The sequence below is a fragment of the Mustela lutreola genome, chromosome 8 (assembly GCF_030435805.1).
Source record: "Mustela lutreola isolate mMusLut2 chromosome 8, mMusLut2.pri, whole genome shotgun sequence".
NCBI classification, from domain to species: Eukaryota; Metazoa; Chordata; class Mammalia; order Carnivora; family Mustelidae; genus Mustela; species Mustela lutreola.
In genome coordinates, this window is record NC_081297.1 from 97,511,857 (window position 1) to 97,637,864 (window position 126,008).

The window sequence follows — 126,008 nt, forward strand, 5'->3', positions numbered from 1 at the left end:
CCAGGGTCATGACCTGAGTGGAAGGCAGACACTTAATCCACTGCCAAACATGCACCTCCTTGATCATCCTTCCAAACCCCCCTCAGGTTATCAAGTCAGAGTACTCACAAGTGATTGTGCTCTGGAGAGTGCTGTCATGGTCGAAAGCTATAACTGTCACTTCATAGGGAGGCCGGCCCTCATCTTCCCCATTTTGCTGGTGGCTCAGACAGCAGCGGAAGCACGCGGAAGTCAGGCCGCACAGGAGAAGCAGTGCCCCAATGACCACCAGGAGCCTGCAGGAAGACCCCCCGACCTCCCCATGAAAGCTCGGTGATCTGGTGTGTTTCCCAGTCCTGGCCCTAACTGGTCTTCAGTGTCTACATTTTGACTTTGTTTGACCATTTTACACAGTAATCATAAGATTTTAATTCCAACACTTTCACTTCACAGGCATACTTATTTTGTCAGTAAGACTTAATCAGTTCATTAAAACAATAAGAGATCGAATATGGTTTGGAGGATCTGCTTTCTACTCTATATTCTCCTTTCTATAGACATTTCTAGAACTGAGAACATACATAATAACTTTTTGAGGTTGGCTGGGGAGATGGTATTGAAATAGGAAATCCTGGCATATTATCACACAGTTAAAAATGAGGTAAAGAAATTTGACTCCATGAGATGCTAGGTAAGAAGGCTGGCTTCTTACCAGCCTGATGTGTTTTTTTTTTTTTTTTTCTGATGTCAATATATTTAAAAGCTAAAAAAGTAAAAATGAATGCCCCTGAGAAAAATAAAGTTCCTTTGAAATGTCTTTCTGGGTATGAAAGCTGAAACTTACCATATATACCAGAGATGTACCCAATCTGTGGTCATGCAACTATGGAGAAAGAATAAAGTTTTTTTTTGCAATAAAAACATAGTCGGTGCCTATTGTAGTTCCATAATCTGGAATATGAGTTACAATATAGTATGCTACCTTGTTATAATAATAGCATTAAAACTTATATATATATTTTTAAGTTTGCATTTTAATTCCCATTAGTTAACATACAACAAGTTATACTAACTTCAATAGAACCAGCAGAATCTATTGCAAAATGGGATGCCTTAAGTGTTTAATACTATAGATGGCATTGTGTAAATATTTTGTAAATCATTTTAAGATAGACTAGTGATGATGAAAATGGTGCTAATAGAAAATATAACCATGACTACTATAAACAGTTATGATGACAATTACCAGGAAAGAATTTGGAATGTAAAATTACAAAGTTTGAAAATGGGTATGAAAGTTAAGGTTTGTTTTTATATTTGAGATCAATAAAATTTAAACATAAAGAAAATTTCAGTTATAAGCATGAAAGCAATACAATTAAGTTTATAATTTGTGTCTTGCAAATTGCTGCAAAAAGGGTCCCCAGTATACCATAAAAATTCTCACCATGAAAAAACCCCTAAACTTTCACTTCCATTATCAAAACTGATATGCACACCCACTTAAGCCAAATAGGAAGGAGGAAAAATGTAGAAACCAGTGTCACCATGTTAAAAGTCAACTAACTGAATTTTCTCTATAGAGACGACTCAATTTTATGGATTGCATGGAAGAAGGAGTATGGGCTAAGCTCAGGAGTGGGAAGGGGAGAGGAAGGAAATATTTATCTTTGAAGATGAACAAACTTAATACTAGTTTCTGATGTATTGAACTGTTGACATCTATTGAAATTCTCTTTTACATCCTCTCTTTGGTTGCACAGTTGTAGAACATACAGTTTGTTTTTCGATTAACAATGTCTCCTGTAGGCTTCTTGCATTCTCCATTTATTTAAAGCCTCTTCTAGTCCTAGAGTTATGATTCTGAGTCTGTTAAAAATGATTCTTCCCAAGTGGTAGGTGTCTAAAACCTCAGACGGTGTGATAAGCAACCCAGGTCACCACCATTTCCCCTGGGTTTAACAGTCTTGGCTGTTGAGAAACCCTTCCCATGGCTAAATATTTGTTTTCCTTCAGGCTGGGCAAGTGTTTTGTTCCAACTGCCCCTGCTTTCTTAATAATTTACCTCCAAGTGGAATGAATCTCTTCCCCTTTTATGTCCTCTGTATCTGTGTAAGACCTTATAGTGATAGGTTTAGATTAAGGGATTACAACCTCAACATGATAGCTGTATGAAGTCTGCAGGAAGTATTGACACACCCTAAAATACAGAAAATGCTCATCATAGTTCAGATGGTGAGGTTACTTTGGAATACCCCAACATATCTGCCGGGGATGAGATTTTAAATCCAGTGGGTCCTGATGAGTCACTGAGAAGCATGGGAAGGAAAGCCATTCGCAAATTTCTGTGGCTGTATGAATTGAGATTAATTCTGTTGTTTTAATGGGAAGATAGGCTTTGGAAAAAATGCTTTCAGTGATGTTATTTCAAGTACTTAGGATGACACAAGGGCATGTCTTTATTTTTGCATGATCCGTCTACCAGACTGGTGGGTTGATGTCCATTTAAGTAAAGATAAAGGGAAGGCAGAGATATTTAATGACCTCTTGACCTCCTGTTTTGGGTACTAATGTTTTTGTCTGTTTCTCCTTCTTCCCAGTTTGGTCTCAGATACTTACTGTTCAGGATTCACGCAGTTCTCCTCACATCTTGCCGGGGGAAGCTGCAGGAAGGGAAATAGTCTCAGACAGGGAAATGTCTCATCGGTTCGGCTCAGCAGCCTGCCATCGCTTCCCCATGACTCTGCTATGTTAGTTTACTTGGTGAGAGCCAGGAAAACATGAGGACAAGGTCATAGGGTCAGCCCTGTTTCTTTTCATAGCTCCCATGCCTGTGGATTATTATAACTGAAGTGGGAGAAACTAGAAGAGCAAATATTTAATCTGTTGGGGGTTTCCATTTGTTTGTTTGTTTCGGTGGGTAAGCATTACAACTTTTGTGAATGAGAGGCAGAGGCAACATTTAAATCAATTTGTCCTAAAAATGTCCTGATCTATCCCTCAGGATATTGTTATCACCTTCTTAATCTTTCCCAGTTACAAATTGAATTCTACCCCACTCCTCTTTTCTATTCCCTTAGTTCATCAATAACCCACCCCTGCCCCCCAATAAAGAAGGAGAAAAAGGAGGGGAACAATTTTATTTATTGAATTCCCACTTTATGCCAGTCAGGCTACTAAGAAGTTTCAGTATGTCATAACATTTCATCACAATAATCATGTAGGTGAGTATATTTAACCTTATTTTGAAAGATTACATGACAGAGGCAAAGGGGTTTAAGTTAACATGAGCAACCGCAAGCTCCTATTGATGTAGCCAGAATTCAAATCCAACTCTATCATATATGTGTGCTGAATGAGTTAGTACAACAAGGGCTAAATCTGCTCTGACAACACCTTGATATTGCTATCAAACCCCTCCTGCTACTGATGATGAAAGCTTCTTCTCCTTCTTTTACCTTGTATTTCGGTTGACTTTTTCCCTCACATAGAGGAACTTTTGTTTAGAAACTGCACCTCTCTTCCAGTAAATCGAATGACTTAGTATTCTCAGGAAATCAACAACAAGGGACAGATATTTGTACTTATTGAGGAAGAGGGGACATACAAACTCAAGACATACCAGGTGAAAAGGATTTGTAAAAGGACTTAAGAGCTGTTCTCTGCAGACAGCATTTGAGAAGCTCCTTTTTTTTTTTCTTTTAATTTAAAACGGTTGGCCACTAAGGATGACAAAGTGTGTGCTTCCTCTAACCCACCTCTGGTTTTTTGTTTCTCTTTACTGACTAAAGTTAAGAGAAGCTTAAAGTGCTAAACAGAGAAAATACTTCTTTTTGTGACTATTGCCAAAAAATTAAAAAAAGAAAATTAAAAAGAAAGTTCAGGGCAAGGAAAAGAAGAGGAAGCAAAAGGAAAATACAAGAAGAAATGGATTTACAGACAATAATTTAACTGGGATGTAGAAAGCAAAACAGTCGGTCCATTCTCCTCTAGGAGATGTACAGGAACTTGATACAAGCCAGTGCTTCATTTACTCTTCCTCTCTCTCTCTTTCTTTTAAAGTAGGCTCCACACTCAGCGTGGAGCTCAACACTCTGGGCTTGAACTCACAGCCCTGAGATCAAGACCTGAGCTGAGATCAAGAGTTAGATGCTTAACTGACTGAGCCTCCCAGGTGTCCCCACTTTTCCTATTTACTAGTGTTCATCACTGTATAAACTTTCCCTTGACAATTGTCCAGAATCCTCACCCTACTGACCTTTTTCATAAGTTACCTAGGGCCTTCTGATTTTTGGTGGGGAGAAATAAAAGGTCAGAAGTATTTTTTAAGAGTTACATGATCTGGAAGCATGTAAGTTTCTAGAATTGTATCAGGGCTGATGTGGAAACTCTGTTTAGGGGAATTATGTGTTCATTTTGATCATTTATTTGGGACCTTGAGGGATGAATGGTAAGATGCTAAAAGAGAGAAATGGGGGTGCCTGGGTGGCTCAGTGGGTTAGGCCTCTCTGCCTTTGCTCAGGTCATGATCCCAGGGTGCTGGGATCGAGCCCCGCATCAGGCTGTCTGCTCAGCAAGGGACCTGCTTCCCCCTCCGCCTCTGCCTGCCTCTCTGCCTACTTATGATCTCTCTCTCTCTCTTTCAAATAAATGAATAAAATCCCTATAAAAGAGAGAAATATAGATAGGTGGCACTTCTAAATTCCCATAGCTATCCTGCATGTATCAATGTTTACCCTAATTTCTGTTCCTCCATTTCACCGATGCCATCAGCCACACTGGGGCCATGAATCCTTATCACACTAAGGAAACATGCTAGTCATTCTTTTCCCCACTACCTCTTTGGTTCACTCTATGTCCTTCCCCCCACTCATTTCCCCCATGGTCCTTCTGAGAGCTGATTTGTCTGAGAAACAAACAAAAGTTTTATTTTTGCATTTTCTCAACTCACCTGGATGCAGTACACCAGGGCAGAGGCTATCACGGCCTGGGCTCGCACTCCCATGGGGCCGAACGTCTTCTCCAGGATCAGGTGCAGAGTGTCGACGTCTGTTGCCTCCTTGCCATGCTCTGTTGTCGGTCTGTCTTCTTGACCTGGAGGGCTTAAGCAGACAAACTTTTCTCAGCAATAAATCTTTTGCTCTCTCTTGCCTCTTACTCCTTTGGGCTTTTATTTTCTGTGGTCTTTCTCTCCCCTTTCATCCTGGCTTCTTTCTCTACGTCTATTCTGCTGTTACGGTCTCCACATTGACTTCTCTCTGCCTTCTACTAGTAATTCTTTCTATTTGTCTTTTACTTTCTCCCAACTGTCCCCAAAAGGAAAACATTCAGGGAGGACACATAAGTCCTCAGAATTAGGTATTTTTATAGGCAGTGGTGAGAAACTTGACTTGAGGAAGCTCAAAGGGAAATAGCTGGTGACGGAACAAGCTCTCTTGTCTCCATCAAAAAAAGGAGTAAAACTTTTGGTCCTTCGCTGCGGCAGTTCACGGGGGACCATTGAGTAACTGCCAATCTCCATTCCCTCCCCTCTCCATGTGATTAGCCCTCCTCTCTTGGTTGCCCTCCTCCTTTGAAATCCTCCCCTTCGCTATGTTGATAATCAACTCTCCTGGTTCTGGGTCATTTATTTTAACCATTGCAGTAGCCCTGAGGTTGACAAATGGACTGGAAAGCACTCCCATCTTTGAGGAAAGCAGGTCCCCTCTACCCTGACTTTAGTTTCCTTTGAAACACATTAGTCAGACAGACACACATATTTTTTTAAACTGGGTTCCAAAAAATAACGAATAAACTAGGTTCCAAGATCTATGGGTCTCTAGATTTCTCTCTCAAATAAAATCTAAGGTCAGAGTAAAAATAAGCACACATAGAAAGAGAATATTTGTAAAGACACATCCTACAGGAATGAGTGAATACTGTATAAATGATTTATACATAAGTCAGTAGGTTTCTGCTTAATGCAAAGTATTTAAAAAATATTTTTAAATCCAAAGTATTCCATAGGAATATTAGATATCAGTTTACAAAGATTGATCTATCTCAGAAGAACTGAATAAAACCATCTTTCAGATCATATATAATTCTGAAATTCTAATTTTACTGAGTTGTTGAAGACAACTGTTGTGTGTGACTGATTCAAAGAGTCCTCACACAGCATTAAAATATGATATCAGCATGGCAAATATAATGTTTTTTTCCTCTTAGCTAAGGGAGTCAAATAGTGACAGAAAAGCCCTCTATGATACTGATGATTGGACATCATTAAGTTCCAAAATTAAATGAGCACTACACTATTTTTCTTTTTAATGTAAATAAGACAGAGATAGGATGAAGAGTACTTTCCAAATTTCAGCAGAAAACTTGACAAGGTGGGAGGTATTTCTTAGGACAAGCAGGGCAGGAAAATCTTGGCCCTCCACTAAATTCTCTGTGGTTTCTCCAAGCCTTCATTGTCCCATTTATGAAACAGGAGGGGAATGCTCCCTTGACCTGCCCTAGGAGTTGTTTCAAAGAAAAAATACTATCAGAGATATGAAGTCATTTTGATTAGAATCTTTCTACTTAGATTGGCCTGTCCATGGTAGCATCACTAATCTCTCCCTGCTCTTTCTCTTCTCAGAGTGACAGGAAAGCATCGTAGCTAAGAATCCAGCTAGCTTATCTGGGATTAAATACTTGCTTTGTCACTTATTTTTATTTATTTATGTTTTTTTGCTCTGTCACTTATTCGCTGTGCAGTCTTGAGCAAGTTATCTTATCTCTGTTGGGTCAGTTTCATTCTTTCAAAATGGGGTAGTAATAATAATGTTACTTCATAGACTTATAGAGACTAAGTAAATTAATGTGTGTGAAATACGTACAATTGTCCTGATGCAACAAGTGTTTTTATAAGCGTTAGCCAGCATTATCTTGATTTCCATTCAGTTTTGCCAATGACCTTCACCTTCAATATGCTGAATAATTGAAGTGCTCTTAGTGTATTATAACCATGACCATGTTTTAACTTTCCTGGTATTCCAGTTCTTAAGTATTTCCCCTTGCTGTTCTGGTCATATCTTCTCCCAATCATATCAACCGAACCAGCATGAACAGGTTTGCCAATTAACATGATTTTTACCTGTTACACTTTCCGGCATGTGATTGCCATAATCGTTTTGCCCTCTAGCTTTCTAACAGGTTTGAACAAAATGGGATTCTGTTAATGACCTCCTTGTTACTTTTCTTTCTTAGAATTATTACTGCCATTTTGTTGTTGTTGTTCTCACTGAATTATTCCTTGAAGGAATAGAACTTCCTATTTATCCTAATGCAAGTGATCATGCCTTGTGTCAATTTTAATGCTGAGTTCAGTCCCTGCCAAAGCCTCCATGTCAGGAATGATGACAGAGGAAAGGTCCCTGTGGGAAGACTGAAGAGTGTAGGCACTGGAAGGGCAAGTAGCTGAGGGAGAGGGAAATGACCTCATTTCAATCCTACACAATCTTGTGTACTTCCATTAAGTTAGTGAATCATTACCTTATACCCAGGTTGTTAAGGACTTGGAGTGGAACCAATGGATGGTGCATGTACACAGACCTTTTCAACTATGTCTCAGGAAATTGTTAGACAAAAGTTCTAACAAGTAAAGCTAAAAAATTACTAATTTCTGGCCCCTTTGATTATTCTCCTTTTGACCTTGTCTATATCAGGTGACCAACTAAGAATTTCTTTTATTTCTGTGCCTCAGTGAAATAGAGGTCAGGACTACCCTCACTGTGAGTCATCAAGCATGAGTTTTGGAGTGTTGAGCAATAAGTTAGGCCATATCCATGGCTTCAAAAATAGATAATAAAGCAGAAGAGATCAGTTCCATCTTGCAACTTCTCCACTAGGAAGTCCCTCTAGCTTATGAATCAAAATTTCAGTGTAAGCACTTCAGAGGTGTTGACCATCAGGGGTAGATATGAAATTCAACAAAACAGAAGGTTTAAGTTTATCACAAAATTGTTAGTTTTATATGCCATCTAACACATTACCACAAATTATCTGAGTAATAATGTACAAAAACACACATTTTTGTTTATCTCACAGTGTCTGTGGATCAGAAATATAAAAACAGTTTAGTCGGGTCCTCTGTATAGGATCTCACAGGCTGCCATAAAGATGGCTATTGGGTTGTGTTCTCATCAGACAGCTCAACTGGGGAAGGATATACTTCCAAGCTATGTCAGGCAGGAATTCATTTCTTTATGGCTATTGATTTGTGTAAGTTTGTTTCTTTAAATTTGGCCAGAGAGGAAGAAAGGAGTGAGAGCACCTTTAGCAAGATAGGCACTATACCTTAGGTAATCAGATATACATGATCATATATGATCTATCACCTTTGCTACATTCCAAGCCACAGATACCACCCACACTCAAGAGGAGAAGATTACACAAGGGCATGGACATCATGAGGCAGGGATAATGAGAACCACTTAGTCTGTAAAACCTGTCCAACTTTCTTGCTACATCAGGATTATAGAAATTATCCCATGGATCTTTAAAAACAGAAGAAATACAAATGTCCCTCAATGGATGAATGGATAAACAAAATGTGGTATATACATACAATGGAATATTACTTAGCCTTAAAAATAAAGAGAATTCTGATACGTGCTACACCACAGATAAACCTTGAAGACACTATGCTAAGTGAAATAAGCCAGATGCAAAAGAACAAATACTGTATGTTTCCACTTATATGAGGTACTTAGTCAAATTCATAGACACAGAAAATAGAACGGTGGTTTCCAGGAACTAGGAGAAAGAAAGAATGGAGAGCTATATTAGTTAGGTCCTCCAGAAAAAAACAGAACCAAAAGGATGTGAATATTTATAGAGAAAGACCTATAAGGAACTGACTCATGCAATTATAGAGACTGGCAAATCCAAACCTGTTATGTGTATCAGCCAGCATGAGTCCCAAGAGAACCAATGATGAAGTGCCTCTAGCTTATGAATCAAGGCTGTCTGCTGGAGAATGTTTTCTTAATTGGAGGAAGATCAGTGTCTTTGTTCTATTCAGGTCTTCAACTGATTAAATAAGGCCCACTCTCATTATGGAGGGAAATCATTACCCTACTGATTAAAATGTTAATCTCACCCAAATACATTCTCAGAGAAACCCAGAAAAATATTTGACCAAATAACCGGGCACCCCATGACCCAGACAAGTTGACACATAAAACTAAACATCCAGGAATTATTATTTAATGAATACAGAGTTTTTAGTTGGAGAAGAAGAATAGTAAGCTGAGTTCTTAATTGGCATCAGATAAAAAAGAGATGTTCAGCAAATCATTTACATTTTTTTGGGCTTCATCTCCACCTTCTCAAAATAAGAACTGAGATATATTTTCCTTAAATTTCTTTGTATTTTTAAAACCCAGCTTACTTGGGTGATGTCTTAATCACTAAGAATCCAAGTGTTAACTATTTACTGCTTTCAGAATATTACAGAATATTACAATTTATATGGTATACCAAGGTGATAGGAAAGAATGAGTTTTTATTAATAGAAGGAGATCTATCTACTTCTAAAGAACTTGTAATTTGGTTTTAGAGAGGGAATAATTGTAATGGAATTGAAAATCAATAGAATGCACTATCAGAGTTTATAAAATGAGAGAGTAAAAAACGCTTGCAATCCTACCTCGAGATTTTGAATATAGAGGATTTTTTAAAGAAAAAAAAAATGAATTGTATTTGAAGGGAGTACAGGATTTGTAGACCTCATCACCAGGTCCTGGATCGCTTAGTGATGTTTTTATCAGTGTGGACCCAAAAACACAATGGATGATTATTCTCTCCTGGGTTTCATGGGTGGGGAATGAACATGAATAACTGAAGTCTGAGAGATCTAGCTCAATCTTAGACCTTCTCTAAAGAATGTAGTTATTTCTAGTGTTGTGTGTATCCTTGGATGTTTTAGGTATATAGTCATATATGTCCTTCCAAGACAGTTCTTCCTAGGACAATCCATAAAAGGTTACTAGGAAGTGACGGGCTCGTAAGGAAAAAATGTGTCAGATTAACAAGTGTGCTTCATATCACATCTTTTTTTTTTTTTTAAAGATTTTATTTATTTATTTGACAGAGAGAGATCACAGGTAGGCAGAGAGGCAGGCAGAGAGAGAGGAGGAAGCAGGCTCCCTGCTGAGCAGAGAGCCCGATGCGGGACTCGATCCCAGGACCCTGAGATCATGACCCGAGCCGAAGGCAGCGGCTTAACCCACTGAGCCACCCAGGCGCCCCCATATCACATCTTAATCCACTAGAATACTAATGGCATACAAAACAATTGTGTCACTGAGGAATCAAAAAGTGTTCTCTTCACTGTGACATGATTTCAGTATTAATTCATTATCAGAAACACTTTCCTGGAATTCCCTGGGTGGCTCAGTTGGTTAAGCATCTGCCTTCAGCTCAGGTCATGATCCCAGAGTCCTGGGATCAAGTCCTGCAGTGGGGTCCTCATATAGGACCTGTTTCTCCCTCTGCCGGTCGTGCCCCTTGCTTGTGCTCTCTCTCTCTTTTTATGACAAACAAATATATAAAATCTTTAAAAATAAATAAATAAAAAATAAAAAGACTTCCCTGAGATTCTACTTACGTGAAAGTCAGCATGGTGAATGCAGTTAGCAATCTTGATTCCTGGCACTCAAGATCAAGGGAGGTGTTGTGGGGCTTGAGTGATAAAGGTAAGTAGCACTTATCTCTTACAAGCTGGTTTGACTAGGATATACTTGCTATAGGCTGAGCTTTTTTTAGTGAACTGTATCATGGAGTAAAACTATTTAATTTTTAAAAATATTTATTTACTTATCTATCTATTTATTTATTTTTAAATAGAGAGAGCAAGCTAGCAGAGGGGCAGAGGGAGGAGGGAGAGAATATATATATATATATATATTTTTAAAGATTTATTTATTTATTTACTTGACAGACAGAGATTACAAGTAGGCAGAGAGGCAGGCAGAGAGAGAGAGGAGGAAGCAGGCTCCCCATTGAGCAGAGAGCCTGATACGGGGCTCAATCTCAGGACCTTGGGATCATGACCTGAGCTGAAGGCAGACGCTTTAACCCACTGAGCCACCCAGACATCCCAGGAGAGAGTGAATCTTTAAGCAGGTTCCACACTCAGTGCAAAGCCTGATATGGGGCTTGGTTTCACTACCCTGAGATTATGACCCTAAGATAATGACCTGAACTGAAATTAAGAATCTGACGCTTAACAGGTGGAAGCACCCAAACACCCCATAGAGTAAATCTTTAAATGACAGGTGACCTATTTTCCATTTGGTCTCAGATACTTGCACAGAAAAAGGTAATACAAGTAATCCAGGAAAGAGGAGGGAAATAGAATCTTAAGTAGGCTGTCAATATCAGTGATTTTTCTAGATAGTTTCCTAGATATTTTATTTGTATGTTTTTCTCCAATGTTCTTTTATGGATCTCCTCCTCTAATTTTTTTGTTATGTAGTTTATTTTATTTTATTCTTAAAAGATATTATTTATTTACTTATTTGTCACAGAGAGAGAGACAGCACATACCAGCTGGCAGAGTGGCAGGCAGGCAGAGGCAGAGAGAGAAGCAGACTCCCTGTGGAGCAAGGAGCCCGATGCAGGACTCTATCCCAGAACCCTGGGATTATGACCAAGCCGAAGGCAGCGGCTTAACCTACTGAGCCACCCAGGCGCCCCTCGTCATGTAGTTTAAAACAAATTCCAGATATCATATCATTTTGGCTGTAAATACTTCAGAAAATATCTTTAATACACAATTTTTTAAAAAGCATGTATAACTACAATAAGATGTTTCTTCTCTGGTTAGGAGGTTATGGAGGGAAAATAGGTGAGAATTCTATCAATGAATTCATATAGGCAGCCTTATGGGGAGCTTGCTGAAGAGTCTTTGAGACTCCGGTTATTTATGTGTAAAATGTATCCTTTGATGGGCAATTCAATTGTGCTGAGTATTACTACTACTAATATTAATAGCTATCATTTATTGAGTTCTTATGTTTGAAGTATAGTATTTAGCATTTTCATGCACTATTTCATATGAATCCTGATAGCAACATTATCAACATTATCCAGTGGAAATTCCAGTGTCCCAATTTATGGACAAAGACATAAGTTAAGAGTATTAAGTAATTCTCCAAGATTATAGACTAAGGTCCATCTGGCTTCAAATTTCTGCTGCTTTGTTATACTCCTGCTATCTTATACTGCTACTATATGAAACAGCACTCCTAATTAACTTCTAAAATTACCCACATCACCATGGCTGGAGATGATTCACATGTGATTAACTCCAAAATTTCTAATCTATTGATGATTTAAACAGTCAAAATTAAAAAGGAAAATGTGAGGCTCACAAAAGCCACAGTATAGAGGTCTGCTACAATGCAGTAAACAAATATGGACAATGGAATTAAGTAATCTGGTTTAAATGCATAGTCCTCCACAAATTTAATGTGACTTACTCTTTTGAGTTTCAGTTTCCCTATCTGAAGAGTGAATACAAATGCCTCTCCTCTAATGCTCACAGAAAATACAGTTTTCCCTTTCATAAATTACCTAAGGAAACATCCTGAAATACTAGCAGAATCACCACTTTCCCCACCTGCCTTAGGCATAACCCAAGAATTTGCGTCAGCCAATTTCCCAGTATGAAGCAAAAACCTCTCCTTCCTCCTACCCGTGATTGAGTCATTGTTCTATTAGATAGCAGTAGCTATTTAAACACTCCAGCAGGAGCTCACAAATTTTTACTTTGCAGAAGTCCTTGACTGCTTCACTCTCTCCTTCTTGGAATGAATTCAGAAATGACTTTTGATGACTTCAAGAACAAAACTATGGAGGATCAACCTGACCAGGAGCCAAATGGAAAGAAAGCTAAAGGTACTAGGGGTGGGTGAATGAGCACAGCAACAGAATTCTAAGATTAGCCCAAAAATGTAAATTAACTGAATATAGGATTAGAAAGTTGAAACGCCCAAGGATGGAAAAATATTGTAGAATTAATAACATTTACTTAAAAGAAAAACAATTCAGATATAATGATGATGATGATGACGACAATGATGATGACGATGATGATGATGACAACAATGATGATGATTCTGTGAATGAACTAACTTGGTATGAATGATGATGTATAGATTCAGATAGTTTTTATTAAACATTACCTTAGGTTCTATGCTATTCACTTTACGTGCATTATTTCTCTGAATCAGCATTTACAGCCAGACATCCAAGTTAACAGAAGTCATTTGTTCGTTCATTCATTCATTCTTCATTTTTTAAATATTGAGTGCCCGAATTTCACGACAATTATGAAGCTAAATCTCTCAGAACCTGATTAGATCAGTCACCTACTGAAAATAATCCAATTGCTTTCTGATCAGAAAATCACTAATGGGAACATGTTGGATTAATGGTCTCTACCTATGGAAGAAATGGGACAAAGGGTCTCCTTAGAAAATGGGGGTTGCACCTTTCCTGCACAGGTGTGGATGTTGTGATTTGCTTCTAAAAATTCAGGAGAGTTTCTTTACTCGGGAGTGGTAGGCATACACTTATAGTATAGAATGAATATTGACCAGAAGGAAATATTGGTTGACAGATTTACACAAATACCTACCCCCAAGCCAGAATTCTAAGCAAGAGACACAATTATCCTCTACTTTTCTGCCAGCTTGCTACATACACTCCAGAAGCTTAATGACTTTTAAATCAGTGAATGAACTGTGTTTCTTCCTGTTAAAATTTCTATTTTGTCTGTCTCCTTTCTAGAGTCTAACAGAAAGGCCTTTGACTCAGTGAATATATTTGACCATTGATTGATTAAGATCATTGATTAAGATCATTACACATTTGTGATTTGTGATTACACATCTGAAAGTTTGTGATGTAACATTCCAAGCTATGTAGTGATCAAAGTTGGATTAAATACCTGTGTTTGGATATTAACATCTGTGTCATCTTATACAATTCGCTGAGACTTTGGAGTTTCCTTATCTGCATTTAGAGGATAACACTACCAGTACTCTATTTGTGTATTGTACAGGATGAGGAGTTCACATAGATTATATGAAATTGTTGGGTTTGTTATCAAAGGAACGAGACTGAGACAAAGTTACGCAAAGCCTTATTCTATGCCAAGCGTTAGAAGTTAGACTGACCGACAGGGAAATGAGGCTGAGACAAAGTAAAAGTTATGTAAAGCTTTATTCTATGCCAAGCATTAGAAGTCAGACTGACCGGCCAGGGCCGCCTCCGAAGAGAGCGACGCCCCTTGGTCTTACAGACTAGTTTTTATAGGGCACAATCACAGACATCTACATATGTGGCTTTGGCTGATTGGATGTCTCCTACCTGTGTGTTTTAGTAACGGTTACCTGGAACTGATACTAGTAACCTTTGAGGCGTTTTTTAAACAATAAAATGGACTTGTTTTAGGTATGTGTTTTAGTAATAGTTACCTGGAACCAATATTAAAAAAATAGCCTTGTTTTAGGTGTGTGTTTTAGCAACAGTTACCTGGAACTGATATCAATAACTGTTGAGGCATTTATTAAACAACAAAATGTCTACCTAGACAACATGGAGTCACTATGGCTAAGTAGGCCCAGGCAGGCCCTAGGAGTTTAACATGTTTTAATGTGGAATTGAACCCAACAAAATATTTTCCTATTGAATCAAAATATCTGTGCTTTTGTAGTGGTGGAGCTGTGAGCTATAGGACTTATTGTTTCTATAATAATGGTGAATTTTTATAACAACAAGAGCCATAGCTGGTGTTAAGTATAGGACATGACATTAATATGAGTCAAATGAATATTGAAGTTTAATCCCTATTTTTCTTCAGTCAATAACCTCAATTCTAAGATGTAACTTTAGTGGAATAAAATCTGAAAGCACAAAATTAAATTATTTGATGTGATCTGTTGATTAGCTAACTAAAGCTTGTTTTCTTGGTGTCTGACATTCTTCTATGGCATACTGCTTATAAAATACACTGTGTATGAGGGACATGTGCATGTGTGTATGTGTGTGTGTGTGTGCATTGACATGGTCTATATTAAAAGCACCAGGCTGTCTGTTCTTTGGATGAAGTTGATCCAGCCAAGCCGGACTGAGAGTTTCTTAGAGAGTCATTATGGTGGAAATAGATAAAGTATAAGCTTGAGAATCAGATACTTAACATCATATATCTGGTACTGAATTCTGGTTCTTAAATTGTGTCAGTTGCATGACCAAGAGCAAATCACTTAAATTCTGTCTGTATTTTTCATCTGTAAATATGGACAATGAATTATATGCAGAGCCATTGGGAGGACTTCTAATGTAAGAAATGCAAAGTACAAGTTATAGTTTCCAAAGAATTGTTTGATGACTTGCTTCCATCTTTTATGTCTTTATAATTCTATCCTCTGTCACTCTAGGTCTTCATTTTCTTTCTTCTCAGTGGTGGTGCCCTACTGCTGTGACCCTGGGGATCCTTTGCTTGGGATTACTGGTAACCCTTATAATACTGACAATGCAATGTAAGTACTGGAGGTGGGGGGGAGTGAGAACTTACAAACATGGTTTATTAATTGGTTTCATAATAACTATAAACAAAATTGATTCAGTTACATTTTAGACAAACTTTTTAGAATGAGTGGGAACATGAATATGTACATTGTGCTTGTCCCTCAAATTGACTGGGACACAGACTTAAGATTATTAATGGTAGGTTTTGTTCTGTTTTGTTGTTATAACTTAATGGAAAAAGTCTGTTTAAATCCTAGAATGATGAAAAAGAAAATGATTTGAAACTCCTAAGCCACAAGATCCCCTGAGAGACCCAAAAGGAAAAGAAATGTTATATAATTCACATTGAAGTTGTTTTTGTTCTTGTTGTTGTTGTTAAGAGAGAGAGCACCCATGGGGGGAGGAGCAGAGGGCGAAGGAGAGGGAGGATCACAAGCCAACTCTGTGTTGAGCACAGAGCCTGACATTAGGCCTTGATCTGACCACCCTGAGATCAGGACTGAGCTGAAATCAAGAGTCAGTTACTTAACCTATTGAGCCACCCAGCGCCCCTACATTGAATTTTAATAGATATTATTAAATACCAATTTAAATTTAAGAATCAGAAATACCATATCAATAAATGAGACATTTAAGATAACTATAATTCAAATTTACAATATGGCTGCTTAGAAAAGAGGATGTTGAGAGGAAAAGAAGTGATAAGAAGAAGGAGAGTGGCCAAGAAGGAATGAAAATGATATTGATCATCCATATAATCTGCCTTTGTATTCAGGATGTAGATCTGAGTTCTTTTGTCCCTCTGGAATCTAGATGATTAAGGCCTTTGAAGTGCTATTTGATTCTCAGTTGTTGGCTAAAGTCACCAACCATTTTTTTCAATCTGGTAACACTTAGGGCCTTCCCTAACAACTAGGAGAAGTGCATTTGACTCAGTGGTGGTGACTGGACGAGTCTTCCCATGAGAAGAATCACTTTAAAACAGTCTCAGATCCAGCCTTCAAGCCAAGGGGTCTGTTTTGTACTCAACCATCAAACTTCTAGAACTGAGACATTTGACCCTTAATATTAGTTGCCTGCTGGGTTTCACAAACTTCATTTCATCCCCACTCTTCCTAAAATGTACTGTGGGAAAAAAAAAAAGAAACAAAAAATTATTGAAATTGTTATGACATAGCAACTTAAAATAATTCTGTGGGAGGGTGTCTCAAAAAAAGGGGTGTCACAGTTTTTAAATAAAATTAGGAAGTCTGGAGTTGTAGAGAGGTAGCAGAGGAATAAAGACACAAATAGAGTAAGTCATTGATGACAACTATTAATAATCACTGAATCTGTTGGCATCTATTTCAGATTGTCTGCATTTTATTTATGCCATTGATATACCTTTATTTTATGATTGCTTTTAAACTTGTCTGGAGCCATCAGTAACAAGTATTGTTATTGTTAACAAGTATTGTTAACAATATTGTTAACAAGTATTGTTATTGTTGTTGTTTTAATCAAATGTGTCTGTGACAGTTCCTGACATTAAAAAAATATATAGTACAGGAATATCAAATAACTTTTAAATCCATAATTTTTGAGTAATTTTCCAGCAGATTATCATTGTCAAAATGGATTATTTTATTTGATTCTTCGATTTCCTCAAAATCCAGTGGAGGGATTTTTATTCAGGATTGGCAATGGAGTTCTTATTTCAGTTGTGAATTAGTTTTACAGGTGTCTGATCTCCTAAAGCAACAGCAAGCAAACCTCACTAACCAGGAAATTATCCTGGAGGGACAGATTTTAGCACAGCGCCAGACAGAAAAAGCTTCCCAGGAGTCAGAGAGGGAACTCAAAAAAAAGATAGACACCCTTACCCAGAAGCTGGATGAAAATTCCAAAAAACAGATGGAACTTCATCAGCAGAACCTCAATCTCCGAGAGGCTCTAAGGAAAGCAGCAAACTTTTCAGGTACGGGGGTGAAGAGGTGAAAAGAAGTAGTGGAAACTGCTCTGTTTAACTTAACTGTGTTTTGAAAATGTCTCTAGGCACAAAACTGACATATCGACATATATTCATAATGTATGACACCAGAAGTTCTCTATTTTTATCATTCCCACCCTTCCCTCTGCTAAATTCTTGAGATACCTGATTTAATTAAGTGCAGTTTTTTGGCATATTTAAATTTTCTTTTCTCATAACCTCTTCTTTATTTTTAAAATCTAGATTTGAGATTTTTCTGGAAGAATTCTCCTGCCCTTACCCTTCGCCATCAGTTCTTATTTCTTTCTCTTCCAATATATCTTAATCATTGATTTCTTTCCCTATGGGGTCTCCTTTGTCTCTGGGAAGGTCTACATTAATTTTATTCTGTAGCCCTATTTCTTAAAGTATACAACAATCAACTTAAATAAAATGAATGGAGGTAGACTGACTTGGAAGTGTTGGGTAGATACTTTAGGTAAGAAAAAAATATAAAGAGCCCAGGAAGTCAGTTTATATAAGAATTAAGTTAATCTTGGAATCTAGAAGGCAGGTAGAAATACTAGCATCTATAAGAAGGGGATGATGATGTGAACTTTGATGTTATTACAGTGTTATCTGTGTCATTTAGTCTTGGACAACATGTAATTAAATCAGGTATATGTTTTTTCATCACAGGGAGATTTAAGGGATATGAGATGGAATTATTCTCAAAGATGCATTGTTTTCTTGGCAGTGTATTAATGAGTACCCTATTCTCAGTATTAGTAACTAATTGCCACTAATAAGCAGAGATTTTTCCAATTTCTTGCTTGCACATCTCACTTGATCTCAACTATGCAATTTCTTTGAAAACGGATTATATAGTAACAGTTCACAAATACCCCAGGTCTTTATTTTATAGAGGAAAAAAATTGATAGCCAGAGAAGTTAAGTGGTGATAATAATGATAAGTAGTTTTTCTTGTTTAAATAAAGTTTTGGAGTTAATAAATCCCTTCACTATTTATGGGGTTATTTCAATTTCCAAAATAAGCAGAGATTTTTAGACAAACTGATCTTTAGCAAGTATCAAACCTTTATTTAACATCTTTATTAAGGAGAGAGCTATTGAGGAAACCAAAGAATGTAGTGTCTCTAAGAAGGTATAAAGAAAGGAGATTAACCTAGCAAAAATAGGAATCTTTATATAAACAGACATAGCTACATACCAACCAATGATTTATTCCCTCGATGGGGCTGTTAGACAGGTTTTTTTTTAAATTATTTTTTTATCAATTTTATGAGATCACATCTACGTCAGGACCATCCAGAACCATCTCCCAGAGATTCCAGGCATTGGCAGCCAATCAAAAATATTAAGTAATATGTTTTTCACTGGTAGATGTCCCAGGTAACATGTTCCATTCCTTGACAGTGTCAGATAAAGGCCAATTAGTAGAGATAGCAGATAAAGTACTGCTTTTCATCAAGCAGCTTTGAGAAGTTTCTCAAAAATATTAATAACAAAATACCACATGGGAAAAAAAAAGACTGGTTGCCTTAAGTTTGAGACAAGTTTTATCTTTCTTACTAACAAGTCTGTGGTCCACAGTGTAGATATGAAGAGAGAGAGAGATTCTGAAAAGTTACCAAACAAGTGTTTTGCAGAAGGTTGTCTATCTAGAAAGGCGTAGAGTCTTCAGTTAGGGACTTTATGTTCAGGACGGAAATTAGTGGTGGTTGTCAGTCTTTGGTGGACAACATTATCACTATGGCAGCTTTTTAAAAATGGAGGTTTCCAGGTTTACCCCTAGATTCTGTATCAAAACATCTTGAAGGGCCCCAAAAGATATATCCTCAATTGATTCAAACTCAGAAGTTTGAGAGGCAGTGCCTGTCGTGATTAAACACGTGGAAAAGAGAGCAAGCCTGCCAAGGTTCATGGTCCCCTTTATCTGCCAAATCAAGAAAATTAATGGAGTTTATTTCATCCTGTTGTTATGAGGATTAAATGTGTTAATGTGTGAAAAGTACTGCCAACATAGTGATACTATGTTCCTTAAAAAAAAAAAAAAAAAATTGAAAAAGGACACCAGGCTGGTTCAGTCTATAAAGGATGCGATTCTTAATCTTGGGGACATGAGTTTGAGCCCCACCTTGGGGACTTGGGTGTAGAGTTTACTTAAAACAAGTTTTTTTTTTTTTTTTTTTTTTTTAAATTAAAAGAAACATAGGTAGTTTGAATACCACATATGCTATGTATTGGACAACACATGCCTAGGAACAGGAAACACAACATTGAAGCATAAATTCATTATTTGAAAACCTGAAGTATTAAAATGCATAAATGTATCTTTTTAAAAAGATTTTCTTTCTTTCTTTCTTTCTTTATTTCTTTGTGAGGGGGAGAAGGGAAGAGGGAAAGAGAATCCAGAAGCAGACTGTGTTGAGGACAGAGCCCAAGAGGCACTATCCCACCACCCTGAGATCATGACCTGAGCCAAAATCAAGAGTTGGTCACTTAACCTACTGAGCCATCCAGGCACCCTGGATTTTATTTCTAATTAACTTCTACACCCAGTATGCGCCTCCACACCAAGACTAAGAGTTGCATGCTTCACTGAGTGAGTCACCTCAGTACCCAGAGCATATCTTCTTTTTGTTTTTAATATTTTTATTTATTTATTTGACAGAGATCACAAGTAGGCAGAGAGGCAGGCAGAGAGAGAGCGAGGAAGCTGAGCAGAGAGCCAGATGTGGGGCTTGATCCCAGGACCCTGGGACCATGACCTGAGCCACCCAGGCGCCACATCTTCTTAATAGCAGTGTAACTATTAATGGATCCGTTTCCTGAGCTCTTACTTACATTCTTCCAAACATAATTATAAAAAATAGGTCACATTCTATAGTTACATCTCAGCTCAAATTTTGCTTTGGAATGGCCTTATTTTTCATTTAATTTACTTAAATCAGAATACTTTAAGAGAAAAAAAGACTATGGATCTACTGAGGGTCTTTGAAGACTGGACATAATTCTAATTTTTTTTAAAGATTTTATTAATTTATTTGACAGAGAGAGACATAGAGAGAAAAGGAGAACAAGCAGGGGTAGTGGAAGAGGGAGAAGCAGGCTTCCCGCGAAGCAGGAAGCCCAATGCTGGGCTCAATTCCAGGATCCTAGGATCATGACCTGAGCCAAAGGCAGATGCTTAAGGACTGAGCCACCCAGGCCCCCCCATAATTCTAATTAAGAAGAGATGATTTGCATGTGACAGTCCTGAGGGGAAAATTGATTTAAGAATTGTAGAAATATTTTTACTCAGACATCACTCACTGATCAGATATGCTACACTTCCTAGGTCCTTGTCCCCAAGACTGGCTCTGGCATGAAGAAAACTGTTACCGATTTTCCTCTGGCCCATTTAATTGGGAAAAAAGCCAGGAGAACTGCTTGTCTTTGGATGCCCAGATGCTGAAAATTAATAGCACAGATGATTTGGTGAGTTTTTATGGTGGTATGTTGGGCTGAAGTAGTGCATTATAGGGAAATAAATCGGGTTTACGCCCTTGGCAGAGGAGCACATGTTTGAGAATGAAATTACTTATTTTCTAGCCTCATCTGGTGAATGACTGCATGACCTCCGATAGAGAGGCTACATAGTATCTCTAGGCTTCAGTAAATAGTTCTATAAAACCATGGAAAGAATGTCGAAGATCTCTTTTGGTTCTTTGATTTTGTGAATCTAATCTAAAAAGACCACACTGACTTAATCATCACTTTAGATAAACATTCCTCCCCATCCTCCCCACAGGAATTCATCCGGCAAGCAAGTGCCCATTCCAATTTTCCGTTCTGGATGGGCTTGTCTCTGAGGAAACCCAGCAGCTCATGGCTCTGGGAGGACGGCTCTCCTTTGACGCCCCACTTGTAAGTTTCCTATTTTTTGCTGAACGTGTTAGTGACGCTGCTTCCACATTCCACATAATGTCCTCTTCTGGTCAGGGAGAAGCTTGGGGGAAATTCAGGAACATCTCTTTCTCCACCTCTGTCAGACAAGGACTTGCCCGTTTAGCCGTTCAGACCTTCTCTCCAGTTTATCTTCCCACATTCATTACTGATCTGAAGCTTTAAGATAAGGCTAAATTTCTGACAAAAGGCGGCAGTAAATCTACCTTTTCCCCCACCACCCCTTCTCCATCTGCAGGTTCAGACTCCAGGGTCCTGTTTCCCAGATCTATCCTGCAGGCAGTTGTGCCTATCTACAAAGAGGAGCTGTTTTTGCGGACAACTGCATTTTAACGGCATTCAGTATATGTCAGAAGAAGGCGAATCTATTGAGACCACAGTGAATTCAAAGACTCTGGAAGAAGAAGAGAAGACGAATTCTCTTCTGGAATTTAAGTTGTCCTTCATTAATGAGGTGCAAACTATGAGAGGCCCGAGAACTGCTTGTTATTAGCTGACGGCAGAACGCCCTAGCAGAGACTGGGCTTTTGGCTGCCTAGCACTTTGATATCAGAAATTTTAATTCCATCTTTCTCTCTTTCTGTGTTTTTCACCTAGCTTGTCCCAAGTCTCCCTGCCTTTCCTTTTTTTAATTTTAAAGTCTTACTCCTCTTCAATCCTCTACCTCAGTACCATCTTCCCCTCACCCTCTTGAACCACATAGAAGATGGAACACGGAGAACTTGCCCAACTGGTGGATGCATGGAAAAATGCATGCAAACACAGCCCAAGAAGAAACAGAAAAGGGGAAAAGGCCATGCTGGAATCCAGAAACTTGGGTTCTCAATGTTAAAATCTACCACTTGTTGGTCTTTTAAATTGTGATCTCTGGATTCCACTAAATACATACATGTGCACACAACACCCCCTCCCCCACATCATCACATTTTTGGGGGCATTTGTGATGTCCCAGGAGGTAATTACAAAGTGAATGATCTTTCCAGCGAATTAATCACAATTCATTGTTGGTTTCAAAATCTGTAACTATTTTTTCATCTTTTATCAAAGGACAGCTTAATCTCTTTAATCCTTCAGAACAGTTTTGTTAGAAACATGGGGCCTGAGGTAAAAATAATAGATTTATTTTTTTCCTTAACTACACACCATTTGTAAATGAGCTCTTCTCAACTCTGTTGTGTTACTGCAGAAACACACAGGACAAAAATAGGAAGATACTCAACTAAAAAACAAACTGAGCCAGGTATGAAAATATAGCTGAAGAGAAGCAGGTGGAATCAGAAGTATTCCTTCTATTTTCAGTGTTTTTATTGCCTTGCTACCTTCCTTCACAGGTTGTTTTACTTTTTAAAGGAAGCCTTTCCATTTTACTGTACATAATCCAGCACCAACTTTATAAAAAAAACCAAAAAGTTTTATCATTCCTAGAAAGACAAGAGATATTTTCTTTTCTCAGCACATTTATTGATGATTAATAGGCATATGACAAACTGAACATATTTGAATTACACAATAATCTTCGTATATATGAACATGTTCCCTTGAAATCATTGCCACAATTAAGATAGTGAATATTTCCCATCATCCCTCCTGCTTTTATCATCCCCTTCCCCAATGCCTTCTCCTCAGACAACCACCAGCTACCTTTCAGATTGTGTTTTGTAGCATTTTATATGAATGGAGTCAAACAGCATGCCTTTTTGTTTATTTTTGGTCTAGTTCCTTTCACTTAGCATAACCATTTTGGGATTCATTCCTCTTGTTGCTTGCATCAATTTTTCATTCTTTTTAAATGTTGAGTATTACTCCCTTGTATGATTATACCCCAATCTATTGATAAATGACCTGTTGATGTCCATTTGAGTTGTTTTCAGTATTTGTCTATTGCAAATAAAGGTGCCATAAACATTTTTGTACAAGTCTTCGTTTGTACATAGAATTTCTCTTCTCTTGGGTAAATGCTTAGGGGTTTAATGTCAGGATGACTCAGTAGGTGTATGTTCAGCTGTTTGAGACACTGCCAAGCTATTTACCAAAGTTGTACCATTTGGTATTCATACCAGCAATGTATGAATGTTCCAATTCCACCTACCCTTGCTAACACTTGGTATGGTCAGTCTTGTAATTGGTGCTATATTACTGTGGTTTAAATTGCATTTCTTAAATGAAAAATCATCTTGAGGTCTTTTTGTTTGCTTATATTGCTTATTTTTTATCTACATATTTTCTTTGATAATGTTAATATAAATCTTTAGAGAAGTTTTGAGGTCTTTTTTTTTTTTTATTGTTACATTTTGAGAACCCTTTGTATATGCTGGGTAAAGGTCCTAAATTTATCAGATTTCGTTTTGATCATTTTTGTTTGTTTTTCAGTTTAGGGCTTGACTTTAATTCTCTGGAAAGCAGTTTTAAATTTTGATGAAGTCCATCTTTGTGCTTTTACTGGTGTTTCTAAGAACTTGTTACCACACTCAAAGTGACAAAATTTTCTCCTGTGTTTCCTCCTAGACATTTTGTAGTTTCAGGTTTTACATGGAAATCTATAGCTTATTTTGGGTTAGTTTGTGAGTCACGTATTAAAGTGCTCTCTCTCTATTATTATTATTTGCATATAAATACTCAACTGATTTAGCAACATTTGTTAAAAAGACTACATTCACTACATTGCACTTTTGTCAACAATTAGTTACCCATATGTGGATGGGTCGACTTCTGTCTCTCTATTCTGTTCTGTTGACTTACTTAATATATTTTTACAACACCACCATGAATATCAGTTTCTCGAAATCATGTAACCCTTCATGGTAACCCTTCAATGTTGTTCTTTTTCAAAGCTGTTTCAATTAATCTACATCTTTGTATTTTTATGTTAACTTTTGAATTGGTTTAATTTCTTAAACTTAACAAACAAAGAAATGCTGTTGAAATTTTGAATGTGATTGCATTGAACCTATTACAAAAATGTGGGCAAAACCGAAATTTTAAAAATACTGATTTGTTCAACTCATAAACAAAGTATAGCTTTCCATTTACTTGCATTCTTCTAATTTCTTTAAGCAAGGTTTTGTAATTTTTTCTGTATAGATGTTTTACATATTTTCTTAGATTATTAGCATATATTTCATATTTTTGATGCTACTAGAGATGGCATTGTCATCATTTGTAATTTTAATCTCCAAATGTCTCTTGATAGTATATAGAATTACAATAAAATTTTTTATACCAACCGTAGATCTTGAAACACTTATTTTTTCTAATAATTTGTATGTAGTGTGCGTATATGTGTATTCCATTGGATTTTTACATAGATAATCATGTCATCTGCAAATAAAAGCATTTTTATTTCTTCCTTCCTGGATGATTTTTATTTCTTTTCCTTGCTAGAGGATCTACTAAATAGACCCTCTAGTAAGCATTGAAAGAATGTGGTGAGAGTGTCCGTCCTTATTTTGTTCTTGATCTTGGAAGAAATCCGTGTTAATACCATTAAGTATGCTGTTAACTGTATACTTTTCATAGATGCTCTTTATTCATTTGAAAAAGTTTCCTTTTATTCCGAGAATGCTGAGAGATTTTTATCAGGAATGGGTATTCATTTGTCTACATCTGCTTTTTCTACATCTATTGAGATGATCGATATTTTAGTTTTTTTCTTTTTAATTTTTTAACATGATGAATTACATTGAATAATTATAAAAGGTTAAACCAACCTTGGGTTCTTGGAATTTATTATCATTTTAATGTATTGGTGCATTAATTTTGTTAAACTTTGGTTTAGGACTTTTGCAAGTGTGTTAATGAAGGATATTGATTGTAATTTGCTTTTTGTGTAGTGGCTTTGTCTGGTTTATGTTTTAGAGCAGTACTCCTCAATGTCAATTTTCTGGAAGGTTTTTGTGGAACTGGTACTATTTGTTCTTTAAGTGTTTGATATAGTTTATCACTGAAGTCATCTGGACATAGGTTTTCTTTTTTTTATAAGATGTTTAACAATAGATTCAATTTCATGGATGTAATACCATTTAAATAATTCTTTCTTGAGTGTGGTTTGTTGGGCATTAGTGTCTTTCAAAGAATTCGTCCACTTTATTGAATATTTAATTTCTTAACCTTACCTTTTTCTTTGTATTTTCTTATTGTTATTTTAATATCTCTAGAATTTGTATTAATGCAACTTCTCTCATTCCTGACACCGTTCATTTTTGTCTTTTGTTTTTTAAATTAGTTTTGTTTAGAAGAAAAAGTTCATTTTTCTTCTTGATGAGACTCTTTTCTTCATTGAAATTACCTTTCTTGTAGAAAATAAAGTCTATTACTTTTGTTTTCTATTTTATTAACTTCAGCTCCAATGATTTTTTTCTTTCTTCTACTTAATTATGTTCTAGTTTGCTCTTCTAGTTCTAATTTCTTAAGATGAAAGCTCAGTTCATTGATTTCAGATTTTTTCTTTTTTTCTTTTTTTTAAATATATCTGTGCTGTGCTTTATGTTTCCCTTTAGCACTAACTGTAGTGGTATGCAACAAATTCTGGTTTATTTTTCATATTTATTCAGTTCAAAATACTTCCCAATTTCCCTTTAGTTTCTGTTGTCTCATAATGCCCTTGGGAGCTTCCTGTTTTTGGTTGAAATCTGAAACAGCCTCATCTCCCTTACTGAGAGGACAAGAGGAGACCAAAGACAGGCAGGCTACTAGGTGGAAGGTTTAATAAGCAAAGGGAACTTACATACAATACAAGGCCTGTCTCAGGCGGCAGCAAGACTAGTTAATCTCCTACCCACCCACCCTCCAAATATTAAAAATTTATACAGAAGCCTTAACTAGGCTCAACCATGCACACTAGGTAGGTGTTCTCATCATATCACTGTCTCAAGGCCATGTCCTTGGAGCAGCTCCTGGGAGCAGGAAAGGCAAACAGAACCCACATTTGATTTTTTTTTTTTTTTTTTTGGATAGCGATCACAAGTAGGCAGAGAGGCAGGCAGAAAGAGAGAGGGGGAAGCAGACTCTTTGCTGGACAGAGAGCCCAATGCGGGGCTCAATCCCAGGACCCTGAGATCATGACCTGAGCCAAAGGCAGCAGCTTAACCCACTGAGCCACCCAGGTGCCCCAGAACATACATTTGAAAGATAGGGAAGGGTATGAGGAACTATACATTGCTGGTACAGCTCACAGGTCAGTTGAAGGTCATGCCTTTTCCATGACCTTCCCCAAAACTCCACACTTTGTGACTGTCTCTTATCTTATAATCTCACGTACTTCCCTCTTCTACAGTGTGCCCTGAGCAGTCAGCAAGGGGTTTCACTAGCATGCAGGTGGCTCCTTTGGTGGCCCTCTGGCTGTCCTGGAGGCAGATGCCACAGCAATAACACAGGTACATGTAAGAGAAAGCAATGAGTCCAAAATCAGTGACACTTTTTTTTTTTTTTAATTTAAACCAAGAGACCAAGATCCCAACCACCAGTTTATTAAGTCCCCTGCACTGGGAGTTGGATCATTTAGGGCATTTACTTTATCATTCTGTGACTTAATAAAGATAATACATTAGCAGATGTATCAGGTATGAACACATAAGATTCTGTTTGGATAATGGCACGGGTGCCTCCTTGAGACATAGGGATAATGTCTAAGGCCATTCTATTTTTTCAAAGACTCTCATTAGAGTAATCTTGGCATTCAGTAAGAACAGGCTGTGTTGACTGTCATTTAAGGCTTGTTGGGTGAATTTAGTAAGGGCTTCTCTGTGTTCCTCTAAACCAATGGGGAACAAAGATAGCAGCCAAATAAGAAACCAGTAGAAAACAGAATGTGCCCACCTGGCTTGAGGAGAGGAAGGTTGGCAGTTTTAGGAACCTGACCTGGTTGTACATACCTCTGCAGGAGGCAGCACTGCCAGGCATGAGGAGATGGCCTGGGGACAGGATATGTCAGACCAGAACCCCTATCAGTGATGTGTGTTCTATTCCATGTATATATTTCAACAGGTCCATCTTGCATCAGGACAACAGAATTTCAGTGGAGATTGAATAATTTCCCCTCACCGAGAGAGTGCAAATAGCTCACTCATCTTGGGGGATGTATCATGGCAAATTCCAGAAGATAGTTTTTTTGTCCCCCAGTCATAACATGGCTTTGTGCTCTCAGCAGCATGGAACATTGATCCTCAGTGAGAAGCAGGTCAATGGCTGTTTCCCAGGACTTCCATACCTTTATGGTATTTGTGCCTCAGCCAAGGTCCCCAGTCTGGCATGTGGGGTGACAGGCCCTACTTGTTGATCATTCAGATTTATTAAAGCCTGGGATCGTACTTTAGTCCACTCAGTCGAGGTGGTTTTACCTGTTAATTTAATCTGATGTTTTAATATTTCATTTTTCCTTTCTACCAACCCTGCTGTTTGCCATTTATAGAGGACATGGAATAGCCAATGTCAATTCTTTTGCCCAGTCTTGTACATCATGACCTTTGAAATGTGACCCCTCACTACCATCTCTCCTAATACTCAGCTTCTCTCATCTCCTAATGGTAGTAGTCTGGTTTCCCAGTGACAGGGGAAATCTTGGATTAGGTCAGATTCAGTGTTCACACAAACTAAGGCATACTTAGAACTGTCACTCAGAGAAAGGTGGCTAATATAATCAGTTCGTCAGTCCCTTACAGCTTGGAAACTTCAGTGGACAGTCCCAGAATCTTTCGGCAGTTGTCCTGGGCATTGTTGAAGAATACACAGGAAATGCTGTTACTTCATTAACCACGTCACTGTATTTCAAGGGCAATCCAGCATCGTTGGCAATATGCCATCCCACCAGGCACTGTGGAGGTCCCTCTTTCATTTCATTTTATTTTATTTATTTATTTGACAGAGAGAGAAAGAGAGAAAGTACACAAGCATGGGAAATGGCAGGCAGAGGGAGAGGGAGAAGCAGACTTCCCACTGAGCAGGGAGTCTGAGGCAGGGCTTGATCCCAGGACGCTGGGATCACGACCTGAGCCGAAGGCTGACACTTAACTGACTGAGCCACCCAGGTGCCCCAATGGTCCCTCTTTCTATGAGCCCCATCTGCTGAATCTATTAAAGGGTCAATAGTTAGGGTTTGTAACTGAGGTAGAGTATCAGCTTTCTGATGGCGAGGGGGTGTCAGTTCCTTGTGAGCTGGGAAATGGAGGACAGCACAGAGTGCCACAGGCTCTTGCAGATGGACCCAAATATCTTTCCATATAACCAGCCCCCACAAGGGTTTATATATCATCATCCAGCCCTCGGCTTCCTATTGTCCAAGCCATGGGATTAGTCCCTCTGAAAACAGCCCCACTGTTAGTACAAAGGGTTAATGACCAGGATTCATGAGTAATCACCAGACAAACTGCTTTGAGCTTAGTGCACTGGCTGTGTGAGAGGCTCTCCCCAGAGAAACACAGGGAACACCTCTAGGAATTGTTGCTCTGTTGGGGTATAATGGGTTTCTGTCCCCTTACAGAACCAGGACCAATATCCTAGGGGCACTTCCTATTCTGTTACCTCTGCCACAGTGTTCAACTCATCCCTTCTGGAGTCATACGCACATGTAACTCAAATGGAAGCCCTGCTTGAGAGATGCCCAGAGATTTATTCTACTTAACTTGAACTTTTGCTTTTTCACTGCTGCTCTGATCTCCAGTCCCATAAGTACCCTTTTTTTACCAGGTTGTATAAGGAATGGAGGCGCTGGGCCAGGTGGAGAATAAAAATCTTCCAGAACCCCATCATCCCTACAAAGGCTTATATCTTATTAAGTACAGCTTTTGGGGCAACATGGGTTTTACCCCACCAGCAACATCCAAAATATTATAGCAGTGCCTGGACTTTGGATTTTCGGTAGGTCCATTACCCATCTCCTCCCTTACAGATGCTCTAGCAAAGGCTACGAGTGTCTGCAGCAGAAGCAAGTCTTCCCACGTTAATATTGTATCATCATTAAGGGGCCCATTTTATTGATGTGGGGAAGGACAACAGGGACAGGTCCCAGTTACCATCCCATATATGGTGGCACTGTGTAGGCAGACTTGAGGGAGCACTGAAAAGTTCATCATTGTCTCTCCCACATGAAGACAAATTGATCTTAGTTATCAGAACTATATGCTTATCCAAGTGTTTCCCATGAATCTCCTTGAAGGTGAAGCACTTTTATAAGACATTTTAAAATTTTATTTATTTATTTATTTATTTATTACTTATTTTTTAAATTTTTTTTATTTTTAATAAACATATATTGTATTTTTATCCCCAGGGGTACAGTACTGTGAATCGCCAGGTTCACACACTTCACAGCACTCACCATAGTTTATTTATTTATTTTTTTTAACCAAGCGTCAGAGTAAAACAATAACTGCAAATGACAAAAAACTTAAAAATGGCCATGTTTAAAGACTGGAGGAGAGGTTATTATGATGAAATTGACAAGAGAACTTGATTATTTCTATGACATACATTTTAAAATTGTGCTAGGTGAGCCCTTGGGTGGCTCAGCAGGTTAAGCATCTGCCTTTGGCTCAGGTCATGACTCAAGATCCTGGGACCCAGCCCCTTATAAGGCTTCTGCTCAGTGGGGAGCCTGCTTCTCCCTCTCACTCTCCCTCTGTGTTCTCCCTTTCATTCTCAAATAAATAAATAAAATCTTTAAATATTATGATTGGTAACATTAAACTAGGACATATCAGATATTAGTAATTGTATACAAATATATCCTAAAGAAAGTTTAGCACCACTTTTGAGTTGGCAATGCTTCTCATCAAGTTTAACATAGACAAAAAATTAAATAGTTGTTAAAAAAAAATCCTTAACTTTTTTTTAATAGAGAAGACTCAGTTTCTTAAGTAATAAAAAACCTGGTAAAGACAAAGCATACATCTTTATTTTCTAGGCAGATTACGAGTAAAGGAAAAATTTTTTTTTATAATTTCTTATTAAAAGCAGACCACTAGTGGCACTTGGGTGGCTCAGTGGGTTAAAGCCTCTTCCTTCAGCTCAGGTCATGATCTCAGGGTCCTGGGATCGAGCCCCGCATTGGGCTCTCTGCTCAGCAGGGAGCCTGCTTCCCCCTCTCTCTCTGCCTGCCGCTCTGCCTACTTGTGCTCTCTCTCTCTCTCTCTCTCTGTCAAATAAATAAATAAAATCTTTAAAAAAAAAATAAAAGCAGACCACTAATCTACAAAAACTTTTTCCTCCTAACAGAGAAAACCAAGCTTTAATTTTACTATGGTATATTTGTGAAATCAAAACTCTCTTCTAAAACAAACAAAAAACCTTCCAGAAATCAAATCTAATCTTAGCTTGACTACAGGTAAAATTCTTTTCTCAATATTCCTTTTCCGGAAACCTTCCACAACTTTCTATACCCATTCAGCTGTCATTCCAAAATTCCAACTGTGAATTGGGTACCCACTCCCATGGCTTAAGCTTTTCATGGATATTTGTGATCTTTTGGGGGTTAATTTTGGGGCAAGGGAACTTCTCCAGCACGGTATATTTTAAAAAAACCCTTCTCCCCCCTTTTCCTTCAGTCTCTGTGGGCAAAGGTTATCTACTGGTTGTTTACATTTCAAAAACATGATAAGGTTTACAACTCAAAAGGACACAGAAAGAATGTAAGTTTTCTCTTGGGGCTTTTGGGGTGCTTGCTATTTAAAATGTTCTTTGTATAAAGGATCCCAAGTCATGGGATATTTTGTCTGTTCCCTCATCAATCACCATAAAAGCTTCCTCTTCATTCTCATCTTTCCCAGAAATTCCACCTCTTAATCAGGCTGTGTCACCACTGCCTGGTTTTTTTTTTTTTTTTTAAGATTTTATTTATTTATTTGACAGACAGAGATCAGAAGTAGGCAGAGAGGCAGGCAGAGAGAGAGGGGGAAGCAAGCTTTCTGCCCAGCAAGAAGCCCGTGGGGGGCTGGATCAGTTATCTCTTCATTATGTTATTTCTGTAGTTGTTTAAGGTTTTATAATACCATCATGACTTATTGAAGTGATGTTGTGCAACTTCATGTATAGGAATAGAACCCGACAACAGGATACTTCTATTTCTCTTCTCCCAGCTGTCATGCTAATGGTACCATATATTTCATTTTCATATATAATATGACCACTAAAATACATAGTTACTATTTTTACTTAAAGAGTCATCTTTTTTTGAAAAAAAATTATTTATTTGTGAGAGAGAAAGAGAGCACATGCTCTGGGGAAAGAAGGGGAGGAGAGAGAATCCCCGGCAGACGCAAAGCTTGATCCCACAACTCTGGGATCATGACCTGAGCCAAAATCAAGAGTTGGCTGCTCAACTGACTCAGCCACCCAGGCACCCCAGGTGTAAATCATCTTTTAAAGACATATTTACCCATGTAGTGACTATTTCTGATTCTCTTCATTTCCCCCCTAGATCTACATTATCAGCATGTGACATTTTCATTTGTCTTGAAGGACTTCCTTTATCATATCCTGTTGAGAAGGTCTGTTTGTGAGGAATTTTTTCTGCTTTTTGAGCACATTTGACAAAATTGAAGCTATTATCTATTCAAATATGTATTTTGCTTCACCCTGAACCCCTCTTGCCTGCCACGGACTCCAACCACATGTATATTAGGTGGCCAGAAGATATCTCCCAGTACCCTAATGCTTCCTCTTTCCTTTCACTTTCCCTTCCTTCCCATGGCCTTCCTTCTTTCTCTCCTTCCTTCCTTTTCAAAGTTATTTCTCTCATGTTGCACCTTTGATAGTTTTTATTGTTATATCTTCAAATCCATTAATCTCTTCTGCTGAATGTGTCATTAATACCTTTCAGTGTGGTTTTCTTCTTACACTTCATAGTTTTCATTTCTAGATGTGTGCTTTGTTGTTGTTGTTTTTAAAGATTTTATTTTAAAGTAATCTCTACACCCATTGTGAGGCTCAAGCTTATAACCTAGAGATGAGGCGTTGTCATGTGCTCTATCGACCGAGCCAGTCAGGTGCCCCTATCATTTTAAAAAATATCTTCCATGTCATTATGCGCTTTTTAAATACACGATTAAGAACATAGAACTACTTTAATGTCTGGACCTTTTAATTCTAACCTCTGAGTTGGTCTTGATTATTTTTCTCCTTCTGACTTCATCTCCCATAAAGGTCATGTTTTTCTGACTCTTGGCATGACTTTTAATCTTCAATTGAAAGCCAGGCATCATTAATTTTACCTAGGTCAATGCTAGATATTTTTGTGTTCCTGTAAGCATTCCCAAATCTTATTGCAAGAGGCATTTGAGTTATATAGAAAGAGTACAATGTTCCTGGTTATTCTTTTTATGATTGTTGGGCAGCACCAAAGAAGTTCTCACCCTGAGGTTAACTATTCTCCATAACCAAGGGAAGATTTTCTGAGGATTCTTCTCAGTGGTTTATGAACTGTGCTCTTTTTCAGCCTTGCTATTGAGAAAGGGCATTATTGCCTGCCCTGACTGAACACTGTGTAGTATTCCCCCTCTTCTTCTTGGAGGGTTCTTTCTCCCAGTTACCTGGCAGTTCCCTCACAGGTATGCTCTGATCTGTCTCCTGCTGATTGCTCACAGGGGACCCTCTGCAAATGTCTTCTCTCTCTGGGCAGCTGTTTCTCTTGCACTCTTCTCCAAACTCCTGTCTTTCTCTTTCTCAATTCAGGTGTTTTCCAGTACCCTCCTCATTTCCCCTTCCCTGCGTGTGGCCTGCAAACTGTAAACATGACAGGCAACAGAGCTTACCTTGTTCGTTTTCCATCTGCCATGAATCACGGTCCCTTGTTGTCTCATAAGCAGTGTTTTGAGAACTGCTGCTTTATGGTTTGCCTGGTTTTGTTTGTGTTTCAAGTGAAAAGGTAAATCTTGTTAGCTTTAAGCAAAAGTCCAAGAGAAGGATTTCATAATTAATTACTTACATTTTTCTTTCTGTTGGAGCTACTGATATCTCTGAATGTACATAGTTTGAGCTGAAAGAATCCCTGGGGGGGAAAAAAAATTCTAGAACATGACTTTCTTGCCTCTGTGTCTAGTAGAGTTTCTATTTCCAAGTTGATGACAGAGCTGTCGTTGTCAGCCAAGCTGACAGTGTCTATGAGTCACCCGTCCAGTCACACTTGCTATTTCTGTCTCCAGTTCTTATAGACATTGGTGGCTTGTCTTCCTAAACCTTAGATTTAGAGGTAATTGACCTAATCTGGTCAATTTTGGGATCTCTCTCTCTTTCTTAGTTTAAATGATTGCTTCTTGCTTCCTTTGAACCACATTAATCAATAAAGTTATTACTAAACCACTACAACCTTTGGTCGGTAGCATATTTACATATACCCTGACAGCAAAGGCTGGTTTTTACATTTTAAAGTGTTATTAAAAAAAAAATACACAGCAAAGACTATAAGGGATCCGCAAAGTCTAAAATATTTACTCTCATTCTTTGCACAAAATAGTTTGCTGACTCCTGTTATAAACTTAATGTTTATGCCTTATTTCTCATTAAAGATGTGCACAAGGACCCTGAATTTGGACTACCTGAGTTCAAATCCTGATCTATTACCATCTCTGTAATGAAGGCAAGTTACTTGATATCTTAGTACCTTGATTTCCTTAATTGAAATCTTTAACTGATATCTTATTATCTTGATTTCCTTAATTGAAAGATATAAATATCATGCTAGTAACTCATAGATCTTCACATCACATCTAGTAGCTTATAGATAGAATTTAATGGGATAATGTTTACATAAAACTTCACGTCATGCCCAAGATTTGTCAATAGTTCAAGAAATGTTAGTTATTTATATTATTCATTTTCTTCCTGTCTTTATAAAGTGCTACAAGTGTTTCTAATAGTAGGTTCTCAACCTCTTACAATAAATTCTGGCCAAATAACTTAAAGACTTTCTTAACATAGGTTTAATTGTGTTTGTAAACATTGCTTAGAATTTGTTGTTGTTGTTGTTCTTGAAATAGTGTGCTGTAGAATGTACCCTGACTTGGCACTTGCTTCCTTAGCCATAAAAAAATAATAATAACTAATTAAATTTAAAAATTACTCTTCAACTTTTCTTTCTTTCTACTTTGTAGAGATTTCCTGAGCTCTGCAAGGCATTTGGGTCAGTATGAGAGTAGATGGTGTATATATAAGTGAATATTATTTCAGATATTGGATTACCTTAGAGTACTTCACAGAGTTAGGCTATCTATGCTGGTTTGGAGACATGAGAAGAATATGTATACTTTCCTGAATCTATCCCTCAAGTTTTTACATCTTAGTGAGTAAAATGAGCAAATTTTAAATATTCAATCTTCATAACTTAGTATCTCCAAATGTACCTTCTTTGCACCTACATTTATTTCCAACTTCAGCCCCACCATGATCATTTATCTTCATCCCCACAGTGTGCATGGTATTAATCTGCCAAGGATTCCATGGATTTGATGGACCATGTTTCCTGGGAGCAAATTTTAAACATGAGAGAAGTAAGTGGTTCCGAGCATTTGCATAGTTGGGAAATTCAGAATTGTAAGTAGGAGTATTAGCCATTTGGCTTATACCTGGACCATAAGAAAATCTAAGTGGCTTTGAACATTATTGAATTGGTTCTTAGTTGGGACACAATTAAACTTAATGGTCCATATCATACATCAGTGAACAGTTACATGGCTAAGCTCTTCCCTGGCTCTTTTACTCCATTAAGAGCACAGCTGACAGATCATTTATAATTCTACCATTAGAGAATAGACAATCCAGTAGTAGTATAAATTATTCAAGTTCAGTAAAGTAACCTATAAGACTGATGGCAGAAATCCACCTCAATACATTCATAAATGTCAAATGATCTGCCTTCACTAAGCTCTTTTCTGAGATATGCTTATATGGGACCAAGTCTTCTATTTGTTTGCAACAAATCTCAAACATTATGAAAAACATTTGAGTGAGCAATTTTTCCAAATATTATGACCATGATATTAAGCACATGTGTTACATTTTGGAAATAATGTAGGATACCTAATATTTAATTTTAAAATAGCTGATTATATATTTCAGTAACTTAAATACCAGAATAATAGTATCAGGATATTTTGTTTTCTCCAAGTTATTCTAATTTACTTTCACAGGGAGATGTGGATTAAATATTTTTCTCATTTACATTTTTTTTTGGTTATTCATTTATTTAACAGCTCTCTTGAGTGCCTTCTTTCTTTAATACTGACAGTGTAAACAGTAATGAATGTACATAGAGCCTATTCTCATGCTGCTTACTGTCTAGAGTGGCTAAAGAAAGATAACAAATTAAAAATAGTTACATGTATACAATTTTATTCTTGTATTTAACATGTGCAAGCACTATTTTGGATGTTGGGAATTATTAGTGAAAAAGACAAGGTCCCTGCCCTCTGGGAACTTATGATATAGTGGCAGAAGTTAAGAATTAAAAATTAGGGGCACCTGGGTAGCTCAGTCGGTTAAGCATCCCACTCTTGGTTTCAGCTCAGGTCATGAACTCATGGTTTGTGAGAGTTGGGCTTCTCGCTCAGCTGGGAGTTTGCTTGACTTCTCTACCTCTGCCCACCCCCCCCACCCTCCTGCAATGCTCTCATGTCCTCACGCTCTCTCTCTAAAAAAAAAAAAAAAAAAAAAAAAAAAAAAAAAAAAAAAAAAAAATCTTAAAAAAAATTAAATAAGCATACATGGCAATAATACAGATGCCTTTAAGCAGAGTGAAAGTCACATTTTTATCATGAATTGGGTCCAGCCTGCAGAGATTCTTCAGTTTCACTCACAAACAAGTGAATAAAACAGATTCACTTCCTCTAACTTGTCTTGAAATTCCTAATAAAAGCAGCAGATGGCACCATCACCACGTTAAGATCTGCCAAATTTTGCTAAATATTTTTGATTAGTATGTCCTGACTTCGCTCATATCACACACCCCATGGAATCTGTTTTCATTTTTTTAGTTATCCTGTACCATTCTGAGTCACCATCCAATGTTCCCAATAGAGCTCCCCTGCGCCGGCCCCCGGGTGGGCCGCGTCGTCTCGGCATTTTCCGGGTGGCCGCAACATTACCCCGAGCAAGAAAGGGCCCTCAGCCACACAGGACAGGGCGGTATGCAGGGCTGCCCAACGACAGCCAGTTCTCACGAGCGTTCTGTCCAAACCGATCCCAGTTTGGGCAAAACGCTCGTGAGAATTGGCCGTAAAACGCCTGGAGAATTTGATTCCGGCGCCACGCGTCTGCAGGGCCGCCCTCGGGCCTGTCCTGGGATCGCGAATGGTCCTGTCCTGGGATCGCGAATGGTCCTGTCCGAACCCCGCCAGAAAGCCCTCCGCGAGTCAGGTGCAGGTGAGGGAAATGACTCCCGCTCCTTAGCCTTCAGGGGTCCTCCTGATTCTTGCAGATGGGGCCAGGACAGCCCCGAGGCCTGGGCAGAAACTCTCGCCCCCTTACACGGCCTTCCGTTTTACAGGGCCCTGTCCCTTAGGACCTCCAACTGGGGAAACTTGAGACTCGCGCCTCGACACCCTCTACCAACCCATCGCAAACGGTGCCTTTCGGAGCTGTGGAGAAGCCTCTGAGCGAGAGAGACCTACGTGCCCACAATGAGGCCAGCCCGTCCTTGGGCGCCCCAGCCGCCCAAAAAGTCAGAAGCAGACGCCCAGGCACAACCCCTGCCTGGACTCTGCTCCTGCAAAGCTCCCCTGCCCCGGCCCCGGGTGGGCCGCGACGCCTCGGCGCCTTTTCTGCGTGGCCAAGACAGGCCCAGAGCGAGAAAGGGCCCCCGGCCACGGGGAACAGGGCGGTCCGCAGGGGCTGCCCAACGCCGGCGTTCTGCCCAAACCGATCCCAGTCTGGGCAGAACGCACGTGAGAATTGGCAGGAAAACGCCCAGCGAACCCGCCGCACGTCTGCCCGGACCCCCCTGGGCCTGACCCGGCATCGTGAGGGGTCGAGTCCGAACCCCGCCAGAAAGCCCTCCGGGAATCAGGCGCCGGCGAGGCCGATGCCTCCTGGTCCTCAGCCTCGGGCGGTCCCCTCCCTGCCGCTCTCCCATGGGCCCTGGCCTGCCCCGGGCCGGGCTCGAAGCCTCGCCTGCTTCCTCAGCTTTCCGTTTCCAGGGTCCTGTCCTTCAGGACCTCCAACTGGCGAACCCTGAGGCCTGCGCAACGACGCCCCCTGCCGCCCCGGCGCAAACGGTGCCTTTCGGCGCTTCAGACAAGCCTCAAAGCGCGAGAAACCTTCGTGCCCCAAATGACGTCAGCCCCATTGTGGGGCGCCCCAGCCCCGGAAAAGTCGGAGGCGGACACCGGGCCACAACCCCTGCCTCGACTCTGCTCCGGCAAAGCCCCCCTGCCCCGGGGCCCCCGGGTGGGCCGCGTCGCCTCGGCGCGTTTTCCGGGTGGCCGAGACAGGCCCGGAGCAAGAAAGGGCCCTCCGCCACGGGTAACAGGGCGGTCCCCATTGCCGGCCAGTTCTCAGGAGCGTTCCGCCAATAGCGATCCTGGTTTGAGCAGAACGCTTGTGAGAACTGGCCGGAAAACGCCCTGCGAGCTCTCTTCGGGCGCCGCAATTCTGCAGGCCCGCGCCTTGGGCCTGGCCTGTAATCTCGAGGCGCTGGGACGGAACACTGCCAGAAAGCCCTCCGGGAACCAGGCTCTGACGAGGCCGCTGCCTCCTGCTCCTCAGCCTTGGGCTGTCCCCTCCCTAGCGCTCTCTGATAGGCCCTGGCCTTCCCCAGGGCCCGGGCTCCAAACCTTGCCTGCTTCCTCAGCCTTCCGTTTCCAGGGTCCCGTCCCTCGGATCCTCCAAGTGGGGAACACTGAGCCCGTGGCCACAAATCCCCCTTCCTCCCGAGCGCAATCTGTGCCTTTCCGCGCTTCCGGCAAGTCTCGGAGGGAGAGAAACCTCTGTGCCCCCACTGAGCTCAGCCCCATCCTTGGGCGCCCCTGATGCCCGAAAAGTTGGAGGCGGACGCCGGGCCACAAGTCCTGTCTCAACTCTGCTCCGTAAAAGCTCCCCTGCCCCAGGGCGCCCCGGTGCTGCGCGTCGTCTGGGCTCGTTTTCCCGGTTGGTGAGACAGGCACCGAGCAAGAATGGGCCCTCGGCCACGGGGAACAGGGTGGTCCACAGGGCTGTCCAACTCAGCCAATTCTGACAAGCGTTCTGCCCAGACCAATCCCGGTTTGGGCATAAAGCTCATGAGAATTGGCCGGAAACGCCCGGCGAACTCGCTTCCGGCACCGCATGTCTGCAGTGATGCCCCCTGGGCCTGGCCTGGCACCGGGAGGGGTCGCGTTCTAACCCTGCTAGGAAACCAACCGGGTGTCAGGCGCCGGCGAGCCCGACGCCTCCTGGTCCTCATCCCCAGGCTGTCCCCTCCCTGGCGCTCTACGATGAGCCCTGGCCTGCCCCGAGGCCCTGGATCGATGCGTCACCTGCTTCCTTAGCCTTCCGTTGCCAGGGTCCTGTCCCTCAGGGCCTCCAACGGTGGTTCCCTGATTCCAGTGCTCGGCACACCCTACTGCCCTGGCGCAAACGGGCCATTCTGTGCTTCGGACAATCCTTGGAGAGCGAGAAACCTAGTGCCCCACTGAGTTAAGCCCCATCCTTGGGCGCCTTAGCCACCTGAAATGTCGGAGGCAGATGCCCGGCCGCAACCCCTCCCTCAAATCTGCTCCGGGAACGCTCCCCTGCCCCGGGGGCCACCGGGTAGGCAGCGTTGTCTTGGCATATTTTCAGGGTGGCCGCAATATGCCCCAGTGAGAAAAGGCCCTCTGCCCCCATATAACAGGGTGGTCCCCAGGGCTGCCCTACGCTGGCCAATTCTCAAGAGCGTTCTGCCCGAATCGATCCTTGTTTGGGCACAATGCTCGTGAGCATTGGCCGGAAAACGCCTGGTTAACTCGCTCTGGGCGCCGCTCGTCTGCAGGGCCGCCCCCTGGGCCTGGCCCGGCATCGCGAGGGGTCGCGTCCGAACCCAGCCAGAAAGCCCTCTGCGTGTCAGGCACAGGTTAGGCCAATGCCTCTTGCTCCTAGCCTCGGGGGTCCCTTCCCTGACGCTGGAAAATGGGGCCTGGGACAAACCCGAAGCCCGGGCACGAATCCTCGCCCACATACTCTGCATTCCGTTTCCAGGGTCTTGTTTCTTAGCGTCTCCAACTGGGGAACCCTGAGTCCCTCACCACGATGCCCCCTGCCACCCTGGGGCAAACGGTGCCTTTCAGAGCTTGGGCAAGCCTCTGAGCGAGAGGGACCTTCGTGTCCCCACTGAGGCCAGCCCCATCCTTGGGCGCCCCAGCCACCCGAAAAGTCGGAGGCGGATGCCAGGAAATAACCCGTCCTTCACCTCTACTCTGGGAATGCTCCCCTGCACTGGGTCCCCCAGCTGGAATGCGTCGCCTCAGCGCATTTTCCGGATGGCCAAGACATGGCTCGACAGAGAAAGGGCCCTTGGCCTCGGTGGACAGGGCAGTCCGCAGGGCCGCCCAACGCTGGCTAATTCTCACCAGCGTTCTTCCTAAACCGATCCCTGTTTGGGCAGAACGCTAGTGAGAATTGGCCGGAAAACGCCCAGCGAACTCGCTTGGGGGCAACGCATGTCTTTTGGGCCGCCCCTGGGCCTGGCCCGGGATCGCGAGTGGTCACGTGTGAACCCTGCCAGAAAGCTATCCGCAAGTCAGGCACAGGCGAGGCCGAGGCCTCTTGCTCCTCAACTTCCAAGGTTCCTCTCCCTGCCGCTAGCAGATGGGGCCAGGACAGCCCTGAGGCCGGGCACTAACCCTCGCCCGCTATCTCGGCCTTTCGTTTCCAGGGTCCTGTCCCTGGCGTCCTCCAACACGGGAACCCTGAGTCCCGCACCGCGACGCCCCCTACCACCCCTGTGCATATGGTGCCTTTTGTAGCTCCAGACATGCTTCCCAGCGAGAGAGACCTTCTTGCCCGCACTGAGGCCAGCCCCATCCTTGGGCGCCCTGGCCGCCTGAAAAGCCGGAAGCTGTCACCCAGCCACAACCCCTCCCTCAACTCTGCTCCAGAAAAGCAGGGGCTTTTCTGCGCTGGGGCCCCAGGCTGGGCTGTGTTGTCTCCGCTCGTTTTTTGGGCGGGGGCGACATGCCCCCAGCGAGAAAGGGCCCTCAATCACGTGGGTCAGGGCGGTCCACAGGACTGCCCAATGCCAGCTAATTCTCAGGAGAATTCTACCCAAAGGGATCCCGGTTTGGGACAGGAAGTAACCTGGCCTCCCTCATAAACCACCCCCACCAGCATTTGGCCCCCTGGCCAGAAAGCCAGATTCTGACACACTGCAGGATGCATTTCCTCAACTCAATTCCAGTGGGAGCCCGCCTTGGTGCTGGCAAATCGGAGCAGCTATTACCCAAGGCCATGACCCTAACCCTAATTTGCATTTCAGGCTTCCTTCTACAGGGGCCTTTCCTGCAAACTCTCTGGCTTGGGAACCCTGGAGTTACACCATAGGAATCCTCCTGCCACCCAGCAGGTAATCAGTCTGTTTGGAGCTGCACGGGGACATTCAGAACCGGTGAAAAATTGCGTGTCTCCATGAGTACTCCCCCACGTTCTGCAGTCCCATAAGCATCATGCACCATCACCTGTCCACCATCCTCAACTCGGGTTCTCGGGGAACCCACCTCCAGACCAGCAGTTCGGGCATGCCACACCTCTACCTCAGCTCTCCTCAGGGACCCCTGTCAGCTCTAGGCAGACCTGGAACTCCCCTGCCTCCCGCAAAGCTCTGGGATTCCCCTCGCCTTCTTCTTGATTGACACCACCCGTGGCTTTCTTGACAAAGGGGAAAGGCTACCTCCTGAGTGCTTAACACCTCCTTTCCTCTTCTGCCCTATTTCTCTCCACTTACCTTTGTACCTGGGCAAAGTGGAAGGAACATATCTATGGAACACGGACATGTTCTGACACCTGAATCTTCCTGGCAGCTTTCTGAGGGCTCCTTATGCAAACCGAATCTAGTGTATCCTACCACATTGTGTTTGCAAATGATCATCAAGAGAACAAGAGAGAGAAAGTCACTCCACTTTTATCTCACTCTTCATGAAGTAGACCATGGTCTTCTTCTTTTCTTCCTTGACTTCCATTCTAATTTGTTTCCATGCAGTGTTCATTCCTTTGCTTCAGGGGTAGGATTTCATGATTCCTCGCCTACACAGAACACCCAGAACTCATCACAATGAGTGCCCTTCCTAATAGCCGTCACCCATTGAACCCTTCCCTCCACACCCCTGCTCTCTAGCTGCCCTCGGTTGGTGCTCTAAGTTTGAGTTTCTTTTCTCATTGACCTATCTTTCTCCCCTCATTATGTTCATGTTTTCTTTCTGAAATTTCATAGAGGACAAATTATAGGCAATTGGTCATTTCTTACTGATTTTGCTCAGCTAAATCCACTAGATCCATCTACTTCCTTGCAAATTGTAAGGTTTCATTCTTTCTGAACCTGGCTCCTATTCCATTGAGAATACGTGGAATATTAGATATCTATGTTCATATATATACATATATATACATATATACACACATATCGCTCATCAGCGAATTGACATTGGGACTCCCTCCATCATTTCGCTATGGTTGATAATGCTGGTGTCCATATCATAGTGCTTGTATCCCACTGAATGTGCATTTTTGTGCCCTTGAGGGAAATACCTAGGAGGGCAACTGCTGGATCCTAGGGTTGTTCAGTTCTTAGCTTTCAGGGGAACCACCATCCTCTTTTCCAGAGTGGCTGCAACAACACGCATGCCCACCGACAGTGCAGGAGGATTCCACTGGAAGCAGAACATTCCCTGCCAGCAATTTCCTAAGGAGGAAACAGAAAACCTAGGGGATAACATGACTCAGATAGAGTCGGGCAAGCAGCCCCAGAAGTTCACCCCTTTCCCCCTTTCCTGACACCATGCCCTGGGAAGCCATCAGAATGCCTCTATCCAGTGGAATTCCCAAAGGCTCTCCTTCTGACTTCACCGCCCAAGAAACTGCAGAGAAAGGATGCCATGGCCAACTCTCTAGATGGTCCACCAAGTAAAACTAGAAAGTCAAGCTTCCCTTTTCAATCGCCCAAGGCTCCTTGGAATCCTTTTGAATGTTCCCTCTGCCCTCATTGGAACTCTTTGGATAAAAAAGACAAATCCATTAGGATCCATACCCTTGGACAAAGGAGAAGCCATCCTCCAAGCCTCTATGTGACCACAAACAGCCACCTCGCTCTAGATGCCGGTGATTCCACCACAGCCTAGGACCCATGAAATCAACACTGTTCCATGAAAGAAAGCATTCTAGGTCCCAAACACACACCGAGTTCATCTCATCTTCCTTTTCGAACCCAAGGGATTGCTTAGGAAAGAGATGTTCCAAATACCTCTGTGAGCCAGAAATAAGCAGAGAAAATGAAATGCCCTGCCAGGTGCTCCCTGCAAGGAAACTCAGGAACCCTAGCACCCATGCTCCATTGCTGACAGCTGCATTCATGTGACTTTTTGGCTCCACTGGAGATGAGAGAAAACCCAGGATGTTTGGGGTGGAAGAGAAGTTTTACCTCCCATGCTGGAGTGGATGTGCCACTGTGCCCCACGGGCCTGCTGTTTTCTCTGAATGTTGATGTCCTGGGACAAGCTGCATGAAGAATTCAGACGCTGATTTCCAAACTACAGGTCTCGTGGAGCCAGAGTGAAGAAGGGTTGTCAGGTGCAGATAAGCAGGCACCTCCCACCTAAAGCCTACACACTGCTCAGATTCCTGGGAGAAGGAGAGACACATGCTTGTTTCCTAAGTGGTCATTCACTTCCGTATCAAGCTGACCAATGCTCTTGTCCTTTTTGGAGAAGCAAATATACTCTTCCAAACAGACACCCAACTCTTCGGTTCCAAAGGCACCATGGGTTGAATTTGGTTTCCCTGGCTCCAGACCCCCACCGGGAGGACCCTCCTGAGCCATCATGACAGCACAGTCCCATCCAGCCTGGGGCAACGAGGCACAGTGCTGACTGAGTGGGGGCTTGGCTCCAGCAATTCTTACCACCACTCTTGAGCCTGGGGAGACAGAGTCTTCAGCTCAACACTCTGTCATGGAAGAACAAGCTGCAGTGCCTGTTTCCGAGTCTCTCACCCAGCACATCAAGACTGCTCTCAGAGCCAGCAGGCTCCTGATCTGGTGTATTTGCCACAGCAGCTCGCCGCTGCCCCAGTGGTAGCAAGCAGCATTGCACCCCACCATGCTCTCAGGCACCACAGCTCACCACGCCCTCCAGTGGCATGAATCTGCACTGCCGAGCCTTCCACAGACTACTAATGCATCTGGGAAAACCCTCCAAATGTCCAAAAGCCACACTGACATTGTCCTTCCAGATTGGGACTTCTAGGCCAACCCCACGAGACCATAGGCCACGCAAGCAGAAACGGTATCTTTCAGAGCTGAGAAAAAACCTCGGAATGAGAGAAGCCTTCATGACCCACTGAGGCAAGCCCCAACTATCCGTGCCCCAGCCACCCGAAAAGTCGGAGGCGGACGCCTGGCAGCTCCGGCAAAGCTCCACTGTGCCGGCCCCGGCTGGGCCGCGTCCTCTCGGCATGTTTTCTGTGAGAAAGGGTCCTCGGCCACTGGGCGGGGAGGGCAGGGTGGTCCGTAGAGCTGCCCAACTCCGGCCAATTCTCACGGACGTTCTGCCCTAACCAGTCCCGGTTTGGGCAGAACACTGGTGAGAATTGGCCCGAAAATGCTTCGGGTGCCCAGGTCTGCAGGGCCGCCCTGCAGACCCATCATACCCATTTTACTGGTGAAAAAAGCAGATTAAAAAAAAAAAAAAAGTTAAAATACTAAAGTCAATCAGTGACAGAATCAGGAGTGGCCAGGCCAATTAGAAGGTTCTGCCAATAGGAATTTCTGAGAGAGATTTTTTTTTCCTCCTATGCGATTCTAGTCCCCTACCTTGGGTTATTTCCTCTCTCCAGAATAAATAAATAAATAAATAAATACGATATACCAGGTGAAGAGCTTCTAAGTATTTTGTGGGCTCAATTGCTTTGCTTCTAAATGAAATTATGTATGAAATTCCTACATATAATACAATCAAAATCAAGGGCACCTGGCTGGCTCAGGCAGTAGAACATGTAACTCTTGATCTTAGGGTCCTGAGTTCAAGTCCCATTGCTGGTCATGAGACTTGAACTAGTTAATCAACAACCACAAGCAAAATCAGAGATACTCTGGTTGTATCAATACTGGGGTAGTCTAGAGATTTCCCCATGTGCCCTCTTCTGTATCACATTTTGCTGTATCTTTCTCCCTATTAAAGAAGATGAGTTCAAGGGTACAGGAGAAAGTGAAAAACAGTCAATGCAGACATGTTTGACTAAAGCATGAATGCCCAGTGTAGCAATGTAATTACATGTAGCAAATGTACATTACAATGTAGCAATGTAAAAGTAAACACAATGGAGAAAGAAGAGCCACCATGCTTGGAAGAGAGAGGGACAATGCCACAGTCATCACAAATGAATAAACACAGAAAAAAAACTTCCCACTTGAAAATGATATCCACTGCCCTTTGTTTTCCTCTGCTCTCCAAAGGAAATTTAAAGACAACTTGGCTGTGATTCGGAACTAGAAATTAGAATTGCCAGTAGTTTGGTTCTTATAATTGCTTGTTTTCTATCCCCAACCTCCAATTAGACACAACTCTGGAGCACTGTAGTAGACATTGGACCCAGAATACCCATAGAGACAGAATCCCTGTCTTTTTGGACTTTATAAACTGGATCAGACAATAGAATTGGATAGTTTTAGGCTACAATATATGAAGGGAAATGTATATATTTTGCACATATATTATTACTTTCAAAGGTTTTTAATTATTTATACATTGACCAATGAGTATTTAATGCTAATGCACCATGAATCAGAAGCTAGTGTAGGTTCTTGGGATAGTTCTGTGAACAAGACAAACAAAATTCTTTACTCATGGAGCTTACAGACCTATAAATAGGGGGAGAATAATTATAAACAGATGAATGATTTTCAAATAGCATGAAGTGCTTTGAAAAAAATAAAGTAAATAACAATTTGACTCAGATTGATGGGCGGGCTCCCTGGTTGTATTCTGCTTCAGACTGAGGAATCAGGGAAGGCTGCCCAGAGAAAATGATGTTTGAAATGAGAACTGATTGTGCAGAAGAATCCCACATGCAAAAGTTCTGAAGGCAAGGCACGTAGCCAAAGTGGAAGGGCCAAGTCTCTCAGACAGGAGCAAATTGGTGTATTTGTGTGATTAAAAAAAACAAAAACAAAAACAAAAACAAAAAAAAAAAACAGTAAGGCTGGAGAGGAGAAGTGAGTTGGGGGAGACAAACCATGAGAGACTGAGAGACTGTGAGCTCTGAGAAACAAACTGAGGGTTTTGGAGGGGAAGGAGTGGGAGATTGGGTAAGCCTGTTGGTGGGTATTAAGGAGAGCACATATTGCATGGAACACTGGGTGTCGTGCATAAACAATGAATTCTGGGACCCTGAAAAGAAAAAGAATAAATAAATAAAATTTTTTTTAAAAAAGTTATTTTTTTATCATCAGCATTATTTAACAATGCCAATGATCAAATATTCCTTGAAAATACCTTTTGCTGTCCTAGGTTTTGAATCATTTTTGTGATTATTGTTAAGTTTTACAACTCTGTTTATCTATTTATGTACACTGCCCATTCTTCTTATTGTAGGATTGTGATTAGAGGAAGAGATTCCTAGAAAATTAAAGTTATCATACAAAATTCACCCAATGGAGGGGCCTGGATTGATAGTAGAAAACCAGTTTCTTATTTTTGCCTGGAAGGTGTTTGCCTCATTTCTGTTCTGTTAGCAGGCTAGCCTTTTTTCCTTGAACCAGATAAGCAATCTGTGAAAAATCCCCTGTTTTGCAAAGACTGCGTTATAGAACAGGGAGGCTGATGGACGTTGAGATTAAGATCCACATGACTACTTTGCAAGGTATCTACAAAAAATTAGCAAAACTTTCATGGCAGGTTAAGTGAGGGGGAGAAACTCACTTATTTACTCTCCATTGAACTCTTCCATTTTGATATGTGTTAGTAAGAACCTCAGAGCTCTTGGCTGTATCTCCATCCAGACTTCTGCCCTAACAGACTTGACATCATCTGGCACCTTAATATCCCTAGGATAATATTGAAACCCCACCTCCCCCCACCCTAACCTCCATCCCCTGAAATGCTTGCCTGAGAAAGCTCAGTGCTTCCAGGAAAATTTACTGTTTGTTCCAGTCAAAACTTGGTGATGGACAGGCCTCTAATTCCCTCTTAGAGCAGTTACCTTAGAAATGTTGCAACATTAATTCCTTTCTCTGACCTTTGAAAAGTAATTGAAGCTATTTCTTCAAGGAGCTGAGAGCCATCTCTCTGAAATGCAAACATCCAGGGAGTTAAGAGAGAGGACTCTCACTCTCCCTGTCCCTGTGGGAGCATAAAGATCTAATTTCACCAGGGGCACCATCTTGCTTTGACATGTATGGCTGCCACCATCATAAAGACTGGAGAAGTTTATTTCTCTCCTAAATAGGCACCAACTAACAAATCTTCACATGAATTAAGACCCCTTAATACCACTCAGTGTCTCTCCTTTTGCATGCCTTTAAAAAGAAAGTCAATACTTTGTTTTGGAGAAGTTGAGTTCCTTCATGCTGGTCCCTCTTCTTCACTGTAATTGTATTACTGAATGAAATCTGTCCTCACTGCTTTAATGAGTGTCTGGGTTTGTTTCAGATGTCTCCTTCATTCTGCTTGCTTCATAGTCTTGTAAGTGGATTGAGTACCTTTCTGGTTTCCAGTCAAGATCAGTGTTTTCCATATGTCATTAATTTGGGTATTTTGTATAATATTTTAGTCCCAGAATTCTCCATAAGTTGTCACACTCATTTTTTCTTATCTCTAGGGGATTTGTTCCAAGATCCCCTGTGGAGGCCTGCCCTAAGGATAGTACTGAATCTTACATATACACTGTTTTTTTTCCTTCTTCTTGTACATAAGTACCTATGTGATAGGCCTTGTGAGGTAGGTTTAGGCTGCTACTGACTTTCTGATGATACATCAGGAGGATCATCTTCTTCGTGACCGCAGTTGCCTGGGGGTAACTGAAACCATGCAAAGCAAAAACCACAATTAAATGGGGGGACTATGTACTTATAAGTGTATGAAAAAATCATGCATTTTGCAACAAAAGTGCGCTTTGGTTTGATTTTTTGCTTCAATATTTTTATTAGCTTCTTAAAACTGGGTAAGGGACTAAAATTTCTATATCACATTGTCTTCATTTGAAAATTAAATAAACGGGCACCTGGGTGACTCAATGAGTTAAGCTTCTGCCTTTGGCTCAGGTCGTGACCTTGGGGTCCTGGCATCAGGCTCAGTGACAAATCTGCTTCTCCCTTTCTGTGATCTCTCTCTCTCTCTCTCTCTCAAACTATAAAAAAATAAACTCTTGAAAAAATAAGATAAATATATACCGTATGGACTTATTGGAAAATTGAGATTGAGTGAGAAAATATGAGCAATGGGTGTACCTAGCTCAGAGTAATTTTCAATAAATAATTACTACTTTGAATTATCAATCCCTGACAAATTCTAAAGAAATTTGTTTCTCCTCTCTGTTGTTACAATGCCTCCTTATGGCATCCTTTACATATTTGTCTGTAGGTTTTTTCTGTTACACAATGGGCTTCTTCACAGATATCTTTTATCCCTATATCCTTAGCTCCTCGGCTCTGCCATTTGAAAAGATGGGCATTTGATAAACGTTTACTGGATGAACAAGTACATGAGTGAATGAATGCATGTATGAATACACGTTTTATTTTTCTTATATTTGGTCTGAAACAAAGATTTGTCTATTGTGCTGCCTTATACTTTTCTTAAGACTCATCAGTCTTGGAAACAAGATCTAAAGTTACAAATGGGAACTTATCACAGCATAGTTTTCATTTCCTGCCTTTGGCTCTATCTGGTTGGACTACTTACTTGAGCTCAACTTGTTAAAACTCAGTAAATGCCTACCCCACATGATTTGACCCATACATCCTCTTTTGTCTTTAGAAAAGAAAAGGAGAACTCTCAAATGCTGTGTCAATTCAGGAACTCAGTAGAACAATGGGATCCCATGCTGAGGTAGAAAATTTGGATGAAGATGGTTATACTCAATTAGACTTCCACTATCAAGGCATCACTGGGAGACGTGTGGTGTTAGAGAAAGGTATCTTTTCTTTCTACCTTCCGTGTTCTTGTTCTCATCAACGAAAACACTTATGTGGAGAAAATTTGAGAGATTTATGATATGTAGCCTGAAAACCTTTGAAAAGATTTTCAGAACTCACTGAAGATTTTTGAAATATCTTTCCTCATTGCAAGCATTTGGTGACTATCAGTATTTAAATTAATTATTATCATAACAGAAAATACAATTTCTTGGGTGCCTGGGTGGCTCAGTCAGTTAAGTTTCTGCCTTTGGCTCAGGTCATGATCCCAGGGTCCTGAGATTGAGTTCCGCAGGGAGCCTGCTTCTCTCTCTGCTTCTCTCTCTCTCATGAATAAATAAAATCTAAGAAAAAAAAAGAAAATAAAATTTCTCTTTTCTGTAGAAATAGACCCTTCAGCAGTAAGGAACAGTAAATAAGTGTGATGAAATGCAAAGATGTAAGAATTTCAATAGGAGTGACTTGTTGCTTGTTTGGTAGCAAGGAATAACTCATAGAATGGAAGTCATGGAAACTTAAATAAATACATGTGAACAACACCAGGATATTGAAGATAAGAAAGAGAAGAATGAAAAGAGAGGAGATAGGTGAGGAAAGAAACAGATTTGTGATTTTGTGGTAAAAGGCCAAAGGGACTTTGGTCATAGGGTTTGGAATCACAAAATGTGTTTTTTGAGGTAAGACACTGATTCGGATGTTTTTCTTAATCAAATTGAAGTCTTTTGTACACTAGTGAAGGAAAATATATGTGCTGGATGAAACGATTCCATTTGCAGAACAGGAGTCTTAAACATAACAGAAAAGGAATAAAATATGGAGAAAGGCATTACAAGCTCTTTCCCTTAAGAGAATGAGTCATGTGGTTTCCTCTATGGCTCTCCTATTTGACAATTCTCTGAAATGCTTGTAATGCTTATTCTCAAAGGGAGAACTATATCCTTGGTGCAATGGTATTAACATAAAATGAGTTCCCTCTTATCAGGAGAAAGATTATTCCTAAGTCTTGACATGAGAATTTGCTCTCTTCTGCTTTGTGGTAACCCACATTGCACAATTATTTTCCCTTTACCACGTATGCAATTCTTTTCTTGCTCAACCAGTTGAGGAGTACTAGAAAAACTGGATGATGCAAGAGGTAGGGAGGCAGATTTATGTTTCTATGTATTTGTTGACTAACAGTGAGTTATATATAATGTGCTAGTAGCCTCTAGACTAGGTACTTTTATATGTTAGCTCATTTGGTTCCCACAATGAAACTCTGGAGTATTATTACCTCAGTTTTTCACAAAGAGAAATGAATAAACAGAGGGAATAATTTGCCCAAGGCTGTGCAAAAAATAAGTGAAAAGAAAAGGTTGTCCTCAGTAACCAGGGCTCTCTTCTATTTTTATAGAAGACCGTCAGCTGTCTGAGTGAGATGAGTGGGATTTCAGAAACTCTGGTAATGTCAGGACCATCAGTGTGAATCTGAAATTAGGAGTGTACAGATATCAGGGCACTGTGCTGAAACTGCAGTTCCAGAGCTTAAGGAGGTATGCCAAATGTGAGGGAAAATTCAGATAATCCTAGATGACTAGATTATCTGTATGTCAGTGATTAGTAATTCACTTTAGAATTTTCCAGATTTTGATGCACTGTAGAACTGAAGTTCTCTGTGATTTATCATATTTTTTTCATTTAATTTCTCTTCCCTCTCTCTTCTTAGTAACATGTGCTACATCTCCTCATTGGCGTTCCATTGCTCTGACTTTGGGAATCCTATGCTTGCTAAAACTGGTCATAGCTGTGATCCTGGGTACCATGGGTGAGTATTGGTGAGGGAGATCAACAACAACAACAACAACTATAACAGACATTCGATAAGCATTTATTATGTGCCAGGCACTCTTAAGAGCTTGGCATGTGGAATCTGTATATTACCCCAATTGAATCAGTGCTACACTTTCTCATTTTACTTATAAGAGAAGTGAGAGGTGGGGGGAGGTGCATTTTATTTTTTAGGGCCATAAACTAGTTAGTGGTAAGACCATGATTAGACTGAGAAAATGCATATTCTTTTTTCTTTCCCTCCATTCTCTTCCTCCCCCTCCTCCCCCTCCTCCTCCTCCTCCTCCCCCTCCTTCTCCTGTTAGAGGGATCCCAGTGTGAGTGGGGGAGGGAAGGAGGGAAAAAGATTCTGGAGCAGGCTCCATACTCATTACAGAGCCTGACGCAGGGTTCCATCTGATGACCCTGAGATCATGATCTGAGCTGAAATTAAGAGTCTGAGGCTTAACCAACTGAAGCACTCAGGCACCCCTAAAAAATGCATACTCTTAACTATATTGCTCTATTGTCTTTCTTGAATAGCTTGTTTTAAAGGTGTGAAATTCCCAAGATATGTTAATGGTACTAAACCAGGGGAAGTGAAGAAGGAAGTACAATAAGGTGCTTATCTTCTTAATGAAATAAATTCCCTAATAAGACTATAAACTATTTTTACAAACCTCATGATCTAAGGAAATTATTTTATACCTAATCTTTAATCTAAACTCTTCTGAATAATACCAGGGATTACCTGAGGAACTTACTAAATAGATATTTTGTGATGGGTGAATGAATTCCTTTAGATTTTGTATCTCACATGTTCTCTTATCAATAAGATATTATTGTGCCTTTGGAGTGTCCTCAAAGAGCTCTCATTTTTAAATAACAGAAGAAAGATAGAAGATTTATTACTGTTTCAAGTCTATCATGGGTCCAGTTGATGATATTTCATGTGCCTCTTGCTTTCTCTTTTATATTCTTTATCTGCTTTGTTTTTCTCCTAATTTTTACTACACCTTCATGGAAGTAATTTTTTTCCCCATCTATTTATCTATCATCTATTCTATCACCTATCTATCTCTCTATCTACCATCTATTTTTACCTCTCAATCAGCAATGTGTTATCTATTTATTGTTAATAAAAATATACCCCTTTGTATTCCAACAGAAATATGGATCTTGGAATTATCATTTCAAATATAGTAGAATGACTTTTTTTTTTTTTTCTGTCACTATAATTGTTGTTGGTATATGAAGCTATTTGGAAATCCAATTCAGGGAGCAACCCATTGAAGAACGATACCTTTCCATCAAGAAATAAAGAGAACCACAGTCTACCCACACAATCATCTTTAGAAGACCACGTGACTCCTACCAAGTCTCTCAGACCCACAGGCAAGGACAGGGTTAAAAGATGAATGGAATTCTTAATCCAGGAAGGTTAATAACTGGGGCTAAGACCTGGAGTAGGGTAGGTAAAGGCAATACTTTTATGGGCAAGGATTGCATATTCATGAAAGCACACATAAGTATTACCTCAGTATATAGTATGTCCCTGTCATATATGCAATAAAGTCATATAAATATCCCATGCATTTGGCCAATTGACATTTTAAAGTAACAGAGATAGAATAGGAAATTGGATGTCAGAAAGGAAGAAAGGGAGAGGAAAGGAAAGAAGGGAAAATGTGCCAAGAAATAAGAATTGTATGTGAATTAAACATACACAAAGACATAGACCTAATAGATATAGTCCTGAAAACTCTAGTTATATTTGTTTTTCTTTAATCATACAATTCCATTAATTTTATTGCAACTTCATATACATGACCCTTTTTTTCCTCATTGTATCAAAATTGAGTATGACAATATTTTGATTTCAATTTTCCATCTCTGGACCCATACTTTCTCACTATTTATATCAAATAGATAAAAATAGAAAGTAGGTATTCTCTATAATGTGAACAATTGCTCTTATATGTTTTTCATTTGGAAAACTGCATACTTAAATGGATCTCACAACTCTAAAATAAGTTAACATGAAGTGACTGTGTATCTTGATGATTGCTTTTGAATTGATTTACTTTAAAAATTATCATGAGGAAAGGGAGTTCTGGACTGAAGGTGAAAGAATGGAGGAGAGGCCAGGAAGGAAAGGAGGGTTGACTGTCTAAAACTGTTTATGGTTAATTCATTTTTAAATTTTAATTGAATGAGGGGATTTCAATGTGGTCTCTTCTATAAAAATCACATCCCTATTATTATGAATTGTTATGAACCTCATTGTATTTACATTTTATTTCCAGGAGATTTTTCCAGCTCTTGTCCTCCTAACTGGATCATACACAAGAACAACTGTTATCTATTTAGCACATCATTAACTTCCTGGAATAGAAGTAAAAGTCAGTGTTCTCAACTATACTCTAACCTCCTGAAGATAGACAGTGCAGAAGAACTGGTGAGTGTGGACTTCACTTATAATTATCTGTAGTCAATATTGAGCAGAAAAATACATAATTCCAGGTAAAGATAATTTTCCCTAAGAGAGGGCACCTGGGTGGCATAGTCACTTAAGTGTCTGCCTTCCGCTCAGGTCATGATCCCAAGGTCCTGGGATGGAGTCTCACATCTGGTTCCCTGCTCAGTGAGGAGTAATCCCCCCTCTTTGCCCCTCCCCCTGCTGATGCTCTCTATCTCTAGCACTCTCTCTCAAATAAATAAATAAAATATTTAAAAAATTTTACCTAAGAGAAAGTCACACTTAATATCCTCCATAATTAAAACAGCATGTATTAAATGGGTAAAATATATGTTTTTTTAATTAATTCAAAAAAATAAATACTTTTACTTTATTTTTTTAAAGGTTTTATTTGTTTTATTTTAGAGAGAGAGTGTGTGTGCATGAGGCAGAGAGTGGGGCAGAAGGAAAGAGAGTGTCTCAAGAAGATTCTGTACTGAGCATGGAGCCTGATGCAGGTCTTGATCTCATGACCCTGAGATATGGACCTGAGCCAAAACCAAGAGTCAGACGCTTAACCAACTGCACCACCCATGGGCCCCAATGTGTTTTACTTTAAAACAAATCTATCCAAACACACTACAAGTTGCATGACTATGACAATCAGGCCACTACTCATTTTTGTGGGTTTGGATTTCAATTCTTAAATTTGGTTGAGTAAAATAGAAAATTCTCCCCCTTGTCATCATTATTATCAAGGGAAAAAGCAGCAATAATAATATACATTTATAAATCATTTACTTCTTGCAAGATACTGGGAAAGGCAAAGAAGTTTAAAAAGTAACCTTGCTAATTCAATGCTTACGTAGTTTCTAAGAAGAAAGAAACAACAGTTGCTAAAAGTTAAATATCTGCTTTTGGCAATCAATGATAGAAATTCAGAGAGAGATGTCCAGATACATAAAGTTTTACAGAAAAAGTGAGAGTTATAATGCATCTTGAATGAAGGGTAGAATTCACTTGGGCTAGGAAAAGGCATTAATAGTCAGAAAACACTCTACACTATATAAATCTAAACACTCTGTAACTCCTACATTTACTTTCATTTCCTTTCAACTTCTGTGTTTCCATCCTGTGTTACCCAACAGTCGTAGTTCGCATGAAAATGAACGGAAGTAGAGCGTGACAAAGAAAAGGAATCATACTGGAAGTCTGTCTGGCTTTTCGATGTTCCCGTTGTTTGTCAAATGTCAGCATTAAACTTCAAATTACTTATTCATAGAACATGCAGTGGAACGGAGTTATTTTTATATTTTTATCTAACTCTGCAAAGCATTTCTTGACAAAAGTGTTACAAATTCATATATTCAATTGGAGAAGATAGTGGCCTGTTTTCCATGAAAATGGCCTCAGGGGTCTGTCATTCATAGGTCTTGTCAAGCAAGTTGCATGGAGGCATTATAATTTTGACATTATAGGTCTCTTTTTTTATTGGAAAACTAAACAATATTGACTTTGAAGAAACGAAATATACTTTTTGAGACACTCAAAGACAATCAATAATTGGTACTTCTCTCTCGGTTGATGCCAGTGTATGCCTGCGTTCTTCACCAAGGCAATTCAATCTGTGTTCTCTCTCAATGTCTGTGAGAGTCTCTCTCCATCTTTTTATCTCTATCATCTCTGTCTGTCTCACTCTCTCCATGACTCTTTGACATGTATTTATATTTATGTTTTCCTACAGGAATTTGTAGTAAGGCACATGTCTTCTCAACCTGATAATTCATTCTGGATAGGACTTTCTCGCCATCAGACTGAAGGACCATGGCTCTGGGAGGATGGCTCAGTGTTCTCTTCTAACTTGTAAGTATCTGAAGGACAATACTTCATACCCTTTCTCAGAAGGATAAGAGCATGCCAAGCAGTTAAGGACCTGATCTGTGGGCCACTTATGAGAATGAGAGAAAGAGAAATGGTGATAGAGAGAAAAAGAGTGAATCAGGAAAAAAAAAAAAGAAGAAAGAAAGAAAGAAAGAAAGAAAGAAAGAAAGAAAGAAAGAAAGAAAGAAAGAAAGAAAAAGAAAGAAAACAAGGTAGAGGAGAACCTTCCAGTCAAAATGAGTTGAGTGGTCGTCTAGTGCAGCACAAATGTTCCTCAGCTTTCTTACAAGGGGCACACCTGGCACCTGTCTGAAGTAGTTCAGTTAGAAGTCATCACTGTTAATGTAAAATCGTGGTGAAGAGCATAGGCTTTGGAGTCAGTTCTCAGCTTGAGACAATGATTGGCCCGCTCTCTGTGTGAAATTGGATAAGTTGCTTGACCTACCTGAACCCCTCTTTCCTCATCTGTAAATAAGAATAAAAATAAAACCTTTTTATTAGGATTTTAAGATAAAGGAGATAAAAGTCAAATCACTTAGCATAGCATCCAACACCTAGTAAATTTGTGACACACGTTACTATTAATTTTGAAAGCAACCATGTTTCAGACTCTATAAATTTATTTTAAACATATTTCTCATTTACATTATAAATTCTCCCTTACTGTGTGTGGATCAGCTAGGGTTCCTTAGAGAAGAAGATCTATACAGATCTATTGGTTCTGAAGACCCCTGACTGATCCACACAAGGAGGAATAACTGATACATGGAGATTTCCCTTTCTTTTTTTTTTTTTTTTAAGATTTTATTTATTTATTTGACAGACAGAGATCACAAGTAGGCAGAGAGGCAGCTAGAGAGAGAGGAAGGGAAGCAGGCCCCCTGCTGAGCAGAGAGGCCCGATGTGGGACTCGATCCCAGGACCCTGAGATCATGACCTGAGCTGAAGGAAGCGGCTTAACCCACTGAGCCACCCAGGCGTCCTACATGGAGATTTCTTATGAGGAACTGGCTCACAAGATTATGGAAGCTAAGAAGCTTCCATATGGAAGCTTTCAGATGGAAGCTAATAACCTGCCATTTGCAAGCTGGTACCCAGGATAGCCTGGGGCTATAAATTCCCTTCAAGCATGAGGGGCTGGGAACCAGGGAAGCTCATGGTGTAAAACTCAGGGCTCAGGTAGAAAGAAAAAAGATGAACTACACTAACATGCCTCAGCTCACACAGTGAGGCAGGAAAAGACAAAGTCTTCCTCCTGAGGACTTTTTGTTCTATTTAAGCCCTCAGTGGACTGGATGATACCCACCCACACGGGGTGGGCAGTTTACTTTCCTGTGTCCACTGATTCAAAGGCTAATTTCACCCAGAAACACCCTCAAGATATAATTAGAAATAATGTGGAATCTGGGTGTGGTTAGTCAAGTTAACACAGAAAATTAACCATCGCAAAATATTGAGGTCCTCCTCATTGTAATTGTCATTTATTTTCTTTTTCATACCTGAAAAATATGAAATTATATTCTCCTTCTAAATTTCTGTTATTAGCATGTATATATATATATATATATATATATATATATATATATGTGCAAATGTCTGTTTTTTTGTTCATTTGTTTGTTTTCCCATTATTCTCAATAGGTTTATTTTCCAACTCAATTTCTCTCTTCAAAAAAAGAATTTTAGGTTTTGTTGATTCTTTCTCTCTTTCCTCTGTGTCCTTTAAAAAAATATATTTATTTCCGTTCTCAGATTTATTACTTTTTCCCATTCAATTTCTTTGTGTTTTATTTGCTATTCTTTCTAATTTCTTTTATGGATGTTTGACTCCTGAAATTCCCCCTTTCTTTTTCTAAAGTATGTTTATTTAAGGCTATAATTTCAATGTATTTTTATTATTATCATACTTTTTAATTTCCATTGTGAGTTGTTCTTTGACCTATGAGTTACTTCCAAATGCACTTCTTTTTTTTTTAATATTTTATTTATTTATTTGACAGAGATCATAAGTAGGCAGAGAGGCAGGCAGAGAGAAAGAGGGGGAAACAGGCTCCCCGCTGAGCAGAGAACCCCATGTGGGGCTCCATCCCAGGACTCTGGGATCATGACCTGAGCGGAAGGCAGAGGCTTTAACCCGCTGAGCCACCCAGGTGCCCCCCAAATGTACTTCTTAATTTATAAATATCTCTGTGTTTATAATTATCCTTTTGCTTCAGGTCTTAGCTTAATTCCATTGTGGTCGGAGAACATAGTACATGTGATTCCAATCCTTTGACTTTTATCTGCTTCTTCTTCCCTTGCTGAGAAAAGTAGATTAAAATCTGCCACTGTGACACTATTTACAATTCTGTAACAATTTTGTTTGGCTGATGGTGTACTATTAGGCACATATAGATTTAGAATTTTTATACTGTACAGTGCACAGACCATTCAAAGTACTTTTTCTTGTCTTTCTTCTCTTTGAAATGTTTAATAATTTTATGACTCCACTTTTTCTTACAGCAATTTAGAATTTACTCTTACTAATTTTTGAAGTTGCTCTAAATATTATAACACATATTCTTCACTCCTCAAAGTCTAATATTAATTGTTTTATAATGTTCTTCCTGGGCAATTTAAAAATATATTAGAATACTTCTTTACTCTCTGTCCTCCCTCCCCAATTTACATGTTATTATTTTTGTGTACTTTAATGCTTTCACATCTTTTCCCACATTTTAAATCTCTACATTTGGCACCTGTCTTACAGCTGCTGGTCTTTTATCATCACTGTAGGTGTGAACTGAAGTCGAGCCTGTCAAGAAGGATTAGTGTTTGCTTCTGCCGTCAATGAAAGGCACCACAAACCTGAGAGTACTAAAACACTCTGCATGGTTTTTTGTTGTTGTTGTTGTTGTTGTTGTTGTTTTGTTTTGTTTTGTCTTGGTTTGTTTTAAATACACTGGTATTATGGATTCAAATGGAAGACCTGTAAGTACCAGCTTGTGGTTCAGCTTCTCAGGGGATGTAATGTTTTTCTCCCATCCTCCACTTGGGGGCAAGATTGAGACAGGCACGTCTCTTGGTTCCTCTTTTCTGGTTGTAGTTTTCGTTTTCATTTACTCCTACACAAGAATTGTCCTTTGTTCTGCAGGGTTTTCTACTAAATTCCATCCTGGATGAATTTATTTCACAGTATTAGTTAAATAAATGTTCTCTTCACAATTGATGGCACCTCAGATTCAGTAAAAATATAGTCCTAGAAAACAGTAGATACATAGATTGATATACAATTCATCTAGATTTTCCCACATATTTATGATTTGCATTAGTTCTTATTTATTTCTGTCTCTCCTACCTTCCATTTCAACCATTTTCCTTAAACCTGAAGAATACTCTCTACTGTTTCCTTTAGAGTTTAGTTCTGTATCTAATACTATTTTTTTTAAAAAGATTTTATTTATTTATTTGACAGAGAGAAATCACAAGTAGATGGAGAGGCAGGCAGAGAGAGAGAGGGAAGCAGGCTCCCTGCGGAGCAGAGAGCCCGAAATGTAGCTCTGTCCATACTCAAAAAAACTCTTCAACATCAAGGAAAGTTTTGGAGAATACCAGTCAAAATTCTCTCTGAGGCCTGAATCAAAGTTGTCTCATACTTTTAGCCTAGCCATTTCTACAAAAGAATTCTCTCAATCCTCCAGTCCCAGAGCCTCTTTAGAGCTAGATACACAAGATGAAGAGTACTAGTCCATAGCCTTTACAGTGAAACTCAGTGTTACCTTTTAAGTTTGAATAATTATCACGGCTCCTTCAGGAGACTGAAGAGCAAATAGAACAGAGTCATACTCCCACTCACCCAGGATAATGATCATAATTGTCTATCACTGTATTGTAATATAATTCTATCTTCAGAATGCATTAAAATATATAATGCTGAAAAAATATATATATAATGCTGTTTTCCCTGTCTTTAAATGGCCTTGATATCTATGATTCCTCATTTATTTTCTTCCCAAGATTTTATTTATTTAGTTCAGAGAAAGAGAGTATGAGAGAGGGAGATTACAAGCAGGGGGGAGGGGTAGAGGGAGAAATAGACTTTCCCACTGAATAGGGAGCCCAAAGTGGGACCTAATCCCAGGACCCTGGGATCATGACCTGAGCTGAAGGCAGATACTTAAATGACTGAGCCACCCAGGCACCCCTATGATTCTTCATCTAGTTCTAGATTCTTCTCAATAATAACTCTTCTGCTTGGTCTACTCACTAAATATACACAAAGATAATTTCATGAACTTGTTGTTTTATTTGATAAATACACTTCTAGTTAAGAAGTTGAAAGATAAAGAACTGTCTATAGAATAGTAAATGATTTTTTTTAATTTGTCAGAAGCTTTATTTAATTTTATGTGACTAACAGTATTTTTCTTAACAAATTTTTATGTCTTAATAACAAAGGCTCTTCTGTTTCCATTTGAGAACTAATGCAACCTAAGTTCAAGTTTCTTTTTCCAATAATATAACCACTTAGGAAATTTTTTCAACAATATCCTTGCCCATATCCTTGCTAATTTATTTCAGCATTGTGTAGATAGTAGATAGTATTTCTTATATTTGTTCTAATTGCCTTATTATACTTTAACAGGTTTCAAATCAGAAGCACAGAAACCCAAGAAAGCTCATCTCACAGCTGTGTGTGGATTCACCTGTCGATAATTTATGATCAACTTTGTAGTGTGCCCTCATACAGTATTTGTGAGAAGAAGTTGTCAATAAAATGATTGGGGTGTCACTGTGGAAGACCAGAGAGAAGTATTTAAAATAATAAGAAGGGCAGAAAACAAAACAGAAAAGAGATATTTGAGGTCAAAATAACAGCTAAAAATATCAAGAGAGCTCAGCCAACTTTAATCTTAGATGAGAATGGAGAAGCTATAATTCTGCACTTGCCAAATGAATTGGAAGTCCAGTATTAGGTTCTAGTTAATACAGCCCTAGAAATGGAGTCAGGTCAGATGAACTTATATCTTTTGAGTTAATATTAACATGGAATTTGCCATAAATCCTTGGTGTTTCAAGAAGATAATTATTTCTGGGTCTACCAGGGTTGCTTTTTGTCCTTAAAAATTGCCCCTGTGTTTCCATGACGTGTTTCTCCATGTCTAATAGTGTATCAGACACAGGTAGAAGGAAGAATGTATTTCTGAACAGCAAAAGGAAATGAAAAAATTATCTTCACTACAATCAGAGTTATTTTATTATTTTGATCATCAATATGGCTATGTTAAAAAAATTATGAAAAAAACCAAGCAACTCCATCTCTTTTTTATCCTCAAATAGCTCAGGGAATATGTCTGCCACATATCTGAGTAATAGGATCTTGTATAATGTGAAGTAGTTATAAAAAAGTATTCTCCATTGTAAATACTATCAATCAAAAAAGATCTGGTAATGAATATAGAACAACAACAACAACAAAAACAATAATCCAGGGGACTTGGGTGGCTCAGTTGGTTGAGCATCCAACTCTTGATTTCAGCTTGGGTGGTGATTTCAGGATCTGAAATTGAGCCCTGAATCAAGCTCCACACTCAGGTCAGAGTCTCCTTGAGATGCTCTCTCTTCCTCTTTATCTGGCCCTCTATGTCCATGCTCATGCATGATAAAATCTTTTAAAAAAACAACTATCCTATCACTGAGGTATTAACATTCTGGAAGGCAAAACTTGTCTTACTATTTTTTAATGATTACTGTTTTGCAGTTTTTAGAAAATTTTCAGTAATTACCATTAGAGGGTATTTTTGGAACATGTTTCCTTATGTGATAATTTGTCTTTGTCTTATTTTCTCTTAAATTTTCCCCCTGGTCCTGTTTTTATTTCCAAAGGGGACTTCCATATTATTGGAGAGGGAGTTACATCCTTCTTTGGTTATTAACATGTGAACGGAAATTACATCAAGTTGTTATGTGAATTTCACTGTAAGAAAGAAATGATAATCAAAGAAACTTTGGCTTCCAAATGTTGTGTGTAGTAAACATTATGACAGTATGCCCTCTCCTCATAAGAAAATAATGGTGAACTTGGCACTTGGGAAGAGGTAGTTTAGTAGTAGTTTTATGTTGAAGAATAAATTTGGGATCTTAAGTATTTAAAAATTGAAAAGAAGAAATAGACCTTTTTGATGAAGATTCCTAATGCTTTTTAATATACACACTCATATTGTTACCATATGAAAAGACATGTGGAAAAGGCAAAGATAATTTGAGAGTTAAATTAAGGTATAAGGTGAGATTTTGAAGAGATATTATGTCTTTCAATTTTGTTTTTGGTTTGATCAGTTCCTCCTGGGTCCTTAGGATGGCGTGAATGATTTGAGAAGTCATAATGATCAAAAATAATTCTGGATGAGGGATTTCCAGCTGTACTTAGAACAGACAACAATATTTGTTTTTTAAATATTTATGATTTAAAGATAAAAGTGTGACTATTACAAAATGATGGTATAACGTAAGATGCTCTATTACAGGATAGCATATTACCTGACTTGTTAATACTTGTTTATACTACAGTTTACATGGCCATGTACATGGGAATGAACAGGAAACATCCTTTTTTTCCAAGAGACAGAAAAGGGAAAATGTCTACTAGCCGAACTTCTGTCTAAAGGCTGAGTAACAGTCATGCTAGAGGAAACACTCACTGGAGGACCACCATCTTCTCTGGCCTGAAGTATTGCAGTAATTTTCAAAGTAATCTCCCAGTGTCCACCTTTGTCCTCCTAAGCTAATTTTTTAAAAATAGTGGAGTGATTCTTTTAAATTTAAAACAAGTCATCTCCGCCCTCTACTCAAAATCCCCTTGACTTCCCACGTACCTCAGAGTAAAACCAAATATAGATAAATTGAAATGAAAAGGAAGAGACCTTTTTAGTTGTCTGTGGGCCACTTTTTACTCTTTTGACCTAATCTACTTTTCTCCTCTTTGTTCATTCCATCTGGTTTCTCTCTTGTTTCATAATGACCTGCATGCTTCCACCTCAGGGCCTTTGAGCTTTCTGTTCTCTTCACCCGAATGATTTTTACCCTAGATACTGCAGGACCTGTTCTTGCACTTCTTTAAAGTCTCTGCACATAGAGCATTTTCTTAATGAGGCTGAGTCTGACTGCCATATTTACAATTACTGACCCTCCTTTTTGTATATTCTTTTTCTTTACTTTTAAGCTTTATCTATTTATTTTAGAGAGGGGAGGCAACGGGAGAGAGCATCTCAAGCAGACTTCCCAGTGAGTATAGAGCCCGATGCAAGGCTCAATCTTACAACTGTGTGATCATGACCTAAGCCTAAATCAAGAGTCAGTCACCCAGATACCCAAGCCACCCAGGTGCCCCTCCTTTTTGTATATTCTTAATCTCCCATACCTTCCTCATATTTTCATACCTCTTATTATACTCTAATATGCTCTATTATTCACTTACTATCTTTCATGTTATCTGGCTTCTTCCATAGGATCTAAAAGACAGAAAGTTTTGTTTTTGATGCATCCTAGAATCTGAGAATAGTACCTGAAATAAAGCAGGTGTTCTATCAAAAGATATTTTTGTCATTGTTGAAAAAATAAGTGTTTAAGGATGAGTAGGAAAAATGTTAGTGTAAATTATTTGGTGAAAAGTATCAAGGATCTACTTGAATCAATGCTGTTAGTTTTAATTGCTTTTCATGAGAATCATCATCGTCAGCACCCTCTAAATGTATTCTTTCAGGCCCCAACTGTTGCAATTTCTGATATTTGATCTTCCCTCTCCTTTCTCCTATGTGTTTCACTTACGTCTTCCTTCAAGTTTTTTTTTTTTTTTTTACTGCCTTATCTCCTGTAACATTTTCTAATACAACAATCCAATGCAAATTACCAAATAATTTTTTATTCACTACTTTTTACAAGGCCTGATGAAAAAGAAAGGTCTCTTTGGGTTTGTTTTATTTAGAATGATCTGATAAACAATACATAGTTTGAGACATATAATAAATCAACAATATGTGCTTCTTTTTTTTTTTTTTTTTTTAATTTTTTTTTTTTAATTTTTTATTTTTTATAAACATATATTTTTTATATACATATATTTTTTATCCCCAGGTCTGTGAATCACCGGGTTTACACACTTCACAGCACTCACCAAATCACATACCCTCCCCAATGTCCAATATGTGCTTCTTAATCCACCCCTCCTGGGTCTGCATGTTCCCACCCAAGCATCTTCTCCATGTCTTTTTATTTGGTATGCTTGATTTAGCTAAGCTAATAACCAAAACATGGGAAAGTATTGATTAAATAATACAATTATATTTTACTGATTCAAGAAGGATTTTTGGACATTATCTAAAACAGTCTTTTCATTTCCTTCTCAGCTTGGGAAATTTAGGTAAAAATTATTACCTGCTTTCCTGGAGTCACATGTAACATCACATGTAGTTAGCAATAATTCTAAAAGTCCTGACTTCCAGTTAAATGTGTAATTTGTTCATGACCATGGTCTACAAAATGTTAAATTGAGTTCATACACTGTAAGAGGAAAGATCATTGAATTGACAATAGGAGAACACTTTAAAAAAAATCCAGCGTAGTTAACATACACTGTCCCATTAGTTTCGGGTGACAGTGCTGCTATACTTGCACACATTACTCAGTACTCATCGGCTAATCTTAATCCCTCTTAATCCCCTTTACCTATCACCCCACCTCCCCTCTGGTAACCGTTTGTTTATTCTCTGTAGTTAAGAATCTCTTTTCTGGTTTGTCTCTTTTTTCCTCTGATCATTGTTTTTTCCCTTAAATTCCACATATGAATGAAATCATATGGTATTTGTCTTTTTCTGTCTGTCTTATTTCACGTAGAATTATACTCTTTAGCCCTACCATATCATTGTAACTGGCAAGATCTATTCTTTTTTAATGGCTGAATAATACATATATATATATCTATATCTATATCTATATCTATATCTATATTTTCATCTATCAATGGGTACAGTGGCTGCACTGATTGCATTCCCACCAATAGGACAAGAAGTTTCCTTTTTCTCCACATCCTTGTCAACACTTGCTATTTCTTGATTTTTGGATTTTAGCCATTCTGGCAGGTGTGAGATGATAGCTCACTATGGTTTTGATGTGCATCTCCCTGATGATGAGAGTGATTGTGCATCTTTTCATGTGTCTGTTGGCCATCTGACTGTCTTCCTTGGGGAAATGTCTGTTCATGTCTTCTGCTCATTGCCCAGGGTCCAGAAAAGTATGTGGGGGTAGGAGACTGGGAGTTGGCCTGGTTTATGCCAGTCTCCTGGGTGAGGAGACTGAGGCAAGCATAACTAGAAAGAGCAGGTCTTCTGAAGCAGTGTGTGTGGAGTGGGGTGTTGGGGGTTAGGGGTGTGTGTGTTAGCAAATTAGGCACCACACTGGTTTCTGCAGTTGATTGCTGTTTATGATGAGGGGCAGGGAAGGGTACTGGCACCTGACAGCTCCTTTGTTCCTGGAGAAGTTCAACAGGAGAACACTTTTGAAGCTCATACTATCATTAAGACACTATGTGACTTTAAAACAACCACTTCATCTAACTGGGCTTCAATCTCCTTTTTTGTAAAAAGGAAAATGTAGAATCCATAGAGAGTCTCAAAAAGTCTCTGTGCTGACATTTCATGGATATGATGCTTTAAACTATGCCCTTGGAGAAAGGAAGAAGCTGGTTCTATGATGTCCTCTTTTCAGAAGTTAAACCTCATCTAAGTGACACTATGAGTGTCTGGTATGTAAGAGACTGGATAATATGTATTCCTTTGCCTGATTATTGCTCTGCAGAGCCTGAAGGAATCTCTAGGTGTGTTTGGATGGTCTGCCTTTTTGACACTGTACTTATACAGGAATTACAAAAAAACGAACAAAAGGGATCTGAGAAGGACAACCCTTCAGTAATTGTTCAGACAGAGACCGCCCAAATAGAAAACACATGCTGTTTCCTCCCTGCCTGACCAACTTGGCCTTCAGAGTACAATTTCCCAGGAGAGGGGCTGGGCCTGTCCAAGCAGGAACTGGAGTCAGAGGCTTCCCCCACTACTCACAGGGAGAGAAGAACATTAGGAATGACTTTCAGCGCCGTAGCTCCTGCACTATCTCCCAGTAGCTATACAGCTTCGGGGCAATCAAACTGCAGCTCAGCCTCACCCCTGCAGGAGTCCAGATGCAGGCCAAGTACAGCAGCACGAGGGACATGCTGGACTTTGATAGGGACACCATCATGAGTGTGCCATCTCGAGCCTCCTCTACGACCCAGCAGCCAGAGGCTGGGCACACAGGTACTTGGTCTCCAGCTGTCCAAACTGGTCACTCTTGAGCAGTATGTGAGATGAACTATGTCTCTGAGGAATGTGCAAAGTGAGGGAAAGAGAAAGTGTTTTCGTGACTTACACTTCTGTGTGATAACTGTGGATTTTCCATAACTTGTGTGCCATGTATACGAACATTGAAAAAATTAAACTCTAGTAGATGCACAGATGTTTGTTTTTTTACAACTTTGTTGTTGGCACAGTGGTTTGCAGTCAAGGGTATGTTGTTTTTAACAAGTTAGTATAGTGTACAAAAGTGAGATTGTATGTAGAATTCAAGCAGTGTCTCTTCTTGGCTTCCTGTGAAGGCCAGATCCAATTGCTGTTTTGTTTGCCAACTGTGATTTGATCTGGAAACTTGGATTTATGAAGGCTATCATTTTGCTAGTTTTGAGCTCAGGCTTTAGAGGGAGGTTTCCAAGCAGGCATATCAACCCTGGTGTTCTGTTGTCATAATTCTGCATCTTGAAGTTGTGAGGCCTTTCGAGAGTCATAATGGGTTTTATCATCTGTGAAATGATGGGGGATTAAAGTAAATGTCTTCTAAGGTCCTTTAGCTCTCAAATTCTGTGATTTGCTGATTAAATAGTGGACTCAGATGAAATTATATCCTGTCTCATTCCCTTTTATTATTTTTCAGTCCATGGAAGAGAGAATTCCCATACATAGAGAAGGATCTTATTTCCTGGGCAACTCAGTATACACACACACACACACACACACACACACACACATGCACACACACACACATATGTATAAAACAGAACTTATTAACCTTATACTCCAACCATCTTATAAGAGAGGTGCTTTATATATACAAGTGCTTAAAATAATTTCAGGCACATAATACTATATACATGTTTACTGTCAGAAACATTTTATAAATGAAGAAACTGAGAACCCAGAATACTTAAGTTATTTGTCCAATATCACAGTTTTTTTTTTAAGATTTTATTTGTTTATTTGTCAGAGAGAGAGAGAGCACAAATAGGGGGAATAGCAGGCAGAGGAAGAGGCAGGATACCCACTGAGCAGGCAGACTGATGCGGGTCTTGATCCCAGGACCCTGGGATCATGACCTGTGCTGAAGGCAGATGCTTAACCCACTGAGCCACCCAGGCATCCCCAATATCACAGTTTGTAAGCAGCACACCTGCTATTAAATCCTAGTCCTGTTTGTGTTCTACTGTGAGGTCTTTCCACTAGAACTCAAGTCACATTTCTGCCTTACTTTGGCTGAGTTGCCCAAGGAAAAAATCCTTCTCTATTTATGTGAATTCTCTCTTGTAGGTACTGAAAAAAAAATATTTTTATTACTATGTTAGAAGGTGAATTATTGGAAATTAAAGTATAAGTTGGAAGCTAAATGTAACAAATTATTTTATAATTCAATTCAAACACTTCTCTTATAAGGCGGTTGGGGATAAGGTTGATAAGTTATGTAAAGACCTTGGCATATTGCAGACATACCAGAAATGTGCCTTTTCTTTCAATATAAAATTCCTTGAGAATTCCCAAGTGTTCTCTTTAACAGAACATAATTTTTGTGTCAGTTGACAGCAGAGTGGTTTTCACTCAATGACTGTATTTTAGTATGTCCTTTCTCTTTTGACAGTCAGATTTCCTTTACCTCTATAAATCTGGGCACATACATTTTCACTCTTCTCTTCCACTTCTTCTTTATCACATAGTTTTTAGGTTTTCTTCCTTTTCCCCTTTCTATTCCCTTTCTATTCACTGAGTGATTATCACCTGAGACCTCCTGATGTGACATTTTTTCTTTTCTTTTTACTAAACCCTATTCTAAGCTATAAGAAGATACTGGGGACTTGCATCCTCCTTGATGAGAAGCAAATGACAACATTGGGATGTCAGTTTCTGTGGCCACCGGATGTGTGTAATAAGATACATTATATTTTCCTCCAACAAATCCTGTGAAGAATCAGGTCTTGGGGCTGTGGTTTTAAGTGGCTTGTGTATAACTTCATTTTTCACCTTTGACTAGAGCCAGGAGCTCTCACAAGGATTGGTGATCAGCATAATCAGGAACAGAGTGTACAAATAAGTTCTACTGAACTCAAGGGTAAGAGGTAGGTGGGGCAGGATGAAACACTTAGCGAAACATCTGGCAATCTTTCCATTGAAGTGGAAACTGAAACAGTAGGAATAGAGGTTACAAAGTGTCTTAAAGGCAAACTTCTGTAAACAGTTATCTTACCCTACACATATGATACCTTGTTTTCGTCTTGTGATAATGCAAATATGTAGAGGAATGTCCCTACAGAAGTTTAGTTATGTCTTAAAAAAATTATTTGATATAATATTTCTTTTAAAATAACAGAGCAGGGGCACCTGGGTGGCTCAGTTGGTTGGACGACTGCCTTCGGCTCAGGTCATGATCCTGGAGTCCCAGGATCGAGTCCCACATCAGGCTCCCAGCTCCATGGGAAGTCTGCTTCTCCCTCTGACCTTCTCCTCACTCATGTTCTCTCTCACTGTCTCTCTTTCAAATAAATAAATAAAATCTTTAAAAAAAAATAAAATAACAGAGCAAAAATTGTTCCAAGAATATTTTGGCAATGCAGAAGATTTAAATTCAACATAATATTGTGGCATCATTATGAATGGAAAGTTAATTTTTTTCTTTAGAATTAATAAAGATAAATTATGTATACTCATTTATTTTCTTGATTTTCATTTTTCAGTATAAAAGTTATGTTCATCCTTAAAAATGCTAAACAATTAGGAAGATAAAAAAGAAAAGTGAAAGACATCGTCCATCTTTCCAAAGAAAGTTCACGTTCAGGTCATGCTCAGGTTCACGTTATGCCCAGTAAATTGCAAAGTACTAATAATCATACCATAATGCCAAATATGGTATGATCCCTGTTTATAAGGAAACTTAAAAGTCTAATACAACTCTTGTTTATGCAATAAGTATGATAAGGTGCCACAATGGAGGTATATACATGATACAATGAAGATCCTGGTCACTTCTTTTTTTTTTTTTTTTTTAAAGATTTTATTTATTAATTTGACAGAGAGAAATCACAAGTAGACAGAGAGGCAGCCGGAGAGAGAGAGAGGGAAGCAGGCTCCCTGCTGAGCAGAGAGCCTGATGCAGGACTCAATCCCAGGACCCTGAGATCATGACCTGAGCCGAAGGCAGCGGCTTAACCCACTGAGCCACCCAGGCACTCCAAGCCTGGTCACTTCTATTTGGTAGGGGTAGAGGAGATTGGGAAAGGTTTGAAGGAGGAAATGGCCATGGAGTTGAGTTGACTTGAAGAGGTTCCACATTATATGAAAGCAAAAATGGAAGGGTTTAAAGGCCTGGGCTGCTATAGTCAGACAGATCCATGAGAAAAAAGCTTTGGAGGTCTTAAGTAACTTTGTGTTTTTGGAGAACAATAAGCAATACAAGCAGTATGGAAAGTTATAAAGGGTCTATTATATTATACTCAGGAATTTTGATTCTAAGTCTCTAAAATAAGCTCACGGAAGGATTTAAACAGGGAGTAACATAATGAGTTTTGTGTTCTCAGAAGACCATCTTGGCTGCAATGAGGAAGATGATTTGAAGGAGTAGGAAACTTGATGAGCTAATAGGGTTATTTTGCACTAGTCTAAGCAGGAGATTAGAGGAACCTGAACTGAAGTAGCAGGAGAATGAGGAGGAGGAATCAGAAGCTGAGGAGGTAGAGTTTAAAGACTTGATGACTGGTTCTAAGTGGGAAGACAAGGAAAGAAAGAGCATAGGTCCCGTCGGATGTTATGTAAATGGTGCTGCTGATAACTAAGATAGAAGCTACAGGAGGAATGGGAATGATGTTGAATCCAATTTAAGTTCAAGATGGCTGGGAGAGAAAGAACATGCAGTTGGAGTTGCCCAAAGACCCTTGTATACGCTGCATGGAGGAAATAAGGATTCTGAGCTCCATTTGTATGTGAGAATTGTCAACATTTCGGTAGGAACTAAACTTTCTGAGGATGAGCTATATCACTGAGGATGAGAAAGGAAAATGAAAAGACAAAAAGCCCAAAGGAATAGAGTACCAAGGAGAGACTCTTGGGCAATATACCAAGTGAGGGGAGGATGACTGAGAGATTTCAATAAAAGTACGAAAAATGAATGATAGACAGCGGTGAAGTGGAGAGAGAGAGACATTAAGGAAGCCACAAAACAATACCCTCCTGCAAGACAGCAAAGTCAATGGTAATAAATAGTAAATTTAAAAAATAATAAGCAATAAATACTGCAGAAAGTTCAAGTAAATGGAAGGTTAAAAACAATTTGTTGTTTCAGCAGTAAAGAGAAAAATAGATTATTGGTAATTTTTAATAGCAGGGGTTTAAAAGGACCATAATTAAACAGGAAAATAAATACTTTGTCACTTTCCTTTTTTAAAATTTTCTCTCTTTACGAGAAGCCAGCTATAAAGAGAAAAGATAAAGTGTGAGATCTGAGGTATTATGAGTTTGCATGAATGCATCTTAAATTTATTTTTTTTTAAGATGTGAGATTCTAACTCAATTGTAGCTTGAAAAGAAGTGCAGCAAAAGCAAATCACAGTTCTAATATACCAGGGAGAGAGAATAAAATCACTGATGAACTAGAATTCTTACATAAGATTAAATATAAATTTATCAAAAGAATATGATAACTTATTTGGGTTTAAGAAAAAAATAAAAACACTTTGGTGATAAATTCAAGTTCTACTTTCCCCCTACTGATATTAATTACAATAGTCTCAAATTTTTCTAGTTTTTTAGCTTCATTTCCTCAATGAAGCATAAATCTTCATTGAAGTGTCAAAGCATAAATTGATTCACATTATATGTAATTGATTCCACAAATCTTTAGTGCACACCTACTTAATATCAAGTGGTATGGTAGGCATAGGAGACCCCCCCCTTTTTTTTTTCCTGTTGAAGTATATTTGAGGAAAAATGCTACATTAGTTTCAGGTGTGCAGTAAAGTGGTTTGACAAGTTCATGCATTACATTTTGCACAAGAGGAGCTACCATCTACCACCATACAGCACTATTACAATACCATCCATTACATTTCTTATGCTGTTCCTTCTTTCCCTTGACTTACTCATTCCGTAGCTGGAAGTCTGTACTTCCCACTCCCCTTCACTCATTTTGTCCATCCTCCAACCTGCCTCCTCTTTGCAACCATCCATTTGTTTTCTGTATTTATGGGGAGACCCTATTTTTAGGTGCTTGAAGAAGTGGAAGGAACAATTTGAATCAATTATAAGGAAACGTTATGTAGTACTATTGGATATATGTAGGAGACCGCAGAAGTCAATAGGGGTGAATAAGTTACTGATTGCATTTACTCATGTGGGGTTTTTTTTTTTTTTAAGATTTTATTTATTTATTTGACAGAGTGAGATCACAAGTAGGCAGAGAGGCAGGCAGAGAGAGAGGAGGAAGCAGGCTCCCTGCCGAGCAGAGAGTCCGATTCAGGACTCAATCCCAGCACCCTGAGATCTTGAACTGAGCCAAAGGCAAAGGCTTTAACCCACTGAGCCACCCAGGCACCCCTCATGTGGGTATTTTTGAATGAGATGACATTTGCTCCGTCTGTAAGGCAGAATCCAAGTTTTCCAGGTAGAGCAAGATGGAAACTAGTTGTGAGGACTACATGTGCAGAGATTATGAATTTTTGAATTTTTTGATTTCTGGCTGGAATTTAGAACAGGATATGATCATTTGGGAATCATCAGCAAATGATTCAAACACAGTGGCAAGGTAGATTATTGGGTAGAGGAATGGTTAGTCCTCAAAGGGAGGGTATATGAGGGGGCATGTGGGCAGATGAGGCTAAAAAGTAGGATGAGAGTCTACTACGCAGGGTCTTATATAGCATGCTAAGAAACTTTTTTTTTTTTTCCTTAAGGAAGAGATTAAATTTATATTTGAGAAAGTTCTCCTTGGGGGTAGAGTGGAGAATGTATACTTTAAGGTGGCAATTCCTGAGATATTTCATAATAAAGTGAAAAGTAGTAAGCAGTAGAGTCTTTCTACAATTTCATAAGGAACTGCCATATAAGCACAAAGATTAATGTGGGATTTTTTGGGAGAATAAGAACATGATTTAAAATATTTAAATCTGGAGGGAGAGTATTAGTACTTCTGGCTCCATCACTTACCAGCTGTGCAGACCAAAGCAGATTAGGCAATTCTTAAGTACTAAAAATCCAAATAAGGGTTAAGAACTGTTCCATCTTAAAAAATATTTGGATGAGTCAAATGAAACACTACAGCATACATGATATACTCAGGAGTTGTTCTCAGAAGCTGTGTGTCTGTGAATAAGATAACTCACCTCCCTAGGACTCAATTACCTACCTATAAAATGGGGTCCATAATAGTATCTATTCATAGGCTGTTATATGATATGAAATAATGCATTCAAAGCCTTTATCTTAGTAACTCCAGGAGTGTTAGCAATTGTTATTAATAGTGATGCTATTTTTAAATTATATTTCATAAGTGAAACTCCTTAATTGGGATATAAAATTGACTCAGCTAAATTTTAGTATATATACCAATATCTATCTATCTATCTATCTATCTATCTATATATTTGGCTTTCTAATTGCCATGAGTTGAAAACTTGATGATAATCTGGAAATAGTTTATACATTTTTAGATGTATATTCCTTTGAAATTATAGGAAGACCAAGACCCATTTACTTTTAGCAAGAATGAAAATATCGAATATTTGAAATAGACTCATAAGATAAGGAAAATATGCATTTTCACAAACACTGAAAAATACCTTGACCATTCTCCCATGATGAGATCTATTATGTGCTGTACGTGCTTAAGGAAACAAGAAGAAGTTGCTAAAAAGACATTTACAATTTTAAAAATATATCCAAAAGTCAGATATCCAATGAGCAATATCTCATGATTAAAATATATTAAAAGTAATTTCTGAAATATTATGCACTTTGTCACCAGTGTATTCCCCATTTGTCTGTGAGTTCTGGTCAAGAGGAAATATACAATGTGTGGGGTTAAGCAAGGCAATTTAATCCTGGTTCCGCCCCTGGTTTGCAATGTAGTTTTGCACAAATTATTTAAAGACCCTCTGTTTTTCCTGGGGCACCTGGATGGCTCAGATCATGATCCTGGGGTCCTAGTCCTAGGATCAAGTCCCCCAGCAGGCTCTCTGATCAGCAGGGAGTCTGCATCTCTCTCTCTCCCTCTGCCCCTCCCCCCTGTTTGTAGGCTCTCTCGTTCACTCTCAAATAAAGAAAATATTAAAAAAAAATAAAGCCTCTGTGTCTTTCCCAGCTTTTATTATGCTTTCTATTTCAGAGTCATGCTAATAGATTACATCTGGCAATACATGTTTCATTTCTCCTAAGCTCTGGGAATGGAGGTGTATAAAATGTCCCCTTTCTGATGCTTGTGGAAGAGTAACTGGTCAAGTATGAAAGCTCTTCATCTACCAAAGTTTCTTATACTTACAAAGGAATTTGTGTTCAAAACTTGACCTTAGCACTGTAGCCTTTTATAGTATAGTTATAGTAAAAGGATACAGGAAAGGGTTGTTTTTTTTCTATATATATCTTATTATTCTTAAGGATGTTTATATCATTCCTTGCCCTGTCCACACCTTTTTCTAAACATGCCTCAGGAGACAGAATAGGGGGTTCTCTTCCAAAAAATAAACCACAATAAAGCCAAGCCAAACTGAAGCTCCTCCCAGTCAGCTTATTTTTCTTCTTTTAAGTTGGGTGTGGTCCCTAGAGAGAGACCTCATTCTGATCAAGGCACTTGGGATAAAATTTAGGGATATTAAACCTAAAGTTAGAAAAATAGAGAGAAAAATGGCATAAAAAAAGTTTCACTTTTTTTTTTCTTTTGTTTCGGGTATAGAATTTAGTGATTCATCACTTCCACATACCATCCAGTGCTCATCACAAGAGCCCTCCTTAATCCTCATCACGCACTTAGCCTATCCCTCCACTCTACTCCCCTCCAACAATCCTCAATTTCTTCTCCATAGTTAAAAAAAAAAAAAAAAAAAAAAATGAAGGAGCGCCTGGGTGCCTTAGGTCATGATCCCAGAGCCCTGGATGAAGTGTAGCATGAGACTCCCTGCTCAGGGGGAAGCCTGCTTCTCCCTCTCTCCCTGCCCCTGCCTATGTTCCCCCTCTCTCTGTCAAATAAATAAATAAAATCTTAAAAATAAAAATGAAACTTTCAGCTCCATGGTTTTTCCATCAGGGAAGCCAGGTTCCTAGGAAATTGCCATATGCACTATAGAAACTCCCTGGGGTTGTGTTTTTCTGGGTCCTGAGATAAAACAAAGAGATTGTGAATATTGAGAAAGAGACGCAAGAAGAAAAAAAAAAGTAAGGAGGAGGAAGGGAGAAAAAGAAAGAGAGAGATAAGAATCAGGAGTAGAAACATTTCCAAATGACCGGGGAGAGATGACTCATTGGAAGAGAATTTTTCAAACTTTGTTCCTTAGCAGAAGATACCTTATACTTTCATCTTCTGTCTTAGAGACAACCTTAGGAAGGATGATCTGTTTACACAGATGTAACTATTATTAAATAATATTCTAATTCCTTAAGTCCATGCCCCCATTCTACAGTAAGGATTTAAGATTATTCTTTTTGATCCTTTGGGCAGAAGATCAGCACTTCTGGTGCCCGAGTATTATACAAGGAATAATAGGTTCTTAAGGAATCATTTGGTTGATTTCCACAGTTGTTCTTTTCCTTTACCGTCTTATTAAATAGTAAGATAATTTTGGCCAGGGAAATACCAACTATAAGAAGGAGCAACATTTAAAAAATAGTTTATGCCTGGGGCGCCTGGTTGGTTCAGTTAGTTAAGTGACAGATTCTTGGTGTCAGTTCGGGTCATGCTCTCAGGATCTTGATCGAGCCCCGTGTCCGGCTCTGCTCAGCACAGAGTCTGCTCGAGATTCTCTCTTTCCCTCTCCCTCTGCCCTTCCTGCTCATGGTTGCTCTCTCTCTCTCTCTCAAATGAATGAATGAATGAATAAATAAATAAATAAATAAATAAAATACTTCTAAAAATAGTTTATGCCTTTCAGATGTGTACTAATAGAAATAGGTTTGAGCAGGGATAGACATGCATATAACAGATATTTATATATAAATGACTCACTCATTCATTCAGTGTTAATTGGGCTTCTTCCATCTGATGTTCTAGGTGCTAAAATTGATGTTCTTCTAGTGAATAAACAGACTATAATAACCCTTTCTAAAAGGAGCTTACTTTCTACAGCTATAAACCAAAAGAAATGAGTAAGGTATATCATATTCTTGATGGTAATAAGATGTATGGAGAAAGATAAAACCATCACCGGTATTTCTGAAATCTGGAACTATCTACCTACTTAAGCTTCTTGAGCTACACAGAACTTTCAAGAGACTTAGGGTTTGGAAAGGATGTTTAGCTTAAACTGTATTCTGCCCTCTGATCTTGTTCTTTTATGTTCTGGTGACTTGAGATACTCTTAAGGTCAATGCATTGAGAAGCCAACAATTTCCAGGAAAATTTAGACCAATCTACTTAGGCAAGCTAATTGAAGGAAATAAGAAAGAAAACAAATCTCTCCAATATCTGTTCATGTTTCAGAATCTCACACAAGTCTGAATAGAGACCAGTATGGCTAGAAGATGAATTTAGCTGAGTCCAAATTCTATTGTCAGAAATAATGCTGAAAAGTCAACAGAGTTTTAAAAAAAATCAGTGAAGTGTAACTTTAGATAATCCTCTGTGCCTCTATTAAAAAATTACATAGTTAAAGTCATATTAAGTTTTTACAGTTTCATTCTTTATTCATTTACTCATTCAAATACGTATTTAGCCCTTATGTGGCGGGTACTACTTTCAGTACTGGAAATACACTGGTGAACAAGATAGACAAGATTACTGTTTTCAGGGGCACCTGTGTGGCTCAGTTGTTAAGTGTCTGCCTTTGGTTCAGGTCATGATCCCAAGGTCTTGGGATCTAGCCCCGCATCAGGCTCCTTGCTTCTCCCTCTCCCACTTTCACTGGTTGTGTTCCCTCTCTCATTATGTCTCTTTCTGTCAAATAAATAAATAAAACCTTAAAAAAATTACTATTTTCATGGAATGTACCTTCCACAAGAGGGAGGATATAGAGGAAAACAAACACATGAAAACCATGAAAATATTAATAATCTCATTTTTAAGAAACATATGTAATGGGGTTATGTATTAAAATGAACTCATGGAGCTCTTCCAAGGATGCACTTTTTTAAAAATTTTTATTTTTTTTAAGGATGCACATTTAAATGGAAAGCTGAGTAGCAGTGGAAAAAAACCTACCAACAACTTGCTGAAGCTTAATTAACAGTGAGGAGAGGCAGCCCTAACTCCAAAGGTACTAGAACTGGGACAAGCTTGTTTGTTTCAAGGACAAACAGAGGCCATTGTATGTAGAACACTTGAATGAAGGGAGAGTAGTTCAGGAAAGGATGGAAGAAATAGATGGGGTCCAGAAGAAAAAGACTCCTGTAGAATTTTAAGTGCAAAAAAATTATTGGAAGTTTTTAAGTTGGGAACTAACATAATCAAATTTCAATTTTGTTAAAAAGAGAGATCTGAATCTTCATGAGGAGTGATTCAGATTTTATTCTAACTGTAATGCAATCCACTGAAATTTTTTTTTTTTTAAGATTTTTATTTATTTATTTGACAGACAGAGACCACAAGTAGGCAGAGAGATGGGGGGGGGGTGGAGGGGGGGAGAAAGCAGGCTCCCTGCTGAGCAAGAGAGCCCGATTCGGGGCTCGATCCCAGGACCCTGGGATCATGACTCGAGCCAAAGGCAGAGGCTTTAACCCACTGAGTTACCCAGGCACCCCTCCACTGAAAATTTTTAACAGACATGATTATTAAGGGAAAATAAGATTCACTTTTTAAAATATATCAATCTTAGTGTCTGCTCTATGATTTTTCCTTATCTTTCTACTAGACTGTAAATTCCAAAGGATAGTAATCACATTTTCCATTTCTATCTTTCCCACTTATCATTCCCCACTTGAAAATAATGTGTAACACAAATCTCTATACCTAGACTACATTTTGTAGAGGACTTTGTTAAAAAGGAAATGAATTTGTATGTCTTTAAATTCAAGTCCTAAGGAAGTGAAACACAGGTCTTAGAGACTGATCGAAGTTTTATTGGGGTTGTGGCTATCCCTTTGTTTCATTTTAATCACAATGCTTAGATGCTACATGTACCTAAGAGGTTGGGGGATGGGAGGGTCTTCCTTGTGTGATATCACAGGTCTTTTAGAATAATGGCTAACTTCACTAGATAATGGATTCACTGTTGACTCAGTAGAACTGTAATTAACAGCAAGCAAACTGGTGGGGGCATAGCATTTATTATTTAACTGCTCAAAATTGAGTTAGCTTAGATCCCTCCTCAATAAACTGATGATCATGTCTCTTTATAATCCATTTTTGCAGAGATAGAAATCCAATGAACTAAAAGAGGGACTTTCAATAAAGAAATCCCAAAAAGGAAAGAGTAAAATGATCATTTCTCATTACCGATATGCAATTTTCTTTTCAGTGGAAGCACAGATGAAACTCAGTGGCAAGGTGTTTTGTAAAAATAACAACAAATTAATTTCATCTCTTCTCTGATGATGTGAAAAATTGTTCCCTGTTCAGGCATTCTCATGTCTTTCATAACTCAAATTTTGACAAAAAGAAGGTTATGCACACAACCTTATAAAGATAAGGGCAATGCATAACTTGACTCCGTGCTAAGTAGAACTGAGGGTGTCAGGGTTATGGAAATGGGCGGGACCGGTGAGGGAACACTCCTGTGGAAGGGAGGCTTGGCACTGAGCCTTCTGACAGCGGTTCAGAGGACAGAGGGAGTGTTATCCAGCCTCTGCTTACTGTTGCTCTTCTCCAGAACCAGCTCTTCTGACTTGCTGGTGGAATGAATCCAAGAGAAAGACAAATCGAAATCCTGCCTTTTCCTCTCTGTTCCCTGCAGGGCGCCGGCCTCCCTCTTCAGTTTGGCGTCCAGTGGCCCTGACTCTGCTGACTTTGTGTTTGGTGCTGCTGATTGGCCTATTAGCCCTGGGGCTTGTGTGTAAGTCTGCGCTCTGACTGGGGGAGGACGGTGGTTCTAAGGTTTGTCTAGGATGAGAAATACTTGTTATGGATTTTTTTTTTTTTAATTTAATTCTGGAGCCTGTGGATAATTCAATGCACCTTATTCTATTTTTTTTTAAGATTTTATTTATTTATTTGAGAGAGAGAGAGAGACATGGAGAGAGGGAACACAAGCAGGGGGAGTGGAAGAGGGAGAAGCAGACTCTCCACTGAGCAAGGAGCCTGATGAGGGATGGCATCCCAAGACCCTGGGATCAGGACCTGAGCCGAAGGCAGATACTTAGTGACTGAGCCACCCAGGCGCCCCTCAATGTACCTTTTTCTAAAGCGCTCATTGAGATGATGAGCAGTGAATGCAGCATTAAAATATAGCAATCACTGGACAGCTAGACTTTTACATTCTGTTTGAGATAAGCAGGTTTTATCTGTTTGTCTACATGCCAATATTTAAAATCAGCATTTTTTTTTTTTTTTTTTTTTTTGAGTGGGGCAGCGGAGGTCTCTGGATGGGGAGGAACAGAGGGAGTGGGAGAGAGAAAATCTTAAGCAGGCACCAGGATGAGGGCAGAGTTGCACCAGGGTCTTGACCCTGAGATCATGACCTGAGGCGAGATCAAGAGTCAGATGCTCAACCGACTGAGCCTCAAAAATCAACAATTTTTAATGAATGTATGATTTAGCTCTATTTCATTCTACTAAACAGTACAGGCTGTGGTTTTTGCTCTTAGTACGCATGGCTCAGCAGCTAACACAGAGAGGAGATTTTACTTAGAGCTACTCCTCTCCTTCTATAAGGAGAGCAGAATAGGTCCTTAATTTCTACAGTATTTCTCAAAAAATTCAGGAAACTATAGAATCATTTTGCAAAATCTTGTGAAAACTGAAAAAGGAAAAATGCATATGAAAAAATCTTTTATTTTCAAACATTGAAGACAAGCTCAAAAAGTAAAAAAAATTAAAAGAGAGAGAGAGAGAGAAAGTGGGTGAACTTGCTTCATGAGATTGAGACCCTACAGTAATGTTTCCTGATCAGTTGAAGAAGGTGGCTTAAGGTAAAAGGTTACATTGAAGAGCAGGTCAAACATTTGGTTTTTCTAAGAAATGTTTGAACTTTCCTTCATTATCGTAGCTTTTTAAAATTAAAAAAAATATATATTTCTTAGTGTTTCTTTCATGGCCCCCCAATTATTACTTCATTTTGATATAATTTGTTTCATAACCACCATTCTTTTTAGGGATGTAAAGCAACTCTCATGATTCATGAAGGATTTCTCTACTTAGATTTAGAAATCTGGAGTTTATTCCTAAGTGTTGAAATTTTCTAGCCAAGTGATACTAAGGAAGTTGCTTGTCCTCACTGATCCTGGTTGGAAGCTATAAGATAATGGAAATGATGATATGACTATTTTATGAATGAATGAGATAACTATATGTGGTACATTGTCAATACTCAATATAATAATCAATAGATAAATGGATTTGTGATTTTAGGTTGAGCAGCGGTTTAAGAGTATATACATACTATTTATTGAGCAATAGATATGGTTAAGGAATTGAGTCCTGAAGTTAGAAACTGTTACTATGATTCTACATTTTCAGATAAAAAGATGGATTCAGAGATGTTAATTTGTCCGAGACGATGCAGTTTATCATGTGCTACAGTTCAACTTGAACACAGGCAATATGAAATCTCAGAGCATGAGATTTAAACAATACGACATTTTGTCTTCCCCACACGAAAAAGTAGAAATAGAAATGAAAAAATGGCCTGTCCAGTCTGACTTGGTAACTTGGGTTAGTTTTTCAGTTCTACCAGCTTTCCAATACCCAACAAGACAGCATTTCTCACAAGGAAGAACGATTGGGGAATCTCTCCCGACAGCTGCAGTCTCTCCAAACCAGGAACAGGAAGCTTGCAGAAATCCTGCAGCGTGTGGCTGAAAAACTGTGTCGTGAGCTCTATAACAAAAGTGGAGGTGAGTAGGGATCGCTAAGCTCCCTCTGCCAGTTGGCTCCCTCAGGCTAGTTGTCATTATACAGCTGACCTTCCTATCCGAGTGCCTGGGAGTCACGTGTCACATAGTTAATTTTCTGGTAAGCTTCATGAAGAATTTAGGCACCTGGGTCATCCCCCACCATTGGGATCGTGTAGTTTGGATACGTCTGTGTTGTAATACATAAAGGGATTCTTCAAGCTCAGACATTTTAAACAATAGAAGCAATTAATGTCCAATAACCAAAATAACACTGCAAATATATAACACAGGGTTATTCCTCAGTTTACCTCAGCACCTAAAGACCTACCAGTAGTCTACATTTCATAATGTGTTTATACATTTTTCTCCTTAAGAATTTAACAAGCTCATAAAATTTCTCACATTTCAAGAATCATATGGGGATCAGTTTAAAAATGTTGAGGGGCGGAATCAAATTACAGTTATTTAAATCCACTGCGCCTTGTCTGGTTACCATAAATCGGCATTTCAGTAATAATGACAATGCCAGTGGAGATGAACCATGCTTTGATAATCATGTCTGGACAAGACAGGAAGCATCACTTCAATCTTGTACCTTTCCCTCCCATCTTTTTTGGGGTTTTGTAGCTTCTAACTCTTCAAGTTAGCCTTCCCTTCTCTTCCACTCATCTTGCATGTATAGGAAACAATATACATTCTAAGTCACGACTTTTTATTTTTCTTTTGGGGACTTTAAATTAGGATGAAGTCTTCCTCTTCCACTTCCCACACTAACCAGAAGGCCAGATTGCGTGGTTACCCAGTAAAATAACACCCACAAGCACATTACCACTTCTCTAAGTGATTCTTCCCCACATGATTAATGATCTCATCGGTCACGGTTTTTTTTCTTTTCTTTTTTAACTTTAGTGAGGATGGACACACGGAATTGAATGTATTTAAAATGTACAACATGATGATTTGACATACAAACACATTATACAATGATTATCAAGTTCAAGATAATTAATATATCTACTACTTTGCATAGTTTTGTTTTCTCTTCTTATGTTTCTGACAACCCTCTGTGTGTTTGTTGGGGGCCATGTCATCAAAAGATAATCCAAGTTTCTCTGAAACCAGTGGTCTCGGGAATTTACATCTAGCTGCATAAAGACAAAAAGAAAACTTTGTATACAAATAAACTATATTTTGTTTTAATATAAAATCTATATGCAAATGTATTCATGATATTCCTGTTCCCATGAAAATATTCATAAAGCTTTGGTTTGATGTTAGTTCTCAGTGTTATTTTGCTGCTCTCCATTTCTTTCCCATTATCCAAACATCCATCTACTCTGCCACACAAGCTAAGATTTACTGAGCACATACTGTTGCATATGATGCAAAACATATACAGATTTCTGCCCTCCTAGACCTCTGATTCTATTACAGTGATGGTAAAAATCAATTTAAAAAGGTAAAATAAGATGATCAACTCATCCCATGGGGTTTGCTCAAATCTTCTCCAGTTTTAGTATTAAAAGTCCTACAATTTGGGAAAGCCTAGATTTCAGGCACGCAAGAATGGTTGGCCAAACTAAATATAATATATAAGAAGGTAATCAATCCTATGGAAAATGAAGTAGATAAAGTACGAGGCATCAGGATTCCGGGATGGTGGGTTGCTAATTACATAGGGATACCATAAATTCCTAATTAAGATAAGGGTATAGGAGCAAAGATTTGAAGAGTTAGGGGGGTTAGCTATGTAAGCATATGGAGAAAGAATAAGCCAGGTAGAGAAAACAAGAAGTGCCCTGAAGTGTGAATGGAGGTGCATATTCAGGGAATAATATGGCGTCTGTGTGCCTGGAGCAGAGGGAGGGAGGGGAGGACTAACAGATGTAGTAGTGATTATACATTGCATTAGGTGACGTTACCAGGGATTTGGCTTCTATTTTGAGCAAAGCAAGGATTCATTACAGGATCTTGAGCAGAAGAAATAATAGATCTGACATGAGCATTTTAAGGCTCACACTGCAAATATGTTGAAAATACACTGGAAGGAGGAAGAGTGAAAACAGAGAAATCACCTAAGAGATGGCTTTTGTAAGTAACCCAGGAGAGAGCTGATGGTGCCTCAAACTAGGATATAATCAGAGGAGATGAATGCATGATGGAATAAAAGGGGACATGAGAGAAATAAAGGAGTCAAGGATGGTTCCAGAGTTTTGGGGCAAAGCAATTAGGAGAGATGTGATCAAATGAAATGGGGAAGAATTCTGTTGTTATGAGTGGGGAAATGAAGGGAGCAGGAGTGCTATTTGGGGCGTGTTTAAGTAGAGATCTGAATAAGTAGTTTGGTATAAGGTCTGGGCCAGAAATATGAACTGACATACAAAGGCATCTCCTCAATTATTTATTTATTTTAAACTGTTTTACCTTAAGGAAGATTTTCAATATACAGAAAAAATTAAAACAATAACGTAATTTCCAAGTGCATGTTGACCATTTTAACATGTTAACATTTTGACACCGGATTGTTCTTAAAATAAAGACGTTTTTATGGAATGATTGAGTTCCCATCCCACCATCAGGGAGCTGATTACAAGTGACAACTCTCAAGGGCTCAAGTATCCTCATCAAAGTTAAAACCATGGCTCTCAGGGACTAGTTCTTATACTTATGACCTCTACCTCGGTAGTCCATCTCACCCTTGACTTCTACACTTACTTTGCTGACTTTGGTGACCACCTTAATTTCTGACAATGGAGATTTATCATTCTAAATCATACTTTGCTTAGTATTTGTGTCTTTTTCTTCTATAATTTTATTTACTTGTGTTTAGAATAAGAAAAAGGTCCATATCTTATTGGTATATGTTGAATTACAGAAATCCTTTTATAATTATATAAGAGGATTTTGAAGAAGAAAACTATGGAAGCTTCAGTTCTTTCTTAAATATAAGCTGTAATGAGTTTTGGAACATATGAGAAGTTCTTTATGAAACTGAATATCCTCTGTGGATTGAATTATATAGGGCAAGAATCAAGGAAGTTCTAATCGTTCATTGCTAGATTCCAAATTCCATGAAAGCAGGTAGTGTCTGTTTTAATTTTTACCATACACTCAGTATTAATTATAGTTTCTGGCATATGGAGAGTATTTTATAAGCATTTGTCATTACCATTCCTGGGCAATTAAATATCGAAAAGAAAGTATTCTAAATATTAAGAATACTTGAGTCATCAAATACTATATAATTCCAGGATAGGAACGACAGCAGACCTGGATAGAAAATAATATTAAAATTGGTTTCTTTCCAAGAGCACAGATGCAGCCCTTGTCCAGAAGAATGGAAGTGGCATGGGGACAAATGCTACCGATTCTATAGAGAGAGCAAGAATTGGCAAGGCTGTGAATATTTCTGCATTGCTGAGAATGCGACTATGCTGAAAATAAACACACAGGAAGTACTGGTAAGATCCTGGTCAGTGCTTGAATTATTCTCAAAACGGGTCCTTAAAAGAGCTATACAAGAGTATTAAGGAGTCAGTGTCCCCAGACTTTCGCCCTTACTGCAATCTCTTACTCCTATGGTTTTGAGTGATTCCTTGAGTATATAAAAACTGTTCTGCTCTCCACAAATAAAATAAAAACAAAACAAAAACCCATAAGAGGAAGCTCTTCAAAATCCCCACAAGTCAGGAATCAAATAAAAAATTCTTTAATTTCTTACCTTTTTTGTTTGGGGCAAGAAGGGAGCGATATCGAAGCCATGTTAGAAAGATGAGAATAGCATTTCTGTTCTTCTGTTATAAAAGGACAAAGCTTTTAATTGAAAAACATTTAATTAAATCATTATATAACCTGCAGATAAATATCTTGTCTTCCAGAAATTTATAACCTAAAATAGACTAGTTGAGGCAAATATGAAAGTAAAATTACAAATAACATGTATTAAGTATATGCAACTAAGACAAACTGTAAAATCATGTAATTTTTCCCACCCTTTTAAAAAATATTTATTACTGCCTTTGTATTCAATCCCTTAGGCATTGTGACCACTTTTTATTTATCGTTGTTTTAGCAGAAGTCTTGGCACAGAGTAATTTATCAACAAAGGATTATTTAATTGAAATAAATGCTTAGCTCACTATGCAAATTCTTGTCATCCTTCTAGTTACATCTTAATTCCTACCCACTTTTCTGAAATCTGTGGTGAACGTAACTCTGAAATGTCTCTCTACTAAAATAACATTTTTTTATCCTTTCTCAGCAGCTCAATTTAGGCAGAAAAGGAGGTAATTTATTTGACTGAGACAATGTGTCCTACTGTAAGCCCACCTAATTTTTCTTATTCTCTTCTTTTCCTCCACCTCTAGCACAAACCAAGGACACAGGTTTATTATAATTGAGTTGTACTATATATAATGGTAGGAAATATTGTAAAAGTTATATAGTGCTTTTGTCTCATGCACTTCAAAGATTTATATACATTTAAGTCATTTTCATATGACTTATTTTTAGAACTTTTAATTTGAGGTGTCTACCATAAATTGGAAGTATTTTCAACTGCACTTCCTTTAATATGCCTAAGAGATGACTATTGCTTAGTGATAGTTTCATATCTACTTCCAAAGATCTTTTATTGAACCAAACTATGGTTCAATAATTATCTGGAGGGTTGAGGACATAAAACAAGGTATGTATCCTTAAAGAACTCATAGTATAGTGAAGAGTCAGTTGTGTCTCACTCTTGTTTTTTTCTTTTTTTTAAAGATTTTACTTATTTATTTGACAGAGAGAGATCACAATTAGGCAGAGAGGCAGGCAGAGAGAGAGAGAGAGGGAGAAGCACGCTCCCTACCGAGCAGAGAGCCTGATGCGGGACTCGATCCCAGGACCCTGAGATCATGACCTGAGGCAAAGGCAGCGGCTTAACTCACTGAGCTATCCAGGCACCCTGTGTCTCACTCTTGATTTCAGCTCAGGTCAGATCTCAGGGTCATGAGATCAAGCCCCAAGTTGGGCTCCCTGCTCAGCATAGAGTCTGCTTGTCCCTCTTCCCCACCTCAAATAGATAAATAAATTATGAAATCTTTAAAATTTTTCAAAAAAATTTCAATATAAATATTAGAGAAGGAATTATATATATGTGTGTATATAAATACTAAACAAAAATATAAATACACATATATATATGAAAAATTTCTTTCTCCTCTTCCTTGTCTGAGACATAGGTCATCCCTCCAAATTTTCTCTTACCTCTTTTTGCATTAAAGTATATTCATTGTTCTCTTCTTCCTGGTCAGTCCCTTTGCAGGTATTTATAAAGATTACTTTATCCATTTTTACACTTTTCTTCCCATATTCTTCCATTTCACAGTCAACCCACATCTCTTTGTAAATCCGCCCCCCTGTCTTTTTTTATATAAGTCTTAGCGTTTACCCTGTGACTTGAAAATAATAGGTCATTTATAAATCTTCGTTGATGTGATTCTTGGTTTTAGAAGATATTTATATTTATTTAGAACATAATCTTGGTTTTAGTATATATTCAGACTTAGTAAGACAAGATAAATTCTTCAGCTTGAACAAACTGACCTGAGAATGGACACTTTTTCCCTCAAGTATACTATCACCTACGTGGGGCAGGACTCATGTCCTGTTTTCCTATTAAAAGTGCTTGCTGGCCCTATGTATCTCTCTATCTACACAGTATAACATCTCTAAAGCTAAAGATCTTCTTGTGTGCCTTCACAGGAGTTTGCCATGCCTCAGAGCTACTCTGAGTTTTTCTACTCTTATTGGACAGGGCTATCTCGCAACGGCAGTGGCAAAGTCTGGCTGTGGACTGATGGAGCCCTTTACTTCCCCGAACTGTAAGACTTCAGAACATTTTGTGGGAAAAGAATTTAGTAGAGAACTTAGCTTGAGTGACCCAGTTCAGCAACTTGCTTCAATAAGCAAAAATCAAACCTCCACTTTGTATTGGATACTATGTTTGTAGGAGGATGTACAGGGATGTATAACAATAAAGCATAGTGCTTGCTTTTGACTGACTTATAAACAAGTAAAGGAGACATACAAAATGTTAGTAAAATAGTAAGGACAGTTCTCTGTCTGGATGCTTTCAGAGTTTTCATTTCAGCCTCTGATATATCTGGAGCATTATTAAGTATTTGGGATTCGCTGAGTGGGGGAGAGAGAGACAGAGACACAGAGAGAGAGAGAAAAGAAGGAAGAGGAAGAAGAAGAGGAAGAGGAGAAGAGAGATTTTATGTATGAATAAGCTGAAACCCAGGTTAAGATGGTAACTTGGCTAAGACCACACAACCTCACAACTTATCAATACCCAGAGATAATATAAGACCTCAGAATTCTTGGCTTTCTGTGCAGTGTAATAGGGAGCACATTTTTAAAAGTACAGTTTCTGAGGAGCACCTGGATGGTCCAGTCAGTTAAGCATCTGACTCTTGGTTTTGGCTCAGGTTATGATCTAATGGTCCTGTACTCAGTATGGAGTCTCCTTGTCCCTCTCCCTCCATTCCTTCCCCCACTTATGCTCTCTCTCTTTCTCTCTCAAATAAATGAATAAAATTTTTAAAAATACAGTCTTGAGAATAAATTTACTGAGGCTATAAGGAGCAAAATTATCCAAAAATTGGTTTTACTTATGTGAGTATTAGATGAGATTGTGCATGATATCTTTTGAAATAAGTCAATATAATATCTGTTGTAAAATATATTACAATTTGAAGCCATGTTTGAACAGACATCTTTCTTCTCTCTATATATATATTATATGGGATTTAGTCTCCCAAGAAATAAAACATAATCAATGTAATCATTTTTATTTTATAGTTAATTAAATGGAGTCACTGAGAAAGTAGCTGATTTTTCAGATGATGGCAAAATATAACAAATTTGGATTATAGTATGTATCTTAGTTTTAGTTACAAACAGTTTTTTTTTGTTTTAGATGAACTGATGCTTCTAGGAACAAGTATGACAATTGAGGGGCTGAAAAGAAAGAGCTTGGTGACTCCATCTCTCCAGTAAATTCATTCTGTGTATCTATTCTATAATTTTATCACATTAGGAGTACTCTCTATGTACTTTCAGGGTATTTAATATTTCATTTTAGAAGTAAATTATGATTCAGTGAAACTTTTTTTTTCTTTAAGGTTTGAGATTACAATAGATTTTACCAGCCTAAGAAGCAGAGACTGTGTGACCATCCTCAATGGAAAGGCTTTCTCGAAGGACTGCAAAGAGTTGAGGCGATGTGCATGTGAAAGAAAGGCGGCCATGGTGAAGCCCGAGAGCTTCCATTAGCTTCCCTGAGCCATGGACTCTCCCACCATAATTGCAACGTCAAGTTCCCTTCAAGGAGACTGAAGATCAGAACAGAAGTCAGTCTGTTTATGTGCAACTCTAAGAGTTTGGTTTCAGTTCCTATTTTCTCCCATGTGGTCCATATTTATATAATTCAACAAAAAGGTTGAGTCAAGCAAAGTCAATGCAAAGGATATTTGAGATCTTGGAACATGGAAAAAAAATAGGAAAGGCAATTTTTCTGACTGGTGCAAGAAGCATTTTCATGATCCCCAGCATTTCTGAGCTTGGGTTCATGCATGTATTTAGTCACAAAGAAATCCCATGTGCCAACAACCAGTCCCAGAACCTTGCAAAATTGTAATTCACCTTCTTGACTTTCTAGTGTTCTATAACACTTTCTAGTGTTCTTCCTTCTCAATATCTAGTATCATCTTCCTGTTTCCATGTCTTCCTTCATATTTGGAGAAGGAAGAAACTTATTGAAGTAGGGGAAATAAATGTGCATAACATTGTTTGCCCCAAATGTCAAATAGTCTGTAAGAAATTAACAATCATTTTCTATACCATGCTCCTAAATACATAATTAATTCTTTCTGTTTGCCTCACACCATATTTTTCCCTTCCAGTCTCTCAATAAAGCCCCTATCTGCCATGTCGATGACTTGCTTCCTACTGGGATAATTCTCTTTATTAGAATCTTAACTTCTTCCAAACTTACCTCCCCATATCCGTTGAAGAATCCAACAGCTGGGGCACCTAGGTGGCTCAGTCAGTTAGGCGTCGATTCTTGATTTCAGTTTCAGGTCATGACCTGAGGCTTCTGGAATCAAACCCTGTATCAGGCTCTTTGCTGAGTGGAACTTGCTTAAGATTTCTTCTCTCCCTCTCCCTCTTTCTCTGTCCCTCCCCACTCATGACATCTTGCTCAAAATAAAGAAAAAGAAAATGTACTCCAATGATTTTGTCCTTTCCCTAGGAAATTCTTCCAGGAAATAAATATCCTCAGCTCAGTTCCATATCCAAATTACTGTCCCTGATGTTTCCTTCAGAGATATTGAAGACCAGAGCAAAAGTCAGTCTCTTTATGTGGGTCTATAATAGTTTGGTTTCAGCTCCTATTTTTTTTTTCCATTTGATCAGTGTTTATGCCTTTCAGGTACTGGATATTTAATAATAATAAATGTAAGTAATGTGAAATGTGTGTGATTGGAGAATAGATTTGTGATTTGGGGACAATTTCAGCGTGGAGATGCTTTTCAAAAATGATAGCAATCTGTGTTTTGGTTGTTTGTGCCTTACAGAGAATTTGTAGGGATTCTACAACAGTACTGATTACTTGAGGAAGATAAAATCTTTGAGAAAGACTTGCTATCTTCAAGAAGATGATTTTAACAGTTTCCTGAGATGAAATCCTTTGAGGCTAGTTTGCCATCAACACATAGCTAAAGATGAGTTAATAAAATCTCAGTAGGGTGAATTATCCAATAAGGTCATGGAAAATGGAAGAGAGACTGTGACATCTGCACACATCATTGGTTTGTTGTGTTGTGCCCCTTTGCTCAGGATGCCAATATGCACAATCTTAATAGGGGTTACTGCCAATAACACCATCGCATCCAGTGACTTTGTTGATTTATAGATAGATGAGTTTTAGGGGCTTAATGCTAGTGAGGATCATCTAGTATAAATCTTTATTTTTCAGCAATGAAAACTAGGGTGCTTCGGTTTTATTTTCAGTAAACACCTATCACACGGTGAAATGACATTAAGTTAGCAAACATATGATAAGAACATTTCTGTATTCATTTTCATAAGACTGTGTTACTTAGCAATCACTACTTGCACATTTCTTCCTTATGGATTTTCTTTTTGAGTTTCTGTTGATTATGAAATTTCTTCAGTGCTGAACAGATTTTGTGTTGATTCATTGTGTCATGCAGAAAAACTGTCTTTGTGGTTATAAAATAAGATTTTTAAATCTCATGTTTTGATCTATTATTGGGTGAATCACTTTATTTCACTAAGCTTATTTCATTAAGTATAAAGTGTAAAAGGGGGTGGGATTATGGACATGGACATTGGGGAGGGTATGTGATTTGGTGAGTGCTGTGAAGTGTGTAAACCTGGTGATTCACAGACCTGTACCCCTGGGGATAAAAATATATGTTTATAAAAAAAAAAAAAAAGTGTAAATGTTTATAATTTTCTCATGGTGCTGTTGTTAGCTGAAATGAAGTAAATGTGAAATTAGTTTTATAATCCAAATTGAAATATAAAATGTAAAAGATATTAAAAATATGTAAAAAAAGGATTTAGTAATTTTTTTAAATAGGGGAACACAAACAAACAAAAACAACCCCTTTTTTAGAGACCTGTATTCTTTAGTAAATTGTAAAGAGGCACTTACATTGGAAGGCTGTGGATATTACCAAATATTTTCTATAATCAGTACAGATATTTAATGGATGCAAGTTAATATAATAAGGATGTAAAAGGAAGTGTGGATGAGGACTTCAGCTAAGCAGTTAAATGTAATTTAAGTCTTGTTACAACAGGAAGAAAATGTGGTTAACTGGAGGAAAGTCAAATGACTTTGTGGACTAAATTGTAAATAGTGACATGACACACATTGTGTTGACCCCTGGCATTCTATATAAGTGCAGTCTAGTTGGATGACAAGGGGAAAAAATAGAATTTGTTTGATGTTTTTACTATTCTTGACCTCGTTTTTCTCCATCTTTGTCCTCAGTCCCATCGTCTGTATAACAAAACTCACAACGCTAATCACAATGTGAGTCAATACTCCAAAAACAGAAGACTCGTATGGCACCACATTTTCTCTACAAACTTTTTAAAATTTAGGAATAGGATATAATGAGGACATGATTTGCTGAGAACATTTTTCCATGGAGAATCAGAGTGTAGTGCCCCATGAATTAATTTTTGGCTGGAGAAGAAGTTTTCTCTTCCAGGCTCTTGTGTGTTTAGGTAATTATGAAGAAATTTCAGGAAAAGTCACATGAGCAACATAGCCTTTCCTGGTAGATCTGAGTTCCCTAGGGTACACAATGAGCTATTTCTTTTCCTGAGGATATTGAACTAGCTCTTGAAACTTATCAACAGGAAACAGGAAACTTTCTGCAATAGCAGGAAGTGTGAGATGTATAAGGGGAGATCTTACTTTGGGGACAGAAGAGATTTTAAAATAGGTAGAAGAGCTAGTAGATTGCCTCAATTTCGGCCTTAATATTTGGAAAGTCAAATACTTTGTAAAGGGATTCTCTCATTTTTAAAGAATATGGAAAACATCATAATCTGATTTAAGGTATATGTAACTTTTTTACAAGTCCATAGGATGTACAGATTTTTAGGATCTAATAATATTATTATTCTATCAATATTACTTTTCTAATGTTTTTCTCTTTTACACACTTAACTGTAGTTTAACCGTAGCAAAAAAAAAAAAAAAAACTTCTTCACACTGGTAGGACAGTTTTCTGTTTCCTTTCCCCTTCCCCCCTCCTTTTTTGAAGATTTTATTTATTTGACAGAGAGAGAGAGATCACAGGTAGGCAGAGAGGCAGGCAGAGAGAGAGGGAAGCAGGCTCCCTGCTGAGCAGAGAGCCCAATGCAGGGCTCCATCCCAGGACCCCGAGACCAGAGGCCTTAACCCACTGAGCCACCCAGGCCCCCCTTTTCCCCCCTTTTTAAAGCTGTCTTGGATCTCAGTGAAATGGGTCAAAATTTTCCAATTTATTATTGGTGAGACCAAGAACTAAAACTTGTCATCCCCGTGCTAAGGCCCAATGTCTTACCAGTGGCTAGAAAAATATCTTGATATTTTGGACCAAAAGCAACCTGCAGGAAAAAAAAAAATCTACCACTCATTGCCACAGAGGAGATTTGTAGGAGTTTTATGGCAGCTGCACTGTGGATAAAATTCTGACCTGCAGAGACTACGTCACATGTTGATGGGATGACATCAACCAAAGGATGTTTGCCTTTTGCTTCATTGTACTTTTTCTTAAAAGAGTTATTAAATGCTTCCTATCCTTTCTCTAAACATAGTCCCATGACAATACTCTGAAGAATCTTGAAGACAAACAGTCTTTACTACTAAAAATTGTTATTGTTTCTCCTTCATTCCATGTTATTACATTCAGCTGCCAGCTGTCAGCTGTGAAAACCAAACACAAGACTCAACTTATACTGTTTTCCATGCTGTTTTCTTTCTCTAGGTTCAGCAGAAAATTAGAAAAATCCCTTTTACTGAAAGGCCCACTATTTAAACTCTAGGTCAAAGGTAAATTAAAACAAAAATAAAAACACGAAAACATGCCCTTCCCACCCTTAAAGGACCTAATCCTTCAAAGGTCACCTTTTTAAAATAGACTTCTGGGTTCATTTAAATGATTTCCACTATCTCCATGAGTTGGGTTTTATTTTACTTTATTTTAGTGGTGTCCTTTATCAAAAAGAAAGATGAGACTCCAATGTAGTTCAACTACTCCTTGTGAAGAATCAAAAGATTAAATAAAATTATATTGAATTTAACAGGTATTGAATGAGAATTTACCATGTAGTAAGTTATTCTAAGGATGGTAAGTGGTAGAAAAGTAATATAATAATAATTAGTGAATTTTTCTTCTTGTGGATCGTAAGATATTTTCATATCTCCTGTCTCTTGGGAAAAGCTAATCTATGTCCAAGGAGCCTTCAGACCTAAGAGACAGATTGTCTATAACTTCATTTGAGGAGATTCATTAACTTTAAAACAGATATTCTGTCTAGACAGTTGCTGACATTTTACATTTAAGTTTTACCTTCTCAATATTCCTGTAACATGAGCAGGAAAAAGGGTCATTTTTATCTGGTCTATATCTCTAGATGCCTACAGATGACTGGTGATTTACTCCAGATAATAGAAGTGAGCACTGATAGAGCATCAAACTCTAAGAAGGCACTATTAGCTATTAGCATATATTCATACATTAATCTTCAAACAATATTTTGAAATAAATTCTATTATTATTTTACAATGAAGAAATTGAGACACAGAGAGATATAGTTGCAAGTGTTGCAGTGTCACTTCTCAAACAAAGACATCCAGACGGCCAACAGACACATGCAAAGGTGTTCAACATCACTCATCACCAGGGAAATGCAAACCAAATCACAATGAGATATCACTTCACCCCTGTCAGAATGGCTAAAATAAAAAAAAAAAAAACTCAAGAAACAACAAGCAAGATACAACAAGCATTAGTGAGGATGTGGAGAAAAAGAACGCTTGTGTGTTGGTGGGAATGCACACTGGCGCAGCCACCATGGAAAAGAGTATGGACATTCCTCAGAACCTTTAAAAATGGAAATACCCTGCAATCCAGTAATCACATTACCGGATATTTACCCCCCAAATACAAAAACATTAATTCAAAGTGTTACATGCACCCCTATTTACTACAGCATTATTTACTATAGCCAAGATATTGAGGCAGCCCAAGTGTCCATCAATTATAAATGGATGGAGAGGTGATACACGCCCGCACGTGTATGCACGTGCACACACATACACACACTACGCACCACACATTGGAATATTACTCAGCCATAAAAAAAGAATGAAATCTTGCCATTTGCAATGACACAGATGGAACTAAAGAGAATAATGCTGAGTGAAACACGTCAGAGAAAGACAAATACCATATGATCTAGCTCATATGTGGAATTTCATGAGCAAACAAGCAAAGGAAAAAACAAAAGGAGAAACAAACCGAGAAACACACTTAACTACAGAGAACAAACTGATGGTTACCAGAGGGGAAGTGGGTAAGGGGAATGGGTGAAATGAATGATGGAAATTAAGGAGGTTACTTGTGATGAGCACTGGGGGATGTATGGAATTGTTGAATCATTATATTGTACACCTGAAACTAATATCATGCTGTGTGTTAATTATGCTGGAATTAAAATAAAAAACTAAGAAAAAAAGTGCTTGAGTGTTAACCTTGAGAGTCCAAACCTGAGCCCTTTGATTTGTGAGTGATGAGGATGGTTAGTGAGAGGGAGGAAGAGAGTTCACAGTTGTCTTTTGTTGGAGATGCACTGGTATTGGCAGCCTGGCTATTCCTTCCACTTATATGAAGAGCTGGTGGTTCATGTGTCCAGTAGAATTCCGCAGTCCTAAAAAGGTATTGTCTTACTAGCAGCAGATAGCTGCCTGCCTTCCTTCTAATTTGAAAATCCATATCTCTGTCCGACCATCCTACCAGATGGATAACAGAAAATGTATAGAAAATCTGTCAGGTAGAGACTTTAAAAGACCACATTTTTCACATTTATTTATTTATTTAAAAAGAAAAGAACAACATCCAAAAAAAAAAAAAAGAGGAAGAAGAAGAAGAAGAAGAAAAGAAAAGAGAAGAGAAGAGAAGAGAAAAGAAAAGAAAGTAAAGAAAAGGAAGAAAAGAAAAAAGAAAAACCAGTCAGCTAGAAATACATTTCCACCCCCCAGTGGCTTATAGGTTTTTGTGTGGAGTTTATAGTCATTCTAGATGAGGAAAAAAAAAAAAAAAGAAAGAAAAAAGGAAAGAAAGAAAGCACAAAGAAATTATTTTTCTTCAGTTTGTTTTCAACCTTTCAGGATTTTGTCCTTTGAAGCTATAAATCGGTTCTATTCTTGGCAATTTAAACAATGTCAATTGAAGTTCTGGAAAGTATTGAAGAAAATTGCCAAGTGTAAGTATAGAGATAGGTTTTGAGTCCCAGGAAAGTGTTATCATAGCCCACATCTAGGTTCACTTCTGCATCTGCTTTATGGAATTTTGTGGCAGGTTTTCCAATGTCCTGTTCAACATAACTATCATAATAGATTTTTCCTGGTACAATTTCTTTCAGATAGAGGATCTTAACACATACTTCTCACAGATAAAATATTTCCAATTGCTGCAGTTAGTGGAAGAAAGGAACTTGTCCTTGAGATATCCACAGTGCTGGTCAATTGATTGGAGAGTCTGTACTGGCGATCTGGAGAAGCAAGTCAGTGAATCTGACATTAGGTAGGGGGCTTACAGTGTTGTTCTTGTGGGTAATGATGAGAGGTGGGTAGCTTTTTGTTTCGTTTGTTTTAATATGGTACCCTCCTGTGGCACCCTCCTTCTTCAGTAATAGAGATGTTTTTGCTCAATAAAAATGTTAACATAAAAAACCCCTCATATTAAAGGAAATAGATCCACAAAAATAGGCTCTAACTTAGGATCTCTTTACTGACTTAATTCTCAAAATACGAAAGCACCTAATTCTGTTCACTAATCTCCCTAGCTCTATCTAAGTCTCTTAATAGGGAAAAATAAATAAATAAAAGTAAAAAGCTTAATAAGGAAATGTCTTAATACTTACGACAATTTCTTTCCCTGAGCACTCACTAGCCATTAAATAATACACAGGAAACATCTGTGATAATTATACTGTTCATAAGTATAATGATTCTCAGGTTTTGATGGGAATGTGCTAGAGTTTTATGGCAGCATGGCCAAGGAGTAGAAAGACTTGGAAGCCTCAGGTTTGATAGCAATCAAAAGCCTGTGTAATTATCATGCTGACTATGTCTTTTGGAGAAAATCTGAGGTATAAAATAAAATAAAATTTGGAATTCCCTCATGTTTCTTCTTTTTCTTGTACTATTTCTCTCAGACACTTACAGGGAAGGTGAAGGAGGGGAGCCATCTTTCCAAAGCCACGGTCTGCTGAGTCCATCATGAGATAGCTCCACCCAGTAATCATAGCCTTTCTTGACATTACTCAGGCTGTCAGTGATAAAGTCCTAGAAGAAACAGACCTAACAGTGAACTGAGGGGAAAACAACAGCAAACTATCATGAAATATAAAGTGTGGCATTTTGCCTAGACAGACAGAAATGGGAACTTGAGAGGTGGAGACCAAGACAGAGGGTTTTAAAAGAAGTGATACCTTTTATAGACTTTTTTTTAATTGCCATCTAATAAGTGTGGTATTAAGGACTATACAGAAAATAGGCGTCTGGTATTAAAATAATCTTAACAGATTCAGAGTTTGGCAGATAATATATGTCAAAACAAGGTGTTATACTGAAACTCATTATCAGGAAAAGTAAAAACATCCTTGACATCATAGACCACATAGATCATTTTTTTTCCCAGTATACTTCAATATGAGAAATAGTTTAGGATATTCCAGAGGTAAATTAACTATAGGCGTATTTTGTCAGAAAAAAACATCATTGCTCCTCTAAAAACAAAACAAAACAAAACAAAACATTATTGCCTTTTGTCACCAAATTTGCACAGAAAAAATAGTATAAACCTATAATTATTGTAAGTCCAAGTTGCCTCAGTTTACTGCATATCCTTAACATACCCTTAAAGACTTTTATTTATTTATTTGACAGACAGAGATCACAAGAAGGCAGAGAGGCAGGCAGAGAGAGGGAAGCAGGCTCCCTGCTGAGCAGAGAGCCCGATGCCGGGCTTGATCCCAGGACCCTGAGATCATGACCTGAGCCAAAGGCAGAGGCTTAACCCACTGAGCCTCCCAGGCACCCCCTTAATGTGCCCTTAAATTGTTCTGTAATTATTTTTTTGAAAAATGAACTTTAATTATTGAGTATAGCAAGCATACATTTTTAATAGGGCCAGAAATGTGTAACTGTATATTCTATTTCTCACACATTTAGGGGTAAAATGATTTCAGGAAAACTCTTTTTGCTTGTTAAGATGTTAGTAAAGTAGACGTAATGCCAATTAAACATTTCGTTTACCAAATGCTTATTCTTATAGACCTCACCATTTCGTGACATCACTTCCCTTTCTATACTTCTGCTTTTCTTTTAATAACAAAATTTAATGGTTGTTACCCTTCCCTACAGCGCTGAAAATAACAAATTTGAAACATATACAAAATTATAATATATGTATATCTTAGAGTGGATTAACAAGCAACAAAATGGTTTTCTCCTTACCCCCTCTCCTTTTTCATTAAAAAGGGACATACAACTAATATATTTCCCTTAATCTGGATAATTTCCTGTATGTTTGTTTGTCCAATTAAAGGAAAACAAACCTCGGTAATTCCTACTTTGTCTCTTTTAAACCCTTATAATATATATTAAATATAGTTTTGTTACAGAATATTAAGAAATCATGTCTAATTAGAATCAGCCCTTTCTTTTAATGTGTATCAGGGTATTTTCAGAATGATATGAAACCATAAAAGGGTGCTTACCATTTCTTCTTTGCTGTCTATTTGTAGAAGATTAGAACCCTCCTTCAAACAGTCCTCTTTACTGGTGTGCCAAAATTTCCAGTTTTCAAAGACACGGTAACAACTTCCTCCATTCTGAATCCAGTTGTCTGGACAAGGGTTGCAGTTATGGGCTTTGAATAGAAACATTTTACTTTATTAAAGTTATTATAAAAATATTAATAGTGCATCTCCTCAAAGGAAACCTTTGTCTCACCCCCAGTGAAGCTGAACATTGTAACCAAATGGGTCAGATAAATTGGTCCTTACCATGGAAATATTTATATATTTCCAACTGCAATAGGTCTGTAAGAATTAGTTTAAGATAAAATTAATTTCAGAATATCTTATCCCAAATGGCTGCTCTTCTATACAATTGAGCTGATTATTCTATTTTTATAAATCTTTCCCCTCTTTAAGCTTATCTTATGTATAGTCTTCATTATTTGCTTATTGTTTCATGTCTGTTACTCTTACTGGCCCAATTTAGTTGGAATATATACTGGACCACTAGGCAAGCTGATAATAAGTTTCAAGTTGATGTGTAAATTCTGAGAGTTAAACATGAAAATGTTTCCTATAGAAAGGACAGGACGGGGCGCCTGGGTGGCTCAGTGGGTTAAGCTGCTGCCTTCGGCTCAGGTCATGATCTCAGGGTCCTGGGATCGAGCCCCGCATCGGGCTCTCTGCTCAGCAGGGAGCCTGCTTCCCCCTCTCTCTCTGCCTGCCTCTCTGACTACTTGTGATCTCTCTCTGTCAAATAAATAAATACAAATCTTAAAAAAAAAAAAAAAAAAAGAAAGGACAGGACAAACAGTGTACTTTCAGGACTGATTTGAAAATATGTGGGTGAGGAAAATTAAAGAAAATTATAAGTGACCAATAAACTCTTTCAGGACTTGGATGTAACTTAGAAGTAAGCCATATTGTTTAATCAGTTTTATGAAAGCTGTCTTAAGAAAGAAGGTATTCACAAAAGAATTGTGCTCTAGACTATAAAAGGGGGAATAAAAAGCAAGAACTTGACCAAGTGTTTCTTGCACAGAGGGAAAGACACTGAAATTTCCAGAACTCTAGTTTCGACAGAAAGGCCTTCTACTTAAGGTCACAAATAGTTTTTTTATCAGTGTCCTGGGCCCAACAGTTGAGTTATTTAAAGCTTCTCAATATCTTTTGTTTGTAATCTATGCTAATCAATGTCTTGACTAGTGTTACAGCAAGACTGGTGTTGACAAAAGCAGCTGAAATTTTGGAGGACATATTAGATTTGTAGTTCCCCAAAATGGTTATTACCATTGTCTTAAGGTTAATGGCTCAGAGGGAGGGGTAATTCATGCTTGCCAAAGCCTGTTATATTTAAAAACACTGTTAGGCACCCAGTGATTCTGTAAACATTTATTTGACTAAATTTCAGCCAGGAGGTGGGGTTTTGAGCTCTCTTATTGGTGATAATTTAAATGATATCCACTATAGGGATAATTAATGTCAATTAAGTAACCACAGAATACATGACAAACTATACCACACATAGAAATAAGACTGTTTTAGGTTTAAGATTCTAGTAAGAGGTGTAAAAGATAAAAACTGAAGTAACTTTATAGAATTTTTAAAAACAGTTGAACCCTGCATTGTTATAATGTTACGGTAAATACTCTGATTTTTAAAAAATGATTTTTCTTCTCAAAGAGATATCTAAATTTGAATCTAAAGTAGTGTTTAAACTAAGCATATTGAAGAATTTAGAACTATAAATAAAAATATACTTAAAACTTTGAGTGATTGGATAAAACATAAAATGCTGCTTTTAAAAAAAAAAATCCAGGGATGCCTGGGTGGCTCAGTCTTTAAGCATCTGCCTTTGGCTCTGGTCATAATCCCCAGAGTCCTAGAATCAAGCCACCTGCTTGTGTTCCCTCTCGCATTCCCTCTCTCGCTGTCTTTATTAACTAAATAAATAAAATCTTTAAAAAAAAATCAATCTGCTAATCCTAACATTTCCCTTTGAAATTTGTATGATTCTAAATCTGCATTTCTTGAGACCTCAGTATTTTTCACATACTAATGAAATATATAAATATATATTTTAAAAAATTGAACTGGAGTGTGGATCAAAATTACGTCCCTCCTAATTTTAAAATCCTGTCTGCATTTTTACAGACAATGAAATGTGTGTCACTGTTTCTTTTGAGGAATTGGTGCCTGCATTTGTATCTGCACAGAGAAAGCTGATTTTATATCAATACCTGAACTGAAAGACTTTTGCCTCAAGGTTTGGCAACATTTCATCTGAAGGTTATGGTTTCTCTTCCATTGTGTGAAGTTCGACAGTTCTCTATCCTGATGGATGAGTTTTTCTTGCTGCTTCATTGCAATAGTGGACACCTGGAACACTTCAAATGATAAATGACAATAATTCTCAATTAAAAATACTGACAAATTAGAACAAAGTAATTCTTCTATATAGACTAAGGACAACTACAAATTATTATTTTTGTGACTTCAATTTGCATTAAGGTTTTGTTTAAAATTTACAATGTTCAAGCATCAAAACTTTGGGATGTCTGGGTGGTTCCATCAGTTAAGCCTCTACCTTCAGCTCACGTTTTGATCCTGGGGACCTGGGATCTAACCCTTGCCAGGGGGCCTGCTTCTCCTTTTCCCTCTGTCCCTCTTCCTTGCTTGTGCTCTCTCTCAAATAAAGAAGTAAAATCTTAAATTTTTTTAATTAAAAAAAAAGAATAAAAAACTTCAAAGGATACAGAGCAAAAAACCCCCTTGCCTTCCAGATGCACCCCACTCCTCTCCCCCAGCACAGTCAATTTACCCATTTCTTTTTAATTCTTCCACACATATTCTGAATTTTTCAAGTGAATGAATATAAAATGCTCCCTCTTTATAGAAACAGTAATGATCTATGTATACAGTTTTTCACATTTTCATATTTTATATTTTACCACTTAAAATAGATTTTAGACATAATTCCATCTCACTGTATAAAGAGCTTCTCTCGATCTTTCATTCTAACTTTAGCAGATTCAATTGACTTATGTTAGTCATTCCCTACTGACTTTTTTTTTTTTTTTAAGATTTTATTTATTTGACAGAGATCACAACTAGGCAGAGAGGTAGGTGGAGGGGAGGGGGGAAGCAGGCTCCCCACTGAGCAGATAGCCCGACGTGTGTCTCTATCCCAGGACCCTGAGACCATGACCCAAGCCAAAGGCAGAGGCATAACCCACTGAGCCGCCCAGGTGCCCCCCTACTGACTTTTAGATTACTTATAATCCTTAGGTGTTCCAAAAATAAATACTATAATAAAGAACCTTAGTCACACATAATTTCAGACATATGTAAGTATATTTTTAAGAAAAGTTGCTAGGTCAAAGTTTATTTACATTTAAATTGTATTAGATATTTCCAAATTACCCTCCACATAAGTTGTTGCAAATGTTATTTCAATATTATTTGAATTTGCATTTCCCTTTTTATGCTTGGTGTTGAAACTTTTTCTCATACATAGAAATGTTAGTTGCATTTCCTTTTCTATAAACTGTATAATTATATGTAATTACATAATTTTTTCATTGAGTTTTTAGTCTTTTTGTTATTGTCTTATACAATAAAGATACTGTGCTGTGAGAATTCGTTGGAGCAGGACTGGGATCAGCCTGCATAGTGTTTCTAAGTTCCTGCCTGTTAGTTTTCTAAAGTTCCTGCCTGGCATTGACCTCTGGACAAGGTGTGAGGTATACTGATGAATAGCGTAGCTTTATAATCATTAGTCTGAGGACTTTTTGGTCAGATGATACTAGCTTGTCAGCATTGTTTGCTGATGCCGCGTGACTGATGATTTGCCCCTGGTTACAATGAGGTCCTGAGCAGGCTCTGCTATCTAAGCTAGATACCTGGAAGAAATATGCTTGTGTGGGGACACCTGGGTGGGTCAATAGGTTCAGCATCTGCCTTGGGCTCAGGTCACAATCCCAGCATCCTGGAATCAAGTCCCACATTAGGCTCCTTGCTCAGCAGGGGGCCTGACTCTCCCTCTGCCTGCCTGCCATTCCCCTCTGCTTATGCTCTCTCTCTCTCTATCTCTCTGATAAATAAACACGTAAATAAAATCTTAAAAAAAAAGAAGAAGAAGAAGAAAGAAAGAAAGAAATATGCTGATGTGGTCAGCATAATATAAAAACTACCAAGCAAGACTCCATGTTGGGCTCTCTGCTACCAGAGTGTTTAGTGCACATACACATCAGTGGTTCCTGACTCGAGAGAAATTGTGTCCTGAGAAAATAGTTACAGAGGGAGGACAAAGTACTTCTCTGTACCTGGACTCTCCAGACTATACCCTTACTTTAATGTGGTTCTTAAACTGCATCTTTTTCTTGTAATAAACTATAAATTTGTAAGCATTGTCATTTCAGGTTCTGGGAATCTTCTTTAGCAACCAATCTTTAGTTTAACTGATGTGTTAGTGCACTTACATTTAATGGGTAAGAATAGCTAATGCATGATATAAGCCATGAGTTTCCCAGTGTGTCTTTTGACTTTGTTTGTGGTAGTTTACCCCACATACATCAGATGATTTTTGGGTCATTTTGAGCAAAAATCTTACACCTGAGATTATACTTTTTACAAATATATTTCACTTTCATATTTTGATGTAGCTGGAATTTATTTTGTTGGAATTTATGAGGTATGACTTCCAAGTTTTTCCCCCAGATGGCGACATTGTGGTCTCAAATCATATACTGAATAACCCCTTTCTCATTCTCTTTTAATTGCCATCTTTAGCTTACTCTAATTTTCAATAAACTAGTTTGATATATTTCTATTATTTTCATGATATTCAATCCACCTGCTTATCTATTCCTAGGTCAATACCACATAGTCTTCATTATTTCAATATTTGGTAAGGCCAGGCCTCCCATTTTCATATTATTTTAGAGTTCTTTCCTTATAAGTCTAACAAGGTTTTTAAGTCAGTTCTTTTTAAAAATATTTTTAAAAAATTAATTTATTTGACAGAGAGAGAGTACAGGTAGGGAAAGAGGGAGAAGCAGGCTCCCCACTGAGCAGGGAGCCCGATGCAGGGCTCCATCCCAGGACCCCAGGGTCATTACCTGAGTGGAAGGCAGATATTTAACCAACTGAATCATCCAAATGCCCCAAGTCAGTTCTTTTTATTTATTTATTTTTAAAGATTTTATTTATTTATTTGACAGACAGAGATCACAAGTAGGCAGACAGGCAGGCAGAGAGAAAGGAAGGGAAGCAGGCTCCCCGCCGGGCAGAGAGCCCAATGTGGGGCTCAATGCGGGGCTCGATCCCAGGACCCTGGGATCATGATTTGAGCCAAAGGCAGAGGCCTTAACCCACTGAGTCATCCAGAACTGACCCCCAAGTCAGTTCTTCTTAAAAATTATTTTATACAGTATTTATTCCTAGTCTATTAAATATTTTTCTTAATATGGATATTGATTTTCTTTGAGCCTATAACTTAATGTTTTCAATCAATTTTGGAAAATATTCATCCAGTCAATCTTTTTTTTTATATAAATATCTTGCTTTTTTTTTCTTTTTAATTTAATTATTTTTATTAACATATAATGTATTATATGCCCCAGATGTACAGGTCTGTGAATCATCAGGCCTACATACTTCATAGCACTTACCATAGCACATAACTTCCCCAATGTCCATAACCCAACTCATCCAGTAAGCTTTAAAATAATACTACTTTTTTCTAATTCTATCTTCTACTCTGAGGTCTACTATTACACTTATACTAATCTTTTCAATATGCTCTAGGACTCTCTCTCTTTTCTATATTTTGCTCAGGAGCTATGGACAATAGATGGTCATGTCTTATCCACTTGTGGATGATTCAAGTAATTCCAGCTCCTAGTGGCTTGGGTTATGCTCCTTCTTAGCAAAAGGCTGGATGTAACCAGAGTGGGAAGTAAGAGTTCGATATTATTTATTTTATTCTATTTATAATCTGGCATGTTTGGAGATTTCCTTTTAGGAATTTGAAGTATTATTCTAAAATTTTGAATTTTGATGAACTTTTTCTAGATCAACTATATTCTTGAGGTTGTTGTTGTTTTGTTTATTACTATCTGAAAAGGTTGTACTACATAAAACTGTAATAAAACTGGAGAAAGGGAAATGATACTTCTCTTTAGTTTCCCCTTATATGGGAAGCAATGTACCTTTACTGGTTTTGGGCTTGTAATAAATTTGTAAAAAGTGAGGAATATAGATTAAACAATATATTTACTTAGGGAAATGTAAGACAAATGTTTTTAAAGCCCCCAAATAAAAGCACTTATTATATGATGTTATATGATACATCTAATTGTTGGATTAAGAAAATGAAAAAGAGGGGCTCCTGGGTGGCTCAGTGGGTTAAAGCCTCTGCCTTCGGCTCAGGTCATGATCTCAGGGTCCTGGGTACAGCCACACATCAGGCTCTCTGCTCAGCAAGGGGCCTGCTTCCCCCTCTCTCTCTGCCAGCCTCTCTGCCTCCTTTGATCTCTCTGTCAAATAAATAAATAAATCTTTAAAAAAAAAGAAGGAAAACAAAAAAGACTAGTAAAAACAATTGGAAAAATCTGATTTTATAGAAATTATTTTTCACTATAGATTTTTTTAAATAGAAGTTAATTAGTATAGGTCATATGGTAGGAAAAAAAAAACAAAATAGTAGAAAGAAAGCAAGAAATTACTTCTTACATTTAAAACTACCATTCAAATAACAGTTGTTAACTTTAGTTTATATCTATTGAAACTTTTTTTCCATATTTGTATGGAAAAAATCTATTTTACATACAATTTTTATAAAACTATATTTTTCCATAATTGACTTTTTAATCTGCTTATTTCATGGTAAAATATTGCATAACCATATCTCCATGTTAGTAACAATAGTTCTAGAAGACTTCTTTAAATTACTGCAGTGTATTCTTTTATATCAATGTAGCATCATTGATTTTTATCAGTTATTTTATTGTCAGATATCTATGGATGCACTTTTAATAGTATATAAGACTAATTATGTGGGGCGCCTGGGTTAAAGCCAGTGGCTCAGTGGGTTAAAGCCTCTGCCTTCAGCTCAGGTCATGATCTCTGGGTCCTGGGATCAAGCCCCACATTGGGCTCTCTACTCAGCAGGGAGCCTGCTTCCTCCTCTCTCTCTGCCTGCCTCTCTGCCTACTTGTGATCTCTGTCTGTCAAATAAATAAATGAAATCTTTAAAAAAAAAGACTAATTTTGTAAATTAACCCATTCATTACTTTGATATCATGGTATTTTAAATAGGATATAGATTTCATTCTTTACTCTGTCAGAAACATGTCCTTTTTTTACTATGTATAATAGATTATATACATCATAGGTGGTGTTATATATATAATTTAAATATTAGTATTTACCTTTCCCTTACATTGAAAATTTTTGCAGAGAAAACATTTAACATTTTTCGTTGAAATGGAATGATGATTAAGATGATACAATTATTAAAAATTAAACATGATATTTATAACTTAAAATCTGCTGTCTGTAATATAATCTATAACTAGTAAGGATAAGCAGTTAGTTAGGAAATTTGAAGTGAACCAGCTGCTTCTTGTTTAACACAACTCTTGTTTCTGTAACTAGCTTTACATAATAAAAGCCCTAAGAATGTTTTTGAGAATGTGTGAGATGACTCTGGCAAAAGACTGGCTTGGTAGCAATAGTATAGTCACTATACTTGAACAAAAGCCAATGGTAAAAATATTTTACATTTATGTAATAATATTTAAATGTTTTAGAAGTATTTATAACTATTAACACAAAACGAAAGAAACCCAAAACTTTTACTGGTAGACAATTTCCAGAAATTACTAAAAATTTTAAATACTTTACTTTCTGGCTAGCTTTCCTTTATCCTTATCAAAATATTTTCTTCACCCAATTTTTGCTTTGGGAGTTAAAAAATTGTTTAATATGTACTACGTCCATGGAATGGCAACTTCAAAAAAAAAAAAAAACCAACAACAACAAAAAGTAAGCACTGACATTGTCACCATCTATCCCCTTCTCCTGACACCTTTTTTTAGTGGCTTCTTTTTTGTAATGTATAATTGTGTATAAAGTATTTGAAATACATGTATATAGATTATTTTAAAGATATGCTTTTGTACTTACACTTGATCCCCAAGAAAACAGAGGTTGTTACCGAGCCCACGCAGAGAACACATGAAATCACCACCACCAGACACCATGCTCCTGAACAAGGCATAGGGAAAATGACACTGAGTTAAAGAAGATGAAAGAGATGGGTCAGTGTGAAACTAGGCTCAGTGAAAGAATGAGCATTCTTACTAGAGAATCCTTGACGCCATGGGAACTATGGTAACTGGAGAAAATAATTCCAACTTTTTGAAATGCAAGTTATAACTTGGACTATATATATATTTTTAAAGATTCTATTTATTTATTTGAGAGAGTGCAAGTGCACAAGCAGGGGGAGGGAAAGACACAGAGGGGGAATCTGACTCTCTGCTGAGCAGAGCGCCCTACTGACTTTGGGGCTTGATCATGACCTGAAGTGAAGGAGATGCTTAACTGACTGAATCACCCAAGGACCCCAGAACAGCCTGGATGTTGAAAGATGTCAAATCCAATAGGCTAAGTGATTTACTCCTCTCATCCTTTCATGAGGTCTTAACCTTACCAACTAGTTACATGTTCCAATGATCTTTTAGAGACTATAGCAAACCAGAATGCAGGCTTTCGTTTTTGAAAGCAGAAACACTGTGGTGCATCTCCTCATCTCTTCTCTGTACCTCTTGAACACGATTGATTCAGAGCTATTTCTTTTAAACATACAATTTTGAATGAGGAATACCACCCCCTCCAACCAGGTAATTTTGCATCTCTTCAGGAAAGAAAGATAAATAATGTGTGACTTGTTATATTGTTAACACTAATCAGAGAAAAAATAAAAGTGATCTTTGGATTATGTGGTAGGCTGAACCATGCTCCTGTCCTAGATGCCCACGTCCTACTCCCTGGAACCTGTAAATATTACCTCATATGACAAAAAAGAGACTTTAAACTGTAATTAAGTTAAGAATCTTGAGATGGTGACATTATCCTATTTTATCTGAGCCTTTATGAGTGAGAGGTCAGTGATCAGGGTGCTATCTGATGAAGGAAGCAGAAAGAAACTTGAAGGCATAATGTTGCTGGCTTTGAAGATGGAGAAAGGGGCCATGAGCCAAGTGAAGGAAGAAATGCAGCTCTAGAACCTGAAAAACACGAACAAATGGATTCTCCCCTGGCTAGATCCTCTTGAAGAAAGGCAGCCCTGACAACACCTTGCCCAGTGAGACCTATTTTTTGGACTTCTGATCTCTAGAACTGTAAGATAATAAATTATATTGTATTAATCCCCTTGGTCTGTGATAATTTGTTATCATAATAACAAGAAGCTAATAGAAAGCTTAAAAAAGAACAGCAGAACTGATCACCATAGCACACAGCTCCAGGTTGCTAAGTTTTGTCAGTTTTTCAACCTGTGCTTTCTCTTTATTTCCTAGTTTTTATTAGATAATTTTCAAGGCGTTTTATGCAGGACCTAAAATAATAAAAAAATAAAAATATATAGGATTTCTTCCCTTTGTCTTCCAAATCCCGGAATTCTTTGTCTTTCCAGCAGGAAAGAGGGGAAAAGGTACTATGTTACTTGTCAAATCCATTGTTCCTTCCCTTTTGCACCTTTACTTACACTTCCACATCACCTCACTTTTTAATGCTATTATATAATGCACGTTATCAGAAGCACATGTGGCTTATCTTAGAAAAATCACCTTGGGCTCATCCCAGAACAGGAAACAAAGCAGAAACTTCAAAGTCTTGGACTAAATAATCAGATGGTTACCTGAATATTTGATGGAAGACAGATGTTTCTGGTAAGGGCTTGGTGTTGGGGGATCCCACTGAAGAGAGGCATATGCGTCTTCCTCCTGCATGTCTGAAATGCTGTGATAGGAAAGGCAGGCCACACGAGAAGCTAAGACAAACAACTCCTCTTGTGGTAGAAGCAGGCTCGTGAAAGAACTGAAATTGACTACTTCTCACATCAGTGGGAAACTATGTTTGGGTTTAAGGGATACAAGAGGTGCATCTTCATCTAGAAAGTAGAAGTTTATGAAGTTTAGGCCAAAGTACAACTTGTTAAAGAAGGAAATGAGAAAAGAAACTGAACTTGAAATGGCCTCTGGTAGAATAGACTATTGCTCTGGGTTCTACATCCACGAACTTAATGCCCGTGTTTGGATGTAAAAGGCTGGGCCTGATAAATGTAATTTTTCCCTGGCTAGCAAACATTTGATGACAACTGTACTCTAAATGAGAAGCATGAATTATTTAGTGGATAGATGGCCACTTCTGCCGCATCCTATAACTACAGCATTAAGAAACTTGATATTTTAATTATCATTCACGTATTGGCCATTTGTCTTGATGGCCAAAGGTCATAGTTTGCAAATATCAACAATCTGCAAAATTGCAATGTTCTCTCATGTTTCAGTATCTTGCTAGATCAATCATTGATGTCTATAACAAAGGAAAACAAATGACACACTCAAGGAGTAATCTCAGAGCCTTGAATCAAGACACTGTCTGTAAAGTTTAGAGAAAGACTAATGCGAACAGAAAGAGGAGGTGAAGTATGCATTATTCATAAGGATGTTATTACCCCTAGGCCCAAGGAGTTAAGGGGAGGGTATCTGATAGGGGCCATGACCTCAGATACAGAACATGCAGTCTTTGGCAAACATGGCAGGGTAAGGAGAGAGCCAAGGGAATTAGTGCCCTGACCACTCTCTCCTTTCACCCTTTGATTATTGCAAGTACTTCTCAATAGGTAAATTAACTGGAAACCAGAGGAAAGTTGCTCCAGATAGTGCTTTTCATTTGAGTTCTGCCTCCCAAGGCACAGAGTGGGGCTGAGAGGCTCTCAAGATGTACATGGAGAATATGCAGTGAAGTCTCCAAATACTTCAAATGGCCTGAGATGTTGACCTGAAAAACAATGTGATGTAACTTTCTGTGGCCTTCTTTATATAATTATTTCTACCTTGAGGACAAAAGGAGGAAGGAACATATCAAATATGCATTAAGACTAATGTCGGGAGCACAGGAACAGAAGTTTAATGAGTTGTCAATAATTTCCAGGGGCTCTCAAATTTTATCAGCGCTAAATAGCAAGCTCAGAAAGATCTAGTTTTCTCTACTTTAGTATATTCTCTGATAATTTTCTTTGGGGGAAACATTGGGCTCTCCCAATAAAGGACTAATGTTACTTTTATTGCTTTTGATGTTTTAGATCATACCACCTGTTATTTATAATTCATTACATTCCAAGTGCTGTTTCAAAAGGCTTTTACATGAATTACTTTGATTCTCAAATCAGCTCTGTGAAGTAAGTACTATTATGAATACATTGTAACTTAACTGTACATTGAAGAACAGAGAAGTCACTTGGGTAGTAAGTGGAAGAATTAGTATTTGAAAGTAGGTGGTCTGATCACAGAGCCTGTGCTATTAAAATCTGTGCTATTCCGATTTCATGTGTAAGATGACTTTGATATGAGTACCAGAAAAAAGAATCTTTGTAGGCATAGTTGGTTGGTTGGTTAACATTTTTTAATTGGATTTTTGCCACAAGCTAAGACATTATTCTTTGAAATTTACTTGTGCCATATAGTAATGCATAAATATATGTTTTTCCATTTGTAGGTAATAAAACATGAAAGTCCAGGGACATGGTTGGTCGTTTTTTGGATGAGTTTCTGAGTTATTAATTCCTATTCCATTTCTCTAAATCAGCAAGTAAAAAACAGTAAAATAATGACACTATCCCCGAAAACACAAGATCTCAAGACATTTGAAGTAGAAGCAGAATCTGAGGTACCTGTGTTATTTTTCCTCAGTCCCCCAAAATATGCTTGTTTACTGATAGTATAAAATAAGATAAATAAGATAAAGATTCAAGTGTCTTTGAGTATTAGTACTCAAACAAATAAAATAATGCATATTTATTGAGTGTTTATTACATGCTTGATACTCTGCTCAGTGCTTTATATACTATATTAAATGATCCTTGCTATTACCTATGAGTAAAATAGTAATGTTAAGCCCATTTCATAAATGAGGAAACAGAGTAACTTAGCAAAAGCCACATAGGGAGTAAGTGTTAATGTAATTTTTTCAAAATGTATTTAAAAACTACGTGTATGAGAATCAAGTAGGAGAGCTTATTAAAAGCACAGTTCTCAATGTCTCCTTAGCCTTTCAACTGAGAACCTTAAGTGTTTGTGTTTGAACATCCACATGTTTTGTTTTTTTTTTAAATATTTTATTTATTTATTTCACAGACAGAGATCACAAGTCAGACAGAGAGGCAGGCAGAAAGACAGAGGGGGAAGCAGGTTCCCTCCTGAGCAGAGAGCCCAAAGCCGGGCTTGATCCCAGGACTCTGGGATCGTGACCTGAGCCGAAGGCAGAGGCTTTAACCCACTGAGCCACCCAGGCGCCCAAACATCCACGTTTTAACAAACATCTCAGTTGAGATGTTTGAGACTCATATTCATGAATTTTATTACTACTGATGTAAGAAGAAAGAGCCTCAGGGAAGCTATGGGAAAGAATGGCAATGTTTGCCTGTTATCCTGTGAAAGTGTGCCTCCCCATATATCTATAAATACTTTATGAGTTACTCAGCAAAAACCAAGCATAGAACTGTCAGGAAAAGATAAAGCATTTGTACTTGCTGTTTTGTCTCCTTGCCTAAAGGCCTTGTTAAGAAGTCAAACACTACCATTTTCCTTGCACAGAATGAAACTTTAATTTCTTTGCTGTTGAATCTGACCAAAGGTGGACCTGGAATCCAAATTGTAATTGTGTAGTGTTTTACAGATTGTATGCTTCTCGCATAATGAGAAACAACTATTTTTCTGTTTCCAGTGAGCCAGGAATCGCGCTTGGTGCTTCACATACAACGACAAATGGGAAAGTCACAGTGTTGGCCTTTATGGAATTTCTGACATAGCTAGTGTTTTATTAGGTTGTACAACTGTGAAGTCATGGGTGTTATTCTATTTGAAATATGAGAAAATGCATAGTAAAGAGGCTACATGACTAGTTGGCCCATGGTTGTACTTTAAGTAATCACACCATCTAGATTGTTCCACTGATTCCAAGTTTAGTATTCTTTCCACTGCTTTATGATGTCTTTCAGACTTAGATATTTTGCACAACTTAAATCAGTTAAGTCCTAGCCTTTCCTATTTCCATTTAAAGTGTATATGTTTATGTCTAAAGATGTGGTGAATCATACCATGTTGAGATAATTAGGAATGGAAATCAAGAAGAAAGTCCATGGAAACAGAAGAATTGAGAACGAATGATCAACTCACAGACAGGATTCTGGATATATAAAGAAGGGATGAAATCATCCCTTAGAAAAGGGGATATATAAAGAAAGGATGAGGTGGTATTGGTAGAAAAGCTAATATAAAGATGACTCTAAGGGGAATAAAAGGAAAAATAAGCAATTTTATGGCTAGTGAGTCCTTCACCCAGATCTTTCATTGTATAATCAAGACCTTGTCTGTGACATCTTGCCCATCTCTTTGCATTAAAGTAGTGTGTCCACATTCACCATGCTTGCGTTCCTCTCACACGTCAGATAGTGCTTGTTCTTACAGAAGGTAGGGTAAATTTTCCCATCATAAAAATAAGCACAATTCATATTTTCTCTTTCATTTCCAGAAAGCTCAAACCTGTGAATGGAAAAGGTAGAATGAGTTCCTCTAAATGCTATATAAGTAGTCAACAATTCAACTCTGCATGAAAGTATTTTGTCCACCAAGTGGAAATACAAAGTATGAAGATAAAAGTAAAAAACAATGCTCAGATCATTGAAAAATTTTCAGTATGCTTGTGAATATAAAGTATGTACATCTGCTTAAGTCAATAGCAATTCAGTACAGCTTAGATTAAGCAAAAAGTGAGCAGTAGGAACAGTAGGAGGGAGAACGAGATGGATGGGATCTGAAATGACAGGAAAGGCTTTTATCTTTTCATCTTTTCATAGAAGATCACACTTTAGTTATGTCTTGAAAGAAGGGTAGGATTTAGGTAAACAGAGGGGAGACAGAAGAGCCCTGTAGGGCAAATAGCTGCACAAAGTTGGAATAAGCTCAAGGAAAAGTAAGTTGATTAAATATTTTTGAAATGAAGATTTATGTTGTAGGGTAACAGAAATAAGGCAGCACCCTCTATTGTAATCGCCTATTAACTTGTCTATATGCCCAGCTGTGCTGCTTATGACAAGGGAATAAAGAATGTATAGATCTAATTTATTTGCCAAATATCTATGGGATACCAACTACGTGCCAAAGTTGTTGTCTGTGCCAGTATTGGTAGAGTAAACAGAGACACGGTCCCTTCTACTGGGGAACTTACATTATAGTAAGAGGATATTGGTAAGAAGCCAACAAATAGAAAATTTCAGAGAGTGGTGAAAGTTAGGAAGAAATAAAATGGTGTGATAATGGACTTGAGTGGATATGGGTGGAAGGAACCTAATTTAGTTTGGGTAATTAAGGTTGACCTCATCGGGGTAGTGATGTTTAAACAGACATGTGAGTCACAAGGGGGAGCCCATCATGGAGTTCTGGACTTGGAGCATTCTAGAAGAAAACAATAAGTACAAAAGCCCTAAGACAACAAAACAAGATTTATTTGTTGAAAGCACAGAGGTTTCCGAGTTTGCCTGCAATATTGTGAAGGAAGCAGCAAATGATAAGAAGTAAGCTCAAGATCTATGAAGAAGTTTGCTTATACTTGCAGTATCCTTTGCTCCTACACACAGTAAACATTTAGTATCTGTTGAAAAAATGAATTGAAAATTTAAGTAATAATCAGATTGTACAAGTTGTGTTTATCTGTTTTAATTTTAACTGAAGAGACCTTACAGTTTTGATATACAAGATGACCAAAGGTCTTGAGATTGGAGATTGGAAAGCCACGTTAAATAACTCTTACTATAATGCCTCCTTTGCCTGGATTATCTGTAGAAGGATGGAGATTTGTGATATGAATACTAGAACCACCTTGTGAATGATGGTGTGCCTGAATCTTGGAGACCCCTGGGGAGGAAAAGTGGGTAAAATGATACTGAAAAGTGAAAAGAATCCTCAACGCAATCACTTTCAACCATAAAATAATAAGAATGATCATTTTGTTCTAAAAATATGTGAAGGGAGTCAGATCAAGTGACACACACACACACACACACACACTCCAATGGTAAATTTGAGGGTAGAAATGATTGGGGAAAAATACCAGAATAGAGGTGGATTGTGACTTAGATAAAGAGCAGAGGAATGGGAAGGTAAGTACAGTAGAATTGTCTTATTACCAGTGCTCACTTATTAGGAGTAGGATGTCAGTGAGTGCTGCTGCTTTTATAGTACACAGTAGGTCATGGAGCCACCTCCAACTTTTAAGTAGCTTGCCTTCAAGAAGGTGGAGGATCTCAAGAATAAAATCTGCTCGTTGTGCCTTGTATTCTGAATGCCCATTGACTTACACATTTTTGGAGGGCACAGAGCCATCTTCCCACATCCAGACCTCAGTAGAGTTCTTGCGGGACAATCCAACCCAACGAATTAATCCAGTCCTGGACTTCATGTATTCCTATTGCAAACACAGACAAATATAATGGTCAACCTGCTTGCACAATTTTGGTAACGATGTAAAGACATTCATGGTAAGACCCTGAACAACAACAACAACAAGTTAGATGTATGTCTATGTGAATGTTAATTAATTATATTTAAAATTTAGAATTGTGCCAAGTTCACTTGTTTTAGAATAAAAATTTGCTTGTGGAATACAGAAAAATTGTTTACAGAAGACAGATATTGTAACCTTTCTATATGTTTATCTTCCATTGACTGAAGACTTAGAGTTTCAAATAGAGTACCAAATATGGGTCTTAAATAAAATAATGGTGAACGACTACAGAAGGAAAATAAAGAAAGAAATATATTGTTGGTGAAACATTATTACTCCCTACATTTAACTTCTACTTGCTTTGGATTCATTGTTCAACTTAGTTCTGTAGTAGCCTACAATATTTACATTGTAGATATTAATTTGTTTTGGTTGATTGAGTAAAAGGAATTATGTGATGTCATTCTCAAAGGGATTACAAACAGAATTTGCTTTTCCTAATATACATTTTTTAATTTAGGAATTATCACTATTTACTATATGATACACTATACCCATTTGCTTTGTTTATTGCCTCTTTCTCCAAGTAGAACATAACCTCCTGAGGTTAGGAATTTCTGTCTGTTTTCTTTTTTTAAAAAGATTTTATTTATTTATTTTACAGAGATCACAAGTAGTCAGAGAGGCAGGCAGAGAGAGAGAAGGGGAAGCAGGCTCCCTGCTGAGCAGAGAGCCCAATATGGGGCTCGATCCCAGGACCCTGAGATCATGACCTGAGCCGGAGGCAGAGGCTTAACCACTGAATCACCCAGGCGCCCCAGGACTTCTGTCTGTTTTATTAACTGCAGAGGTTCAGATTCTGGAATAGTTCCAGATTCTGGAATAGTTCCAGTGCATATTTGGCAAATTAATGGAGAAATCAATCAGTCAATCAATCAATTCATGGGTAACAAAATTAAAAAGAGTCAAATAGTCATATACTCTCTCCTATCTCCCAGAAAAACAGATAGGTGAGAGTGCATTCTTGGCAAATAAAAACATGACTCAAGCTTCTTAACAGAAGTGAAACACAGAGTAAGAGATAATGTGTAAAAGTGACTTTTGACTGCTTATTTATTTATTGTAATTTTTAAAAGATTTTATTTATTTAAGAGAAAGAGATAGTGAGAGAGCATGAGCAGGGGGGAAGGGACAGAGGAAGACTTCCTTATGAACAAGGAGCCCTACATGGGACTCTATTCCAGGACCCTGGGGTCATGATTTGAGCTAAAGGAAGATCCATAACTAACCAAAAAAACCAGACGCCCCTTATTTATTTATGTTTTTAAAGATTTATCTATTTTAGATTGAGAGAGAGCATGATCAGGGGGTGGGAAGAGGGAAAGAATCTCAAGCAGACTCACCGCTGAGCATGGAGCCCAAAATGGCTCAATCCCAGGACCCTGAGATCACAACCTGAGCCAAAACCAAGAGTCAGATGCTTAACTGGCTGAGCCACTCAAGCACCCCTATTGCTCATTTTTTAAAGCGTGAGCTACCCGTCCCCTTTCTGTTAACTCCTGTTCTATTCTTTAAAATACATCCACATGACATACTTCACTATACGAAGTATATTCTCCCTGAAATTCAACTATTCTTTGTTTCTCAAAAATGACATTACTTCCTCTCTCACGTATAAACCTCCAACCTGGCATCAGTTTAGAGTACCAAGATTCAAGACATATTTGTATACTTCCATTTAGCCTCTTGTTATTGAAATTGAGATTTTAGGACACTCTGTTATTTTGCCTGATTGGAAAGAAAGTTAATTTACTTACCTGAATATCTTCTCTATGAGTTTGAGTCCACAAAAGCAGTTAGTGAGTGGTACAGCAGTTAGAATAACAAGGCAACAAATGATCATGAGTGTCAAGGGAATGTTCTCCTCATGTCTGGTCCATTACTGTGGACTTCATCTCAGGAAAAGTATAATCAATTTTGTTAATCAATTACAGCAGTTCTGTAGAATATGACTGGCTTGACTCTTTGAGTTCAATTTAATGTCTGCACACAGCCCAAACCAGATCTTCTACTTGCTTTTGTTTTTAATATACAGAATTTGAATAAATACCATATTGGAGGTTGTAGGTTAAGGACCATAAATAATTTCTGCTTTTTAAAAAATGTTTTAATAAATCTATTATTTGGCAGAAGGGAGACTCCAAGGCTTGGTGTCTGGTTTATTCCCAGGATTCACAAAAAAAAGAGAAAGGCTACATTAAATAATAAAGGGAGAGTGCATAAGTGGATGTGAACATATTTTGTTTCAAAGTAGAGCCTTTGTTAGAAGCTGTTTAAGAGTAAAATGTGGAAGAGGAGACATGTTTAGTAGAAAAATTTAAGCTGAAATCCTGTGTGTTTCACAAATGAGATTATTCCCAAAACTATGGAAGAGCCTATGAAAAGGTGAAGTCTGCATCATGGTTTGTTCAAGTTCAATTGTTCAACAATTTAGCAGGAACTAAGGACTCATGTGATATTGGGATGACAGTGCTATTTATATTTTACTATGCTAGAGTTTCTTTGTACTTTGAGATCCTTTCATGGATTAGTAAATGCAATCAAGGAAACTGAGAAAAGTGAAATGACTTGTCACAGACTGAACTCTCAGTCTCATTAGTTCATGTTACCCCTTTCCATTCTTAAATATGGTCATTTCTACTGGGCTTGATAAGGCTCTCAGAGTAGCACAGGCTGGAAGACAAGAGAAAAAAATATACATATATATTTTTTAAAGTCGAATGTTTCACTTAAGATTCTTCTTATGACTTGAGTTATACGTGGCATAGGAATCTCCTTACCAGAACATTCTGACTGGCAATCTTCAGCAAAGTAGCATTCATGTTAATACAGAACTGCTTACTCTCTTCCCATGTCAAGTTGCGCCTGAAGAATCCATAGCAGCTATCTCCATAATATCTCCAGTTTCTGTCACATGGGCTGCATTTATGGCCTTAAGGTGAAATCAAGCATAGGAATCCATACTTTTTACTTTCACTTTCCCCATAATCAGTGTCTTCCGCAGATCTTCAGGTTCCCTACAGATAGCATCACAGAACTACTCTGGGGCGGGGTGGGGGTGGACATGAAGAGGTTACAAAACCATACTTACTGACACTGTTCTTTTGTTCCAACTGTTTTATTAAATATTGACAGAACTTCTTTGCTACTTGGTGCAGCGTTCCTGAGACATTTTTATTCTCCACTTGGTGGTGGTTTAGCTCTCTGACAGCTAGGTGTAAAAATTAGATAATAATTTGTAATCAGGATCACAAGGGTGATGCAGAGACCTTTCAGTGCACTTTCATTTCAGTAGAACTGTCAATCTGGAAAGTGTTCACTAGATAGACGTGAGTGAATGAGTACTGCTAAGGGGTCTGGGTAAAGGAGGGTGTAAAGAACAAATTGTGAACTGTGCAAAACTGACACCTGGTGCTTATCCTAAAGAAGACATGAGCTCTATGAAGAAGAAAACCACAAATAAGAAAAACGCCATGATCAAACTGCATGCCCAAAATGAATGTTTTGATATTCCTTTGAATATAGATTTCTAAGCAGATTTCAGAGAAGAATGACATGTTATTTTGTTTTCCATGTGATATCAAAATATCCATTTATTTAAAAAAACACTGATTTCTTGTGCCCCAAATGATATGATAATCAAGTGAATAAACAATGGCGAACAAAAGATCCTAAAATATCTGGCGAACAAATAAACAAGCACACAAACAAGCAACAGCTACATGGATGGTAATGTGATACTGCAGGCTTTTAGATTTATAAAAAGAAAATATCTATAAATGAGATGGGATATGAATTGCTTCTGAGTGAAAGTAAATGCATTCATTAAACAAAGTGAGAAGGAGGGTATTTTAGGAAGAGGGAATACAATGGAGAGAAATTTCAGACAGTGGAAGAGGATCTATCTGTGAAACTGAGAAAAGTCCATGTTGGCTGGAACTGAGGATATGCAGGATAAAGAGAAAAAAAAAAATGAGAAGATAGTGAATCTAGACGAAAGGGGATCTTAAAGACCAGTTTAAAGTTCTTGAAATAATTTCAATTAAAGTGATTTGAATCAGGAGGAAAAGTAAGAGCTCTCCATTATTGAGAATGTCTTGGTAGCCTGAAGCAGCAACAAAGAGGCACACAGTGACAAGCAAGCTTAGTGGCATACACCAGGGCTCAGGTTGTGCTTTCCTCAGAACAAATCTTTTGCAATGAGTCAATACTTACGCATCATCCCCAGAGCCACCAGCCCAACAACTAACCCCATGCACAAGACCAGCAGAATCAAAGCCGTCACACGCCACAGAGGTGAGGAAGCAGGGTCAACTGTAGACATAGAATACAGATGTTAGGGGGCAGGCAGTATGGGGTAGCTATGGGGCAGTGTCACCCCTGTCCCCTGCCCTCTCCAGGCTTTCTGAGTGATGTAAACAGCTTCATTGCCAGGTCTTGCTGGTGTTCCTTTGGGGATCATCAATAGTATAGCCCATTCCCATTCCCATCAAAGTATAGCCCATTCCCATTCCACACATCGGTCTTTTCCCAATGGACTTTTCTCTGAGTCAAAACAGAAGTTTGTGGGGCACCTGGGTGGCTCAGTGGGTTAAGCCTCTGCTTTCAGCTCAGGTCATGATCCCAGGGTCCTGGGATCGAGCCCCGCATCGGGCTCTCTGCTCAGGAGGGAGCCTGCTTCCCCCTCTCTCTCTGCCTGCCTCTCTGTCTACTTGTGCTCTCTGTCAAATAAATAAAATGCTAAAAAAAAAAAAAAAAAAAAAAAGAATTTTGTGTTTTTTGTCTTGTTTTGTGCCCAACCCCATAAACAATTGCTTTTATAAGCAACAAATGAAGAATCACACCTATGTGCCAACAACAGAGAAAATGAGGTTATAACACATCCTTTCCTCCTATTCTCTTGGTTTCTATTCCACCCAACATTAAACTGTATAGGCTTAACATAAACTTCTCTGCTTTCATCTCTTGTTGCTTATATACTAAATAAATCTGTCTGAGCCTAAGTAGGCATTACTCAAATTCTGTATAGCAGGAAGGTCATAGGAAAAATAAAATAAAATGATACGTGCTATCACTAGTAGAAAAAGGAAAGTGGGGTTGACCTATTTCAATAATTAACTTCCAGATCCCTGGCTCTGGGTATTCTTACCTGAGGTGAGAGCTGGCTTTCGATTTTTAATATTTAAGGTGATGTATCCATCTTCGTCCAGCATGGCTTCCCTTGGACTGCAAGTGAGCTCAGGGTTCAATGACTTCGCAAAATTGCAGTGTCCACTCTTATAGATTCCAGTGCCTGCCAGTCCGTGTTCCTCCTCTTTCTGGTAAGGTGGGGTTCTATGAGTTGGGGCACATATTTTTGGTCCTGTTTTGTTCTTGTTTTTTGGACCTTTTTTCTTCCAGGAAGCCCTTTCATAGCTGTTCAGAGATACATGGACCTTGAGCATAAAAATATAAAAATAATAACTTGCAGTAAAGGAGTAGATATCACATTTGTTTCCTGTTTTCTTATCTTCAACTCTGAATGAAGGAATGTCTCCTTATTGTATCCTTTCAAAGAACAAAAGTTCATGCTTCATCTTAACCTTAGTGGAGTCTAAATAGTATTGTTTAAATGAACTGCTTTCGACAAAAATTCATGGATAAAACACGAGCAGATACATAGTCTGTTCCATTGTGAGGAGCATGTCTAATATAATTTGATAAAAAATGGCCTAGAGTAGATGTTTCAAGGTCTTGTGTTAGAAGGCGCCATTCCTAATTATGATCTAGAATTCATCCAAATTCTTGCATCATTCACAAATCATATTGTTTAAAAATTTGAGGACTCCACAGGAGGCAGACTTCATATTGCTTGGGTTTAGGCATTAAAGAAAAAACAATCAAATAAAGTGGAATAATATAGAGTTAGTGATTACTGTCTTTCAGTAATGTTTTCACTTTACAGTGAACATCCAGGAAAGGAAAAATCTTTTGTGAAATTGTGTAATTCCAAGTACAGTGGTGCTTCTTCATCTTAAAAGAGCTATTTGTGGAAGGGACAGGTTCCTAGTGCCCTTCACACTGGACTGTGACTATACCATAGTAACTATATGTAACCATAACTACAGTTAAACACATTTAACTATAAAATGGGTTTTCAAATTGTTACTGCAGCTCACATTGAAAGGAATTAGAAGAATAGCTAGAGAAGGCTAGCTGCTGTACTAATGTAAGGATATTAGTGAGGGTGCTGTCTATTTTGTCATTGGGTAGATTTATATAGTTTTAGAGCAGATTTTAAAAAGATTTTTTTTTGTTAAACCTTTATGGCCAGAAGACTTCCCTTCTTCTAAGTAACTTCTAGGCATTTTTCTTATAAATAATCTTATTTTTATGTTTTCTTTAGTTAGTAGTGTCTTAGACTTTTTAGTATAGAAATTACATAAGATCTCACAGCAGGTATTTTGATTACTAATGTTTCCTTTGGTACATCTTGTACATATTTGTCCTTCCTTTCTGTTATCTCCTTCACTCTGAATTCTTTGTCAATTCACTTAAAATAATATTTCATCTTAAAATTTCTTTCCCTACACAACTCAAATAATTTTAAAGGTGAGGTAAACAAACAAACATGAAAGATATTGCCTGATTTAAGGAACCTAAACTTAGCATGATACAAATATTTTCACTAAAAACCAATCATTGTTCAAAAACCCCACTTTTAATAAATGTCAAATCTAATTAAAGTACTGAAAATTGAATAATCAAATTTCTTAAGCCCCACAGCCATTTTTTTCACTGGGTTTTGTAGCTCAGGTAAAATATTCGGTGTTTCCCAGTCATAAGCAGGGTAAATTCAAATCTTTAGTTGATCATTAATCTACCTCTGCTTCCATCTGCATAATTTCTCATTCAATCTAAGAGAACTGTTAGCTCTTCCTAGCAGTGCATGCTAACCCCCATCTCTCAGCACAGCCTGGGAATTATTCTAGCCCTCCCTTTCTGGCCGCCTTGATTCATACACCAAGTCCTGAGGCTTTTTTCCTACCTTTACTCCTCTGTTCCATGTTCTTCCCATCCCTATCTTACATCAGCTTTTTTTCCCCACTAAAATATACAGAAATCCTGAAAAAATAATTGTGACTTAGTGACAATATAGAATGTAAAGGATTTAGTTCAAGTTAGTTTTTCAATCAACCTTTACTCATTTCTCCTAGTAACCAAATATGTAACTTCTGAAAATTTATAGTTAAATTAAATTAAATATGTAACTGCAAGATCCATGGACATTTGGAAGCCTTTATAATTATTGTAAACATTTTCATGTTCAATTAGCAGATACTTTCAGGAGGTAAGAAACACAACAGCTTGATTTGTTGTTTCCACATTTTCTAGGTCTTGGACAATTGGATGAGTTATAAAATATCCCACTTATTCTTCTTGCAAATAGCAAGGAATATGCTGGACTTACTTGATTCGTGAATACTTGAAATTGTACATTTAAGAAACCTAAGCCTCAGATGATATTCCTTTCCTACCTATAGCTCAGCCTCGGGACTTTTTGTTTTGTTTTATTTTGTTTTGTTTTTGTTTTTGTTGTTTCCTTTTAATGATTGCAATGCATCACTGGGTTTTGGATATTTGATAGCACTGGTTGCAGGCTGAGGGTCTTATGTCCAGATCTATGTTCCACAAAAATATATTTGCCTTTATTTGTAACCCCCCAACTCGGCTTGGAGGTGTTAGGAAATATGCTGGGTGAGTACAGAGTCCCTCAGGGTCAAAGGAGTCCCTGATAACACTAGTCTTCGTTCTGTTTTCTTCCTCTACATATGCTATAAATAACAAGCTGAGTTACTCAGCAAAAATTAAGCAGAGAACTGCAGGAAAAAGAGAGAGAGATTACAAACTTTTCTTTTTCCTTTTCCAAAATCCAGAGGCTTTGCTAGATACCACTTTTTTTTTTTTTAAGAAAGCTCTTCCACCAAAATGGGGCTCAAACTCACAACCCCAAGATCAAGAGTTATATGCTGTACCAACTGAACAAACCAGGTGCTACTTTGTTAGGTATCTCTTACTCACCCTACAAGGTCTGTCATTGGTATGTTTGTATATTTTATTGCCCCTCTTTTCTTGGCTTAATAAAGTATAACAGAAAAAGTCCTTATTGCAAATATTCTGATGAGTTTGAATTTGAAATAAAAATCTTTGTTTAGTATTTTAGAGATTAAGAGGCACTTTAATAAAGCCATCGCTTTAATTTTAAAGCAAATATATTTTAACAATTTCAGACACTGAAATTGGCAGTGAATATTCATGGAGAAAGTCATGGTACTTTTCTTTATGGGACAGTCTTGGATTTTAGCTATCTAATCTTGATTTGTTTGTATTCAGAATGACTTCCCAAATCCTACCATATGCCAGCCCACATTCCTGTCCTTATTTATTTATTTATGAAAGCCATTGCACAGAAGCAGGGAAAGGGACAGAGGGGAAGGGAGAAGGAAAGAGTGTCCTAGCAGACTGCACTGAGGACAGACCCACACCTGGGGCTTGATCACATGACCCTGAGGTCATGACCTGAGCCACCAAAATCAAGAGTCCAAGGCTTAAGCCACCAAGCCACCCACGCACCACTCCTGTTCCTCTTTCTTGTTTCACTCTTTTCCCATTACACTTAATTCTCTCTCTCTCCCTTTCTGTCTGTCTGTCTGTCTCTCTCTCTCACACACACACACACACAGGTATTTTTGTCATGTATCCCCAAAGAATATATTCCATGGTCTAAATTAGTGTCCAACATACAATAACCATCTGGTAGTTATTTGGTAAGTGAGGGCATTGTCATCCTGATATTACACATGTAGGAAGGGAAGGTTTAGAAATGTGGAGACATCTCTACAATCAAAGTGCTTGTAAAAAGCAGTACCATCTACCTAGTTTCCAAGTTCTTTCAACTACTTTATAAAGTCTTTCAAATTTGAGGATTGTCCAGACTCTATTATCTATGTTTATAGCTGAAGAATGAGTAAACACAAGACTCACAATGACAGGGTAGAGATTCAATAAGAAATCAGTGGAATTCATAACACTGTGGATAAAACTGTTCAATACATAATGAGGGCTAGTGGATGTGTAAAAGAGAAAGACCAAAGGAAAATGATATTGACTATTATGGATGCTATAATAACTTCTCTTAACTGAAAAAAATACATAAAGGAAAGGAGAGTTTTGTAACTGGTGATTTTTTTATACAAACTTTCTTTTTCTTTTTTTTTTTTCTTAAGTTTCAGAGGTAGAATTCAGTGATTTATCCATAGCATATAACACCCAGAGCTCGTTTCGTCAAGTGCCCTCGTTAATGCCCATTATCCAGTTACCCCATCCTTCTGACCACCTCCCCATCTTCCATCTAAATCCCTCAGTTTGTTTCCTACAGTTAAGAGTATCAGATTTTTTTTTTTTTAATTTATTTGACACAGAGATAGAGAGTACAAGTAGGCAGAGCAGCAGGCAGAGGAAGAGGGAGAAGCAGGCTTCCCGCTGAGCAGGGAGCCCAATGTGGAGCTCGATCCCAGGACCCCGAGATCATGACCCGAGCTGAAGACAGCCACTTAACCGACTGAGCCACCCAGGTGCCCCAAGAGTATCAGATTTTTTAAGACACATCACCTTTATGCTAATCCTCAGGTGTAATTATCAGTGATGTTCTGTTCCTTCTCAATCCTCTGCATTAATATTGTTGGTTCACCTCTGACTTATTAGCCTTCTACACACATACCAAACATTGTTTATCTTTGAAAAAACCTAGAATTTCCTGTCATGAAAAAAAGCATAATTCATATTTTCTCTTTCGTTTCTGGAAAGCTTAAACATGTGGACTGAAAAGTGTTATGTTTTATTAAAACTTCAGAAGCTAAACAATGAATAACTATCAGATGACATCTGTGGCAGAATGTTTTGTTACAGAGTAGAAAAAATAAAGGGGAAAATGTGTCAGACAGCATCTACCACACTGAGAAGTTTTTCATACACGTGCATACAAAATATCTGTAAAGTTAAATAATAATCAAACAGAATATATAAGCCTTGAATTAAGATTTGATGGAAAGGCAAAGATTACAGAAGAAGAGAGACAAGAAAGGAATAATTTTTTTTTATCAGGGCAAACATCTGAACAAAGCTGTGGATGTACGAACGAGTGTGGTGTGATCAAGGAAAGCAAAGTGATCAATCATATTTGAACTGCGGATTCATGTTACAATATATTGGGATATAAAGTATTCATTAACAAAGAATCTTGTAACACCACACCAAAAACTAATGGTGCATGGTGACTAACAAAACAAAAATAAATAAAAAAGTAAAGTCTCCTGTTAAAATCACTATAAAATGTACATTGCAGGGACCATGAATTAATCCATTATTTGAACAAACATTTCTTGATTACTTTTTGTGTTTCAAGCACTATTCTAACATGGTGAATAAAACATACAAATCTGTGCTCTTATTGAGCTTATATTCTAATGGAGGCTGGTGAACATAGACAGGAAAGAAGCGAAGGAAGAAAAAAGCAACATAATTTCACATCATGATAAGTATTATGAAGAAAAATGGAATAATAAATCTTTACTGGAATAATAAATCTTTACTTGGGGCAGACCGAGGTTTTGTTCACTTCCCTGGACAAGTAAATGTTGATCTGAGATTTAAGGTAATCAATATATATGCACGACCTTTTGTTTTAATTGGGATATTTGATTTTCCTGATTGGATGAATACACACTTCAAAATAAGTCCTAGAAAAAAAAAGCCCCAAAACAAGAAATACCCCCAATAAATTCTATCATGTGTTTAATCCTCCATCTCCACCTTGTGGTCGTTTTTTTTTTCTTTCTGCGTTTATTTTTAGGTCTTTGATCCTTCTGGATTTAACCTTCATTTTCTCCATTCTTTTTTGTGAATTAATTTCCATTCTGCCCAGTCGCTAGATATTTTGAAAGTACTTTGAAAGTATTCTCTGGAATAGGCATGTAATATGGAATGATCACTGAAGAAGGGAGTTAGAGGGCAACTTCTTATTGTGTAAACTCAGTATTTCTTTTAATGTATCTAGGACCAACAATAGCTCCATATTTAATACCTGCTTCCCTTATTTTTCACAATGAACAGGATTTTCTGGGGGATTTGATATGAGAGCAGCATAAAAATTCAAAGCTTATTTGAGTTTGGGGTTTACGAAATGTGCGAAGTTTTCATTGAAACGGAGAGGCATAGAGGGAAACCAAGGGGACAGAGTTGCTTATTAATTTATTTTTTGATGTGTTACATTTAAAAACCCTATAACATATGCAAATAAGTATGCCAAATCTTCAGTTAGATATTTGGGTCTGGTAATCAAACCCTGGCATGAATATATATATATTTGGAGATCCCTTATACATGGCTGTTGCTCCAAGCCATGGATCTGAAAGAGCTCATCCAGGGATGAGTACAAACAGGACAGAGGACCAGGAACTCAACTCTGGGTCACAACAGCATTTTGGAGCCTGATAAAGAAAGCCAGCAAATCTGAGGGAGGATTAGATTGTGAAGTAGGAAGAAAAACAAGATAATGGTGTCCTATAGAACAGGGTAATTTGGAGAAGAATTTTAAGTTAAAATAAATAATCAGTTATATTAGATGCTTATAGGATGAGTAAAATGAATTTGGAGAAAGAGCCTCGGATGTGTTAATGAGGAGATTAATGGTGGTTTAGGAGAAATGTCCTAGAATTTGGTAGAGGACTACAACAAGGTATGATATTTGATAACGTAACCTGCTAAAGTGAGCTACAGAGATGCTGGAAATTTTTAAGGGAGGCAAATATAAGCAGTGATTTCTAAATTAATAAAATTATAAGCTAAGAATATATAAAAAGACTTTTCGAATCATGGTAACAGGAAGTGCATAGAAAGTGCGACCAGTCCTTTTTCTTACAGAAATTATTAGCAACTAGGTGAGATTCCTCATTACTGTTTTACCCATGTATGCTTTGGATAAGACTGTAAGAGGTTAAATGCTTTCTTAGGGAGCTTGAAGGTGAAAGAATTAGGGCAATGAAAATGAAAGCTCAGTCTTTGCAAAATTTGGTGAAAGTGAAAAATGAGACCAAAAAGTTCTGAGTTCTCATTTTCATAATTACGTATTCAATTTAACTTTTCCTCATGTTGATGGTCTCTGCTTTTACCTAAGTTATGTAGAATAGTGAACATCAACATAGATTTGTTAATTATTTCTACATCTTTGGCAGGGGAGTTTAATTGAGTATGACTCAGAACCTCCACTTTTTTTTTTTTTTAATTGAACATGCATCAGTTTGGGAAAAAATAGAAATGAGAAATAAATGTGTATTTATGTATTTAGAAGTCATACATAAATTACTAATTTTACATTGTTTTTCTGCCACCTATTGTATATTCATTCATACCTCTAAGAAAAGGTGCAATTTATTCTGGAGAACTTCGACGAAGATAATCTTCACATACAGGAAGATCTTTGGAAGTTTCGGATCCGTCCTTCTGCTACCTGAAAACAAAAACCTACATCAAATCATCCCCCAGTGTAGTTATGCAATAGCCTTCTTACCCCAAAGGAAAAAGATTCCTTAGTTCTTCTGCTCACGTATAGCAGAGTTCTGTGTTAGTTTTCTGTTGCTGCTTTAGCAAATTCCACAAATACAGCAGTTTAAACAATTTAATTTATGGTCTCAAAGTTCTGTGGGTTAGAAGTCTGATCTCACAGAGGTATATCAAGGCTGTGGCGGGGAGAGGTGGTTTGTGTTCCTTTCTGGTGCTCTGTGGGAGTGCCCAGTCCCTACCTGTGCATCTTCCAGCCCACATTCCTTGGTTCCCGACCCTCTTCCTTCACCTTCAGCCAATAAAGCTGTAGCTCTCTGACTGAATCTAGGAAAGGTTCTCCACTTTGAGGGACTCGTGACTAAACTAGGACCACCAGGTAATGCAGGATAATTTCTTCATCCCAAGGTCTGCACTCTTCTTCCCATCTGCAATACCTTTCGCCATATGAACTACCAGACTGAGAGATTCTGGGGATAAGAACAGGCACAGATTTAAGGCCCTGTTATTCTGCCTTCCACAAGTTCTCAACAACAATGAATTTTATTATAGAAGTTAGTAAATTTTACAAGTGATGCTGGCATTAGAAGTAAATACAGTCCTTTAAGAGTCTGACACCAACTGACTAAATGACCAACTACACGTGTGATGAGCTGTTTTTCTCTCATGTTCCTCCAAATAATAGCTAGAACGCTTTCTATATAAACCGTCTGCTTTTTACTGCTCTTGTGATGTTGTTGAAACAAAGTATCACAGTTAAATCCTTCTGCAGTGTTTACTTCAGATTTTTTTTTTATTGTGTTACATTAGTCACCTTATTGTACATCATTAGTTCTTGATGCAATGTTCCAGGATTCACTGTTTACCTATAACACCCAGTGCTCCATGCGGTACATGCCCTCCTTGATACCCGCCACCAGGCTCGCCCATCCCCCTACACCCCACCCTTCTAAAACCCTCAGTTTGTTTCCCAGAGTCCACAGTCTCTCATGGTTCATCTCTCCATCTGATTTCCCTCCCTTCATTTTCCCCTTCTGATGTCCTCCATGCTATTCCTTATGTTCCACAAGAATGTGAAACCATATGATAATTGAATTTCTCTGCTTGACTTGTTTTCACTCAGCATAATCTCCTCCAGTCCCATCCATGTTGATGCAAAAACTGGGTATTCATCCTTTCTAATGACTGAGAAATATTTCACAGTATATGTGGACCACATCCTCTTTATCCATTTGTCCGTTGAAGGGCATCTTGGCTCTTTTCACAGTTCGGTGACCGTGGCCATTGCTGCTATGAACATTGGGGTACAGATGGCCCTTCTTTTCACTACATCTGTATCTTTGGAGTAAATACCCAGGAGTGCAATCGCAGGGTCATAAGGTAGCTCTATTTTTAATGTTTTGAGGAATCTCCACACCGTTTTCCAAAGTGGCTGCAATTCAGTTTTATTGGAAACATCTTTTCAGGATTTTTTTTTTTTTGTCCTAAGAAAGGAAAAAAAAGATATATTATTTTATAATTTTTAAAAATTTGTTTAAGATTTATTTATTTTATAGAGAGAGTG

General features: G+C 38.2%; 5 protein-coding genes across 12 annotated transcripts in view; 3 read left to right on the plus strand and 2 right to left on the minus strand.

The window, feature by feature from the left end:
• Window positions 1–5,526, minus strand: part of TMEM52B (transmembrane protein 52B) — an 8,528-nt gene extending 3,002 nt beyond the window's left edge. Inside the window, exons 1-4 of one of the 2 annotated variants that reach the window (XM_059186132.1) lie at window positions 4,931–5,523; window positions 2,599–2,642; window positions 824–862; window positions 109–275 (exon numbers count right to left, since the gene is read on the minus strand). In XM_059186132.1, coding sequence (XP_059042115.1) covers window positions 109–275; window positions 824–862; window positions 2,599–2,642; window positions 4,931–4,984 — 304 coding nt within the window. In that variant the 5' untranslated portion in view covers window positions 4,985–5,523. Of the gene's footprint in view, window positions 1–108; window positions 276–823; window positions 863–2,598; window positions 2,643–4,930 lie in introns of both variants that reach the window. The other variant, XM_059186133.1, reaches the window with a different exon arrangement.
• A 7,233-nt stretch (window positions 5,527–12,759) lies between these two features.
• On the plus strand, window positions 12,760–25,574 carry OLR1 (oxidized low density lipoprotein receptor 1). The gene is made up of 6 exons (XM_059186134.1): window positions 12,760–12,909; window positions 15,456–15,557; window positions 17,258–17,503; window positions 20,856–20,995; window positions 21,309–21,424; window positions 21,702–25,574. Exons 1-6 carry the CDS (start codon window positions 12,822–12,824, stop codon window positions 21,844–21,846), a joined length of 837 nt encoding a protein of 278 aa, XP_059042117.1. The 5' UTR covers window positions 12,760–12,821; the 3' UTR covers window positions 21,847–25,574.
• A 22,979-nt stretch (window positions 25,575–48,553) lies between these two features.
• Window positions 48,554–60,829, plus strand: CLEC7A (C-type lectin domain containing 7A). Of its 4 annotated transcripts, XM_059186136.1 has the most exons (6): window positions 48,564–48,736; window positions 50,443–50,541; window positions 51,801–51,938; window positions 52,850–53,001; window positions 54,746–54,864; window positions 59,506–60,829. In XM_059186136.1, the coding sequence occupies exons 1-6, from the start codon at window positions 48,634–48,636 to the stop codon at window positions 59,639–59,641; spliced, it is 747 nt and encodes a 248-aa protein (XP_059042119.1). In that variant the 5' UTR covers window positions 48,564–48,633; the 3' UTR covers window positions 59,642–60,829. The 4 variants fall into 4 exon arrangements, with proteins under 4 accessions (XP_059042121.1, XP_059042120.1, XP_059042118.1 ...); XM_059186137.1 differs by lacking the exon at window positions 54,746–54,864 and having other exon boundaries at window positions 48,557–48,736; XM_059186135.1 differs by lacking the exon at window positions 51,801–51,938 and having other exon boundaries at window positions 48,563–48,736.
• A 2,751-nt stretch (window positions 60,830–63,580) lies between these two features.
• CLEC1A (C-type lectin domain family 1 member A) lies at window positions 63,581–88,696 on the plus strand. The gene is made up of 6 exons (XM_059186139.1): window positions 63,581–65,206; window positions 77,290–77,388; window positions 79,211–79,387; window positions 82,697–82,848; window positions 85,136–85,254; window positions 86,560–88,696. Exons 1-6 carry the CDS (start codon window positions 65,092–65,094, stop codon window positions 86,708–86,710), a joined length of 813 nt encoding a protein of 270 aa, XP_059042122.1. The 5' UTR covers window positions 63,581–65,091; the 3' UTR covers window positions 86,711–88,696.
• A 4,331-nt stretch (window positions 88,697–93,027) lies between these two features.
• On the minus strand, window positions 93,028–121,603 carry LOC131839061 (C-type lectin domain family 1 member B-like). Of its 4 annotated transcripts, none has more exons than XM_059186142.1 (12): window positions 121,499–121,603; window positions 116,997–117,262; window positions 116,063–116,161; window positions 114,939–115,058; window positions 114,628–114,779; window positions 111,642–111,748; window positions 105,921–106,021; window positions 104,183–104,263; window positions 98,233–98,379; window positions 95,972–96,123; window positions 94,414–94,535; window positions 93,028–93,739 (listed from the first exon to the last, which is right to left on the minus strand). In XM_059186142.1, exons 2-12 carry the CDS (start codon window positions 117,058–117,060, stop codon window positions 93,607–93,609), a joined length of 1,278 nt encoding a protein of 425 aa, XP_059042125.1. In that variant the 5' UTR covers window positions 117,061–117,262; window positions 121,499–121,603; the 3' UTR covers window positions 93,028–93,606. The 4 variants fall into 4 exon arrangements, with proteins under 4 accessions (XP_059042125.1, XP_059042124.1, XP_059042126.1 ...); XM_059186141.1 differs by having other exon boundaries at window positions 116,997–117,282; window positions 121,499–121,591; XM_059186143.1 differs by lacking the exons at window positions 114,628–114,779; window positions 114,939–115,058; window positions 116,063–116,161; window positions 116,997–117,262; window positions 121,499–121,603 and adding an exon at window positions 113,605–114,509.
• Between the last annotated feature and the right edge of the window lie 4,405 nt (window positions 121,604–126,008).

What these genes read in the sequence shown, in the direction of transcription:
- OLR1 (XM_059186134.1), top strand. Translation starts at nt 12,822, where the DNA reads ATGAATTCAGAAATGACTTTTGATGACTTCAAGAACAAAACTATGGAG. An exon ending in TATAATACTGACAATGCAAT is followed by an intron (nt 15,558 to 17,257) that starts GTAAGTACTGGA and finishes GTTGTGAATTAG; the next exon opens with TTTTACAGGTGTCTGATCTC. An exon ending in GAAAGCAGCAAACTTTTCAG is followed by an intron (nt 17,504 to 20,855) that starts GTACGGGGGTGA and finishes TACACTTCCTAG; the next exon opens with GTCCTTGTCCCCAAGACTGG.
- CLEC7A (XM_059186136.1), top strand. Translation starts at nt 48,634, where the DNA reads ATGGGATCCCATGCTGAGGTAGAAAATTTGGATGAAGATGGTTATACT. An exon ending in TGTGATCCTGGGTACCATGG is followed by an intron (nt 50,542 to 51,800) that starts GTGAGTATTGGT and finishes TGGTATATGAAG; the next exon opens with CTATTTGGAAATCCAATTCA. An exon ending in TAGACAGTGCAGAAGAACTG is followed by an intron (nt 53,002 to 54,745) that starts GTGAGTGTGGAC and finishes GTTTTCCTACAG; the next exon opens with GAATTTGTAGTAAGGCACAT.
- CLEC1A (XM_059186139.1), top strand. Translation starts at nt 65,092, where the DNA reads ATGCAGGCCAAGTACAGCAGCACGAGGGACATGCTGGACTTTGATAGG. An exon ending in ATTAGCCCTGGGGCTTGTGT is followed by an intron (nt 77,389 to 79,210) that starts GTAAGTCTGCGC and finishes AACTTGGGTTAG; the next exon opens with TTTTTCAGTTCTACCAGCTT. An exon ending in GCCCTTTACTTCCCCGAACT is followed by an intron (nt 85,255 to 86,559) that starts GTAAGACTTCAG and finishes TTTTTCTTTAAG; the next exon opens with GTTTGAGATTACAATAGATT.
- LOC131839061 (XM_059186142.1), bottom strand. Translation starts at nt 117,060, where the DNA reads ATGCTGGACGAAGATGGATACATCACCTTAAATATTAAAAATCGAAAG. An exon ending in AAAGCCAGCTCTCACCTCAG is followed by an intron (nt 116,162 to 116,996) that starts GTAAGAATACCC and finishes CTATGTCTACAG; the next exon opens with TTGACCCTGCTTCCTCACCT. An exon ending in TCTGTGCCCTCCAAAAATGT is followed by an intron (nt 106,022 to 111,641) that starts GTAAGTCAATGG and finishes TTCCTATCACAG; the next exon opens with CATTTCAGACATGCAGGAGG.